Source organism: Camarhynchus parvulus, chromosome 4A (assembly GCF_901933205.1).
Source record: "Camarhynchus parvulus chromosome 4A, STF_HiC, whole genome shotgun sequence".
NCBI lineage: Eukaryota > Metazoa > Chordata > Aves > Passeriformes > Thraupidae > Camarhynchus > Camarhynchus parvulus.
This window is the reverse complement of record NC_044600.1, coordinates 8771769-8907937: the sequence shown is the minus strand read 5'-3', so window position 1 is coordinate 8907937 and position 136169 is coordinate 8771769. Positions and strand designations below refer to the sequence as shown.

Here is a 136169-nt window from a genome sequence, read left to right as displayed (position 1 = left end):
TGTCTCCACTCTGATGGCAGAGAGGACATGCAGTAGCTGTCACTTATTGTCCCTGTGCTTTAGTCACATGTCCTCCTTACCCAGGAGCACTTCACAGCAGCAGCTTTGTCCATTGCATGTTTCCATGATACCACTGGCCGTGGAGGATTTATTTTTTTCAACCTCTCTGCACTTCCCCTGTGTCCTGGTTTGCTAAAAGGCAGCCTTGGTCTGGCTTCTTGTGCAGCTGAAGGCAGAGAAGCCACAAGCAGCTTGTGCAGCTGTGTTCTGGTGCAGGTTCCTGTCTGTGAGGTGACAGAACACCTGTCTGACTCTGGTGAGTGTGAGGAGTGGAGCCAGCCAGTGTGGCTGATGGGGAGAGCTCACCTGCAGGAGCACTTCTCACTCCCCCAGCTGCTGACAGGAGCAGACCTCTCTGGTTTTTCTCTGGTTTTTCCCACTCAGGTGTACTGACTTCCATGCCATGCCCCAGAAGGGAAGGGAGAGCTTTTGTGCCCAAGCAGCTCTGGCACACACCCCGCTGCCCACTCAGCAGCTTCCAAGCCAGGAGTCAGCAGTTCACACACCTTTATGGCACTCATCTGTGCCATGGAAGAGTAAGAACCAGAACCTCACAGCCCATCTGGGGCTGTACCATCACCTAAAGGGAACCTCAGCCCAGGACACTCCTGCTCTACCCAAACCAAGTTTGTCTTTTGCTGGCTGAATGCTGCTGGGTGTGGCTGACTGGAGTTACAGAGTGAGGATCAGTCAATAACATCTCACAGCTCTAGAGAGGGACTTCTGCTTGCTACAGTAAAAGTATTATCAACCCCAAATCAAAAATAATAATCTTGTTAGCAAGTTGAAAACTAAGATTTTTAAAATTAATTTTGCCAACAAAATTGATGCACAAACTCTAGAGATTTATGTCCAAAAGGAGACAGAGGAGTCCTGTAACTTTATTGAATAAAGGGAGAAGCCATGTGTCATTTCTCCTGGGGTCTCTCAAAATTTTTAGGGGACACAGCCTCTTTTTTATCCTCATTTCCCAGCCTCATTTCTCTCTCTCTTTCCCCATTGGCTGAGGTACATGAGAGGTGTAGACTTCCCAAAACACCTAATACCCCCTTCTAATGTATACACACCCTGTTTTTCTTTTTCCTTGCGTTTCTGTTCTTTCTCTCTAAATCCAGAGATTTAGCACAGTCTCCAGTGAGTAACAGTCTGCGTCAATTAGTGGAATTCCTATGGAATTTATGGTTCTCCCCATTGCTTCTTTCTTCTCTCCATATCTGGCCTTATCTACCATCAGGCCCACAGTTTGTTTGTAAAGACATTCTTTCTAAAGACATTTCTTCTTTTTCATTCCTTTCCATTTGTATATTTCTATTTGCTGTTTGATTTTTTCCTCTACCATAAATTCACAGTGTTTGGTTTTCAGGCTTTTCTTTCTACATCTGAGAAGGAGAAAACTGTGTGTAAATAAAGTGAGCATCAGATACTTACCTCTTGGTAGGGCTGTTATGAAAGTATCATTAACTTTGTATTTATTTTAAATCACCATATTAGCAGCTCCTGTCTGTGAGTAGAGATGACTGACAAATTCCCTAATTGTATATATTTAGTGTTTGGCTCACTTCCCATCTCCAAGGCTCATGCTATTTAGGGCAAATATCCTCTTTCATGTGTGTATGAAACAAAAGACAGTAAACCCCATGTTTTCCACCAAAAGTGAACTTTCTGTGCTTGTGTGGTTTCCCTGGTTTTGTAGTGAGACAGTGTGACCTTGTAATGGATGGTGTGAGTTGGGAGCCAGGCATGCCAAGGGTGGGGCTGAGTGGGGAAGAAATGCAGGAGTTTGCAGCTGACAGAAACAGGGTCACTGTAGGATCTGGTCCTGGAAAACTTGTCACCTGCTGCCATCTGCAAGTACTTTGTGGCACAGCATCTAATATTGTAGTGGTAGCCTGTTGTGGCCATGGCACCTTCATGTGGTCCCTGGGATCCTTCCACAGCCTGCTCTCTCTGCTGCTGCAGGTCCAGTGAATGCTGTGCCTTGAATGCTTGCCTCATCTAGAAAACCATTTTATTTTCTCTCATTTTTAAATAAGCCATTTCCACTGCCCCAAGTGAGCCCTCTGGCACCTCCAGTCATTGTTCAAGCTGATCTGGTCTGTACACGAGGATACTGGAACAAAATCTGTTTTTACCTAGGGAGATGTAGATAACAGTGTGATTAACCTAAAAATCCTGATGTACTTTAAAAACACAGATAGAATCCTTCTGGATTGTATTTGTCTGGGGGGTTGGCTTGTTTTTCTGAGAGCTGGATCCTTGGGCAGTGGCAGCAGCCAAGGTTTTCAAGCAAACTTAGTACCTGGATCTTTAAAACAAACATCCCCAAGTCAGGAGACCCGAGGTGCTGGCCAGGATAACTGTTAGCTTTGTATTTGGGGTGTAGAGATTTTGACTATTGCTTACAGCTCCCCCATGACCAGAGTCACCTTTGTACTCATGGAGAAACAGTTCTTACAGCTGCCAGCAGCTGACACTTGAAGATTTCAGTCACCAGAGTTGGAAAACCACCGCGGAGCTTCCCATTCTTTACACTGAAATACTGTCAACAGATTGAAATAACATATTTCAATATATGTGAAGTAATATTGAAAGCTGTTCCCCAGGCTGCATTTGGTGACCCTGGCTGTCTGAATGCTGTGCATGCCCTCCCCCTGCAGCCCTGCTGATACCCCCAGTGTGCTTTGGCAGGTCGGACTGGGGTCAGTGTTGGGAGCTCTGTGTGAGGAGCTGCTCAGGAGCCCAGGGGCAGCAGCTGAGCTGAGCCCAGGTGTGGCAGGGGCTGTGTCAGCTCTGGTGCACTTCATCATCAGATCTTCATCAGCATTCCCCCAGCTGAGCAGGGCTCTTATCAGAGGTGGTGTTTGAAGTGGTATAGTGAGGATAGACATTGTTTCTTGTACCTGGATTGGAGATTATTTCTGCTTTACCTGCTGAATGCTTTCACCCTAATTTTAAGAACAGACAGGATGGGGCCAGTGGAAAAGGGTCATGCCTGTGTGACTGCCCTTCTCAAGCTGCAGATGGAGGGAAGTCTCTCTCTAGTGGGAGCTGGATGGACTGTGCTTGGCACAGCCTGGCACCAGGAGCCCAGCCAGGCTGCTGTGAGGGTGTGCAGCACCCATGGCATGGGCTGGGCACTGCCCTCTGCTCTCATGGCTGTGTGCTTGTGCCTGCATCCCGGTGCTGCTCCCTGAGGGCGCAGTCCCAGCAGAGAGGTTCACACTCTCCTGCATCCTCACAGCTCAGATGTGCTCACAGGAGCTCCTCCCCACAGCACTCCAGGGTGAGGAGAGGAGAAATCCTCTGTCTCTCCAGGGGAGAGTTAAGGACAGCAGCAGCCAGGAGAGGAGATGTATCCTCAGCCCAAGTTTAGCCTATTGGAGTCATGAAAAAACCTGCATTACTCTATCAAGTCCCCAGAGAGCCAGTCTGGCACAATGTTCCTACTGCTGCCAGAGCAGACACACAGCCAGTGCCTTCAGCCAGGGCAGGCTGTGCAGCCGGGCCAGCATCTGGGTCACTGATTGCTCCAGGGCTTATGGACTGCGCCTTGCACATCCCTGTGCAGAGGGCCCTGATCACTGAGGGAGAGGCAGGTGATACTTTGCTTTGTTTTCCTTTCTCAGCTGGTTGCATCGATCGTCTTCATCAGCTTTGGTGTGATCGCCGCGTTCTGCTGTGCCATTGTGGACGGCGTCTTTGCTGCCAGACACATCGTAAGTGCTGCCAGGGAAACACAGTCCTGCAGTGCTTGCGCTCTGAGAAAACAACTGATGGGTCTGCAAGCCTCTATCAGCCCACATCAAACCCTGTAAATATGTATCGTGTGCTGAATGCTGCTTTAAATCACAAGCTTTAGAAAAATTGTATCATTTTTTAAAAAATATTTTAAATGAGTGGAAAGCGCTAAGATCTTAAAGCTTTGCTTTGGGGATATTTTTGGCTTTATGTGTTTATTGAGTATGAGAACACTTAAGATGTAATGTGAATTACAGCTACTGCCAAGGGACAAGATATGAGCAGTAGCATCTATTTTGTTTTAAATGTTGGCAGAGCTGGTTCTTAATGCAGAGGGAATCACTGGATGCTGGAGTAGAATGAAGCAATTTGATACGAAGCTCACTGAAACATTCCAGTATAAACAGGAAACACTTGCAGTAGGTTCTCAGCTTCCATTTGGTGACTTAAAAAATTATGAGATACTGCTGTCATGACCAATCACTAGTACAGTGGGATGTGCTGAAGCTTTAGTTATTGTTATAGAAATAAAAAGACACAATTCAATTTCAGCTTTTTGATTGAAATTTGTAGCTGCAAACAGTTTTTTTGTCCTGCAACTCTGCAGTTTGAGGACTTTTTTTGAAATTTTTGGTAAAAAGGGATTAAAAAGACACATTTGGAGTTTATTTGTATCAGAACAGAAAGGAATTTCAGAAGGTCAGAATTACCCATGAGATGGAAACTCCCTGTGTCAGCTGGCTGGTCATGCTCCTTGTGAAGCTGGCTCTTCTTTCCTGCCCCTGAGTATTCCAGTGGTGGAAGGCGGTCGGATGGCAGGATTTGCTGGCAGAGCAAAGGGCAGCTGCTCTCACGTGTGTGATGGGTGTCTGTCTGTCTGTCTGGATGAAACCAGCAAGTCTGGGCCACCTCTGACCCCCTTTGGGAGGGTGTGACCTCATGGGTTGGGTTGTGGCATGAGCTGGCAGCTCCTCCCGGCTGGCTCTGGGGGTGGCTGAGGCACCCAGAGCTGAGCAGCTGTGATGACAGAGAGAGGCTTTGGTTTCTGCCTCTTGATGAACTGGTGGGCTTTTGGCCTTACTTTACCACCTGACAGTCCTAAAATGTCACCACCTTGCTGGAAACCTGCTCCTGCCATGCCAGCCCGAGGGATTGTTCCTGTTGCCAGCTGCTGCCACTGCCCTGCCAGCCCGAGCTTTGGCTCAGACACCTGGAGAGCCAGTCTGGCTGCTCCTGGGAAGGGCTCGCTGGTGTGGATACAGGTCTGGCATTGCTTTCCATGAGGCTTTGCCTTGGAGATAAAGCTGCCACACAGGGAGGCATTAATGCATGTTTGCAGGCTGGAATGTTGATGATCCACCAGAGCCTTCCCACAGGACACTGAAGAGCACAGGAAGGACAAATTTGTGAACAATTAATGAAAAATTGCTATGATTCAGCAAGAAGAGCCCTCAGAAATAGGTCAAACAGACCTGGGATGTGTCTGTTCAGGTCAGGATGGCCACTGTCACCCAAAGAGCCCAGCTTAAGAGACTGCTCCTCCCATGCTGGCTGTAACAATTCCATGCCCCGAAGGACCAGGGTTAGACATCACCCAGGGCACTGGGGTGGGGGCTGCAGAGCTCTGGCTGCACTGAGGGGCTGGTGTGAGATCAGGGTCTCTCTAAAGTGTGTTCCCTTCCCCAGCCCCTTTCAGTGGGTTTGGTTTTGCTGAGCCTGGTGCTTTCTCTCTGCAGGACCTGCGGCCGCTGTACGCGGGGCGCTGTCAGTACTACTCCAAGAGCACCACCCCACCTGAGGTGAGAGCAGCTCCTGCTGAGCCCTGCCAAGGGCCCAGCTGCTTGGAGCAGGGGCAGGAACCTGCTCCAGTGTCCTGGAGGGGGTGGGAGGCTGGGCCTGGGGTGGGAGCAGGGTGCTGGAGCACTCAGGAGGGGGGTTTTCCATGTGCTGCCTCAGTAGTGACAGAGCAGATGGAGAGAAGGGGATGTAGGATAGGAAAATTCACCAGTTTCTCTAGGTCTTCAGCTGTGCACTCATAGGAGCTGGGTGGTGGGTTAAGGTTTGAGACAGCAATAATCTCCGTGTATATGAGCAAGAAGTACCAGCCTCTGCACCTCTCCTGTTGTCTTCTCCAAAGAGAAGCCTGTTGGGGATGGATGATCCTGCCACATACTGGTTGTGTGGATGGATGTCTGTCTGCCTTTGCTGAGCACTGATTGTCTCTTAGAGTTTTCCTCACAATTCCACAGGTAGTTAGGTAGTTCTGAATAACCATTATATACTAAATTAGAAGACCTGCTGGAGGGTGCAAAGTTAAATGCTACACAGCAGTGTGGGGAGTGGTCCGTGCTCTTTTCAGGTCCATGTGTGTTACCACCCTCAGGCATGCACAATTAACACTTTGGTCAGTTCTGCACCACTATTGGAATCTGCTCTCAGTGTGGGCCATGCTGTTGACAGCTCTCTGCTCTGCCTTGCCCTGGGGTGAGGTGGGTTAGTTCAGCAAGGCCCTGGCTGCTTGCAGGAGTTGCAGAATCTCCTTCCTCTGCAGGCACGTGCTTGTCTGTGAGCTCCCTGTAGCAAAAGGAAAATGCTCTGCTCCAGCCCTGTGCATCTCTGTTCCCATAGGAGGGCTTTGTGGGAGCAAGATAAGGAAAGAAAAATCTGCCTGGGGCTAACGTGGAGATCATTGAGAATTCTACATGTAGAGCAGGCCAGACAGCAGCAGAAACTGTCTTTGGGGATGGTGTTGTTCTGTGCTTTATGTGGTTTTTTTCTGTATTCACGCAGGCGGTCTGTCACCCACAGCGCCGCGCCCCCTGCACACCGAAAATAAAAACCAACACCTGCTTCTGCTGTGACCTGTACAACTGTGGGAAGTAAGCCAAAAATGCCACTCCTGGCCGTGGGAAGGGGAGCAGTGGTCATGCTCCTTGCCAGTAGCTTGCAGCTCTTTTGGAGGATAGTATCACTTAATGGCAGATGTTGTGGGAAGGGACCTCGAGCTGTGTTTGTTAGCAAGGAGGAGTCCCAGACAAAAGCTAACCAAGTAAAGTGGGTGTGAAAGACACCAAGGCCGTCCCAGCTATGGGTGAGCCCAGCTGGAAAAATGAGAGCACAGGAATTTCCATGACTTTCGTGCTTGGTGTCCTCCTCAGGTTTTCCACTATTGAGTGTTGCTTGTCTTAACACCTTCCTTCTCTGTTGGCACTGGGTTTTGGTTTTTTTCTTTGAGAATATAGAAGATGCAAAAAAACCTGGGACACTGTTCTTCTTTTCCTTGCCACCATTCCATTCCCCACCCTGCTAGCAGAGAGGAGAGTTGGCAGGCTGGTGCCATCTGTGCCTTCATGAACCAGTGTCCTCTCTGCCCAGTGAGTGTCTGTCATGCTCACACGGGGATGGAAGGCGAACCAGCCCTGTGCAGTGAGGCAGAAGGTGGTTCCCAATCGAGAACCACTGCAGAGGATTCACATCACTGAGATCTGGCTACTGTGCCTAAGCCAGCTTAATTTACAGCATGTGCTGCTTATACCTTGTGGAGTATCCAGTGTGTGTTAGCAAGGCATTAATAAATTGATTTTTTTACTGCTGGCTCTTGCCTGGGGCTGTTTCAGGCTTAGCATTTCTCAGAGTACTTAGCTGGGCTGGCCTCCACTTATATCATTGACTGTGGTGCAGGAAGATCGAAAGCTGCTGCTGCGAGAGGGTGGGTGGTTCCCTGTGCTGGGAAGTGTGACCCGGTCCCTGTAGGACTTTGTGTGTGTGAAAGAAGTGTGAAGCTCTTGCTCTCCTTGGGTAGTTTACAGAACACAATCCCTTTTTACTGGCTGAAGGGAGGATACTGATTAGAGAGAGAACTGATTGGAATGGAATGGAATGGAATGGAATGGAATGGAATGGAATGGAATGGAATGGAATGGAATGGAATGGAATGGAAAAGCTTGATACTTTTCTGTATTTCTTTTTCTTTTGGTTTCGTTGATATTTTGGGTTTTTTCCCCCAGTCCCGGTTCTGGAACCCCCCCGACCCATTTTCTCTTCTACTGATGGAAGATATCAGTTGTTGTTATTTTAATCTTGCTTAGTACCACACAAACATCCTGCACTGAGGAGGTGCAGGATGGTGTGTCAGTAAGAGAGGCACGGACACTCCAGACTGGTTAGTGCACATGTAAGGCATGGAAATCACGGCAAACGTGACAGCAATCCTGCATTGTTCCTAATGCTGGGAACCCTGGCTCTGGCAGCAGGACAAGCCCCTTCCTGCTGCTCAGGACGCACAGAATAACACGGGATGTTCTCTGAGGGATCCCGGCTCTCACAATCTCCATAGGAACGAGCACTTGCAAACAGCACACACAGGTTTTATTAGAGGGTCACGGAGTGCTCAGGTTACACAGAGGCTGTGCCAGCCAGCACACGGGTTTCTGTAACCTGTGGTGCCTCGATTCTGCTTGAAATCCTCATCTCCTCATTGTGATGTCTCCCGCAGTGGCCTCCTTAAATGAAATGTGGGAGTAAAAAGGGTAAAGAGGCAGAAGTTGGGTAATCAGCAGAGGAGGGTGACTCTTGTGAAAGGGGCAGTTTCCTGCAGGCCTTGTGGAGTCTGCTGAGGAGCTGAATCTGGGTCTCCTGCTTCTTGACCTTAAATATGAGCCAGTTCTTCCCCCTTTCCTCCAAGCTCTCATGTGCTTTGAGCCTAACCCTGCATGTGAGCTGGGAGATAAGTCATTCATAAGCTCTTGGTGCTGTTTGTCCCTGATAAATATGTTTTCTGAAGGGCTATTTGCTGCAGGCCACTACATCTGATAAGCTGTGCTGAAGGCCAGCCTGTTCCCCACCCGGCAGCCAGAGAGGTCATTCCTGAAGAATTCTGCTGCAAGACTTCAGCCCACGTGCTGCAGGGGTTGCTTTTCCTTTTCCAAAATAATGCCCTAACCAGATTTGACTGAATTTTCTCTCTCTTTTCTGCGTGTGGAAAAGGTTCAGAGTGTGAGCAGAAGGACGAGGTGCCAGGCTGTTGTAGAGCAGTGAGGGGGGCTGGAGCTGGAGCTGGAGCTGGAGCTGGGCTTGGTGGCCAAGCCCTGCGAGCCAGGCAGGAGCTGTGCTGGCCCCTGCATCCCACCCAGCTGCCCCTCCCTGGGGCTCTGGGGAGCAGCCAGCACTGCCTGGGGGCAGCTGCTGCTCCTCGGGCACACTCTGATTTCCCAAGGTAATTCCAGACTGGTTTGTCCTTGGTAAGCCTCCAGGACCTCTGTGGAAATTTCAGATTAAAGAAATAACTGGCAGGTTCAGACACAAAGTCATCTGTTTCAGGACAGAGCAAGTAATTTGTTTCAGAGGTCCCTCTGTGCAGGGAGACTGTGGATGCCACAAGCATGGGATCCAGGAGGCTTTATCCCCATTCCCTCAGTAAGGGCCAGGTTATCACTGAGTTGCAGAATGCATTTTACTGTCCAGCAGTAGTGCTTAGGTTTTATGATATGTGGTGCATTTTTTTAATCATTACTGTTGTTTTTTTCCCTAATCTAGCAGAGTAGAGATTTCTGGAGGGTACTATGAGTACATTGATGTCAGCAGCTGCCAGGACATCATCCACCTTTACCACTTGCTCTGGTCAGCAACAATTCTGAACATAGTGGGGCTGTTCCTTGGGATCATCACAGCAGCAATACTTGGAGGCTTTAAAGACATGGTAAGAGGATATCAATTTCTCAGGGCATTAAAGAAAACAAATCAAGCAAATTGCCTTTAAAAATTATCATGAAAACTATTGGTGTTTCAATGCAAATGATCTATGCATTACATCAGTCAGGGTAGGAAGAAGGGCAAGAAATAACTATAATGAAAAAGTGGAAGTGATTCACTTTTCTGATCTTGTCACCAACTGAGCACAGTTAGAAAATGTTAACAGAACTGTGAGACTGTATTTTCAAAAGGAACCATCAGAGAGGCATTGGCAATACCAGGATGGTTGAAAATAAGCTCTTTCTTTAAAATTTATCTTCCTTTTCATAGTGTTCACATTCTACAAGGAAAAGTGTGGTGGTTGCTCATTAATTGTTGATTTTGTAGTAGCAATCTGAACTTTACAGACTGTTTAGGCAGCGGTGTAAGGATGAAACTCTCCATCTAATTTCATCATGGTGCAGTACCTGAGAGGGTGAAGTGGGGATCAAAATCAAACTTCAGATAATGAAAAAAATACTGTTCTAGTAATGTGACCTTTGAAATACCTTTACTTAACCAGGCTGCCTGTTACCTTCCATACGCTTTTGTTCTAAACAGCACAATGAAGGAATAGAACTGGATGTTCAACACATACATTTGGGGCTTTTTCAGTTGCTTGTGACTAATTTGGAATAACGCAAAAATATTCACACAGAAAAGAGATTTGTTGTCCTGGCTATATGTTTTTCTTACAAAGAAATCTTGGGCCCTGCACTAAGGGTACGTTGTTTCAGAACACTGAACTCTTTTCAAACTCACCAATATCTTCCCAAATAAAACAGGAGACACATTCCCAGCTGTGCATCACAGCCCTTTGAGATTTGAGCCACACCAGAGAGCCTCTGCAAACAAAGATGTATAGAAATGAGCAGCAATGCACAAAATGCACCAAGTAGCAGAGTAATCTGGAAGTAATGAATAATTTCTCCTACTTGTGAAGAAGTAAATCTGTTTTGTGTGAGTACTGGTGTGCACTGGGCTACTGCCAGCTGGTTTGGAATCTGAAACAATCAGTGGCTGTGGAATGAAGTGACCTTGGAGCGTAGCTGCTGCCTGAGAGGGAACTGGATTGCCAGTTGCCAATGCAACAGAGTTGACATCTAAAGACACACAGTGCTCCTTTGAATAATTTCTGCTTTCATTCAGTTCTCAGCTTTCTGTGACTGGGTTTGCAGCCTCAGATTCTCTTCTTTTTGTTTTGACAGACTCCTTCCCTCCCTACGCTGAACTGCAGTGTTGAAAATGCACACCCTTCAGTGACCTACTACTCCAGGCCACAAGTGACATCCTACAACTCCTACTACCACAGCACTCCTCACCTGCCTCCCTACTCTGCTTATGACTTTCAGGTGGGCAACATTACAGGCTGTTTCCTTCTTCAGCAGCAAGGTTCAATCCAGGCAGCCTGCAGGACAATGGGGATCTGTCTTCCTGTCATTCACACAGTTTAATTTTCTTGGTCCTGCAGAAAATACCAAATTTTTCCTACTAGGCATTGGTCCTTGGCAGCGCTCTCTTATTAAGGCAGTGTTTTCCTGAAGGCTGTCCTTGAAGTGAAGGCAAGAGGGAGGACCTGCTGCCTGCCCATCACTTACATTAAAAATAGGCACTGCCTCTGGCACTGCAGTGTTCTGAGGAGAGAGGCGAAGCCAGGTGTTCAGGCACTAGATTTTATTAGGCCAACTGCTGTGTCTGAGAGAAATAGAAGAGCTTTTGGAGACAAGCTATTTGAGCTCCTGAAGACACATGATGCCTGAGAAGCTGATTTATTGTGGTTATTTTCCACATGCTTCAGCTGGCCTAAGAGGGGTCTCTGCAAACATCCCCTCTGCTGTGATGCATCCCTTGCTCTTTGAGCTATGGAGCTGTGCTGTTGGAAATGGGGATTTCATGTAAACCTTGCTGTCAACATCAGCTTTCACTTGTTGAAAGATGAGGACATTTCCTCCTCTGCTCTTCTTGCAGGTGGATGTTACCACAGGGGTGATGTTAATTAACATATCACACAGCCACCACGGCAGGGGGCTTTTTTTTTTATTAACAAGAGTTTAAGATCTTGGTCATCAACAAAGAGGTGTGCTCTGTGATCGCCACCACGTCCCTCATCTGAGCCATGCATTAGAGAAAACTCAGATCTAAACCGTCCTGGGTCTGCTGCTAGTGCCACTGGACAATGCTGTTGTCAGGGCTCCTAAATATAATTGAACACTTAAGTCAGAACTTCTAGGATGTATTTGTGACTCATTTTTGAGATTAATGAAACCTGGGACAGTCACTGGCGCTGTACAACTTCCTGCAGTTACAAAAATGCCAACCTCAGTGCATGCCAAACCAAGCTCTGCTACAAAGTGCTTTTCTCAGTTTCTCAGCAGTTCTAAGCTCTGTCTGACCCAGAGCTTGCCAGTGTGGCAGCCCCAGCACCTGCAGAGAGCTCAGCACGGGTGATTCCCCTGCTTTGTAACTGGAAGTACTGCTGGGCTCTGCTGGCACAGCTCAGCCAGGCAGATCAAAGTGTCTGGGTCTCACTGCTGTGAGCACAGGTGTTGGCTCAGGAGACAGCACAAAAGCTGGGCATAAATTCAACTCATCTAAATGTCATACAGCCAAGTCCCTCTTTAACGTGAAATTCCAAGTCTCAGCCTTGCATATCTTCCAGGGAACCTGTGGCCTGCGTGGGAGCATTAGCTGAGCCTCTGCTGTGCAGACTCCCTTGCCTTGAGCCCCACTCTGCTCCAAGCAGTGACTGAACCACCCTGGCCCCTCTCCCCTGACACCCCACAGCACGTGGAGCAAGCCCTGCCTCTCAAACCCCTTCCAAAGGATGCATTCCCGCTGGTGCAAGAATGCTTCCCACTCATTCCACACATTTTTCACAGGAGAAAAACAACACACCAGAATTCCTAAGGAAGCCTGGGCCCTTGCAGGAACCGGGCTTTAACACACAAATCTAAAATGGCAGACCCAGTTCTCTGGTTTTTGGACCAGCTCATTCACTGTTGCTACTGGCTGGTGTGTGACACCCAAGATTTGAGAGGAATTAATCAGTTTTCAGTTGTCCAGTCTTTGTGAAATGCAGCAGGCACACAGAAGTGATGAGAATTTTTAAAAAAATAGCTTCAATTTTGAATCTAAGGAGCCTCGTTTTTCAAAACTGTTACTTACAAGCTGTCCTTACTCTGAACGCAACAAGTTATCTGAAGTGTTATTTGTGTGTGGTGAACCTTGAAATGTTAATTTTGAACTGTTTGGTAACGAAGTATCCCTTTGATACAGTAATTTCCATTAGGAAATGGTTACATTGCAGCCTTTGCTGTCTCCCTGCAGCATTCCAGCGTGTTTCCAGCCTCCACTCCTTCGGGCCTCTCGGATGACCCCCAGTCCCTGTCACCATCCCCCAGCTATATGTGGGCCTCCAATGCACCCCCTCGTTACTCACCACCCTATTTCCCACCTTTTGAGAAGCCACCACCTTACACGCCATAAAGAATGTGGGAAAGAAGAAAAAAACATATTTGCCATCGAAATAAGTGTGAACATTTTGTATTTGTATTTTACTGTGGGAGGGAGCAGGAGAATCCAGAAGATAATTGCAAATAAAAATATTAGATTAGACTGTCCTTTTTTGCGAGACTTATTTCAGAAGATTTAACCATGGCCTGTGACAAAGGGGAACAGACTTCTGATGTTTTAATGAGCCACTGAGCAGCAGGTGACCTAAATTTCAGCCTCTTTGGTTCATGTAGTCCTTGATTTTTAATCGAGTGATCCAACACAGATGACAGATTCTGGTCTGCCTTACTCCATCTTGTGCCAAGCTGAAGTAAGCGTAGCCAAGATCAGTAGTTGCTAGAGATGATCAGTCTGTTTGAGGGGAGGGTGCTTGCAGACAGCACCACTCAGCACTGGTTTTGTTTGGCCTTTGGGCTCCAGTTGCTGGGATTCTGGCTGGGAGGACACAGGACCTAGCTCACATTCACTTGTTGGCCCAGCACACTGGAAAAATTTTGGGGGGGAACCGTGACAGTGCCTCAAAATGTAACCCCCTTGAGAAGGATAACATCATAGGATAGCCTCATGCATGTGTAGCAAAATAATCAGAATATTGCTTTTTTGAGTGGAGGCAAGCTGTTTTTATTTCAGGTGCTTCTTAAGATAAAAGATGAAATGGAGTTGTCTCTCTGAATTCTGTGGAAGTAATGCTGAAGTCAAACAGTTTGGGTGGTTGCACTGCCTAAATTGTCCTTGTATTCCTATAAAAAACATCAGGAACCGTCTACGAGTCACTGAAACAGTGCAGTAAAAATGTTATTTATTTATTTGTTTACGTTTTCTGTGGTTGGGAATTTCTTTTTAAGCTTGTAACTTTTAACTTTTTTAATGGACTGAATCAGCACCCTGAATAAGCACTGGTTTAGTGGCTGTATTATGGGCTGCACATAAGGAATATCCACGACTAGTTCTCCAAGATATAAGGATATAAGTCTCACACGGATGAAATTCAACACCCTGTAATATAGGACAAAACTGAGGAATTTGCAATTACTGTTGTGACTTTCATTTAATCTTCAGCTGATGACTGTGCTGATTGATCTAGATTCCAGCAGATTTTGCATGCATCTTGCATAACAAAAGGTCAGCTTTGATATGTGACACACTGACCTCTAAAGTGTGGTTCTACTCCAGGAAGTGATTTCAGATGACAGTGTTCAGATCTGACCTGCTCAACCTGAGCGTTCTCAACTGCTCACTTCAGGGATAAAAAACAACATTAACATTTTACTCCTTATTTCCTAAAGATATCATTTCCTTGGCATCAGTTTGTTGACCCTAATCCTCAGTTGCCTTCCTTTACTTGCAACTGATGCAGACTAAAAGTTAAATCTGGCTTTCAGAATCAAAATGGAATACGTGCTGGTGGGTTGGGGGAGAATCCAGTTGGATTTTAAACTGTGGCACCTACTTTTAATCTATAAAAAAAATTCAAATGCTGTCAACATGAAAAACAAACACTGAAGTCTCTGATCTCACTTTTCAAAGTACACCCACACTTTATAATGCTGTTTTTAATCCTATGCATTTGCAAAGCCTTTAGGCTAGACTATGTATTACCTTTATCATTTCCACTGTCAAATACTAATCAGTATATTAGTTCATTAAAGGATGACACTTTATCCAGAAGCAAGTGTGACTTTTCTCCAGTAAGAAGGGAAATAAACAGCTGGAGAAAGGAATGCAGCTCACAGGATTTAAAGCAGTAGTGTATGTAGAATATATCCTGGTGGCATTTTGTTTTACTATAGAATGTTGGAAGTGCAGCTCCTATAAGTTGTGTACTGGAAATAAATTTATATACTGGGGCATCCTCCATTTTATATTACATTTTATTGAATTAAAGAGATATAAAGAGTCTCCTGATAAAGAGATTGTGGGCAATTTCAAAACAGAGAGTACTTCTCTTGATAAAACTCCTCACAAAACTAGAATCAGCAGGGCACATTAATTCAGTATCAGAAAACATTTTATTGCTTTATCTTTGAAATAAAAGCCAACAGTCCTGTCCCACTTCTGACAAACACTGAACCATTTGTGCCTGTCAACTAAATAGGGCTAGAAGGACTAGGGGACACTACAGGACAGGACTGAACATCCTGAAGAGAACATAACTTAGTGGCAGAGAAACAATTAGGAGATGAATTGTGTCATTGGTTTTGAGTTGAAAAATACTAACCTTAGGAAATTATCCAAATTCTCTTTTTTTCCTAAGGAATATTTTAGCGAAAATTACATTGCTGCTTTAAATTCACTATAAAAGGACAAGTACATTTTCACATTTAAAAACTTACTGGAGGTATTTTCTGTTGAACTACCTGTTTCATTCTGCTTGAGTAAAACAAAGCATTTAATGTAACTGCAACATTCTGCACTGTATTTGTCATTTCTTATGAGAATGTCAAGTTTGTGACTCATATGTACCCTTTTATTACTTTGCCAAAGTTAAATAAAATTGTGCGACTTTTGTAAACATTAACCAATTCTATTTTACATTTTAGTAGCCTTCCTGTTTTACAAGCATCTTTAAGGACATTTTTAAAAAGTGAGTAAAATTTACATTTAAAGGAATCAAAGGAAAAAAAAGCCCAACAAACAAACAAACAAACAAAGAAACAAAAAACAAACACAAAACCCATCTCTGTTCTCTGTATTTGAGACATATTTCTACCAAGATTAGTCAAAAACTCCTTAAGTTCTGTTTTTGAAGGTGCTCATGCCCCTGCACTTGATAATTCTGCAGTTTTACCATAACATGGTGCCCTGACCTCAAGCCCTCTAAAATTATTACCGCTGATTTTTCACTTAACACAGATCTGAATAATCCAAGCAGTGCAGTCTTGGTGTCTCCTTTGCTTACTTTGGTCATATCGTGTCCTAGTGATGTCAGCAGAGTGAGGCAGAAGCCTTATGCCAAGGAGATAAAGGCATCTAGAACATAATTTGGTATGTTACTTATTAAATTGCATTCCTACATGCAATAAGAAGTCTACACAAAGTAAGTGAGTATTTCCTGTTGGCCCCAGGTCACCGACAATGGAACTCTCACAAATCACAACCAGTCAGCAGCTGGTAAGGAGAGCCCAAAGCATGAGTGAGCTGAAAGCACAGCACTGGTCACTATGTAGGTTTTACTGGTCCCTAGGTAAGGTTTTGTTGACTTTGAGCTCATTTGCAGTGCCAGCAGTTGGTCAGAGAGTGTTGCACAGTCTCAGAGGTCCCATCCACAGCATTCAGCTCACAGCACAGTGGGGCTGTTGAGCTGATTTGCTTTCTTGGAAAGTGTTCAACAAAACCAATTAAACAGCTCAAAACAAACAAACAAAACTAAGGCCCAAATAAAAACGCCTTGCCCTGTTCCCCCCCACAGTGGGTTCCCTGCTATTCCCAAAGACATGGAAAAGGAAGCTACAAACGTGTTAGACTATAGAAACTGAGTTGCCATCAAAAAGAAACATACTATGCTCACCTTGAGAATTAAACTTTTTTATTTTTGCCATAGGAAGCTCTAAAAACTAACATCACGTGTTGATTAATGAAAAGTAGAACACAACTTTAAAAAGTATGTTAAGGAAAGGCTGTACAACTATATACATCACAGACTGGGGAAACCAAGGAATGTTCACATGGAACATTTCCTAGGCAACAGTGGTAGATCTCAGAATTCAATGTATATAGTTGTCAGCTTCTGCATCTTTTTATAAGCTGCCTGCCTTAAGAGAACAAAATAAATAAGTAGTAGATGTTATTCAATATTTCTTTAGTTCACAGAGTGGAATGTTATGGTACGTATCCCCAAAGAAACCAGACAGTGAGGATGCAGCCACCATTACCATATTCTGCAGCAGATCTGTAAATGGTTTTATATGCATAATAAACGACTGTGAGGTTTGTTACCTTAGTCTGTTGAAATTTTTCATTTCTATATAAATGCTTTGTCAGATTCAACCTTTTACTTCCATCATCCCAAAGCCAATTTCTTAATATTTACATAAGTTTTTTTATTAAGTTAAACTGGAAGTTAAATGCTTACAAAAACAAACAAAAACACAAATGTAAGTGCAACAGCCAGAAATCTAAATATAAAAGCTTGCTCATGGCCCCATAAAAAGTTTTCAAAGAATGGATTTAACATGTTTCCAAACCAATAAATACTGGAAGTGAAATTAAAGAAATGCTTTACATACCTCTGGACTTTGGATATTAAAATCACTTCCAAGGAAAACTGAAGACCCTGAGACACATGCAAGCACGAGTCTTCTAGCAAAAATAGTTACAAAGCCCTAATTTTCCAGTTTTCCTCCAAAAAGAGACCTTTACTAGGCACAGTTTAATTTAAGGTTTTAAATACATCAGCAGCAAATAGTGATAGCCATTATGTTTAATTCTGCACTCTGTAATGTATGCTTAATTCCAGATTCCAACACCGGCCATTTACTTAAGAGCTGGGCTCAATGATCCTTGTGGGTCCCTTCCAACTCAAGACTATTCTGTGATTAAACACATGTCATGTCAGTAATAAAAATAACATTGCATTTGTCTCCACAAAGCTGAGGAAGTCCCACCACAGCACCAGCCAGCTGTGTGACACAGGCAGTCCACACTCACATCCCATGAGGAAAATGCAGAAATGCCACCTCAGCTACATCCCACATTTAAAGCATGACCCATTGTATTCAAAGGGGTCTGCAATATGATCTGGAAATAACCAGGTATATCATGTTCTTGGCTGACAAAGGAGAAGTGCTGAGCATCATATGCACCACATAAACAAATCCTCCTCCCATCAGTGCTCACGTGGATTTCTGGTATCATTTTTGTAGCTCAACTTAGATTTGAACTGTTTCCCATTTAAGTGCCTTTCTGTGAAGAGTACTGTATGTCTAAAACCTTTAAATTTGAGAGTCATAAAATCAAGATACTAACTTAAAACATGAAAAAGAAAAGAGAAACCTGTAACTGCAATTCAAGCAATTAAAGGTTTCCATAACTAGTACTATGCACAATAGTCTTTCCCAGTCACTTGTAGAACTTGAGGATTTTCATATTACCATTTACAAAAATTCAACAAGTCACTAACTCTGAAATGCTAAACTAGGACTCCAGCAAATAGCTGCTTTTCTCTACCATTTCCTGATCAAGTTGGACATCTAATTAATCTTTTAACTTAAAACAGGCACCAAATGAAAGGAGAGTAAAATGGCAACATAATAAACCCAAACCTGGAAACACCTGACAACTAGACAATTGCAAAGAAATTATACTTTGGGTCATGGTGAATAAAGGGTATTTTCTGGTTGTTGGTTTAGTCCTCATCTTCCAAAATGTATAATTGGGGCAAGTGTGGGGGGAAATCCAAATCCCTGTTACACCTGAAGATCTAGCCAAACAGGCAATACATGATCTTCAGCAGTCTCAGTGCTAAACCAATACAACACTCATATGAATTCATAATTTTGAGAAGTTTGCAACTAAAAACAAATAATATTTTTATAATTTCAAAATTCAGGACTGAAGCCCTTCTTCTTGAAGTGGAAAAAAAAAAAAAAGAACAGCACTTATATCAAACTAATTACTGGCATTTTTTCCAGCAGTAAGAAAACACAACAGTGATTCTCAAGCTGTAAGAAGGTAAAATTATCTCCTTCCTAAGTGTTCTAAGATTCTTCACTATTCAGCTTTGTAGGGTTTGGTTTTTTCCCATTGCAAAAAGAATAAAATAACAAGGTCCAGGACCCTGAATACTTAGCTCACCACACTGCCAAGTGTAAGTAAAGTTTGTTCAAGTTAGCCCTAACTGAGTATTGCTTTTTGACAAGACTTTTTGCATGAAGACAGATGATTCATAATATTTATAAAAGCAGAATTAGGATGCTAGCTCAAAACCAGACTACTCCAGTGTAGTAGGGGATCATGTATTTTGGCCCCTTGTTCACAAATGCGAGTTGTGGGATTATTTTTTTAAACGGTTTATGATGAAAAAAATCTTACTGTTTTCTTGGTTAACATCTAAACAGAATTCAGCATTAAAGTGCTAACATGAAAGAAAGGGTTTACATGGTAAATAAGGGTACAGGAAATACCTCAATTAGTTTAGAAATATTTCTAGCTCTTTAGAAGGAATTGTACATTTTCAAGCCACAAGTCCTCATGTTTTGATCAAATTTAACATATTTGAAAACTCTGATAGTGCCTTAGAATGTCTCACTCTCTATTCAAGTAAATTTTCTGATTAATTGCTTCCACAAATCACTGCAGTTAACATGGTCCATCTAAGTGTTACCATTTGGTTACTTGGTAGAACAAGTTAACTTCTTTTGACTTTAACCTTTGATTTTACAGCAATTTCAACAGTTCAGTTGAAACAGCTGCAATGCTCCTGCACCGAACCCTTTTTTCCAGCATTTGAAACCTTTCAGTAAGATTCTGGTATCACAAACTCAAATTCAGTACTTCCCTCTGACGGGTTTTGTTTAAAAATCGTTTCATTTCCCTGCGGAACGAAAATGTCATCCCAGGTGATTTGTTTGGCTGGAGAGTTGGATGTTGTTCCCTCAGTGCCATCCTTCCCTGAGCCAACACGGTACACAACTCCGCCCTGGCTGATGCCCGGGACGCTGCTGGGGCGGTCGCTGATGTAGGCGTACTGCCGGATCTGCAGGGACCTGCAGGGGTGCAGCCTGTACAGCTTGGTGTCCCCAGAGGGGTCCTGGCTGTGCACGGATCTGATGTGGGAGATGGTGATCTGGTAGTTGATGAAAGATTTGCCGCACGTCAAGCACTGGTACCTCCGCTCCCCAGTGTGGTGCAGTTCGTGCTTGGTGCGATACTCTGCAAGGGCAAAGACTTTGTCACAGTAGCGACAGGGGTACTTCTTCTCCCAGGAGTGCACGTTGAAATGTCTCCGCAGGCTGGTCAGGCACGCGTACGACCTCTTGCACACGATGCAGATGTAGTAGACTCTGCCGTCCACTATGAGCTCGTAGTGGTCGTCGTGCTTCACTTTCATGCGTTTCCCCTTTGGAGATTCATCGCCAGACTTTTTGGGTGTGTCATCGGGCTTGGCTTCCCCTTCCTCAGAGTCACCCTTCACAGGGATGACTATGTCATAGGTGTCCTCACCGATATTTGCATACACCTTACAGCCTGTGGATAAGCCTCCTATTTCAGTTGCTGTATCTAATGTTATGATTTTCTGCCCATCTGCCACATTCTTCGATGTTAGACCCGAACTTAATTCCTTGTTGTTCCCAGAAAGGACATCTGAGATTTTTATTTTCAATTCTCCAGCTTTAGTAGATGGCTCTTGGGAAAATGTAACAACCTGTTTTTTCTGTACACCTGATCCTTCAGTGCTCCCTGCCTTAGGAACAGAAGATTGCTGAACCAAAGAGCTGCTGCTGACCAAACTAGGACTAGAGGAGCTAATGATATCGACATCATCTTCAACAACCTCTTCATCATCAACAGCAGTTGCTTCCACTTCAGTTACAGAGCCATTATTGGATGCCTGCTGGTTCTCCTCAAGTAAATTAATTGTAGGAGTCACATGTGTTTGATGCAAGGAGCTGGCACCGAGTGAGGAGTTAAGCAGAGGCTTGTTTAGCACAATGATATTAGGAGTAAAATGCTGTGGCATTGCCGAGGCGAATGATTCAGCACCTGACTGTGTCTGGCTCGGGCTCAGCTGAGTGGCAGACAAAGTGAGGTTCTGAGCTGCTGTGCTGTTCGTCACATGGGGAGAGCCACCACTGCCACAGGATTTTTGGTCAGAAGCTCCAGCTGGACTTGAGCAAGGCTGGTTCTGGCTTGCAGCATTTTTGTCTTTAGTACATTCTTTTGGAGGAACAATCTCAGAACAAAAAATGACATCATCATCCTCCTCATCCGAATCGCTCACTGTAATTTTTGTAGTCTCATATTCTATGCCATGTAAGGAGAATGACTGTGTTATAACTGGCATCCCATCTGCTGCCTCCTGACCCTCTGGCCTGATTACAGTCACCTGTGTTTCAGCATCTCTTTGATTCGGACTAGAAGCTGAAGTTTTTGAAGCACTGTCTTTGACCTCGCTGGGCACATTCTTGCCTTCAGCCGGAGGGATGCCCAGATCAGCTATGAATTTAACACCCAGCTCCTGCCCTGATTTAATCAGTTCATCAAGTAAATCAGATCGGATGCTGATTATTTTGGAACTATAAATATAATTAAGAATTTCTGCAAAAATTTCTGCTCTTACAAAGCTCAGTTCAACCACTTGACCAGCCACTGAGAAAAGCTGGTGAAAATACGTGCTTGAGGCTGAAAGGATGTTTCTGTGAGCTCGAAATTTCCGGTCCTCCACAATGACTGTAACATCACAAAAAAGTCCATGGCCACGTTGTTCATTCAAAGACTGAAGGAGCACACTAGAATATTGCGTGTCTGTTGCAGAAATAAGTTTTTTCCCCTCCATTCCTACAAAAGGAAAGCAAAAGATATCAAATTAGTAAAAATGCAGATTTACAGTTTTAACCGCATAACAACATTCACATATTTACTGTCTACTCCTTCTTTAGGAAAAAACAAATCTGAGGTACTGTTCAGAAGATTATGTGCTACTGCACTCTGCAAATTTGTTTCTTATCGTTGTTTGTCCTTTCCTCTTCTCCACGAGGTAAGTGGAATTCTGAATATACCCTCTGCTCTTACAAGGTGAGGAACAAAGAAACAACACCTCATCTGAAGCAACAGCAAGTAAGGTTAATTGTAAAACCAAGAAGTTGGAAGTTCTGGGTCCCAAAAGCAGCTTTAAACATTATTAGTAATTTCTTTTTAATTGTGAAATATTGCATAGATTGTTATGAGAAAACCCAATAGCATGAAGTTAATGGCCAGACACCAGAATCTCTGTGTCTGCATATAACAGTCAACTGAGTTAATGAAAACACTACGGATAGTGCATTTCCTTCCCCAGAAAAATAAACTTTTCCTTCCTCAGAAAAATAAACTTTTTTTAACCCCACGTCATATATTTGCAAGGCTACGTATGTCAAACTGAGACACTGAAGCAGCACCATAGCAAAACCGATCTGCTAAGTCAAAGCAACCTATCTGCCACCACTGCCCAATCAAAGCCTCCCAGTAAGCCGCAGAAAGCAACATCAAAATACAGAACAGCGAGCCACGGGCTCTAATTTTACCCGTAAAACTTCGATTTCCGCAGGCCGGGCCGGGCCGGGCCGGATGAAACGCCGATGCCGGAACCCCGCGGCCGCCGCTCGCCACCCCGGGGAGCGCGTCCCGCCCGGCTGCCCCCGCGACCCCGGGGGCCCGGCCGTAGAGCCGCGCTCCGAGCCGGGCCGCCGCCGGGGCAGCAGCGGCCGGGCCGCGGCCCGAGGCCGAGCGGCGCTGACAGCGGCGGGCCCGGGGAGCGGCCTGGCAGCACCGGGCCCGGGCTGACGGGCGGCCCCTCCGCCGCTCCCCGCTCGCTGAGCCGTGCTGAGCCCCAGCGGGGCGAGAGGGGCAGCCGAGCCCGCGTTCCCCGCGTTACCTGCGCCGCGCTCCGGCCGCGGCCCCGCCGCCTCCCGCACCTCCGGACCCTCCGCACCGCCGCCGGAGGGCGCTGCCGGCGCTGCCCTCGGCTCTGACCCGAGCGGCCTCGGGAACCTTCGGGCCGGGGCGGGGCCGGGCCGCGCTCCCGCCGCTCCCGCCCGGGCCGGGCCCGCCCCGCGCTCCCGCCGCCGGCAGCAGCCCCGAGGCCGCGGGGCTCCGGACACCGCCTGGGGCACACCGCCCCCCGCCTGCCGAGGTGCCGAGCGTGCGGCCCCGACCCCGCTCCAGCGCAGGCCGTGGGACGCCCCAGGACCCGCACAAGGGCCTTGCTGCGGCCTCGGCAGTTCCCGCCGGGCTCCCCCGCGTCGCGGCGGCGGCGAAGCCCGGCACCTGCCCTAGGGCTGACCGTGTGGATAGGGCCGTGCAGACGCTATTTCCCGCTGAGTGTCATTTCCTTCCCGGGGGCATCGGCGCTGCTCTGCCAACGCTGACGCAGCCGGCACCTCGGCCCGGCACCGAGGGGAGCTCACACCCACACCTGAGCTCAAACCCTCCCCCGCTCCTGCTGCGGGAGCATTTGTTTGGAATCCTTTCCGCCACAGGGACACGTGTTAGACTCTGCCAGCAGCTGTACAGACATGCACGGCTTTGACACAAAGTGCCTTGGACCAAAATGACTCAAATGCGCATTCGACATGTGGCCACCAAAGTGACACATCCACAGTGCGGCCTCTTGGAAACTCTTGCTGTTCAGGAATGCTCGAAGAACATCAAGATCATAAAAAATATTTTGTGTCTTTGGTTACTGATTTGTTCCTTTTTTTTTCCAGTATGCATTCTGTGGACTTGAACCACAGGGGTTCCTGATTTTTCTTAAGATTCAAAAACTTTTACAAGAACAAATGTCCTGTCAAGTTCAATGAAAAACATAACAGGCCACAGCCACTGACAGACATGACTGCAATCCTTCACCTCATAAATCAGCAATGAAATGGTCCTGCCCAGGTTTATGAGCAAGAAATACATAATAATCTTTCTTCTAGCAAGAATAATAATCTTTCTTCTAACAAGAAAATCACCTGCCAGGCTCCCTGTATTTGTATAGTTAGTAACAAAAGTTCCTTTTTGAAGTGAGCCTTCAGATTTTAGATGTTACAAAGCAGTTTCTGTTTATTTATAGGTTTTACCAGAGAGAGGAAAAATAATAGAAAACACCCATCAGGGAAAACAGAGGCTTTTCTTCCTCGTATGACCCTTCAATTATTTTCTCCTTTGATACAAGTTCTTTTTTTACACAGGAGGCTATATTAAATGAAAATAATACTATAATTGTTTTAATATTTAATCCAGTGCTTTTTTTCTCCTCCAAAAATGTGTGATGGCCCAAATTAAACAATTTCTTAGCCTTTCATCCTCCAGCTTTAAGGACTTGTCTTCTCACTGCCTCTTCCAATACTAAATAACTAACAGGAAAATTAACAGTTACAGATGAGCATTGACTTGGAAGGATCCCTGCTCCTGAGGCATCACCAGATCTCAAAAATCAGCTTTGAACCACTTATTCTGCAGCACAGAAATGCTGCCTGATTTAAAAGCTGCTGGGAGAGCTGCACCATCTCCTTGGCTTTTACCTTTCTCACAGCAGCTTTTCTCTATGGCAACTCCTTCTGTCTGACATAAAATCTGAACCCCTGTCACACTGCTGCAGTCAGGGCACAGATAAGGCTCTCCCCAGCTCAGCAGGTTTGACTGAAGCTGTCATCATCTTGCTGCACCTGAAAGCTGGATTTCAATGTGCTTTCTTTTTGTCAGCACGCATCTCCTATTTTAGAGGCTGTTTTTTCCACTTTTATGTTTAGATAAGCCAAGAAAGTGGTGATTCAAGTAACATAAAACCTTACAATATAAATAACAATATAAAAGAACCATTTTATCTAAGATGTTGACAAGAAACATCTAGGATACAGAACTACATGTGGTCTTTTTGGAAATGAAAAAATAAGAGAACCAATAGCAACTTTTATCTTAATGTATAGAAGTGATAAGAAAAACTTTGGGATGAAGGCTCTGAAAATGTGAAGTACAAATTTAAAGACATTTATGTGCAGGCTTTTGCCAGAAGACAAAAACTTATGCAATTCAGTAACCAGTTTTCAGTTAAGCAATTTGAGAAGCTCTTTTGTTTTTAAAAAATCCACTTTGTGAGAATAGAAAATTCTTTTAAAGAGCTGACAAATTTGAGAGACAAAGTAACATTCTTCATAATGAAAATATGTATTTTACATTAAAGTAAATTAAATTTTATAAGCAGAATAGTTAAGGGTTTTCAATAAAATTGAAATTCAATATTATCCTACCTAAGACTACCTTTAAGGACAGAAATATTCTTCCACAGTGGGAATTTCAAATAAATCATCACTGCTTCTGAAAGACTCTAAAATACAAATTTCCACTGGTTGCACCTTGAGGAAATCTCTGAGAGTATTTCTCCTGCTAATCCCATTATATAAAGTCTCATATAACTGAATTAAGAATCCAGTGATCCTTTTTATTTGCATTAGTAGTTGTTGTAGATGCTGTTATGTACTGCATGACATTATAACTTGTGCACTTCAAGTCACCTAACAATATTAGCTAACACGGGTGCAGAGTGCTCCTGAGGCAGATGTTTTAGTCACCATTTAGTCAAATCTGAAATAATCCAAAATTAGTTTGGCAAAATAATCAAAAGAAGGGAGAAACTGGGCTGTGCCCACACCGACACAGGCGACAGTAACACCACACACATGTGCAATCTCTGGTAAATCTTTCTTCCATCTGACAGATTTTTTTATGCTGCTTATGGTAGGTTTGGGAGCTAAAATACTGTTTAATTTGTGAAAAAGAGACTGGCATACCCTGACATAATTTCTAGACAGCATAAACCAGCATGGGCTTCCCAGGGTGGAGCAGCTGTCCAAAATCTGCCGTTTACCCAGAGCTGGCCAGACCCAGCCGTGTTACACTGCACTTCTAGAGCTGAGCACAAAATCGGGGTTTATTTAAAAAAGCTCCGTGGCAACGTGGTCAAACCTGAGGGGGAAGGGCGCTCACAGAGGAGCGGGTGTCTTATCTGAATACATAATTTGTATCATCTTTACACATAAAGGTTAAGGAAAAGACTTAAGATCATCAACTCCAACCGTGAACCCAGCGCCAGCACCATGTTCACCATCAAACCGTGTCCTTAAGTGCCATCTCCACAGGGCTTTTTAACATTTCCGGGGATGGTGACTCCACCACTTCGCCGGGCAGCCTATTCCTGTGCTTGATAACCTTTCCCACTAAAAAATTTCCTAATACCCAACCTAAACCTCTCCTGACGCCACTCGGGGCCGTTTCCTCTCGTGCTGTCAGCTTTGCCCGGAGCCGCCGCAGCGGAGCGGCCCCAGCACCGTGTCAGGCCGCGCTGGGAGGCGCCGGGCGCCCGAACACCGAGACCGGGCCTCGCCGGGCCGGGCCGTGTCAGGCGGCGCCGGGCCCGGGCAGGGAGGGGGAACCCCGCCGGGCACGGTGAGCTGTCCGCGGGGCGGTGCTGCTGCCGGCCCGCCCTGGACAGCTCCCGGGGCCGCGGCCCCGCACCGGAGCCCGCGGAGCGGGGCGGAGCCGGGCCCGCGCCGCCACCGCCCTCCGCCCGCGGCTCGCGCCCCGTCGGTGCCTCACCTTCCGCCGCCGCCGTGCACGCGTCCATCGCTGCCGGGCGGCCGCCGCGGGGCACAAAAGGAACCGCCACCGCCGCCGCCGCGTTGCCGGCCGGGCGGGTGGGGCGGTGACCCCGCGGGCGGGGCCGCCCCGCTCCCGCCCCGCTCCCGCCCGGCCGGGAGGACACCGGAAGCCGCCGGAAGCGCCTCCGCTTCCGCCATGGCGCCCGCGTCCCGGTCCCGCTCCCCGCCCGCCGCCAGCTCCGAGCGCCGCGGCCGCCGCTCCCGGTCCCGCTCCCGGTCCCGCGAGCGCAATGGCCCGAGGCGCCTGAGCCACCGGCGGAGCCGCAGCCGCTCCCGCAGCCCCGGCGCGCCGCGCTCCTCCGCGCACCATGGGCACCACCACCACGGCAAATGGCCCGAGTACTACGAGAAGGAGAAGGAGGAGATCCTGCGGCAGAGGTGAGCGCGGGTCGGGCCTGCCCTGCCGGGCCCCGCTCCCGGGAGGGGCGGGTGCGGCCGGGCCTGGTTCTGTACGGGCCCGTCACGGGCTCTCGGCCGCGTCACGGGCTCTCCGTGCGTTCCCCGCGGGAAGGGCCGCCCGGGGGGACGGGACGGAGCTCGGCTGGAAGGGGGTAACTGCAGCTACCGCCGATCCTCTGCAGTGTGCGGTGCTCTGCTGCCAGACTGCCCCTGCGAGCTTGCTCCTTGCTGCGAGTTGTTTCTTATCCTTACTGCAGCTGATTCAGGCGATTAGAAACACTGACGTGTAGGACTGAAAATGTTTGTGTGCTGGGTGTTGCAAACCAGGCATCAGTGACGGTGTTTTCCTTTACAGGAGACTCAATGAGAGAGAGAGAATTGGAGAACTGGGGGCACCTGAAGTCTGGGGGCTGTCACCAAAAGTTCCTGACCCAGAGTAAGGCATATTCTTTCTTCATGTTTTTTATAATATTAATTACATATCAGTTCAGTTTATAAAAATGTTTTATCTTTGTGTTAGTAATGGTGTCACAATACTTATTGTATCAGTTCCTTTCTGAAGCAACATAATGAGATTAGTATTTTTTCAACCAAATAATTCCAACGTACCAATATGCAGTATGTGATTTATTGTAGATCAGGTGGCTGTTGTGTTGTGGTTCTGACAGCAGTTCCCAGGCTAAATTAGCTCTTTAATATTTTACTCCCTTGCAAGGATTGACTCAAAATGTCTTTGGCCATATATATACCTTTGATCTTGAATACAACAAAACAGATTTTAAGTGGCAAACTGTTATTTTATTCAGTTCCGATGAGCACACACCGGTAGAAGATGAAGAGGCAAAATCTAAGAGTAGTTCTTCGGATTCCAGCTCAGAAGGTATTTTGTTTGGCTCGCACAGCTTTTTTGAAAATGGGAAGCTACTGTGGTTTAGAATCTGCTGCTGCTGCTGCTTGCAGGCGGTTCCCTGGCTTAGATGGGTAAAAGTGGCTGGGGTGGGCTCCAGCTCAAAGGAGAGCATTGCTTTGGGAAGATTAGGGAATATATATGGAACTAGATGCTCTTTGTTCTCTAATGTTATGTTTAAAAACATTCCAGAGGAAAAGAAGAAAAAGAAGAAGAAAAGACAAAAAAAAAACGTAAAGCATCCAAAAGAAAGCGCAGGAAACATTCTGAGGACAGCGACAGTGACTCAGAATCTGAGCAGAACTCCAGTGGTAAGACGAGGGTTTCAGCTTGCAGTCTGGCCTCAGGAAAGGGGACTTATGAATTTAGCATCCACTGGGCCTCTCATGCCAGAGATCTGTTTGATATGTTCTCATACGACCAATACTGCAGGGAGCTTTCTACTAACGTTTTCCCAGTATAAACATGTCCTATTGGGGGTGTACTGGGGCGTTCTGGTGGAGGCAGTCAGTGCTGGGAATGGGCTCAGGGTTAGGGCAGTGGTTAGGTTAATTGGTAGGGGTAGTGGTTAGTGTAATTCTTAACAGTAGGGTTAGGGGAGTGGTTAGGCTTAGGGTTGAGAGAGTAAAAGGACCTACGGCTCCAAGAGCACTGGGACTGGAAAAGGCATGCCAAGGCAATCCCAGGAAGGCCCCAGCATTGCTGTTCCTACATCTTTCTGACCTGGAAAACCCATATTATTGAGTTTGGGTTAGGGCTAGGGCTTAGGGTTAGGCTTAGGGTTGAGAGAGTCATAGAGCCCACAGATCCATGAATACTGGGTCTGTAAAAGGCATGACATGTTATTCACAGGGCAGTAAGCTACTTTGTTATAGCTAATAATTTCTTTTTGGTAATATATGCACTTTCTTTTTTCAGATGAAGATAAAAAGAAAAGCAAGAAGAGGAAAAAGAAGAACAAAAAGTAAGTGTTGTGGTTGCTGTGTCATTTTGGCTGCTGTTGGCTGGAGGGCAGCTCAGTTTTCTTCGCAGGCCCTGAGGGAGCCTGAGGACCTTAGGTCATTTGCAAGAGCTGGCAAATAATATTAATTTGATGGATTTTATTTAAATCTACACAATTGTTCTGCAAAAACAACTCCCTGTAGAGCCACTTTCTAACACTCTATGAAAGTCAAAACAGAACATATATATATATTGTCTTGGCTTTGCTGTAAAGTGTTTTGTATGAAGCAGCAGACAGCCATTCTTCCTATAGGTGGAAGTTGCCTTAAGAAACTAATTATTTGAGTATGATTCCAAGCACCTTCTTTAATCTTAAATTTTTGATAAATAGCATGTCTGTCTGGCTTTATCACAGGAAGAAGTATAAGAAAAAGAAAGCTAAGAAGAGCAGGAAGGAATCCAGTGATTCAAGCAGCGAAGATTCCGATGATGAAATGCTTCAAGGGGATGATCTCTGGATAGAGAGGTCAAGTAGGTTCACCTGACTTTAAACTTGGGTGGAAACTTCTTGACATCCTTTTTGTGAATTTGTTGTTAGGTGTTGCTGACCTGTGTAACCCTTCTGATAACAAAGAACAATGGACAAAGATTAATCTTCCTCATTATTTGATTGTTGCAGAAAATACTGAAGCTGATAGTTTGATTGGACCAGAAGCTCCCAAAACTCACGCATCTCAGGATGATAGGCCTTTGAAGTGAGTAGCCAGCTCTAATGGTACTTTGATCAAATCAAGTAAATCAAGTGTGAAAGTTACTGTTCGAAAGGGCTGTTGCAACAATAATGCATGCAGAGGGAGAAATGCTGTGCCAGAAACTCACAGACTGGTTCTAGTGGTGCTACACTTTCCCCTGGCCTGAATTTGGGTAGAAGAGTCTGCTTAATGCTTTTTAGCCTTGATTCCTAGAAAAATGAATTGTAAGTGCCTTTATTCTAAAGATCTGCAGTATTGTGACTTTGTAGTGTCATCAGAATGAACTCAGCTGATAATGTAAGATATTGTTGCTAGTGTTGCCATAAGGAAGAAACAGGCCAATATGTGGGAAACAATAAGAAAGTGTTTAAAAATGCAGCTGTATATAGTAGTGAAGAGGGAAGTTGGATGTTTAGCTCAGGCTCTCTCTATCTGAAACTACTGACATCACCACTTTTGTTTTTTAGCTATGGCCATGCCCTCCTGCCCGGGGAAGGTGCAGCCATGGCAGAGTACGTCAAAGCAGGGAAGCGCATTCCCCGCAGAGGCGAAATCGGCTTGACCAGTGAAGAGATCGCTTCGTTTGAGAGCTCTGGTTATGTCATGAGTGGCAGCAGGTATGGGTTTGATGATGGCAATGGTTCAATGGAATTTTCAAGAACTGCTTTCTCTGCTGGCTGAACAGAAGACTGCTTCCAAGCTCTACTTGCAAGCATTGAGGAGAAGGTGTTCTGCTTGCAATAATCTATGCTAAGCTCCCCATTGCTAGGGATGGATAGTGAGTTTTTCAAGGACACTTTCTCCTCAAGAGCCAAAGTTCTTCACAGGCAATACTCTTCTAATTATTTCAAATTAAGAAGTGCTTGTGTCAGGTGGCTCAAGGGTGGTCTGTTTGGACAGCCCTGGGGATGTGCTGGCCCTTCAGCAGGAGACAGATCAATGTGTGAGAGGTTGGCTGCACTTTTTTTCTCTATGACCAGCAGGAATCTCACTTAAATTTTGGTGAGCCAGCAGCTGACATCTGGGGGTAGGGGAGGCTTCTGGCTGACTGCCTGAGAACAGACATCCCCAGAAGTCAGTTCCTTGCTCTGTCACACTCCTTCCTGGGAAGGTTAGTGTGCAGTTTGGATTATCTAGTTTAGATACCTGTTTTGCCAGTTGGCATGATCAGCACAAAAGATTCAGATACCAACTTTAAGGACTAAGTATAATTTGCTACAGTGCAAAAATGCAAAGAATTACAAAGGATAAGCTAAGTAATGCACCTAATCATTACTGCAAAAGATTGCCTAGAGTGATTAAGAAAGATACATCACCAGTTACCCTAATACTTTACCATCATCCAGGTCTGCACATGAGCTGGGAGCCCCAGTCACAGCAAAGGATTGGAGAACCATTCCTGGGAATTCCTACATGGTGTGTCCACCTGTAGACAAGGCCTCCATCTTTACTGTGGGAGGGCTCAGCTATTAGACTGTAGAATAAACAAGCTTACACAACTTCTAGTGCAGGAACATTTGGTTTCATCCTCCTCTTGGGTTCCACCCAAAGCCTGGCCAGGACTCGAGGAGGAACCAAGGGAGCTGGCTTTGATCATATACCTTCAAACAAGGCCAGATGCCTGATTTCATGCCTTTTTCTGGCTTCTAAATGCAGAAAGACAAGTATATTCTTATCACACTACATATTTCACTAATGATCATGGATATTACCTTAGTGAGTGGACACAAATATAACATTTTGTTGGAAGGTTCATCTAGAGGACAGCTTTGGCTCAGGACCTGTTACCTCAGTACCTTTATTTAAAGCCCTTGAACACATTCAGGGCAGTGGATGGCTGGAAGCTGTGCCAGGGCACTGACAGCCCCTGCTGATGCTGATGCACCCCTGTTCCCCCCACAGACACCGGCGCATGGAGGCTGTGCGGCTGCGGAAAGAGAACCAGATCTACAGCGCAGATGAAAAGAGAGCTCTGGCATCCTTCAACCAGGAGGAGAGGAGGAAACGAGAGAATAAGATCCTTGCAAGCTTTCGAGAGATGGTCTACAGAAAGACTAAAGGCAAAGAGGAAAAATAATGCTTCATTTGAGCTGCACACCATAGCTTGCACTGCGTGGCAGCTAGCACAGTCCAGCTGTGATTTGAAGAAAGCTGCAGGTGCTGCAGCACCTTTCACCCAACAGGGCCAAGCTCAGGAGTGGATTACTTGTGTCGAGGAAACAGAGTTTTTTTCATCAGATTGTCTTGGATGGTTTGTTTACCATCTACAAGGAATCCCTGTAAAGAGAAAGGATACAAGGCAGGAACAGGTGGGGAAGATTAGAGGTGTCTTTGTTCTGCACTCGCTTTGAATCCAACAAGCCAAAGGATCCCATGGGAAGGTTTTGTTACCTAAAGTCAATAAGTGTGATTTTTTTATTCCATTTATTTTAATTAATCATAGGATCATTTATCTTGGGAAAGACCTTTAACAAACTACTACCACCAGTAGCAAAAATGAAGGAATTCCTGAGTTCCTGTTTTAAGATCCAGGACAGTCCACTATTTTTTCACAAGTCTTTTAAATTTAGGTTTTTCCTCAAAACAGTTTAGTTTGGTTTGTGATTCAAACCAGACATGTACATATTTGTAAATGAGTTTGTAATTTAATAAAGATGGGCTTCAGTTACTTTAGAGCAAGCAGATGGCAACTGAGGTGTAAAGTAACAGTAGTAGGAGGGTCTGATCTTCAATCACTGAAACACATGGTGAAGAACTGAGTTGCTTGCTTCTTTTTCTCCTATGTTATACATAGGCATCAGTGCAGTAAGCTGCAGTGATTGGAACCCCTGGATGTACGCAGGTGGGAACAAGGATGTATCTTTCAATTTATTTGAAATGTTTTTGTTTATGGAAGTGTTCTAGATTAAACCCTTGTTTTAACTCCTGTAGTATTTTACTTTGGTCTGTTTCAGCAGTATTACATGGCTTGCTTTAAACTCTGTGCTTGGAGGCTTTGCTCAGGCAGTGCTTATGTGGTGGTTATCTTTGATTCGACTGCCTATTTCCAAACATATCTCCTAGAACTTCTTTTTCTCAAATGTTTTTAAAACAAAATGGTTTTGAGAGATGGGTTGGGTTTTTTTTTTTGTTCTCCTAATTTATTTATTTTTCCTCTACATCTAGCAACAGAGACATCTTGTATATTTATATCAAGAAAATAAAAGTCCTAAAGTCCTATAATGTTTTTCCTGGAGTTCCACAGACCTGGCGCTCACAAACAGCAAATCCTGCCCAGCTACCTCTTCCCATTCACACTCTGGAACCTGGTTACATCCTGCTGTCCCCACCTGCCCGGGACTGTCATACACAGCCAGCTGCCACGGCAGGGCATAGATGATTTTGCACAGGTTCAATGCTTCTTATCTATCCACAAAATAGAAATGCTGCTAAGGAAGAGCTTTTTCTCCCATCATGTTTATTTGGTTCTCCACAACAGAGGACTGGTAATGGTGAATTGGAGCTGCTCATCGGGAAGCAAGTCTTTCTGCACACAGTACTTTATTTTCAATTATGTCCTGAAGCCACTTTTCTCTAAACTCACACTGTTCTGGCCTAGAGAATGGAATAAAAAGAAGGTAGATTGTAAGCATAATACTGAATCCAAGTTTGGCCAGGTGAGAGCTGGCCTTTAATCCACCATGTAAGGCTATCTGCTGCAATAAAGACCCCCACCTAGATCCATGTAAAGCAGGACAAATTTCTGAGAATGCAGATGCCCATAGGGTAGCTATTCATGCCTCTGGGGGTGAGGCTAGTGATAAATAGGGTCATTTCATGGAGCAAGGTTTTGACAGCTTCCACTCCTCTGCTATTACTGCAAACTTATTTACATCGAGCTCCCTGTTTGTTTTTGGAATGGAAAACCTTGCTAAAACAGAAGAGTAATAACATTTACCTCCGAATCAGCCTGCTGGACTCCAGTCGGTAGAACACCTCCACAGGTGCAGTCTGCAACACAGCAGAGACAGGGCAGAGGCCAGGTACAGCCCCTCAAAAAGTAGACATTGTAATTAAGTGAGAGATACTATTTACTTTAACCTGGATATTTGGTTGAGGCAGAAGAGAAGATGCTGCTCAGGGACGGCTGGACATTGGTTGGCGAGTGGTGAGTAATTGTTTTCATTTGCACCACTTGTCTTTCATAGTGGTTTTTTCTCTGTTTTTATTTCCCCCAATTTGTTACTGTTCTATTTATTTTTTAATATTATTACACTCTTTTTACACTTTCAATTCTCTCCCCCATCCCATGGTGGTGGGGAAGGAGTGAGCAAGCAGCTCTGTGATGCTTAGTTGCCAGCTGGGGTTAAACCACAGAATATTATTTGGGGATCCATAGCTGTTAAGTAAAAACACTAAGGTTCAGTATGACTTAAGCCTGGAGGTAAGAAGTCTACTCAATGCAATTTATTTCATTTTTTTCTCTTGAGTTGCAAGAGTTCATTGTACAGGTGCAAACTTCAAGCTGATCAGGAAAGGGATTCTGAGACAGCTTGAAGAGTGAAGTGCCACTCCCTCTCTACTGAGCCCTCATTCTGTAACTCACCTCTACTCAGCCCTTCTTACAGCTGCCCAGAACAATTGTGGCTTGGAAAGGGAAGAGGGTAAGAGCAGGAAAGCAGATGTAGGATCCTGCCAGATTCTGTCAGTCAATGATTTGGGAACTAACCCAGCCTCCTGCTCTGTGCCTTGCTCCTGTTGCCAACCACTGCCATGTTTCTATTAGGCCACATCTAAACCTCCTGCCATTGTTCTGGCAATGTCCAGGCCTTGTCAGCATCTTCACAAGATCTGCTGGCTCCTCACCAGCCTCTCCACTGTCCTGGCACTTCCCTGCCTCAGGAATGCCACTGTGCTCTTGTCCCTTAAAGGACTAGTGCATCCCCACCATTGCTGAGTACTTACGTCAGGTTTGAGCTTGGAGATCACTATAACGAAGTAGACACTCGCTGTTGCTCGTGGGATGGGTTTTCTGCGTGTTGGGAGGCCCCAGCAAGCTCTGTAATGGTACCTCTTGCTGTCCTTCAGTTCTTCTTCCTCAAGAAATTCTGAGTGGTGCAGCCAGCTTTCATGAATGTCCCATGTCTGTTGAACAAACACATCACACTGAGACTCCCTATGTCTAGTAGAGCTGACTTGAGTGTGGTGCTAAAAAGGAACAGAGGTACTCTCCTTTAATTTTTCATACTGCTTAACAGTGAGAAAGTGTGGCCTTCCTGAGTGGATGGAATTGTGACTCACAGAAATTAGTTCTTCAATTTGCTGCTGTCCTATCTCCACTGTGAAGTTCTTAGCTGTAGTCCACGGGATATTTTTGATGACATGCTTGCTTTCTGAAACAGATAAAATGCTAACAAATCCTCCTGAAAAGATTCCAGCAAGTTCTAGTAGAGTAAACACAATACCTTTCTCTTTTTCCTCGTCCTCTGGGAGACAGTCCTCTGTACTGCTGCTCTCATCTTCCGGGGGGATGTGATCTTTTTCCTCACTGCCAGCTTCTTCCTTTTCCTCCTCCATTGGTTTCACCTTTAGAGAGACAAACGCACAAACATGGAGCGAGCATTGGTCTGAGAGCTGCAGGCCCCGTCTGAGGAGCAGCCCGGGCAGCAGCGGGCGGTCCCTCACCGCGGGCAGTCCCTCACGGCCCCGGTTCGCACCCCGGCCCTGCTCACCCCGCTTGGCGCTCCCGGGCCGGCGTGTTGCTTCTCCCCCGCTGTCCGGCCAGGCCGGGAGTCTCCAGGCGCGGGGGGGGGGCCGGGCCCCGGGGCGCTGCGGTCCCGGGGTGGGTGTGCGAGCCCGGGGAGCGGAGCCCGGGCCCGGCGCTGTCCCCGCCGCTGTGCGCGGCCCCGCGGGCACGGGCGGTGCGCGGTCACCATGGCGAGGCCGGGCCTGCCCCGCGGAAACCGCCCGAAGCCGCTGTCCCCGGGGAGGGAGGGCGGTGTGAGCAAGAAAACAGCTCTGGGATCCAGGCGGGCTCTCTGCTTGTCGTATTTTTGCCACTTTGGACAATTCGGGTGCTAAAGCAGCCCCCAGTCTGTGCTGTGTCCAGCCCAGTGCGCTGAGGCGCTGCAGGCTCCGAGCAGCCGCGCTGGCAGCACAGAGGCCCTCAGAGGGAAAGGATCACCGGGACTGTGCAGGAGAAACCAGAAATGTTTAAGCAGATCACAGGGTACTGAACTCCCAGCAGCTCCTCTTCCAGCATGACTGGAGGCCGTGGGGCAGAGGGTAGGAGCAGAGATTGCCCTGCAGCCTGCATTGCCAGACCACGGTGAGCTGTGTCCCTGGAGGTCCATGAGGGAGCAGAGATCCACCTGCACCCCAGGAACGAGCCACGCTGGAGCAGAGGGATGTACCCAGGCTGTGACCCCCTGGAAGCTCATGCTGGAGCAGAGGGATGTACCCAGGCTGTGACCCCCTGGAAGCTCATGCTGGAGCAGAGGGATGTACCCAGGCTGTGACCCCCTGGAAGCTCATGCTGGAGCAGAGGGATGTACCCAGGCTGTGACCCCCTGGAAGCTCATGCTGGAGCAGAGGGATGTACCCAGGCTGTGACCCCCTGGAAGCTCATGCTGGAGCAGGCTCTGGCAGGACCCTTGTGCCCATGGAGAGAGGAGCCCACTGGAGCAGGTTTGCTGGCAGGAAATGTGACCCTGCTGCAGCAGCTGGTTCCTGAAGGCCTGCACATTATGGGACTGCATGGGACCCATGCTGGAGCTGTTCATGAAGAACTGCAGCCCATAGGAAGCACTCACACTGGAGAAGTTAGTGAAGGAGTCTCCCCATGGTGGAGCAGGGGAAGAGTGTAAGGAGTTCTCCCCAGAGGAGGAATGAGCAACAAAGACATGGAATGACATTGACCACAACCCCCATTTCCCATTACCCTGTGCAGCTCAGCAGGGAGGAGGCAGAAAATATCATGAGTGAAGCTGAACCCAGGAAGAAGGGAGGAGTAGGGGGAAGGTATTTTATGATTTGTTTTAACTTCTCATTACCTTGCTGTTATCTGACAATACATTAAATTAATTTCTCCAAGTCGAGTCTCATTTGCCTGTGATAGTAACTGATGAATGGTCTCTCCCTCTCCTTGTTTCAACTCACAAGCCTTTCAAGGTATTTTCCCTCCCCTGTCCATCTGAGGACAGGAGTGACAGAGGGGCTTTGGTGGGCACCTGGTGTCCAGCAAGGGTCACCCCACCACAGCAACACAAATACAAGGCTGAACACATGTATAGCTTTATTTAAGAGTTAAATCCTTTTCTATAGATAGATGAATTTTTCAAAGCGTTGACACCTCAGTTTATGTTCTCCAGACCCTGAAAAAGAAAAAATAACAGCTGTATCTGTGCCATTCTTGCCACTAATGTGCAACACGGCATATCTGAAAATGCAGATTTTCAAACAATACTTAATTACCCAGGTTTTAATTAGAACAAAATTTAAATGCACATCCCCAGAGGCAGGCCACCTACAGGCACCGAGTAAGATCTGACAAGAGCGACCAGTGCCCACCTCAGCGGCCCTGCCAGAGCTCGGGGATGGGGGAGCAGCCCCTGGGTCCCGCTTTCCCCCGCGGTACCTGCCCAGCTCCCCCAAACCTGCCTTGGACACGTAGTGCTTGTTGACACCCGACAGCCGCCGGTCCCTTTCCAGCAGCGTCCACTCGTAGGGATAGCGGGCGATCCTCTTCTCCTGCAGGCACAGAACTGCCCGTTAAGGGTCGGGCAGGGGCTCCCGAGGGAAGGCGGGGTAAGGGGAGCCCCGGGAGGAAGGGATCCCAGAGGGATGCAGGGACTGGGGGATCAGGGCGGCCCCGGTGGGGCAGCGGAACCTCAGGGTCCCGGATCCCGGGACCTGCCGCCCCGCCCCGCGCTGACCTTGCCGCCGTTACAGAAGCGGTGCATGAAGACGGTGGCCGTGCCGGGGATGGTGAGGCAGACGCCCATGATGGCCATGCCGGGCAGGATCTCGTACCACATCCTGCCGGCGCTGGTGTCGGTGTCGGTGTCGGTGCCGCTGCCCCTGCGCCGAGTGCCGGGGCACTCCCGGCCTGCCCCGCGCCCTTCCCGGCCTGCCCCGCGCCCCCTCACAGCCTAGCGGGTCCGAGCGGGCAGCGGGAGCGACAGCGCTGCCGGGGAGCAGTCCCTGGCAAAACGTGAGGCCGTGTTCGTGTCCCGGTTCGCCCGATACCGCTCTCAGTCCCGGTCCCGGTCGCGGCCGCTGACCCCACCGGTATCAGCGTCTGCGGGCGCGGTGCACGCTGGGAGTGGTAGTCCGGCGGAGGCAGTGGCAGCTTTATGGCGCAGTCTCGCGAGAGGCGGCGGTGATTGGGTGCGCGCGGCGCAGCCCGGGCCGGAGTCAGGATCGGGATCGGGATGAAGGAGGACAAGGAGAACGCCAGGCCCAAGGAGCGGCGCGGGGCCTCCGCCGGGCCGGGCGTTCTGCTGCCCGCGGGACCGGGCTCGGGCTCCGCCGCCGGCACGGACGGCAGAGCCGGCACCGCCGAGCTCGATCGCCTGGAGCGGCCCAAGGACAAGAAGGAGACGCTCAGCAAGGTGGGGCCTGCGTGCCGCCGGGAACGGCGCCCTCCCCGGTAACGGGGCTCGCCCTCTGTAACGGGCCCCTCCTCCCTCCGGTAACAGGGCTTCCCCTCTGTAACGGGACCTTCCCCCGCTAACGGGCCGCTTGCGGGGCCCCCCTGGGACGGGACGTGTCGGGGGAGGCGCGGTAATGACTCGTCCCCGGCGCTGCCGCCGCCCTGAGCGCCGGTCCTGCCGTGCCGCAGGTGGTGATCCGCCGGCTGCCGCCCAGCCTGACGAAGGAGCAGCTGGAGGAGCACCTGCAGCCTCTGCCCGAGCACGACTACTTCGAGTTCTTCGCCAACGACTCCAGGTACGGCCGCCTGCCCAGTCCGGGCGCTCCCGGGAGCCGCCGCTACCGCCAGCCGGGCCCCAGTGGCGCCGCCGCCTCGTCAGCGCAGCGCTCTCGGTTTGTGTCTCTGCAGCTTGTACCCGCACATGTTCTCCAGAGCCTACATCAACTTCAAGAACCAGGAAGACATCGTCCTCTTCAGGGATCGCTTCGATGGCTACGTTTTTGTCGATCACAAAGGTAAGTGAACGGCACTCGATGGATGTTGCTGCTTCCCTGCTGTCTGAGTTGCTGCTTCCCGTGTGCTGGCTGAGCTTTGGAGGGGTGGTGCAAGCAGCCACGTCTGACTTGTTTGGGTTTAGTGCCTCAAAAACAGTTCCAATACCTCTAGAAATACCTACATACATAGATCTGATAACATCTAAGTCCTTTAAATGAGTTGGTTTGCAGTGTAACAGCACAAGTGTGTTTGCCATACTCTGCTGGATTCGTGCAGCTATAAATGTAGTGTTCTTGTCAGAAGATAAAGCATTAAAGCCTGCTTGTCATGTGTTGTATTCTGCTATATTTTGTCAAAAATTGAGATTTGCCTTAGTTGTATTAACTTAAAATATTTTTTCTTGCACGATGTATGCAGAGTCTGTAGGATGAGGCCATTACATGGTGTGGTGCTGCTGAGGTGGTGGAACTGACAGTCATGGGCAATCTTAAATCTAGTGTGTCCTTGTCAGCCTGTGAGTTTGCTGGTTTATTAGTATAGTGAAAGTGTTAAGGTCATAAATTCTGCTGTCTGTAGAGTGGTTTGGTTTTTTTATTAAATGGTTTTCCAAATACAATAATGTTTTTATGCTGTGTAAGTAGTCTCTTCTGGTATTGCATATTTCTTGTGAGACTTACCTTTCTGCTTTAGATATGGACAATATAATCTACTTTATATCTGTTTCATCTTTATTTTAATGTATTTTTTTCTCTTAACAGGTCAGGAATATGCTGCCATAGTTGAGTTTGCACCTTTCCAAAAAGCTGCAAAAAAGAAGAGTAAGAAAAAGGATGCCAAAACTGGAACTATTGAAGATGGTATAACAGCAAGCTAGTTTGTTTCTGCATGTGTAGACTTGAAACTCTTAGCAGTAATTTGAATGTAATGTTTTTATTGTGACACTATAGTTCCACCAATAGGATGTTTGCTTAATTATATGTGAAGTTTATGAGCACTGCTTTGTCAGCTAGAAATCTATTAAATATGATTGTCCCAGACAAACATAATACAGCAGCTCATTTGAGCTGCTAACTTATGTAAAGGTGGCATATAAACAACCCAGCTGAAGTAAATGTAACTGAGCAGTGCATGATGTAAATACTTCTCATGCTACAGTATCTCTTCTTCCTCCCCCTTTTTTTCCTTCTCTTCTATGTAGATCCAGAATACAAGAAGTTTTTGGAAAGTTACAGTGCAGATGATGAAAAACTAACCTCCACTCCTGAAACTTTGTTGGAGGAAATAGAAGCAAGAAACAAAGAGCTAATAGGTATGGAAATCTATGTACTATAGTTACATTTCCCTAGATCACAAAGAAACAAATATGTTTTGTAATTTGAACCTCAGCCTGGAGGTGACTGAATCCTTTTGTGTGCCTGCTTACTATTTGTTAAACATTTAGGCTAATATTATTGAGTGTTTTGTTTTGTTCCCATGCTCTAAATTCTTCTGTAGGTATAGGTTTTAGATGACAAAGTTCCTTCCTGTTGCAGGTGTTTGTTAGCCAGAGCAGGCTGTGGAGTGGCTGCATTTCAGTGAGATGCAGTGGTGTTTAATGCCCAGTGCTGTGATCAGTGGTGTTCCATGCAGGCACAAGTTAAGAGATAGAGTGGTTGGGTAAAATACCACAAAAAATGGCCAGGTTGCTCTTTTTAAGTATCTTACAGGGATCTCTTTAAAAATGAGTGTCTGGAAAAAGCCTAATGCAGACTGAATGTAGAGATAGGGATATCCTAAGGGATAGGGATAAGTAAGAGATATCCTGTTAGTATCCTGAAGAAGTTTATAGAATCCTAATAGTTGCCACTGTTTGGAGATAGGTTTGGAATATTTGTTTAACAGCAATACAGCAGTGAAACAAATATTCCAAACCTATCTCCAGACAGTGGCAACTATTGGGATGTATGTATGACAGGCAGGGGAATGTGTAAGGCTGCTTCACTTCATATAGAGCTCTGTTGTAAGTATTGCAGTATTGGATAAGGCAAGATATTTACATTTGTTTTATCTATTCTCCAGCTAAAAAGACTACTCCTTTATTGAACTTCTTGAAAAATAAACAGGTAAGACTTACCTCCAGAATTTTCTTACTGTTTGCAAGTACAATTTGCTCATTGTATGTTGATGCATTTCTGCCCTTCCTTTTGAAGAAGGAGCTTTTGACCCAAACTGTCAACTTCTGGTTAATATATTTTAAAGGAGTAGAGTGTTGGAATGGTGGTGCTTTGGGTACATTCTGGTCACAGCAAAACACCTCTTTTTGCACTGACAAAAGAGATTCCATTGTAGTGCTTCTGTTTTTATTGCAGTATGGCTGAGGTCCTTGTAAGTGATCTTTCTCCTAATGTTATTTTAACTTTTAGCAATGGAGAAAAGCAGAGGTGGGGCAGATTTAATTAAAATTTTAATGATAAAGGATGAAGCTAGTGATGTATTTGAGTTTTTTAAGACACTACAAATTAAGACTTATGAGTAAAAAAATACTGCTACAACATGTTCAGGTTCACAACAACAACAGAGATGAGAGGACTTTTATAATAAAGGCAGCTTTGAGGTGAGTTGTTTGACGGCTTAAAGAGATGTTTTCTGCTGTGGAGAAACACTTTCTCTTTGTTTTTACATACACAGAGACTGAGAGAAGAAAAAAGAGAGGAGAGAAGGAGGAGAGAATTAGAAAGAAAAAGACAAAGAGAAGAAGAAAGAAGAAAATGGAAAGAAGAGGAGAGAAGGAAGAGAAAAGAGGCAGAAAAATTGAAGAAAGTAGACAGATGCCCAGAAAAAGAAAGAGACAGATCAAAAGAAGAACCAAAGATTAAGGTCTAGAACAGTTCTTTACTATAAACTGTTACACTCCCTTTCCCCTATTATTTGTATATCAGTCTCAAAATGTACTTTGGTTATTGTGTGAAGAATCATATGATTTTGGTGTTAGCAAATGACCAATTTTTTTGTAATATTCAGTAGTAGGCATTGTAAAGGTTTACATGCTGTAATGTTTCATAGTAATATTTAAAGTTTTTGTCATGTGACTGTTGTACATGCTGCGGTAAACAGGATTGTGAATTCACTATGGAATGGAGACTATTTTTAAGCTTTCTAAAACAACCTGGTTTAGGAGAAAAATCCTAGTCTGCTGTGTGAATAATGCTTACTCATACACTCCAGCTTTTAGAAATACTGTGATTTGCAGTAATATTTCTTTAATGTTTACTTCTTACTGGCCTGTGGTTCCTTTGATGCAATTTCGGTGTTGTGCCAGACAATATGTGTTAGAGTGAGCTTTTTAGTTGAGACTTCTGTTTTCTTTGTAGCTACTTAAGAAGCCTGAAAAAGATGAAAAAGACTTGGAGAGAAAAGAAAAATCCAAGAAACTGGAAAGAGAGACTCTGAGGGAGGAAAAAAATGCGAGTAGTGCATCTGCCAAACGATCTGATGGGGAGACAAAAGAAGAGAAGGCAAAAAAGTATTCTAGTACTTGCTATAAATATATATGTATCTATAACTTGTTTCCTGATTGTACTGAGGCTTAGGCTGCTCTGCCATGACCATGTTTTGAAATTCCTTTCAAATGCTTTTTCTCATATAAGGCATGAGCTGTGTTCTCTGTGCCAGTGCACATCCCCATGATTACAGAAAGCTCTGTGAATTACCTGGAAATTCTTCATTAGTGGACGAATTTTGATATTTTTACAACTCATTATAGGAATTCCACTAAGGAAGCCCGTATGTAGGTGAATGCAGCAGGCTGTGAGCACTGTCCTTGCAATGAGATAATTATTATAACCATGGCAAGAGGAGAGGTGTTTTCCAGTTACCAGTTCCTCTAACTCTTGTAAAAAGTCAAAGTGGAAAATGTAATTCTCAACAGCTCCATGATCTGTTTGAGGTTCAGTTCTGCCATGTGAGAAATACAGATAAGACAGACAAATTCAGATGTTTTTTTCAAAGCCAGAAGAGATTAGGCTGGGAAGCTCTAGTGGTCAGTGTCCTCTCTGGCTGTCATGCATGACTTGGGCTATCACAGCCTCCCAAGAGCTCCCTAGTACCTGCCAGTGTGTCATCTTCCTATTGCACATTTACACCACTATTACATTGATCTCCCAGCTCTGTTTGATGAATCTTTTGAGCTTAATTTTCAGTTTTGTTTTCATACAGATCAGAAGATGAGTGTGTAAAGGACTACAGGGACCGAGATAGAGATTTTGACAGAGACAGAGAATATGAGAGAGCACAGAGAGAGAAACTGAGGCGCCAAGAAGAGGAGCGTCGGAGGCAGAAAGAGCGCTATGAGAAAGAGAAGGTTTTTAGAAGAAAAGAGGAAGAGGTGAAAAAGGAGAGAGACTTACTCAGAGAAAAGGGAAAGAAAAGTGATCTTACAGACTTTACCAGCAGCACGGACAAATCTGAGAAAGTAACCAAAGACGATAAAAAAGAGGATACAATTAAGAGGGATCGTATCAGAAACAAGGTGCTGGATTTCTTTAAATTCATGTGTTGTTTCATAGGGATCTGTGGTTTTTACGATAAAAACACTTCAAGGAAAGAACCATGTGATTTCTCTGTTGAAACTTCTCCCTGTTCTGCAGCAAACTCTGCCATTGCTAGAAATGCGCACTAAAATTTGCTTAACAGTATTTCTTATCGCTGTGTGAGAACTAATCCAAGAAAAGATGGGTTAAATTGTAAGACCCTGATCCCTTTTTTATTTGCTGACTTGTGCCATAGGCCATCTCTTTAAGGTGCTGGCAGACTATCAGTAATCTGTGTCTGCTGATCTTATGATGCCTGAAAATGCATCTCAGAGTGGGAGTGTGATTGAACAGGTTCCTTAAAATAGGAAACTGCAACTTGCAGAATATGACACATGCTCTAGGTTCAGGAAATAATGTCTTGAGTGTAATTTTATATACTCTACAAAATCTGTTTTTGCGGTATCTCTGTGCTTGTTTTCTGTATCACTTAAGACATTGTCAGGTACAAATGAAACACAAGGTTTTGAAACTTTGGCCTCTCTTCTGAGAGGATGTGAGCTGAACTCAACAGGAAACTCGTTACAAATAACCTCAACTCTGAGCAGTTTCATTGTGGTTTGAACAGGGACGTTGCTTTTCAACAGAGACAACCTTGATTTGGGACAATTGAAGTTACTTTGCCACCACTGTGGAATAATTAAACTTAGCCTGAAAAGTTTGAATTTGAGCCATTTCTAATACCATAGAAATGATGTCATAATAACCCTGAGAGCAGGGAGTTATGAAAGAATCTAAATAGTTTTGATTTATTTCAGGATCGCCCAGCAATGCAGCTGTACCAGCCCGGGGCCCGAAGCCGGAGCAGATTGTGTCAGTATGAAGACAGTGCTGCAAAGCCCCCAGATCAGGGAGTGGATAAGAAACACGAGGGTGAGAGCAGTCACACGAAGGAAGAGGAGTGACTGATGTGCCAGCCTTATGTGTTCTGACTGTCTGTGCAGCCAAAGAGCATGTACTACGCAATCCAGAAGTGCCTTCGGAGCGAACAAGGAACAAAGGAAGAAAAGGGGGCATTGTGCTGTTGGATGTTTCTGGTTAAAGAAACTCAGTTGTAGATTCCAAATTTGAAATGTGTTCTCATTGTAATATTTTCAGTTATTTGAACTTATTTTCCCAGCATCTAACTACAGCAGAGAAGAGAATCCTTGCGAAATAGAAAGACTTTATGGCCTTAAGTTTGATAATAAATCAGTTGGTCAGGAGGGAATGACACCTGGATCAAAAGCCAGAGCTCTAAGGCAATTAGAGCCAGTGTTGGATGCACTTAAGCAGAGCAAGCTTGGAGTTGCCTGGAGTTAACACAGGTGTTGCTGTGTTCGTGGTGCTCCTACGTGAGGCAGTGAAAGCTGAAGTGTGTCAGTCTAGCATTGAGACACAAACACAGGCTGGGGCTGTTGAGGTACCAGTGGATAGGAGCCTTTTGGCACACAAGGAGCAGAACATCTGGCAGTGCAGTAAAACCGTGTTAGGGAGGGAGAGACCATCCTCTTCAGTGGTTCTGTCGATAAAGTAACTTAAGTTGGAGTGTATGAATAAGCTGGCTTAATAGTTGAATATGACTTGATAAATTCTCATGTAAAGTCTCCCTACATTGAAATGCTTATTTTTCATCAAATGGAGCTGGTTTGGGCATCCTTTTCTTTTCCAGTATTTTCCCTTCACTCAAGTCTGAAATGTTTCTGAACTCGTGCCCTCTTGGAACTTCTGCCTCTTCCCTCATAACTTGAAGTATTGTTTTACAGCCCAGAATGAGACTTCGCCAGTAGCAGGTCCTCCCAAGCTAGCGATTTTAGCCATAGCTGTTTTTTGTACTAAACCCAAATAAACTCGCACAAACTCGCTCGGCCGCCGCCGTCCCTCTGTGCGTGCGGGGCCGCCGGGCCGGCAGGGGGCGCTGCGCCCGCACCGCCGCCGCCGCTCCGCCCTTTCCGCCTCCTCGGACGCCGCCATCGCCGGGAAGCCGCGCCGCTCCGCGCCATGGTGAGACATCCGCCGCCATCCGCGCCCTCCCGCCGCGCCCCGAGCCCTCTCCCCGAGGCCGCCGCGTTGGGGGGTCCTGCCGGGCGGGCGGAGGGAGCGGGAGGGAGCCGGGGGCGCCATTCCCGGCTGGCCGAGGCCTGGCGGCTATGCCGGGGCTGGGTGAGGCACTGACCGCTGCGCTCTCTTGCAGTCGTCGCACAAGACGTTCAAGATCAAACGCTTCCTCGCCAAGAAGCAGAAGCAGAACCGGCCCATCCCGCAGTGGATTCGCATGAAAACCGGCAATAAGATCAGGTAAGGAGCTCGGCCGGGGCTTCTGAGGAGCTGCGGCCGTGCAGGCTGCGCCAGGCGGCTTGGGCTGGGCGGGCCGGGCCGAGGGCGGGAGCTGGCGGCGTTTGTGCCGCCAAGGCGCAGTTTGTGCCCGGGAGGGCCGGGCGGGGATGGTAGGGCAGCCGAGGCTTCCATGCCATTTTCTATAGTGGTTTTGCACCAGTGCTCTGTAAGTGTCCACAGACGTTCCGCAGTGGTACATGTAAAGTGAAAACCTGAACTGTACGTGTGGATGATACATTCCAGATTTTGTTCTGTGGTAGCTTCTCTGTTTCTGACGTTCCCCTTCCCAATTCCTGTCTTCTCTCATAGCTGCCCCTTTGGGCTCCTGCATTTTCAAGGAATGGTTCCTGAGCATGGGTGCTCTGAGGTTCAGGGAGCAAAGGAAGCAAAGGACTTGTTGGGTGTATGGGAAGTCATATTGATAGTACGAAGTGCTTGGCACCTGACTGTAGAATTAACTTGTCATAGTTCCTTGCTTTCCTGTTGTGTTTGTTCTCGAGCACTGTGCTTAGGGAAATGCTGAGTGCTGTGACACACTGGGTGCACATGGGGAATGCACATGGTCGTGCCTGTCCAAGTCCTCTGGTTGAAAACTTGCAGCATAGTTTATTATCTCATACACTCCTCCATCTGGGCTTTTGAAGGCAGCAGCACTGGCTGGCTCAGGCAGTGACCGAGCACAACATTGCTGGGTTCTGTTCCTGTAGCTGCTCCTGTAGCTGAGTGCAAGAACCACATATCCCACCCAGCTTGTTTCTGGGTGGGATATGTGGTTCTTGCACTCAGCTGGATCCTTGTCTGCCACATGCCAGGTTACAGCTGGGTTCTGTTTCAGCTGAATTGCAGTACTCTGGAATACGTGACCATAGGAAAAAATCATGGATTTTGGTCTCCGGGCTTGAGCAGCTGGGCCATGGGTTCTGTCCAAGCTTTGTGTTAAAGCAGGCTGCAATTGCAGTGCTTCCTGCTGTGGGAGTGCTGCCATTTTCCTGCTGAGAGCAACTCTGTTAACACTGTCTCTGCTTTCACCCGCACCGTGGTGAAAGCATTTGTTCTTAACATGGACAAGTACATGCTCACAAATTAGTGTGCTTTCATGGAAGAGACTTCTGCATGTGCTGTTCTGCTTTCTTGTTTAACAAATGTGTGTGTGCACTTGGCTAATTCACTCTGCTTTTGTCTTAGGTACAACTCCAAAAGGAGACACTGGAGGAGGACCAAACTGGGCTTGTAAGAGAGACTGTCCCAGGAGCTCTAATGAACATTGGTCTTTCTGTGTCAGATCCATAACAGCCTCAAGACATTCCTTCTGTGGTGCTGGAGTGCAGTCCCCCGTGTGGGGTTTTTATAAGCTGGTCTGGGATGTTGATGTTAACTGGGAAAATCTTTGTATCTGAAACATGGAGACTGTGTTCTATTAGTGTTCTTTCAGGCATCACCGTGAGCATTGGCACTGCACAGGCTTACTAATAAATATGGACCTGAATGACTTTGGTTTTGAAAATTATTTCATATGTATGTGGTGGGATTTTAACAATCAAATTAATGGTAATGGTAGTTATATTCTCACTTAATATGAGAAACCCTGGCAGCTCTTTTCAGGGAGAGTAGGCTCTGTCTTCTTTTCACTGACTGTAAACCTTCAGGAGCAAAGTACCACTTAAAAAAAAAAAAAGTCAAAATCAGACTTGAAGAAAATCTCTTACAAAATGCAGTACTGTAGAGTGCAGTGCATAATGTCTGTGTACTCCTTAGAATATTAACAGGAGTTTTGCTGAGGGGTCTGTGTTGGTTTGATAAATCAACACCAACCACAGGTGCACCTTAGTATAAAACATTCTCAGCAGACAGGTAGAAATTTAAGATGGGGCTCAAAGGGATATTCTGCAGCTGTTTAAAAAGGGGAGGGGGAAAAGGGGATTAAGGGTCTCTGATCTCTGGCACTCCAGCTCCCCTGTGCTGGTATTCTCTGCTGGGGCCTGTGAAACCAATTTACTGCAGGGAAGTGGAGGAGGAGCTGTGGCTCTGCACCCAGTCCTTTCTGCTCACTGCTCTGAGCTGGGGTCACTGCTCTGGTCAGCAGGAAATCCCTGCTGCTGCTGTGAGCCTGTCCTGGGCTGTGGCCAAGCCCATCCTGACACTGAGGGCTGCCAAGGTGCTGCTTCATTCCTGCCTTCAGCCTCAGCTCGTGGGTCTGTCCTGAGAGGCAGTTCCTGAGGACGTTTCAGGCTGCCATACCTTCTGGGTTGCTGCTTTTCACACTGAGGGTAAATAGATTTATCTCCTTGGTATTGCAACTCTGAGCAAATAACTCTGGGTACAGCATGTGCCAAACAGGTAAATAATGCTCAGAAATGCACATCTCACTCAGAGGTCACGAGGTGCCTCCTTCCTAAGGTGTTCTGCAGGGTTCTGTAAGTCAAGGTGAGCAAGGCTGGGATTTTTATCAGCTTCAGGATACTTCAGAGGTATCTTATCCTGTCTGGCAGGAGTCTGGGCTCCAGTTCCTCATCAGGGGAAAGCAGTAAACAGCAGTGCCAGAAGTGTTTGACCAGAGGCTCGTGTGCTACAGCCACTCTGACCTCAATGATTTTTAAAGCTTTTCTGCACTCTTTTTGAAGTGAGTGTTCAGGAAATAACAGTTCTGCCTTGGCATCCAGCTTACCTCCTCCAGCCTCTCCACATCACTGCTGGCAGGCAAAACTGCTCATAGTTTCTCTGTAATTGCGTCTATGGGGATCTGGCTGAGGAGGAAAACGGCAATTTTATGGACTTGAGAATGGAAAGAGACCGTTTTTTCCATGGCATTTGTGGGAAAACTTTCCTGAGCAACAGATTGGACAATTTATTACTATTTATTAGAAAGTCCCCTCCCTATCACTATCATGACTAATATTTTTATTAGGTGGAAGTAGCTTCTACTAAGGAACTGTTTTGGAAAATAACTCCTTGTATTATTTTCCCTATTTGACTGAATCTGCTTTTCAAGTTGGATGTTAAGGGATAATACAAAGTAAATTTAGTACAAATTGAGCTTGGGTTAAACTCAATCCTCTGCAGAACCTTAACCAAACAAATATCTCTGGGTTTGAATGTTTTCTGTTGTCTGTGGCAGCTCTCTTTGCCCTCTCCTCCCTGTAAGAGGGGATCAGGAATATCTGCAGAACTGGGCTAACACATGATAACTGAGGCATCAACAGAAGCTTTAAAGAGAAATATTTGGATATTTTAGTCCATTGATTTTTGTGGATATGTTTTGTTTTCTGAGTGAAAAGCAAAGTGAGAGCGATTGTGTACTGGAGGAATATTTTTTTAAACATATATATCCAAATCAGCTGCCTTTCTGTAGGTATGAAAATGAACCGAGTGAGACAAAGGGGTGGGTTGGTGGAAGGAAATCTTTTTTTTTTTTTTTTTGCTCAGTGGAAAGGGACCCACCCAGGGCAGGGGGTGACATGGTGAGGATGTTGTAACACATCTAGAGAAGCAGAGTTCTGGTTCTGCTCTGAAGTCCCCACCTAATTTGTCTCAGCACAGAATACTGGGTCAAATCCATGACCAAAGGATGAGGGCACAAGCTGTCTTTACAGGATTTTGGTTATCTCTCAACAGGAGGTAATAACTGAAAATCATTTTGTGATATTTAGGTGCAGCATTTGTCAGCCAAATTTTACTTTCAAATGAAACATTTAAGTCCATGTTTCTGGGTGGAGCATGACTAAGCCACAGGTACTATTGCCAAGGAAATGGCTCCTTCAAGGAAATTCTCAATACAGCTGTTTACTCTGTGCCTTACTCAGAGGAGGATGTAAGAGCTATCCTGTGCCCCTTCCCTGACAGCTGTAAAAGGGTAACAGAAGACTAATAGGTAAAAAAAAAATTTTGTCAGTCCTGTATGTCTTATCAACAGCACTTTGGTTACCAGAGCTTGACATCAGTGCTGTTCATGGAGTTTGTGCTGGCCTGAGCAGACTTGTGAGAAGCCAGCCCGCTCTCCCATGGCATGGATGTGGCCACAGCAGTTCCAGAAGGAGCTGTATTGCCAACATCTTCAATTTATTAGAGTTAAAGCATTACAAAACTGTTGTAAATCAGGCATTAAATCTAGTTCTAGTGTGTTTTGTATGTATCTGCTGCTGACCTCAGGGGTTAAGATGTCCAGACACATCTACATATCCACCCAGGCACCTGGACTGGGCATTATCCAGTCCCTGGATCCCTGTTCACTCCTGTGGAGGCTGCTCTTCCACATGTTATTACTGCAGACTGGGTTATTTTGGTGTCCAGGCAGTCTGAATATAACTGGAGTTTGCTCAGGATCTGTGAAACCCCCAGCTCTAGTTCCCCAGAGGAAGTCACCTGTGTGTCTTTGTGTATCTTTCTGCATCAAGATGCAAATGCACCTGTGTAGCCAGGTCAGATCACCTTGAGTCCCTCGGTCACCCCTGCAGGCCCCCTGAAAGGCAGCTGGAAAGAAAAGCACAACTGCCCCCCTAAAGGAGTTGTCCCTGCAAGGGCTGCCCTGGGGAACAGAAACTCCCCAGTTCCTGTCTGAGAAGCACTTCTCAAACACAACTGCTATTTAAGGGTGTAGGAATAGTCTCATGCTGATGAGAGAGGAAGGGGCTGTTGTTTTTCTGAAGATATTTTGAAGTAGTACTGGTCTTTGAGAATGTAAAAAACAAGTTGAAGTCATCAGGGCAGATCTTCACTTGGTGAACAAAACACAAACAGGCGAGCAGAGGCTTTGCCCTTTTAATACAGTGACTGAGACATACATGCACTGTTATGCTGCTACAGCAATGTTCATCAGTTTCATTTTTGAGCATGACTTCAGTAGCAATAAAAATAATCTCAATCTCACAGCCTTCATATACCTTTTCCACAGTTTCTGAGGATGAATCATCTTTCCAGAGCTGTTCCTGAACTCTAATCCCCACAGGGGCCACCGTATACTACCCCCCTTGTGTCCTTCCTGCCTCCTTTGCTCTGGCCCCCATTCCTAATGAGAATGAGCATTTCAGGCTTCCTGGGATGGGGTTCTCAAGGGAAGGGCTGCCAGGGTGAGTTGTTTTGCATTTTGAAAGGCTTCTCTTGGCCTGGACTCTTCTGACAAAGAGGGCCCTTAGGTCTTACTCTACTGAGAATCAGCTTTATAATCAGCTGTCATAAACAAACATCAACCCAGAGAAGGTGCATATGGCAGAGATCAGGAGACCTCACAGGGAGCTGGAAGGTGTTTGCAGCATGAGATCCACACGTGGTGGGTCAGCATCCTCCTGACCATCCATGGTGGGCACGCAGGGTGTTGGAGCAGCTCCCCACAGCAGAGCTGACCCATGAGCCCTGACCATGGCGATCTGCTGGGATGCGGCAAGGAGTCCCCATCCACGGGGGCACAGGGCACAACCCCCTCTGCAGACAGGCAGTTTTTTGGAAGGGCTGTCCCAAGGTACTGCTCCCAATGGCCGTGGTGCTCCACGCACACATTGGAGTAGCCCCAAAAGACCACAAGACCCCCGGTGACCATGGTGCCATGGCTTAACCCTCACTTGGGCAGGATTTTGAGTACCAAGTTCTTAGCTCCCTGCAGGCTTTTCCAGCTGCTATCCAGCATGGGTTTACTGGTGAAGCCAGGAGAGCTTCAGCGCTCATGGAAGAAAGCAAAGGCCTGTCTAACAAAGCCTCGCAGGGTTGACAGGCCCCAGGAGTGCTGGGCTTTTCCCTCGGCCCCGGAGTCCACACAGTCCTGCCCTGCCCCAGGCTCTCTGGATGACTTACAGTTGTTGTTGGTGTTGTGAGAGTGCAGCTGGACCAAGTCCTCCTCCAAGGCCCCTGCCAGCTCCTTCAGGTCCCTGGAGGTGTCTGCTGGCAGGTACTGCCAAGCCTTGCGCCCGTTGTGGTCCCTGCAGGTGGTGTCTGCCCCGTAAGCTCCCACCAGCACCTTGATGAGCACCTCGTGTCCCTGCAAGGCAGCCAGGTGCAAAGGGGTGAGCCCACCGCTGGCTGTGGGGATGTTCATGTTGACAGGGTAGCCTTTCTTCTGGGCATGGGAGATGACCTGGATGAAGCTCTCATGGTGGCCATGCTTGGCAAGCCAGTGGAGAGCGGTGAAGCCTGTCACAAAGTCTCTCCTGGTCAGCAGGCTGGGATCCAGGTCCAGCAGCTTGATGATGCTGTCTGCATCACCCTCGGCCACCGTCAGCAGCCACGCGTGTTCCAGGGGATCAAGGACAAGGGGCAACAGATCAGGGCTCTGCTCAGGCTTCTGCTCTTGGTGCAGCTCTGCACGAACACTGCTGCTGCTGGATGTCTTCTGGGCAGTGGCAAACCTCATGGTGCTGCCAGGGCTGTTGCTCTGCAGGAGGATTTCCTTCAGCTCCTTCCTCCGGGAACTGCTGGGGCTAACAGAGAACCTGCCTGAAGTCCTACCCCAGCTCCCCAGGCTGTGCCTGCCCCAGTTGATGCTTTTGTTGGTGTCCATCTTCTGCTGGGTGTAGAAACGCTCCAGCGTGGCTGGCCAGAGATGGGAGCCGCGGGCCGGGCCGCCCGCTCGGGGCTGGGCGCCATCCAGGAAGGAGAACCTCCGGGAGATGCCAGCTGCCTTCTGCTCTGCCTCGCCCTTCTCCCGCTCCTGCCGGGCCATGGCGGTGCCTCTCCCAGGGCTGTCCCCAGCAGGGCACGGCTCACGCTGCTCTGCACTCACCCCGCGCTTCCCCTGCCGGCCCGGGGCGAAGGAGGAACCGATCCGCACGGCGGCGGCGGGGCACGGCGGCGGCGGGGCATGGCGGCGGCGGGGCGGTGCGGTGACCTTTGCTCGCTCCCGCTGTGTCCGTGAGGCACGGCTCGAACACGGCTGGCTCTGCCCCCACGGACGGACACGCTCCCCTGAGCCGGCACCGAGCGAGCGCGGCCGGGCTGCGGGAACGGGTGCGAATACAGGGAGCGTACGGGAATACAGGGAAAATGCGGGAATACAGGGAAAGTGTGGGAATACAGGGAGCATGCAGGAATACAGGCAAGTGTGGGAATACAGGGAAAGTGTGGGAATACAGGGAGCATGCAGGAATACAGACGAGTGTGGGAATACAGGGAAAGTGTGGGAATACAGGGAGCATGCAGGAATACAGGCAAGTGTGGGAATACAGGGAAAGTGTGGGAATACAGGGAGGCAGGGGAGAATACAGGGAGGGAGCGGGAATACAGGGAGTGTGCAGAACCGCTGGACCAGACGGAAGCGCGGGGGTCCTGGGCAGCTCAGTGCTGACGCTACAGCAGAAATTGCTGAGCTGTATTCTCCTGCCTCAACAGTCTCGTTTAGCACTGCTGGCTCAGCAGTAGCACCTGAAGCAGCCAAAGCCTTAGGCCATAAGAGCTGACCAAACATAAACTTTTGATAAAATGATGCTGCTAACACAACACTCTTGGAATTCAGCAGATATGAGCAGAATGGAGGTGATAAGGGCCAAGGAGACAATCCCAGGAGAATAAAGTAACATCAGAAGGCAGCCACCCGAGCTCCAGTGAAACCCAGCAAGAAATCAATACTGCCAACCAAAATTTAGTGATTGACTTGGGTTGGGTGATGAGTATCAGGGGTATAACTGAGAGGTGTGAATTTGGGTTGGGGCTCCTCTCTGGAAGCACCAGCTTGAGCTGTAACCAAAGAACTAACAAAAGACTGATTGAAAACATTCACTTGAACCCAGCATTCTTAGCAGGGTCAGACCCTGTTACATTGTGTGGCGTGTGTATATCCATGACACTGGTCCCAGGACTTCCTCTGACCCGAGCAGCACCCCAAGGTTGTCTCACTGAAACACTTGCCTTACAGCCCCCCTGAAACAGCCCCCCATGGCTGCAATGCTTGTCCTTGATGCTGTGCTCAGGAAGGCCCAGGTTACTGTCCCCAGAGCCCGTGTTCCAGTGGCTGGTGGGTTTCTCTGATGTAAGGGAAGCCCAGCCTGGGACACTGTTTGGCTCCAATGTTTCATCCCACTGGGAATTTGGCCTTCCTGTCTTGCCATAATCCCCTTTGTAACACAGTCCACGCCTGGCATTGCTGGCAGCTGCAGCCAGTATTCTGTACCCTAATTTTGTTATCAATCAGGACTAATTCTTCTGCCGCAAAAGCTCCCAGTCCTCTTTCTCTCCAGAAGTTTCTTATCCATGGCTGCTCTGACACCCGTGGCTGAACTGTCACCAGGTGGTTTTGCAGCTGGTCAGGCAGCTAAAAGCCACAACAGCCCCTTGAAGCTTTTTTCTTTGCCTTCCCTAAGCTTTAGCCCTGCTCTGACTTGCCCTGAGCTGGTCGTCAGCCTTGAGGGCCTTTGCCTTTTCCCAACCACTTGGACCAGTTTTTCTGGGATGTGTGAGGAGTTGGCATAGTCTCAAACCCCAAACAACTGGTGGTAAAAGCATAATTGCCCCCTTGTTCCCTTTCTGGAGTTGCCTGATTTTGTCACTGGGTTTTGGTGGCATCTGTGGGCTCAGGGAGGCAGAGAACTTGAACCACACAGGCATGAGATCCTGGTGAACAGTTGAAAACACTTGGGTGGCATCTGGGGAAAACAAGGGGGGAAATAAGGAGCTGCTCTTGTGGAATGAAGGCATTAACGGCGCAAAGCAAGCCTCCCATTCAGGGCCACCGTGGTCATGCCTGTATTAGGGACTGGACACACTGGTGAGCTCTGACCATGATAAAATCAGGGTGACAACCTCGGGAGTCCAGGGGCCAGGACAGTTACTTTGGGGAAGGACTGAGTTTCCTCTCCCTCAGCCTCGTTTGGTGCTTGTGCTGCCATCACATGAAGGGAAACCCAAGCGGCACCAGCTACAGCCTCGAAGCTGCAGCTGTGCTCAGACAGGCCAGGAGCTGAGGCTGCACCGGGGCCGGGCAGGAGCGGCGGTGGCACAGGAGGAAACCGGGCACAGCCGCCCTCAGCCGGGGCCCGGGACCCCCCGGCCGGGGCTCGGCGCTCGCCTGGCCCCTCAGCCGCCGCCCCGAACCTCCGCCCGCCCCGCCCGCAGCTCGGGCTGCACCATCGCGGGCTGCTGCGGGGAGGAACAGGCGAGCCCGCTCCTCACAGAACGCGGCGGCGGCGGCAGCGGGACCGGCGGGACCGGTGGGGCCGAGCAGGGCGGGGAGGCGGCGGGGCGGGGCGGGCAGCGCGGGCAGGGCGGGCTCGGGGGGCGCGGCGGGGCCCCCCGCGCGGTGCCGCGGTGGGCGCGCCGGAGCCGCCCGCAGGCCGGGGCGGAACGTGCGGCGGGCGGGCAGCGATGGCGGCGGCCGAGGTGGCGCGGCAGGTGCGGGTGGGCGCGGGGCCGCCGAACCGCGGGGGCCGGGCGGCACCGGGGCGGGGGCCGGGGCGGGGGCGGGAGCGGGCAGCGCCGGGGCGGCGGGCGGGAGAGCCCGGCATGGCCGCGGCGGCGGGGCCGGATCAGGGGGCGCCGGGCGGGCTGCGGGAACACCGGCCTGGGCCTCCCGCGGGTTCCGAGACTCGGTGCGGAGCGGCGGCGGCGGCGGCTCCCGGAGGGTCGGGCTTTGGGGGCCGACCCGAGGGGAGCTGGGGTTACCTGGGGTAGAGAATGTTGGGGTCCCCCCCGCTGCAGCCCGGCCTGGCGACCTTGGGCTGCCCGCAGCGCGGCGGGCCGGGGGTCCTGCCCCGCCGGTGCCCCCCGGTGCCCCGGGCCACGGCCGGACCTGCCGCGCTGCCCGGGGCTGAAGCGCTGGGGAGGCCGGGCCGTGCATCCCTTACCCAGGCTGGGCGCCCCTCGGCACGGCAATGGCATCCCTGCCTCTCCGGGGATGCTGCTCTCCTCCCAGAGAAACCCTCAGCCCGTGCTCGGTGATGCGGGAAAGGGAGCTCTCCGGTCTGGCACCGTGTGCCGCGGAGGAGCTGCGGGAGCCAGCCACCAGCCCCGTGTCCCTGCTGCGCTTTGTCCCCGAGGGTCCCCGGTCGTGCCACCGGCCGCTGCCGGGCTCGCCCGCCTGCCTGGCGCGGCACAGGATCCCCGTGTGTCTGTGGAGAATTATCCAGAAGAGGGGCAGAGGGAGTTGAGCCACCTCTGCGCTTGTCAGAGACATGCTAAGGAGGCATCTGTAACGCGTTTGCATGTGGAAAGGTTTTGTCTGTGGTTTGATGGGCTTCCAACTTTCGTGTCCGTGTGTTAATACAGAAGTAATAGTTGAGCTGAAAGCTTTCCAGTTTCGTCTTCAAAGCAGTGTGTTTTAGCATGGACCTAATCTTGCTGAACGGGTAGATGTAGCCATTCCTTGCCAGTTTGTGATGTTATTTCCTCCTGGACATACCCATTGCCTTGTATGTGACTGCCAAAATATGTAAAGTGACTCAGTTGCTCCCCTGTCTTTTAGAGAAATTGAGTGTTATGCTTTCCTAAGATAATGTACAGGAGTTTGAGACATCTGCTTGTGGCCTGGAATGAATTTATGGTACTACACAGCCTCGTTTTGGAGGCAAAAGGGAAAGCTGGCTGTGAGACAGACTTGAAATTAGTCCTTTTACAAACAGATAACTTGTCAGCCAAGGTCTTGGGCATCTGGTCATGTGTGGTTTGTGGAGCAGTCGGCTGTAGTGTCCTGGTGGTGCAGAGGGTTGAAGGTGTGAGAGCTGAGGCTGGGTTTGGGGAGGAGCTGGGGTTACCACCCTGCCATTGTCCAAGAGAACCCTTGATCAAGCCCACTCTCACTGCAGGGATAGTCGGTGACACCCCCTTCTCCCCAGATGGGCAGGGTGGCCTTGTCACCACCAAGCTGAGCCCCTTCTCCTGTCCTCTGCCAGTGGGGAGATGGGGGCACAGGAGCCTCTTGCCAGGCACTGTCCAACTCTCCGTATCCAGCAGAGGTCAGAAACATTATTGAAACTGCTGATAGTGATATGTATCTTCTAACTGCTGACTTCTCCTGGGAATGTATCCAAACTGCGTGGCATTTCTGCAGCCTTTTGTCAGGGGCATAAAGCAGTGTAATCTTAAGAGCTGTCAGAATTTGAGATTTCGGAAGCACTTGACTGTTTGTGAATATTGAATGGCCGAGTGATGCAGTGCGTCTGGAGAGGGTGGCTGATGGTCAGGACCTTTGGTGAGACACTTCTTGCTTTCCATGGGGCCTGATTAAAAACTATTTCCCTCCCACTTTTCTGGTGTTTGATATTCTTGATGATCTTTTATCAGCTGAGCAAGGAAAAATAACAAAGTCTTTATCTAGACTTTACATTCCTGATTTACATTTATCTCGTAGAGGATGTTTACACTGTCTGCTGGATAATTCTTTCATTACATAGGAGAATTACATACTTGTACAAGTGAGAAATAATTGGTACAAGTGTTGCTCTAATTTGCTGTTTAATCAGAACCAAATGCAGTGTGGGGAAGTGAATGCCATAACTCCAAGGTCACGAGAAGGGATCTGATGTTGTTCTGGCTTAAAGACGATGTGAAAAACTGTAGTGTGGAAACCTGAGTTCAGGTTCTGCCTTGCTTTGCCATTTGACTTCTTGTGCAAGAGTTGTCTCAGGTTTGGGGGTTGAGCCCCCAGGTTTGAGCATGAGGGGCAGGAGGTGGCTGCTGTGAGCCCTGGCAGCAGTGGTGGAGCTCTGTGAGCGTTGCTTTATTTGGTTTCAGTGCAGGATGGTGCTGCTGTGTTGATTGTGGCAGTTTGGAAATCTTTCTAAGGGAGTCTCCGAGGCCTCAGGGTTTGAAGTGATTCTCATTTGGGAAGAGGTGAGAAATTGTGTCAGAAGTACTACGTGTCAGTTGTCAGTGTCCTAAACAGAAACACTCAACTGATGAAGTATTGTTCTGCAGCCTCTGAGAGCAGTTTTGTGCTGTGTGGGCCTCATTTGGACACTGGATCCCTTGGGTTCAGAGCTGTAACATTTTTTATTTCCTTTGCTGTGCTCTGCCTGAATATCACCAGGTGGAGGCTTTGCCTTTGCCATAGAATCCTTTCTCATCATTCTTTAGACCTGGGCACAAACACAGTCCCGAATGTGCAGTGTTGACATTTCCAGTGAGCAGCCCCATTGCCTGTGCTCTCCTCTAGCTCCACAAAGAGGCAGCGGCCTCTCAGGGCTCTGGGGACAGGAGGTGACAGTGCTGTACCTGCCTGTCCTGCTAAGCAGATCAGGGCACAGATGTGCATTCAGCAAGATTTTCCTCTAATCGTATTTTCATCCCAGGGACCCTGGAGTGATTCAAACACCTGAAGACTAAAACTTGCCCCTTTTATGTAAACTGATGGTAAAAGGATGGTGCTTTCAGGCTTGGGACCATTCATTATAACATCTTTGTATTTTCCATATGATTTGGATAGTTTTCCGTAACAATTGGTGGTGGCTTCTGTGGCATGGAGAAGCCCTTACAAAAGGCTGTATAAATCCTTCTAAGAAAGGGAAAAGTAAAATAGCTTCTCCAAGTGCCTGCTCCTTACTCTCCTTTCTTTCACTCTGCAATAGCCCTGCCTGATAATACAGCAGGAGAATGTGTTGCTCTTTTTGTTTTTTTAATCTTGTTTGTGACAAACACGCTTTGCTTCCTCCCAAGCAACAAGAGCCCCTTCTGTCTAGGCAGGGGGCACTCTGTGTATGTGGGGAAAAAAAGGCATCTGGTATCTTGGTGTGGTGCCAGTGTTCACACTGGCTTTCCAGAGATTCCATCTTTGTCTTCGTTCCAAGAAGATGTAACCTTAAAATAGAGAGCACAAAGGACTGTCAGCCATCCAGCACTCACTGATGCTCCTGGAAAAGGCCTTCATGCATGCAGTAGTTAAACTTTGCCTACCTTATTGGTACCTCTTTATATGTTTTAAATTTGATCTGGTTTAGAAGATGAATGATGGAAGACAGTCTTGAACACCTTATCAGCAAAAAGCTTATAAGCTTAACATATTCTCCTTCAGTGTTGAACAAGGGGATCCAAACCTACATTTAATATACACCCAGGATGACTAATCAGTGTGTTCATATGTTGTTTATGGTGGTGCTGTTTATATATAGCAGTGCTCCTGTACAGAGACACCACTTGGTGCTCAAAGACTGGTGACTTGCACTGCTTCTTGGTGGATCACACAGAAAATGTTTATTTTCTCTCCACTGGTTTGGTAATTACTGTCAACTTTCTGATGAGTGTCAAAGCCAGGCTGATCTTAAAATGTTATTTCTTTTTTTTTTTTCCCACTGCATCCAGTCTCTCGATGCCTTGGCCAAGGAGGCTGTAGATTTTTAGGCAGAGTAGCACAATCTACCTTATGGCTGTGTACTTAACATGGAGGCTTAGCTGCTGTGACTGGAAATCCCATTCTGCAGTAGTTGTTTCCTGGCCTGTACCAGATGTGAAGTGTGGTTTAGCTGCATTGTAAAACCACAGGTGACTAGAAAAAGAACCTACAGGAAATGACTCGCATGCTGAATTCTGTGTGATGGCAAATGCCTCCTCTTAGCTGAGAGCGGCTTAACTTCCACAATTTATTTTGTTCCATCTGGATCACACTTATATTTAGGGATGAGGGGATGATTTGTTCTTAATGAGAGCCCACACTCCTGCCCACGCTTCCTGGGGAGAGTAGTGTTCAAGCAGTCTTCCAGTGGTGTGGTTTTAGGGCTGGGTAATAAAAATACACTTGATGTTTGTCCTTCCCCAGGAGGTGTCTCGGGCGGTTCTCTCTCGCACCTTTGTGGGCTCTGTCCCCCCTCTGTTCTTCACCAGGACCTGGGGCTGTCACTGCAGATCCAGCACTGCCATGAGATTCCCCAGGGCTGGGGTTTTGTTTTGGTGAATGCAGTTTAGGAGAGTTTGAGTGTGTTGTCACAAAATCTGTGTGTCTGACACTCTCACTTTCTTCTGCTTTAGCTGGTTCTGCATTACTGGATCTCACAGCTGCATTGTCAGTAGGCAAAACCAGAATGTGCTGGGCAGCCTGAGTGCCTTCCTCATGAACATGTCATTAGAAGGGAAGGTGCTCAGGAATTAATGAAGTGCCATATTTGGTGAACATCTTGTCAAGAAGAGTCAGACTAATACACAAAATATGGCTAAGGGGAAACATATTTACACATCACAGGCTGGTAAATATGGTTAATTATTGAAGTGCATTTGGAGCCTCATATCTGCAAAAAACCAATCCAAACCCACAAAAGCAAAACAGTAACATGACAAGAAAACATACTGACAGGCTACTGTAGTAAATGTACTCCTTAGGGATGTTTTCCCAGCCTAAAATACCAGTGCCATTAGCAGAAGAGGGAAAACCAGTATTCCTGTTCCTATAAACAGGCTTTCAAGATATGTGAAAGAATGATTGTGAATGAATAAATTCAAAATCACACCCTATAAACTACTGCCTTTTGGCTGTAGTATTTTTTACAAACTGATGGAAAGCTAGAGGGGAACTTTCTGATTTTCACACTAAAATATATTTTTAAGAAAAGTCTTTGCTTCAGAGAGGGAAATACCTTTTTGGGGCTGCAGGAGGACAACTCTCCAGTACACACAAATACAGGGGTGCAGCACTGGCTCCTCATTTTGCCTGGTGCCATTTCTGAGGCTGAGCCTGTGTGTGTTGTGTTTTACTGTTGGCTGGGCGGGGTTGGCACCCAGGCTGCCTTGGCACAGACTGGCCAGGTGAAAATTTCTCATCCCCTCCCAAAGCCCATGGCTGTTCTGGGCATGGAGCACCACATGTTCTGCTGGGCTGGGGAGACCAGGTTGGTGGTGTTGAGCACAGGAGAGAGCAGGGTGCAGGAGCAGCTCCTCAGGGAGTCCTTTGGGTGCCTGGGCAGGAGCAGCCCTTGCCCCCAGCAGGAGGTTTGAGTACCTCCCCTCCCAAACCCTCTTTGCAGGCTCCTTCAGGCCTGTGGCGTTGTGAGCAGCTCAGTTCTGGACACTCTTTCTCTGCTTTGTTTTCCTGTAGGTACAGTTTCCCTTTCTGTTTCTAGCTAATTTCTATAATTGCAGCTGTGAATGGGAATTACGTGTGAGTTCCAATTCACATAAAGTGAATGGTAATAGCCTTGTAGGAGGTGTCATTAATACATTGCTTTGCACAGAGCATTCTTTTTGTTTTCAGTATAAGGTGAGACTTAAGTTTCTGCATATTTTTTGAAGAAACAAGTGTTTTTCACCTCTTCATTTCAGCAGCTGTGTTTGTGTACATGTTTTGCACATTTTAGTGTTATTCTGTCAGAGCTGCCTTCAAACATTTGACAAATGAAATGTTCTATTTGTGCCTCCTGGAATTGTTTTAGAGAGGAGCGAAGCATGCTGACATGATTGATAGATCTGTGCAAATCCCTGCTTGGACTGTGCAATTGATTCCACTTGGGAGGTCTCTAGGGTTTATACAGAGAAGTGTATTTTGCTTGAAAGTGACACAAGTATTTCATTGTATTTCAGGGTGAAGGCTGTCGCACTGTCCCCCTCTCTGGACACGTGGGATTTGATAGTTTGCCTGACCAGCTGGTTAATAAGTCAGTTAATCATGGGTTTTGTTTCAACATCCTGTGTGTGGGTGAGTATTTCCATTTTGGGAAGTTCTCTTGCTGAAAAGTTTTCTGCAGCTGGATGTAGCTCGTAGCTTACAGCACTAACAAGGTAGCTTTGATTTAAATTTCCCCAACTGTTCTATTTTCAGTAACAAGATTTTCTGGTGCTCTGGGAAATCCCCACTGGGGTTCTGCAGTATGGCTTTTTACCAAGCAGTGAAATAAAATGCCTAAAATCACAGGCTGTTATTATGAGCTTTCTTTTCCTTATATGTTTGAATTTCACATTTTTAAAAGAAAATAGGTACTCATGCCAGAGTACTTTGTTATGAGGTCTTGTTTGGTTTAGTATTGAATTATTATTATAGTTATTTTAACAAAATACTAATCATGCTTCTCTTAAATCACTAAAAGCTACTTTTTTCTCCTCCCTTCTGTGCATATTTGAATTAAGATAGTGTCTGGCCAAGCCTTAACTCTTCTGACAGTTATCCAAGCTGCCATGTGGTGTGGATCACAGCTGGGGCCTGGCACTGTAGCAGGACTTGGTGTCTGTCCCTGCAGCCCATCTCACAGGGTTAGGATCCCAAATAATCCCTTCTCTTAGGTAACAGAAGTAAAATCCTGTATGGCTTTGGTACCATAGTTTAGGAAGGTTAATTAGGAAATTAAAAATGGCAAATTAATAATTGATGGGTTTGCTGCTGGTGCCCTGCCCAGGGGAGCAGGAGGTTGTGTGGCCATGGCTGCTCAGACCCAGCCCTGTCTGCAGATGATCCCAGCAGTGCCTGGTGTGCAGGGGCAGAGCAGCAGCTGGGGATATCTCCTGGGGACTCAGCTCGTGGATCCGCACAGCTGAGTCCCACACAGCTCTGCATCCACACAGAGTTTTCTGTCCCCTCCCGTGAGAGATGCAGCTCGTGGGATGGAGCTGGTGTTTGCCCACAACAGGGTTAAATCTGGAGTGAGAGTAGTGGAGCAAGAAGAGGAGTGCTGAGCCCTGTTAAATGGAGCTGAGAAGACAGTTTTCCTTACAACCACATCTTACATTCCTGGGAGATGATAAACATTGCTGACAAGTGGAGGTCACTGTCAGGCTGAGTCTCTGGGTGATTTCCACAGTACATGAATGTGATATGACCTAAGGAAACTCCTGTCCCCAGGACTGAAGTCTAAAAGTGTTTTCCACTTACTGGGCTGCAGTGGTTTTTTCACAAGTTCTAGGTGTAGCAGTGGGTGCCTCCTGTAGTTACGTCTTCACTTTGATGTGTGGAGAGGAGCTGAATGCCTGTGCTTTCTTTGCAGGGCAGAAATTGAATGCATTAATCACTTGTTGAGGTGAATAATAAGGATTCACCAAGATAAATGTACATTAGTTACTAATGTCAGTTTTTTATGAATAGTAATAGCACAATCTTGAAATAAAGAAACTTTATAGAAAAATATAGTAAACTTCATTAGAAAAAGATTTGCAGATCTTTACCCTCACACTTAAACATCCTGGAGAAAAAAACCAAAAATTCCCAGTGTTCATCTGTCATTTATTCTGTTGGATTTCACTTGTACAGCAGAGTTCAGGATGAAAAAAATGAAAGAATAAGGAAGCAAATGAAGATTAGATGAGAATCACACAGACAGCCCACTAAGCATGACAGAAAAGGACTTCATTGCCCCCCATTTTTCAGCTGTGTGTAGCATCTGTTGGAGGAAAAATCCAGTGATAATTCTACTCTGTGTCATACTGGATCTGAGCCACCGACTCCTGCAGCTCTTGCTGGAGAAGCCAAGGAAAGCTTCAGAAATGACTCTCAGCAGCATGTCCAGAGTGGAGCAGTTTTTAGCTCTTCTCATGCTGAAAGCTGTCTCTCCTGTGAGACTAGAGCCAAAGCTAGAATGAATGAGAAAACCTCTCATTAGATGTTAGGGGTTGCAGATGGTTTCTCTGATCTTTTATTTCTCAGCACAACCCTTTTCTTCCTAAACTTTACATGATAAATTTTTCGTTGTCTCTTAGTTCAGTGCAAAGGCTGGAGAAGTGTTTAATGGCTGAGACTTTCTGTGCTGGCTGTATTTCTCAGTGAGATAGGGGAAAAAGAGAAGGAACAGGCTGCTGGCTTTTGATGTAAACTTTCTCAGTTTTTACCAGAGTGGATTGTAGTTGCATTAAACTAGTATCCCAATTTAAGCAGGGGTTTGCCCCTTCCTCCCAGGATTTGCAGGGAATTTGTTCTAAGTGGCCTATTCAGTGCAATGAGAAAGGCTGTTTTGTGGCAGAAATATTTCTCTCTCCCCCAGGACTGTACCAAGACTGTTTGAGGTCTGTCCCTCCAAAGGAGGGAGCCTGTGATGCGCAGGGCTCTCACCCTGGGGGGGAGGGAGGGATGTGCACAGGAGGGGATGTGCACAGGATTCCTGGTGCTCTCCAGCAGGCAGCTCTCAGGGGTGATGAGCTGTACAGCCTGGAAATTGCCCAGTGCTTGTTTCTGTGGTCACTGGTGCAACCAGCTGAGGAGAGAGCAATTTCTCTAATCAAAAATCCATCTGTCTCCTCAGCCTTCTCCTGCCCAGTGCCCTGGGGTGGACACCTGGAGCTGGGTGCTCCCCTGAGCTGCTGTTTCAGTGCATTTTGTGAGCCCTTGCTGCCCTCCTTGCCCCTGCAGCCCAGCCTTTGCCTGGCTCTGGGGAATTGTGTGGTGTCTCTGCATGCCTGTCAGATGGAACAAACTATTTTCTCCCCTCTCCTTGAGAGATGGCCTTATCAGTCTGAGTTGCCTCAGGGCTTGTCTGAACAAACCTGCTACATTGGATTAGCTCCCATTTCTACACATGAAAAGGCTGTGCATGCATATACATTTTCTTTAAAATTGAATTATTTGATATCTGGAGCCATGGTTGTTAATCTTGTGAGGGGCAGGTGCTGCTCTCTCATGAAAGGAAGCTCTTGTGAAAGCTGCTCCTGCCTTTGAACAGGGAAATGCTGCAAGGACTGCTCTGTCCTCCCCCAGAGTCGATTGATGATGATGTGATTGGGGCCTCTTAAATCCTGAGTGTTGTGGGAAAGGGAGGCAGTGAGCAGTTGCTTGTTTCACTTAGCACATGCTAGGGGAAAGCAAATTAAATTTCCAGGCACAAAAGGAGGAGGTACATCTTTTGTGGTGTATAATTCAGCTCACTGTTGCAGCTGCTTAGGATGCTAAAAGTTCTGTGAGAAGAAGCCATGACAGTTCATTCAGCAGGAAGGTGCCTGTCTTGGTTTGGGGAGTTAGGAGCTTGTCCCAGCTGTAGGTTTGCAAGTGGTGCCACCACTGTTCATCAGTGTGGGATTTGGTGTGGCTTCCCCAGAGCAGTGAAGGTACCACGTGCACGTGCAGTTGGAGCAGGGAACATGTCTCCGGAGAAGGGGAGGCTGTGTGGGGAGCCCAGCACAGCCAGGCTGTTGGGCATTAAGAGTGGATGGTGCTTTCTGAGCACTGATGTAGGGCTGCTGCATGTCCAGAACCTGCAGTGGTGGCTCTGACCATTTTTTTTAATGTCCTTGAAAATTGTCAGATTTAACAGCAAAACTCCATCCCATGATGAAAGGTACAACACTCAAGCTTTTCCATTGCTGTCACATCTTCCTGGTGCAGAACTCCACCAGTAAAGGTCACTCTCTCTGCCCTGTCCTCCCCAGAGAGCTTTGTCAGCCCTGTTTTGGGACAGCAGACCCTGTTGAGTTGCATAATCCCTAAGTACGGTTATGGAGATCAAATCACATGTGTCCATAAGCCTGACATCAGGAAATAATCTCCCTGCCAGGGATGCCTCTCACTCAGTTTGTGTACACTGCTGCTTTTTTCCAAAGTAATTCTGCCTCTTTTAATCCCTGTTCATCATTTCTGGTTTTTGGGGAAGATTCCAGTGCCATTGGCTACAACAAGCACAGACCACTTGTCCTTTTTATCAGACCATCTGTTCCATCTGGACTCATGTCCTTAGAAGAAGCAGTTGGCACCATTCACATCTTTCAGCCAGCAAAAAGTTGCCTCTGTGTGAGGCAGAAACTCCCAGAAGATTCAGATATTCTTCCTTCTGTCGATTTGGTCTTCAAAATAGCAATGCTCTCTATCTCTGCTCATATTTAACACAGCAGAACCCTTTATTCATGTCTTTAGTCTTTTACTATTTCATGTCACTCTGTCAGTGTTAACATTCTTTCAGTTGAAACAGTCTTTCCTCTCTACTCTGCCTTCCCTGGCAGGCTTTAATTCTGTGTCAGCTCAGTGGGGTTACACAGTGCAGGGACAAGGGTATCTGCTGGCTCAATGTAAATTTGGGAGTGCAGGCTTCACATGAGATGCCATGTTAGTGCCTGGATGTTTTAATCTTGAAGGTGTTTGGATGGGCATCTCCCACCTGTGGAAAAATGCCACAGTTCTGATCTTCCCCTCCCAAAAGGAAAAACTCAGTGGTTGAGTTCAAAGTTGCCTTTGCTGGCCCTGTGTAACTGGTATGAGGTGGGGTATAAAAGCATGTTCTGCACCTCTTAAACACTTCTCCTTCCCTGACAGTTAGAAGTCCTCCTGCTGGAAAAAACACTTGAGATGGATTTAAGTAGGCAATGATTAACAGGTTCAGGATATGCTTAAACAATAGTCTTGGCCTCATATGAACATCTTTCACCCAAAAGGAGAGAGGCAGAAATCAGAGGAGACTTTCAGAGTGCTGTCTGCCCAGAAGCCAGTGTGGTTTACAGATGACCTTGTGTGTCCCCTGCAGAGAGCAGCTCCCTGGCCTGTCACTGCTGCTGCTCCCCTGTCACCCCGTCCCGTGGCCTGGGAGCTGCTCCAGGGCCTGCCAGGCTGTGGGGCAGTGCCCCAGCAGGAGCCTTTGCAGGACTGTGTGGGGCTGATGCTCCTGCCCTGCAGGACTGAGGGGCTCCCCTATCCTGAGATGTCCCATCAGGGTTCCTGGCATTCACAGGCAAGCAGCCAGCTCACTGCTCTGTCCCACCCATCCCTTGGCAGGGGCTTTGGAAACGCTGCAGCCTTCTCAGGCTGTTTAGATTTTTGTCTGTTTTTACACTGCTGTTTTCCTGGAATCCCTGAGAACGGCCTGGGAGGTCATACAGGCTGTTGCTGTTAACTCTCAAAATCCCTGTCCAAACCATGGCAGTGCTCTGGCCTGATTTGTGCACCTGCTCTGTTTGGAGGCCAACGGTCCCTGACAAGTCCAGGCAATGAGATTCCAAGTCAATGAAGGGCTTGTTGGAGCAGCTTATTCTTCCAGTGACAGAGGTAATCTTGTGCTTTGCTGGGTCCCCCTCCCTTGCTCTGGCCAGTGCTGGTGAAGGTACAGCTGATGCATTGAGGTGGCACAAGGGACTGCAGCCACACCAGCTCCTGCTGCTGACTCCTTCTCCCCTTAGAACTGAAAGCAAGATGGGTGCAAAGAGCACCTGCCCTGGTGACTGTTCTGGCTGTAGGTGGGGTCGGTTGGTGATGGAGCACAAGCTCTCAGCACATTGACTTTGAAATGTTAATGGATCTTGCTGCCTCTGGAAAGGTACTGGATATGTCATCCTGGCAGTCAGGGACTGCTCAGTTCCCAGAGTAGGGGATCCAGGGGTTGGAACAAGACAATCTTCCTTCCAACCCAAACCATTCCATGATTTTATAATTCTGTGTTTGCCTTGCTTGGCCATGTACTTCAGCCCTGAGTGAGGAAAATCCCTTCTGAGGCCAGAAGAGGAATTTGCCTGCTTGTGGGAGTGAGCTTGGAGATTTGGACATTTGGACGGGGGAGGATGGGGAGGAGTTTCCCCTTCTTGAATTGGGCATTTCATGCAAGTTTGGATCTGCTACAGAGCTCTAAACCTACAAAAATAAGAAGCTCTTTTATTCTGAGCAAAGTGGGAAAATGGTGAAGTTGTTTTGGTTGGGAGCTGAGGGCTGGGGGAAGGAGGGGAATGCTCTTGCAGCCAGACACAGTCTGCCTGTGGTCCCACAGCAGGCTGGAGGAGCAGCCTTCACAGAGGGTGGGGTTCAGCTGCTCCTGAAGTTTCTCCAAAAGCCATCTGGGCAGCTCAGAAATGGCTGTTTCCCCAAAACACAGCAGCCCTCACAAGGCAGCAGAGCAGACTGTGTAGGAAGTCAGGTCCTGTGAGCTCAGAGCTGGCTCTGTTGTCAGAGCCTGGTGAGGGAGGCTGCCCTGTGGAATGTGTGCACAGAGGGATTTGTTTTATTCTTCCTGGGACGTATCTAAAACAAATTCAAGACTGGTCTCTGGGATTTGTCTCTTCCTTCCAGACAAGGAAATAGTTGCCCGTTGACAAATGAAATCCAAATAGCAGTGCAGTACTGATAGAATACCAGCAGAATACTGACAGTACTAGCAGAACTTTTGGAAGCAGATTTTGCAATATTTTACAGCTTGTGTAGCCCCTAAGGTACAAAACCAGATATTACAGAAAATGCCCCCTGCCAGTGTAGAAGGCTGATTGTCCAGCTTGTTGTGAGAAACCAACTGCACAACTTGCTGTGGGATCCAACCAGCTCTCAGGGTTTCTGCATGGAAGGAAGCTATTTCTGTGGCTGCTTATTAGAGACATTGATCTGGAGCAGCTTTTTTTGGAAATGGCAGTGAGCCCCATTTCCTCTCCTGTTTTTTAATGAAAACAGCATCTTCTGTAGTGAAGCTGTGGGTTTAAGCAGGATCTGAACGATGCTTTCCCCTTCGCCTTTTCACCTCTTGCTTTTCATCTCTATTTTCTAATGACATTAATGGCCATTAGACTGTGAAATGTAATTTGCCCAGAATACAGAGCTCCCATTGTTCATGGCTTTCTGTTTACCAGACGCTCCCTTGGGAGCATGAGATCTGCTTTCATCTGCTACAATTTCACCCCTGTTAATGTTTGGAAGCTCAAAGGCCAGTCCATATTAATATTCAACAGAACGTTTCAACTCTCTTTTTCTCCAATAGGGGAAACTGGCCTTGGTAAGTCCACCCTCATGGACACCCTTTTCAACACCAAGTTTGAAGGTGACCCAGCATCTCACTCACAGCCTGGGGTCCAGCTGAAATCCAGTACCTATGACCTGCAGGAGAGCAATGTCAACCTCAAGCTGACTATTGTGAGCACGGTGGGCTTTGGGGATCAGATCAACAAAGAGGACAGGTGAGTGTGGGGGAGAGAGGCTCCATTGTGACTTGACTTTTCATTCTCTCTGTGCCCTAGTTGGGCCTGACTGCACTGCAGTTTTCCTGCTTGCTTCTTAGGAATTGTCCTTGTCACCTCTTTGGGATGGGACATGTAGAAGAGAGGACAAAGGCTCTGGAGTGTCAGCACTGCTTCAGCTATAAAGCAGCTTTTCTCATGCTGTCAGAGCAATTTCTGCCCTGCTGGCAAGCTTCTGCCCAAATTCATCTGGTGGGGAGACTGAAATGCTCCAGGGCATCTGGGCTTGTTTTGGTTTGTGCTGACCTCAAGCTGCTGACCAAACCACTAGTGTGGTTTATTGTCTGCTTGGCTTAATATCCACTTTTGGCAGGGCTTTTCCATGGGAAGAGCCAAAGGAAGCACAATAAATGAGCAGTGAGATACCCTGGGGGAGTGTCTCTGGCAGCTGAGATCCCAGAGTGGCTGGAGTGTGTTGGTTAAGGGATGTGCAGTTACACCAGACAGTCTCCCAGGTGCTCTGCAGAGACATTACTGATGGGATTGCTTTCTTGTGGGTCTGCTAGATAATTTTTTTAAAGTTTGCTTAAAATGCAGTGATGTCCTTTACATTATAGCTCTGGCAGGCTCTGTATTTCAGAAGGCCTTGCAAGGGAGTTGCAGGAATTTCCTGCCTCAGAGCACTGGGCAAAGGTGCTACTGAATGAATCTGTCTCCACCAGCAGCACTTGGGGCTGTGAGAGCAGCAAGCCATTCACTCCCTGAGTGCTGCATATGAGTCTCCATTAGCCTTGCTTTAGAAAGCCTCTCACCCTCACATTTCAGAATATGAGAGTCTGCTTTCCCTGGAGAGGAGGGTGCATCTGCTGTCCTCTGCTAAATCCCAGTGCTGTGTTTTGACAAACAGGCTGCTAGAGTCTGATGTAGGACCATGTCTCCTTGTCACCAGTGCAACCTTAAAATTTCTTACAGGTGAGGAGCAGGGGAGGTAGAGAGAATTGGTCTCAAAAAGTGGAAAATGGAAAGTGAAATCTATCAACAGCTTGTTTCTTAAAAGGAAGCCAGGGGCATTGTCCTATTTGTTTAGCTCTCTGACTTTTTAGCTATTTTTTTTCCTTTCACCAAAGCTACAAGCCCATCGTTGAGTTCATTGATGCTCAGTTTGAAGCCTACTTGCAAGAAGAGCTGAAGATCAAAAGGGTTTTGCACAACTACCACGACACCCGGATCCACGCCTGCCTGTACTTCATCGCTCCCACCGGCCATTCCCTGAAATCCCTGGACTTGGTAACCATGAAGAAGCTCGACAGCAAGGTTGGCACAAGGAACTCTTACTGGCAGATTTACTGTTTGCATAGTGGAAAGGCTGCTGCTTTTCCAGAGATCTTCCCACCTTGGATAGCCCTTCTGGTGGAAATGGCTGAGTTGGCAGATAATTCTGTAGATTTATTGAGCGCTTACAAGTTTTGAAGGTTGTATTGCAGACTTAGAGAAACTCCCAGGAGCAAAGTTGATTACTTCATACCTCTGTTTTTTTCTAGGTGAACATCATTCCCATCATTGCCAAATCTGATGCCATTTCCAAGAGCGAGCTGACCAAGTTTAAAATTAAAATCACAAGTGAATTGGTCAGTAATGGGGTGCAGATCTACCAGTTCCCAACAGATGATGAATCAGTGGCAGAGATAAATGGGACAATGAATGTAAGTGCCTTAGTTCTTCCTCCTCTCCCAGAACAGCACTGTCAGCATAGGGGTTGGTGGCCCATATTGGGATGTTTCTTAAATCTACTTTCCCTTTAATTTTGTTTCTTAAAAACAGGATTTCACAAGAATCTCATCTGTGTAGTGTCATCCTAGGCTAGGAGAGCTTTGTGGTAGGCTGCTGCCTGTCTGGTGGGCTTTTCTAGTCAGAAAACAGACTTTTAATACCCTCCTTGTCCTTGTGTGTATCTGTTGAGGGACATATAAGTGATCAGTGTTTAAACCCTTTTCAGCTCAAGGGTTTGTCATTATTCCTGTCCTGTACATCACCTGATGGCCTCCCACCAGTAAACTTCAGTGGCAAGGAATTACACAGCTTAACCAGCAAGGTGTGAAAAACAGTGCACAATTTTGACCAGACAAGCCTCGAGGTGCCTGCAGGTTCCCACTCTGGCTCTGCCCTCCCCAGCATCATGGGTGCCAGTCTGTGGCTCCCTGAGGGTGAAACAAACTGTCCCTTGCCTTTCTGGCAGCACATCCTGACCATGGTCCCATTTTCCAGAAGGCTTTTCACAGGAAATCAAGTAGGGGAAGTTGATTGCTTTACTGCTGTGGGTGTAGTAGACATCTAGCTGATGTGCATTTGTGCCACCTGTTGATTAAGTATTAATAGTTGTAGAGTGTTCTGGAGAGGCCTGAAAGAAACATGAAGTTTGTCCTGACTTCGGAGCTGTCAGTGAGGGTTTCCTGGTCAGAGCAGTTCAGTGTTAGCCCTTCTGAGGGTGGAATGAACTTCTGCTTGTCTTTCCTTTCAGCCGTGTGCTTGTCTCCTGGGAGGGAATTGCTGTCTTGGGTTGCAGACATTCTGGGCTGTGTCAGTCACTGCACAGACAAATCAATTCTTACATCCTCTATTACAGTCAGAATCACCAGGTTTATGGGGACTAAGCAGGCCAGAATTTGACCAAGGCAATTTTACAGGTCTGGAAAACTTGTATCCAAATACTGATATTATTAGAAACATGAGACAGATATTACTCTTACTCTGTGTGTGTTGCATGTGAGACCAGGGGGCTGAGGAATACAGGGGGAAGAGCCCATCTCTGTCAGTGCTTGGTGGCAGTTTTGCTTTGTTTGCAGTTTGACTGTGTGAGCCACACTCTGAAAGCAAAAACATCATCTCTGAAATCTTTTGCTTGTACCAGCTATCATGAACTTGTCCAAATTTTTGGATTACCTGTGGAATTCACTTCCTGCTTCTGAGAACAATCCAGGGTCACTGATCTTCCATGCAGTTGCCTTCCTGAGGCCCTTTCAATTGTCTAGAATTTGATGCACTTTAAAAGCTTTGCCTAACAAATGTCACTTCACAAAACTCAGCAGAAAGGGTTGGTGCAAAGAGCTGGGAGCTCAAAGTGCTGAAGCTTTGCACTTGACTTCCTAGCAGCTTGGCAGAATGCAGTATAGCTCCAGGAGCAAGGGAGGTGGGGAGAAATCTCACTCCCCCAATGCAGCAAAGTATGATGGCAGTGTCTGGGGGGTTTGCTTGGCTGCCTGAGTTTTGGAAATGAGAAGACTGTAACATGAGATCTTCGGAGCCTAGATGGGCATTGGGAGGGTTTCACTTCCAATTTTGCTGAGCTTGCACTGGGCAAGTCTCTTTTTGCCTTCTGCAGAGATCATCTTTACTAAGAAGTGACTGTTTCTGTTATCTGAGTTTTCAAAAAACAAATCCATCTTGTTCTTAGTCAGCCTTTGTGTAATGTGGAGTGCATATCTCAGCTTGAAGAGTGTGACCTTGGGTGACACTGGACACAGTGGCTGGGGACATGTTCAGCCCTTCCTCACCCGGGCAGAAGCAAGCGGGGAGGAAGGAGCTGTTACTCCAGGAGTGAAGGATGGACTTCCATCTCATGATCTGATGGAGCAAGGTGTCTTGTGCTCCAGCATGAGCTGAAGGAGTGGTGGGGGGATAAAATCAAGAAGGCTCCAAGACCTCTTACTGCTTGTGTGCTTGTGCAGATGTTCTCCTCAGGCACGGCAGCCCTGGGACAGCAGCGCAGTCCGAGCCGCAGCCCTCTGTTCCAGCTGGCACTCTGATGCCGGTCTTGCACTGGCTCATCTCATCTGAGACTCTGTGGCTGGGAGGATCAGCCAGGTAGAGGATATAGAGTGGTAGCACCAACAAGGTTTTCAAAAAAGGACCCACCCTGCTACCCCTTGTCTTGGACTAGTGGCCAGTGACTAGACTCCCTGAGTTTAGCATGTGCATAATGGCTGTCTTGCTCAGTGGTTGTGCCCATCTCTGTGTGCTGGTGCTCAGCCAGGTGTGAGAGGGACTAATGTGGATCTCATCCAATGTTTTCCAGGCCCACTTGCCATTTGCAGTGATCGGGAGTACGGAGGAGCTGAAAATAGGAAACAAAATGATGAAAGCTCGTCAGTACCCTTGGGGCACAGTGCAGGGTGAGTTGAGCCCTGGGATTTTCATGGCATGAATGGTGACACTTGTGCAAGGAGGCAGTGGGCTTTGATAAAAAGAGCAAAGGCCTGCTGGATGTGATTATCCGTGGGGAATTATCCTGTGTTAAATCCTTGTGTCAGGCCTACAGTGCCAGTTTTCACTGCTTGGAAGGGCTGTTAAACCTGTCGGAGGAGTAGACAATTGAGGAATGTGGGAAGAGATCTTAGTTTCTGTCCCCATTTTCCTCCTTCCCGTGCATTCCTGCAGTGGAGAACGAAGCTCACTGTGACTTTGTGAAGCTGCGGGAGATGCTGATCCGCGTGAACATGGAGGACCTTCGTGAGCAGACCCACACTCGCCACTACGAGCTCTACAGGCGATGCAAACTGGAAGAGATGGGTTTCAAGGACACTGATCCAGACAGCAAACCCTTCAGGTGAGATCCCTGGAGGAGACAGGAGAGCTTGAGAGAGGCATTGAGGATGCACTGTATGCTTATGTGTGTGTGTGTGTCCTTGGGGGAGCACGGAAAAAACCAATGCAGCAAGAAAAACTGCCAGGTCAGATAAATCCAGACTTCAGCAAAGCTCTGACTGGGAGAAGGTGAAAATACAGGGAGGATGTGCAGGACTGACTGTGAATCTGCAAGTATGGGAGTAGAAATGTCTGTGCTGCAGAAAGGCAATGATGCCTATTTTGAGCTTACCTAGAAACAGAGGCCAGACAAAGTTAAAAGGATAAAAGTGGATATTTTAATGAAGGGCCTCCAGGTACATTAAGGGCAGACGAAGCCAAGGGGCTGCACCCAAAATGGACAATGGTCATGAGTTTTTCAGACAGATATAAGTTTGGTCTATTTACATATCAGGCATTAATCCTCCAATTATGGCTTCAGGTAATGAAGTCATAAACCCCCAGTTTGCTCCTCCCCAATTCACTTTTGTTTATACATTTTGGGGCCTGTAGGGTGTCCTTGGATCTCAGGTCCAGAGGGATTGTTTTGTCTGACCAAAAGGTAAAGACAGTTAACTAACAGTTTATGTGGAGTTTAGAATTATACATTAATGCAGTACAGGATTTAAAAATATAAAGGCTGAAACCTTTAGGCATCAACAGCAGTGTTCCTCTGAGGTAGTGTTTGTTGCCAGCTGGTCTCTTTGAATTGCCCAACATTCAACATACAGAGAAAGTGCCAAAAATCATTGGATAAAGAAGACCTTGGGCACATGTGGGTAGTGAGTAGCAAATGTGTTGTGTGCAAAACAATAGTCATGGTCAGGGCCTGATTTCAGAGGGTCAGGGAAAGCAGTTTGTCCCAAGTCTTATCACTGGCCTTTCCTTCCTTTTCAGCTTACAAGAAACTTATGAAGCCAAAAGAAATGAATTTCTGGGAGAACTGCAGAAAAAGGAAGAGGCAATGAGACAGATGTTTGTCCAGAGGGTCAAGGAAAAAGAAGCTGAGTTGAAGGAGGCTGAAAAAGAGGTAAAAACTGTAGTACTTGTGTCTCCATCGCTGTGAGTGATGGATTCACTCCCAAGTAGGTAGTTGTTGCCAAAGCACTTTCTTACCAACAAGTCTAACTTGGATGGGGATGTTAAGATGTAGGACAAAACTGAATTGCAGTGCTTGTTCTGTACAACTTATTGCACCAGGAAAGGGCCAGAGTCTTGATTCTGGTGGAGAGGTGCACTGTGGTAAAAGTCAAGGAGAGAAACAGCCCTTGAGATGAACTTGTTTTACAAAAAATGCACCCATACATCTTTCTTAGCATTGTGAAAAATCTATTAATTTACTGACTTTTAAAGAGGCAGAGACCCCTGAAGATGGATTAGGGGTTTTTTTTACACTTATGCTCTCCCAGTCCTCTGTTCTCAGTCTGCACAATGATGCATTACTGGAACACTGCCTATAAGTTGTTGTGGAAGGAGGCTGTTCCCTGCCCTTTGTCTGGTAGTGCCACGTCCTGCTCACCTCTCTCCTTTCTTTTCAGCTGCATGAAAAGTTTGATCGCCTGAAGAAATTGCATCAGGATGAAAAGAAGAAGCTGGAGGATAAGAAGAAGTCTCTGGATGATGAAGTAAATGCATTTAAACAAAGGAAGACAGCAGCTGAATTGCTTCAGTCACAGGCTCAGCAGGCTGGAGGATCACAAACTCTTAAAAGGGATAAGGAAAGGAAAAAGTAAGTTGCTAACCCAGAGGTATTTGCTTTTTGGTAATGGTTCTCCTTTACTCTTTTTCTGGGTGTTCATATCTCCCTCCAACATAGCCAGTCCTTATCAGGGACAGGCTTGCAGCCAGATTTAAACCCCAGTAAGGCTGAGCAGTATCTGGAAGCATGTAACATCTGCTGTCATCCTGAAGGGCAGGGAGCACTACTAACCTCCCTCTTTGCTTTCTGACAGCATGGGAGAGGATGAACTTGTTTTTATTCCCCAAGATTCCCTGCTCCTCCCTTGGTCTCTCAGTGCTTGTAAAGAAGTGGAACCATACTAGCTGCCAAGGCTAGGGTGTGGGTAGCTGGGATGTGCCATTACCCTCAGAGAGGAGTGTGTTTTAGCTCAGTTTCTTACTTGTTTAGCTTGAGAAAATTGTGGAAATTATTCTGGGAGATTAACAGTCTTGAATTCCAGAATCTGCAGAATGTAGGACTGCAAAATGAGGGGACAGGTCATAGCACCTTGTTAGCGCTGGTACTCTTCTCCCCTCCCAAATCAGGTTTTTGCCCTCCCCAGAAGCAGTGGGAGATGCTGCATGGCTGTAGCAGGGGATCCCAGTGCCAGGGACTGGTGTGACAGGATCCAGCTCCTCAGCAGGGCCTGGGACCTGGGCAGTCTGCAGTGCCTGTGCTAGGCTCCTGCACTCTGCAGTTGCTCAAGAGCAGCCAGCAGTACAGTGAAACAGATCTCACACTTGTCCCAGCACTGAGCAGTTCCCTTCCTTCTCACTGTGGCACATTTCCCAGAAGGAGCACTGTGCCACCTGTGCAGGTGTGCAGACAAACAGGGGTCTGGTTTTGTACCTCTGCCATAATCCCCCCCTGCACAGCCCTGGGGCAGTCCTTGCCTGCTCCGTGCAGTCCTCAGTGCATGAAGAAGTGCTGTTAAATTGGACAGTATGGGGCATGCCCAAAGTGCTGGCAGCACTGTTTGTCAGGGAAAAAACCTGTGACTGTTAAGCTTGGGATCAAATGAGACCGAGGAAGAAAGACCCAATTCCAAGAATGAGATCCTGGTTTAGTCTTTTGGTTTAAAGCTGAAGCTGCTTCAACATGAATGTTCTTTTGTGCTGAGCAATTAGTGCTGCACTTTTCCCACTCACCCATTCCTTTTTCCACTGCCTGTTTTGATCTGTTCATTTGAATCACCTTCAGGGGGTTTAATATCTTTTCATACTGAGGAGTCTGAGACTGACTGGGGACAGACTTCTCTCTCCAGACTGGACTGTGTGAGGAATACCCAGCTGAGTTCTTTCATGCTTAGAGCCCTTACACATCTGCTCACTCAGGACTGCAGTTTTGAGCCTTGAGATCAGTCAGGGTCAGGAATGCAGAAAAAGGAGGCAACAGCCTTAGAGAATCAGCAATTAGTTGCTGTGGCCCAAGTCAAACTCTTGGTCCTTGAAGTGGTTCTTATCTCAGAACATCTCCTTCACACCAAGCATGTTGATATGGAAAAGCTTTAGTACTGTCGTTATCAGTTAAGGGCACAGAAAACTCCATGACAGAGGTAGGTCAGTGCTTCAGTAAGGCTTGGGAAGATAATAGGAAGCTTCTTTGGCCTCTGGGAAAATTGCTGTGCTAGAAATGGTGCTGCTTTCTTTGCTCTGTAACTGCTCCCAGTGTCCTTCATAGTGGATTTCAGTACTTAGATCATATTTTTTTCTTAACAATCCATGAATTTTGCAAGCTGGAGCTTAATTGTAGCTTGTTTACTACTGGCTGGCAGTACAATAACCTTTTTCTTTCACAGGTGACTTATTTAAACCCAAGCTCTGTAATTTGCACTAATCATGACTCAGTTATTTTTTTTTTTGTTGTTGTTACATCATTATCATCATTATCAGGCCTCACATGTGTGCTGTTTTACAGTTAGCTGCTGTTTGGCTGCATGGTGCATGAGGCACATTGTCCTGGTAAGCGTCATTAACTCATAGAGCCTCACAGTGGGATCACTTTTTCCTAAAAAAGCAGACCCTGTGCAAGTCCTGAAGCTTATAAATATTATCTCTGTCTTCCCCTGCTTTCACCCCACTATATGTGCTCTACCAGTCACTCTCTACATGTGCAGTTGTAGAAACAGTATGTAATTATCTTTAAAGATTCTGCAAAGCTTAATTTAGAGACTCAGGATATGGAACATAGACAATTAAGGATTATGTCTTCTTCCTTTTAAATCTTCCCAGCACTTCATTGACTCTGTTCTCTTTATTCCATCTCCCTTAAAAATAAATTATATTCTTTAATCACACAGGCCACGTTGACACTATGGCAACAATTGCTATGGAGATGTGGTGCTGATGATACAGCCCAGCTAGCCATGAAATGTCTCTCTCTTTCCTTGCTCCTCCTTCCCTCCCACTCCTCCAAGCTGTAATGTTAACTTGTGGTTACCGTGAAGGTAGATGCAAGACTAGTTTCTGTCATCCTCATTAGGGTTATTAGTTAAACTGCTAATGATAGTGGTCTACTTACAGCTAGGTTGAGTGGGTTTAATTGAGCATTTTTAATTTGCTGATGATTCTCTGGTGAGAGGAAGAGGAAACCTCCCACAGGAATGTCTTGCTTCTTGACAGAGCAGCAATACTCATTATCCAAGACAGTGCCCCAGGGGCCGAGGGGCATAGGCCTCTCAGAGAAGGGACCCGGTTGGAAATAAACTATAAAACACCCTAAAAATTCATCCTTGAGTCCACCCTGCCCTGCAGACAAAGCTAAGACTTACATTCTCTCCTGGATAGTCCAAACTAAATTACAGTCTACCCTTAAACTGGGTGAAGCTGATTCCAGGATTCCTTCCCTCTTAACTCCAAGGGAAATGGCAAAGCAAGTAAACATTATGCTGCCAGTGAGAGGCATTTGAATGTAATTTAAATGGGACCTTCCACTTAACAGAAGAGCCTCAGAAGGGTCTTGCACTGCCTCGAGCTGGAGCTTGCAGTCAGCTTGAGCTGCTCAGTTGAGTGAATGTCTCTGCTGCCAACGGTAACTGCAGAACAATGGAAAGAAGAATTCTCTGCTTATCAGGCTCTGAATGTGGAAAAATAAGCTCAAAGAATAACAGTGTTCATTCTGGTGCTGAGTACGAAGGCACAGCTAAAGTGCAGCTAGAGTGAACATTACTGATTTTTGTTGGTTTTGGATTGCTTTTGGCAGTCCTCATAACTGTACACTGTTGTGTGCTGGGCTTTGAATCAAATGAAGTTCTTTGTTCCCACTACACAAATGCAGACAGTGCCTTTTTCAATGGGCATTTGTCATTGCTAAATTAAATATGTATATGTGGTACTTTTCCAGGATTTAGAAAAACACCCTCCATATTGATCCATAAAGTGTTGCAGGGCTTCACTGTTTTGCAAGGATACAAACAAGTCACAGTTGATGAGTCCTGTAGCTTGCAAAACTGTGAAAGGATTGTTTTAGAAAATAAATTTGGTTCATCCCACTGCTGAGAATGTGTGTGTCTGCATAAAGCATGTTTTGTAGTCAGATTAAACCTTATTAACACTTAGCAACATTTTCTTTTGTGTGTGTGTGTGCGCATTAGAAAAACTTGTATTTTTATTTTGGTTTTTTTTGTCATTAATCCATAAAACCATTAACCTGCCTTTTTCTTTCATTTTCAGTTCGGGTTTCCTGTAGAACCTTTCCCTTGGCCCCAGAGGCGAATGCCCCACCCTCGGCTGTGCCTGTTCGCTCACCCTTCCCACTGCCCCTCCTGTGCTCACCAAGGGCTCAAACCAGAGTTCTTGGCTGCTGGGCTGTTCCTGTGAGGGACCCTGCTGGCCAGGGGCGTTGTGCCAGGTCCCTCCTGCCCCTGGGCAGCAGCAGGATGCCCACTGCTCCTGGCCGAGGGTCCCCTGTCCCATTGCTCAGCTTTTCCCTGCTCCTGCTGTCAGAGCTGCTCGGGGGGTGCATTCAGCTCCTGCTGGGGTGGGATGTGCTCTCTCCAGACGCTGGCTGCCCTCTCCCCATGGTAATTTGCTGTTCCTAAGCCCTCATTACCCACTGTGCTGCCATGTTTGATTCAAATAACTTCCAAGGACTTTTTGTAAAACTTGACATCCTCACCGGCATGGGCCTGAGTCCAAACCTCTAGTTCCCAGGCTTGAGGAAATCTAAAATTTGGATCCATGGTTTGCAACTAAGTGTTCTCTGAATGCTGCAGGGGTCATGAAGGATCTTTTGCCTGGTCTCCCTCTCAGTGTGCTGACCTGGATGCACATCCTGGATCCAATCTCAGGGAAAGCTGGTCACCTTGCTGTACATATCAGTGTTTCTGAAGAAAGACCATGCTGTTTCATTGACTTTCTTCTCAGTGATTCCAACAATTTCTGGTTTTAATGCAAAAAAATACCTTTATATTTTTTTTATCTGACATCTCTTTAGAACTGTACAGATGTTAATAGGTTTCTTATATTTTCTATTCAGCAAAAGCCTTGTTTTTATTGCAAGATTTGCACTAAAAAGGAGGGGGTTTTGCTCTCTGGGCCAGGAGCTCACTCTGGCCAAGTGCAACTGTGGTTTGCCTGCAAGTGTCTTCTCTCTGTATTTCTGGCTGAGTTTTGTTTTTAAATAAAGAGTTCATCAGACAGTGAATTCTGGTTAACATTTACTTCTTTTGTTTTTTGGTTTTTTTGCCCTTCTTTTTCAGTAACCCATGGCTCTGTACTGAGTAATTACCCCTGAATACAAGGCCTGGAATGGACCTTCATTTACTTGTTAAATCGGAGGGTCTAATAAAACATGACAGCATTTCAGCTGTGACCTTTCCAGGGTGTTATCCTTGCTCTCTCCTATGTCCTCGTTGTGATTTTGTCTTTACTATGTACTGGTGGTTATTGCTTTTATTAAACAATGTAAAATTAGTCATGACAAGGTTCTGGATGCTACAACTTTAAATCCTGCCATTTTTCCCCCCCTACAATTAATGGATTCCCCTTTTTTCCTGTCTCATTCCACTCAGTTAAATAAGGGATATGGAAATAAGTTCTGTGAGTTATTTTTGCTGGCGAAATAACAACGCAGTTTAGATATATTTATTGATGACATTAAAATGACAACACCATCTTAGTTTAATTATCGCATAGTTCAGAGATAAAACACTCATTTCTCATTCTATTTGTTGTCATTTTCATGACATCATCTGTCTTTTTTAATTTGCTTTTTTGTTTCTTTTGCTAATTCATGCTATCTGAAGACTAGCATGTAAATCCTGGTTCCCATTTCAGACTTGTTTGTTGTGGCCCCATCCTTCAGGGCTCTGTGTGTGCTGAACCCACCTGTCCTGCCCCTGCTCAAAGATCAGATGTGTGCTGCCAGCCAGCCTCCACAACCCCTCAGATCTTTCTGAAGATGAGCACACTCAGGCCTAGCCCTGGTGGTGGTGCTGTTCAGTGCCAGCTGCTGCTGAGGTTTTACCTGCTGGGGTTTTACTGAGCAGAGCTCTGTGGTTCCAGGGCTCAGGAGCAGTCTCAGCTCAGGCTCAGCCTGGTCCTGCTCACAGCAGCAGCCCCTGGTCAAACCATGGCTCCTCTGTTCCCAGCAGTTAGGGCAGCCCCAACTCTTGGTTGCAGTTATTTTCTCAGGTATTCTGTTTCACCATAAATACCATTTCATTTCTCATAGAGCTCTTTGATTGCTTTGTGGTTTGTTTGGGATTTTTTTAGCAATATTTTCTTCTTCCTCTGCTTTTGAATTTTCCCTGCTCTCAAAACCAGTCAATATTAATCTGTGAATGATTTCTAATTATCTGCTAAAAGGACAAGTGAATGTGACTTTTTTTTACCATACTTCAGGTCACCGTCTGTTCTTCCTGACCACTTACCCTATTAGAATGTTATTTAAAGTTATGTGAAATCTTTTTAAAGACTTTAAAGAAAGAAAAGTTTTTACTTGTGTGATTTTGCTGAAGTACTTGAGATATCACAAGGAAGTTCCATCTCTCCTCTGTCAGCTGTTTCCATGTTGCATCTCTTTTTCTTGCTTTTTGAATGTCTTTCCCTTTTTTGCTAATCTTCTGTTTTTTCTCTTTTTTCCCCTTTTCTCTCTCTGTAGCTTTTTTTAATCTGTCTTCGCCAGCTGCACTGTGTCTGAGGGAGAAGACTGCCACTTCTAGAAGAGTCTAAGGGTCTTATGTCTGGGGAGGGGGGAACAAATCTTCATGTTAGTGTCTTGGAAAGAAGCTCTTTTACTGACTTGCATGATACTTAAAATTGAAGTGTCTTGTAATTTGTGTGACAAGACAGGGCGATGCGGGGGGAACCGATGACCTGGAATTTTGAAGAGCGGCAGAAATGTGATGTTGGGACTAATGATGTAGCGAATACATTTTCAAACGTTGTTATGGGCATATGTTTTTTCTAATGTTGTCTTTAATAATATAAATGTCACGGGCTTCCCTGAGGTGTGAAGCCTAAGGAATATTTTCAATATGCTGGTGGTTTGATTGGTTTTGGAAACCTTGCATTCAGAGTCAAAGCAAATACAAACATGGTGCAACTTGCTCTGTTGGCAGCCACGAAATATTTAATTTTATCAAAGAAATAAAGTAAGAACTGTGTGTTCTCACTGGTGTCCTGCTGTGTCTCACCATCCTGTTAACAAAGCCCCATGGCTGGTGGACGTGAGTCAAGTGGTGCTTTCTCCTTCCTTACCCCACGTGCTCTTGTTTAAAGTTAGGGGCAGCCGGCGGGGCGGGGCGGGTGCCGGCCCCGCTGCTCCCCGCCGCTCCCCGAGCCCTGGCCCGGCCGCCTTCGCTCTGCACACGGAGAACAACGGCACCGCGCTCGTACCGCACGGCAGCGCTGAGGAGCCTGCACTGGTCCGCTGTCACCTTTCTAACTTTCATGTACATTTGAAATAAAAAACACGAAAGCTAGCGCGGCTGCTGTGGTGTGTGTGTGTGTGTGTGTGTGTGTTTGGTTGTGCATTGCAGTGGGGAGTGGTCTCTCTGCTCTGGAGTGTTGCCAGTCTCAGATTTTAGCTGTGAGAGGTGTGTCCCAAGGGTAGTTGTACACCTTCATTTCCCCCTATTTTAGCTTTTCCTCTCATTTTCTGTGTGTTTCACTTACTTGGCCCTTTGGTATTTAGTTTAAAATTTGGGCTTTTGCTTGGCTTTCGTGTAAGTACATTTCAGGGTTGCAACAGGTCAGGCAGCAAATAGGCTGTAAAATGGGGGCTGAGTTTTGGGGAGCAGTTGTACAATCTGAGATAAAGCAGTTACACACATACATGTGATCTGTCCTCTTCCTCCTCCTCTCTTCAGCGGCTCTAAACAGCCAGCACTTTAACAACTCATCCCATTTGTGTCTCTGGCTGCTCTGGGATGTGCTGCACAGCCTGGGCAGGGCTGCATTGCTGAGGATGTGGGGACCGTCCCGAGCTGGGGCTGCTGAACGAGCAGGGTTTGCAGTGGGAGGAACAGAGGAAGGGATGGGGGGATGTGTGTGAGAGTGTGGGGGAGTGTGAGCGGGTGTGAGCAGGTGTGCAAGAGTGTGAGCGAGTGTGAGTAGTGTGCAAGGGTGTGAGCAGGTGTGCGTGGCTGAGTGTGTGTGTCTGTCTGTGTGTGTGTGTGTGCGCCGCTCGCTGGGCCCGGCGCTCCGCACAGCCCCGGCGGTCACGGGGAGGCCGGAGCCCGGTGGGGATGGCGGATCCCGGCCCCGGGCAGCGCAGCGCCGCCCCTGGGGCAGCCGCGGCTGTTCGGCAAGGCCTGGGGCAGATCCCCGGGGAGGGCGGGACCGGGGACACCGTGAGGCCCGGGGCTGCCCCGGAGCCGCTCCGGCCGCGTCCCCGCTCCCGGCAGTGGCCGCCAGGGGGCGCTGAGGCCGCCGCGCCGCCCCGCCATGGCGGCTCTTTCTCACGGCGTCTCGCGCGATCGTGACGCGCCGCCACGTGACGCGGCGCCGGCCGGGCCGCGCCGTTCGGCCCCGCGCGAGTGACGGGAGCGGAACCGGGAGCGGAACCGGGACGGCACCTGCGGGGCGGGGCCGCCAGCGAACGGGGCCGGGCCGCGGCAGGTGACGGTGGAGCTGAGGCTGGGCTGGGCCGGCGCTTCCCGGCGGCCCGCAGCGAGCCGCGGCCTGGTCCACACGTGGGGCCTGGTCCCGCCGTTCGCGCCCGGGCCCGGCGGGTGCGCGCCCCTGGCGGGGTTGGGCCCCGCGGCCTTTGCCCGCCATGCCGCCCCCGGCAGAGCCGCAGCCGGAGGCGGAGGCCGAGCCGGCGCTGGAGCAGTGGCGGCAGTACAACGAGACCGACCGGCAATGGGCGCTGCGCCGCCGCTTCATCCTCCGCCACCTCCCCGCGTACCCCGGCGGCGCCATCGACCAGCTGCTGGCGCTCTCCGTGCTCTGGACCAACCACGTCTTCATGGGCTGCAGGTGAGCCGCGGGGTCCGCGGGGCTCGGGCGGGCTCTCGGCGCTCGCTGTCAGCCGGGGTGCCCCGCAGGACGCCGGGGCTCGGGGCGCTCGGCGGGACGGGCCGTGCTGCGGGCAGGAGCCGCTGGAGCCAAGCGGGACGGGAGCCCCCGCCGGGAGAACGGGCTCAGGCTCCCGTGGTGGCCAAACCTCGGCCCCAGATGCGCTTTAGAAAGGAGCCGCAGAACAGCTGAGATAGAAGGGGCTGAAGCAAGAGAACTTCTGTCTCTGGCCGGTTTTGTTTGCTCGAGTGTGCCGGTGTTTGTATGTGGAGGGGAGCAAGCCTCTGGAGAAGTTTATGGGTGTTTTGGAAGTAGTTCTTGATGTCCCGCCCCCAGGACTCGCTAAGCTTGCGGTGCTGTGCTGTGTCATTTAAATGAGCAGAGCTTCCCTGGGAGCACAAAGCAGCCTGTGCAGTCCCCTGAAGGCTCAGCTTTTCTGGGAGAAGGGAAGGGGAATCCTTTCATCCAGCCGTACCGACCGTAGCCAGGTTGTGGAGATCTGCAGAAACGTCACCCACGTTCACAGACGCCTTTAATGATGTGATTGTTTTGTTTTTAACGGGACGGAAGTAGTTGCTTAATGACCAACTTCTGCAAACTTTGGCACAGAGATGGACTTTTAATAACGTTCCATCTTGCAGCCTTGTGGGGGAATGCTTTGTGTCATCTCTACAGAGCAAAGTCAGTATCTTTAAATACACATCTGCCTGTTTCCTTTTTTTTTTCCTGAGTCAAGTACTAAACTGTTCTGCCCTGCAAGCACCAAAATTTAACATCGATTTTAAACAGTTTCAAATTCCAAAGCTTGAGCAATATGTTAAAACTGAGAATATACATATATCCTTCATATACAGTCATATACAGTGGTCCATCTTAATGTGTTTGTGTGCTGTCTTAATGGGAACCTTCTCTGTGCCAGGGCTTTTGGGAATGGTGCAAGAATCACCTACAGGGTGCTGCTAATAGAAGTGCAAACTCTGGGAAGGTTTCAAATCCCAAAAGCTGCTGCAGTTTAAGCCTGTCAGTGCACATACTTTCTGTGATGGACTCCTTCACCTGCAGCTCTCGGGGGAGATGAGATTTGGGCAGGATGCAGTCTGGAGCCATTGTCAGTGAAGATGTTTCCCCAGAGCTGCTGTGCCTGGCTGGGAGCACTGCAGGAACATTCTGTACTGTTAAAACAATTCTAGCTTTGCTTACAGTTGCCTGGGGAGGGAAGAGACCTGCAGCATTCCCTTGAACTGCCTTTGGTGTTTGGGAAGAGATGTTGTTGATTTATCAAGTAAATAGCTTCAAAGTTTGAGGGATTTTTGTTGTTTTCCCTTAGGTTTGTTGGCTGGTGTTTGGTTTGGATTTTTGTTTTGTTTTCCTAATGCTGGTTTCTTGCCAGCTGGTTGTCAGAGCAGCTCAGCAGGTTAGAGCAGGGTGCTGATAATGACAGTGGTGTGGGTTCAGTCCCTGTGTGGGTCATTCACCCAAGACTTGGGCTCGGTAATTCTTGTGGGACCCTTCCAACTCAGACTGTTCTGTGGCTCTGGGAAGAACAGGTCAGAGTCTTTGCCATGAAATTTGACTGAGTGTTCTGCTGGGAGAGGATGTGGAGAGCATCCAGAAGGCTCAGAACACATGGTCTGTGAGGAAGGGGTTAAGTAAAAGGCTTCATTTAGTTTAGGTGTGGATGAGAGAAGGTGCTCCTGTTCCCAGATACATTAAAGGTGGCTGAGAATGGGGGCAGTGGTGCAGGAAAGCATTATGCTCCAGAGTTACAGGATCAGGGTGAGGGGTAACCTGTGAAAGTCACAGCAGGGAGACTCCAGTTAGCTACTGGAGGCACTGGGTTCCTCTGGCCAGATGAGACAAACACATGTTGAGAGTGGCTGATATCCTTCCCACCCCCAGCTGAAATATGAGCCCCAAAGGTCTCCATCCTTTGTGAAGGATGACAGGTGTCAAATCTGACACTGCTCTTGCACCCTGCTGGAAAGAAATGGACACTGCCCATCACAGGTAATGTCATCGTGTCCCTGTAAGTCAGGGAGAAAAACAGATTCCCACTGCTCTCCCCTTTGGCTGCGAGAGGACGGGGGTACGTCCTGCTTTGAAGGAAGGCAGTAAACCTCCCTTGGAATGGAAAATACAACCCCCATCCCTCTGAATTATTAACACTTTGAAATTGAGGGGCTTTCAGGCAAAGGTGTGGGGAAAGGAGCAGCAGTTCTTTACTAGAATGTGTGTGCACACCCCAGAATGTGTGTGCACACCCCAGAATGTATCTGTACATCCCAGAATGTGTGTGCACATCCCGAATGTCTGTGCACATCCCCAGTGTGCACTCCCCGTGTGTGGAACGCTGCCGACAGCCGAGCACGAGCCAGCCCCGCCTGCCCCCGGTGCAGTTCCGGGCACGGCCGGCAGGGACGCTGCTGGCTCCCGGCCGGCAGGGGGGCGATGGTTCCCCGGGGGGGCACAGAAAACAAAATAAAATGAAATAAAATGTAACAGAAACTGAGCAGCCCCAGCAGCTTCCGGGTTGGGTGGACGGGGAGTGCAGGGTTAAAGTGTAGCAAAATAGCCCCAGGCGGCGCAGAAAACACCAGGGCTGGGCTGTCCTCCTCCCGTGCCAACAGCGACCGAGGGAGAGGAGCTGAGCCCAGCCCCTCACCTCTGGCCAGAATCTCATGGTGTCTTTGCCCTTCCAAAGAGAAAAAAAGCCAGGTAAGAGAGTAACATGCTGCGCACACCACCTTGGCCATTTCTTTAGTCTCTCTTAAGTACTGGTCATTATTTTCTCTTAGTAACAGGTGGGACAAAATTCCACGAGAGAAAGAAACAAAAGGACAAATCCTAACCCCCAGCAGGGCATCACCACTATCTCATCTCCCTTTGGTCCCTCCTGGAATTTTCTTCCCATTCCCAGTTCCACTGCCTGCACTGAGGGCTGAGCTGTGCTGGTGAAGCAGGGACTACAGTAGTCTGTGCTCTAGAGTTCTCCCAGGAGTTTTTATGGATCTAATTTCTGCCTGGTCCTTTAAATCAGGAGCAGAAAAAACCTTTCTTGAGTGGAGCTTGAGTAGATTTCCAGAATCCTTGGAAGAGCAGTATTTAGAAGCTGGTGCAAATAAATCACTGCAGCCCTGGCTGTTGGGACAGCTGTGGGCTCCTGTCTGTGGGCAGTGCCCACAGATGCTTTCTGACTTTGGAAGGTGAGCATACCATGGAACAGGTGCAGCATTGCTCTTCCTCCTTTCTGAACCATGGTGTGAAGCTGGTGTTAGGCTGTGTTTGAAGGCTGTCCTTGAACAGAAAGGTTTGGGTTTCTTTTCTGTTCAGCCTCAGCGTGCAAACGGCTCAAAATGATGTGACAGGTCCCCAGAGCAATGGAAAACTGAGCTGGTGGGGGATGGAAGGCCTAGAGGGATGGGACAGGGCTGTGCCATGCATGTCCTGCTTGTGTGGAACTGTGGGTCCTGCAGCTGGGTCAGGGTTTGCTCAGAGCTTGTCACAGCCACCTCACCTCTCTCATGGTTCAGGAACCTAAAACATTTCAGTTACAGCACCCAGCCAGAATTTAGTTTGGCTTTTTAAAGAGTGGTCGATGAAGGCTGAGCAGTGCCTGTGTCACCTGGCATGGCAGTTGTGGTGCTGGTGATGTGCAGGCTCTGGCTGCTGCCCCACACGGGACTCCAGTGCCACTCTGAGCTCCTGTGCTTGGTTCACTGAAGCTGCTGCTGCTCCTTCACACCCCAGTGTTCATTGGTGCTCCTGGCAGCTCTGTCAAATTCTGTATTTTGCCATATAATGTATTTAAATTTCAGTTTAGAACACTGTCAGTGTGGTGGCTGCATGGTTTAATGAGAAGTGGGTTCGTGCAGAGCTGGTGTGTGGCTGTGTGCCAGTGCCAGAGCAGCTGTGCCAGGGGGACAGTGGTCAGTGCTCTGCTCTGCTCCAGCACGAGTAGAGGAGCATCTCCCTTGCACAGCTGCTTTAGTTCTTGTTTTACACAATAAAAGCTTGTGTGTGCCTGTGTGCTGCCCCTGGGGCTGGCTCTGAGGTGTCCTGCTGTTGGCCCCTCACAGGTACGGCGTGCAGGTCATGGAGAAGGTTCTCAAGATGGCTGAAGGCATCGACATCGGGGAAACGAGGTCCTACGAGCTGGTGCCCAGCAAGAAGCTGAAAAGATACCGCTCTCCATCGGACAGTGAGTACATCTGCAGTGTCAGTGACCCTTCCCTGTCCCTGTCTGGGGGCAGCCCTGGGAGCAGGGGGACACCAGTGTGCCACAGGGCTGCCTCTGGGACAGCTGGCACAGCAAACGGGAGGGAAGTGCCTGTGGTGGGCTCTGCTGGACTGCAGAGCAGTTCCCCCTCCTCTGCCCTGTGTATGATTCACACACAGTTCTGTCTTTGCCTAGGAAAATACCATTTCTCATTTCAATTATCAGGTAATTGGTTTTCTCCAGGAATGGTGTCTGGAATCAAATACCTGTCTGGCTTTGTCTGCTGTGGTGAGGTGTGATGTTCTGACCCTAGGAAGGGTTGTACATGTACATAGTGATGTTCAGCTCATTGCTTTCGAGTTACAACCTGCTTGGAGCTTTGAGGGAATGGAGAGTAGACACGATGTGTAGTTTTGGAATTTCTTTTCCCCCCTGCTGTGCTTGGAAGAGTGCTGTGTATGTCAGCCCAGTCCATGGTGTCAGGTATCAGTGTTCCAGTGGAGGACATGCAGCAGGCAGGGAGCGCTGGCAGTTCGGTGGCTCCGTCTGCTGGCTGCTCCATGGCACCTTCAGAGCTCTGGAGAGGGCGGGATCTGTGCCTGGCTGCGGGCAGGGCCCCTGTGTCAGTCAGTAGTGCCTGTGGGAGGCACAAATGGCCAGGCAGCACAGGACTCCTCTGGGCTTGGGTATAATTTCTAGCTCTGCCAAAGTTGCTTCCCTTACTTTGCCAGCCAGGAGTCTTTGTGTGCTTCCATGGGCCAGCTGCAAAGCTGAGGAGATGCTGTTCTTTGTTTTGTCTGTCACAGGCAGCAGCCCTGAGGGTTATCCAGGGCTTGTTGCACAGACAGCACAATGAGCTGTTCTGCTGGCAAGAGCCTTTAGGTGCTGCTGCAGTGCAGCCATCAAAAACAGACGGGGAAGAAATGCCAACCTTGCCATAATTCATCAGAACTGATGGGCAAAGGATTTAATGTGTAAGAGCTTTGTCACCTGATTTTAGCAGGAAGGAAGGAAGGGCTGTTTGTGCTGTGTGCAGGTGTTGTTTTCACCTGCAGTGAGCTGGGTGGTGATACCTGTGCTGTAGTGGTTGATGTCTAGACAGCCTGACCTACAGCAAGGCCAAGGCATTGGCACTGGATTAGGCAGCACTTCCCAGCACTGAGCTGGCCTTTTGCTCCTCCGATGAAATTACACACATGGACCACGTCAGCATGTGGGTGCTGAATCTTCCACAGGAGAAGCCTTGTGTAATCATCTCTTAGATGTAACATATTTGCTTGTCAGCTATTTGATTCTCCCCTTCTGCAGAGCTGTGCACACCAGGATAGTCTGTCTCATTTGCATTTCTTCTGGTGGAGAAACAAGAGGTCAGTCAGTAATGGGGCCCTCAGTCCCTGCATCTGTCCCTTGAGGCTCAGGCAGATTTCTTCATGTTTGCTGCCCTTTAGCCCAAAGCAATTACACTGAGAGAAAATGTGCTTCTATTAAGTCAGTAACAGCCCTGTGTGTTTTGGAAAGAAGGGTTTGGTACCGCTGTGTTCCACCTCAGATGAGGAGACAGGATTATAAAGTAGTTTATCTGACATCATCCTGCAGCCCTACAGCAGAGTCAGAGCTGAGGTACTAGTCCTGCTGTGGTGTTCTGTCTTGTTGACTGTAGTTTTACTTATTTTAGTAGATTTGAAGGGATTAACTTCAGAAATGACCAGATGGGTCAGTGAGCAATGCTGGAAGGCAGCGTCTTGTGACCAAATATGTAGAGATTTTTGTGTGGTAGCTGTGAAAATGGAAATACCACTGTAGTGACCTGCACAAGAATGACTGGTTATCTTTGATGAATTGTGAATGTCTTTTGGAAGGAAACCTTTTAGGTTTTGACTAAGGAATGCAAATCCTGTGTTCGGAGCCTGCAGGCTCCTCTTGAAGATCACTTTCTGAAAACACTGTCTCCCTGTCATAGCACATATTGGTAATTCTGTAATATTCTTCCATCTCATAGGCCCAGAGCCAGAAGAGACTCCTGAGCCACCCAAAAAGGTGGTCCCCAAGTTCCGAGTGCGACCACGCTTTGAGCCCATACATTTTGTCACCAGCGCTGAGAAGGATGGCAAGAAGGACAATTCTCTGGATAACCAAAGGCAGGAGGTGAACCAGGAGGCAAATACAAACAGCATGGCACAGCCAGCTGAAAACTGTACAAATTCTTTTGTGAATGCACGAGAGGCGAATCCCCAGCTCTCCAGCTCAGCTGGGCTTGGCTTTACAGGCCCAGCAGCAGCAGCCAAGAAGGCTGTGAATAGTGCGGACTCTACCACAAGCAATGCCGTGCAGGTTTCTGTTTCCCCTTCAACTGCCCCGTCTGCATCAGAGACTTTCCCTCCATCAGCAATAATGCTGAAGCAGAGCTTTATGGAGAAACTGTCAGCAGCCGTCTGGAAAAACCTTACTAATCCAGATGCAAACACTGGGATGGATAAAATTAACTTCACGTATCTTTTGACGCGTTCAATTCAGGCGTGCAAGACAAACCCTGAATATATTTATGTTCCTCTGAAAGAGATTGCCCCTGCTGACCTGCCCAAGAGCAAGAAGCTCCTGACAGACGGCTTCGCTTGCGAGGTGCGGTGTCAGAACGTGTACCTGGCCACCGGCTACGCGGGCAGCAAGAACGGATCCCGGGACCGAGCCGCGGAACAGGCAGTGAAGCTGCTGAAGAAATCCGTGGAAGTTCGAGTCATTCAGCGGAAGTTCAAGCACACCTACCACGAGGACCTGGTGGTGTGTGAGGCAGGTGTGTGTCGCCCAGATTTCCCTCCCGCTCTCAAACCTCACGAGGAGTTCGTAGTTGCCAACAGGGACTGTGTCCCAATGCAGCCCGGTTCTGAATCCATGAAGGGTTCCGCAAATGCCAACAAAGATTGGACTAGTTTTGTCCTCACAGAGAATGCCAGCGATGCAATAGGAATACTTAACAATTCTGCCTCATATAACAAAATGTCTGTTGAATATAAGTATGAATTAATGCCGAACCGCTCATGGCGTTGTCAGGTGTATCTCCAAGATCACTGCCTGGCCGAGGGATTTGGCACAAAAAAGACCAGCAAGCATGCGGCAGCTGAGGAGGCACTGAAAATCCTGCAGAAGATGCAGTCAAATATAGCATCCCTCAAAGTGACCCAGGTGCAGAAAGTGGGCTGCTCATCACGGGGCTCCGGGAGGAAGAAGGACCTGAAGGACCTGGTGATCTACGAGAACTCCACTAACCCGGTGTGCACCCTGAACGACACTGCCCAGTTCAACAAGATGACGGTGGAGTACGTCTTTGAGAGGATGACAGGCATGCGATGGAAGTGCAAGGTGATGCTTGAAGATGAATTCATTGCAGAAGCAGTTGGAGTGAAGAAATCTGTCAAGCATGAGGCAGCAGAGGAAGCCGTGAAAATCCTCAAAAAGACTCAGCCAACTGTTGTTAATAACCTGAAGAAAGGCACTGTTGAAGACGTCATCTCCAGAAATGAGATTCGAGGTCGATCAGCAGAAGAGGCTTTCAAACAGAAGATCAAAGAAGACAACATTGGGAACCAAATTTTAAGAAAGATGGGCTGGACAGGCGGTGGCCTAGGGAAGGATGGTGAAGGGATTAGGGAGCCTATTTCAGTAAAGGAGCAGTTCAAAAGGGAAGGACTTGGGCTTGATGTGGAAAGGGTGAACAGAATCGCTAAGAGAGATATTGAAGAGATCATTCGAAACTATGCACGTTCAGACAGTCACATTGACTTGACTTTCTCTAGAGAACTGACCATGGATGAGCGGAAGCAGATACATCAAATTGCCCAAAAATACGGTCTTAAAAGTAAATCCCATGGGCAGGGACACAACAGATACTTGGTGGTGAGCAGGAAGCGGCGCAAGGAAGATCTGTTAGACCAGCTGAAGCAGGAAGGCCAGGTTGGGCATTACGAGCTTATCATGCCCCAGGCAAACTGAGGTGAGGTGTCCCCTTTGACCAGAGACTGAGTTTCCTGGACACTCGACTAAAGAAAGAGATGCTGCATTTTTCTCGTGGGTAATAATGACATTAAAGTCTTTTACTTTGGCAATATAATTTCTAAAATGTTGTTAGGTGTTTAGAACCGACCGAATTCTGTTCAAGCGCATTAGCACAACCCAAAAGCAGTAGTGCTGTTCCTGTATGTGTCTTTGATATTACTTGTTCCTTCACATTTTAATAGTTTTGTAATAGCAAACACACATGTCCAACGAGAAGAAATTTGACATCATTTGCAATTATAGGTCCCTTGCTCTTCTTGAGCAAGGAAGGAGAAAAAAAAAACCTTTTTAAAAAAAAAATTAAAAAGCAAAGGAAATGCAGTCTGGGGGCATAAACTTGTATGTAAAATTGGTATTAATTACAACAAAAATAAAGTTTTATTTCTGGAAAAAAAAGGTTTTGTCACACTTTGTATTAAAAAAGTGTGAAAAATGTTTATTCTTGAGAAGTACATATATCAAGGTCTTGTCTCTGCTGTGTTTATGTACAGTATGTAAACCTTAACCAGTTTAGTGGTAGTTTTATTCATAGATTTCTACCTTGAGTCTCCCATTCTGAGAATTGCTGACGGCGCCTTCATTGCCAGCGAATGGGACTGAGAGAATTCCAGCGTTCCTACCTTGGAGAACGGTTGACATGTGCAGATACCACGATGAAGTGTGAAATATAAAAACTGGAGGTAAATGCAGAGCCCACGCTCAAAGATGCTCATGTAGCTTGTGGGGACTGTTATATAACTTATTTTTTTACTTGGAATATCAGCTCTTTAATCCCGAACAAAAGTGAATCTGTGCCTGGTTATTTCTCTGCTCCATCCCTGTACTGGTGCCTGTGTCTGGTGAGGGGGATTCCCCAGGAAACTTCTGGCCTTGTTCTGACCACGTGTGAATGTGGAAGCTCTCCAGGGCTGGCTTATGCCACTGGGAGGCTGGAGTGCTTCCCTCCTTTATGGGGAAGCAGCCTCTGACCTCCATCTGCACTGCTCTTCTGTCAGGGTTACAGGACACGGAGCTCTGTGAGCCTTGGAGAACACTCCCTTTGTGCTTAGGAAGGTTAAAGGATAACAGCTGGCCTTGGAAGAGCCAGGAGTGAGGCATGCCTAGAGCTGCTGCTTATTCTGTCAGCAGTGGGATCTGTAGATGCTTCTGTACTGCTAGGCCAGTCCTAATGCAGTGTTTTTGTCAGGTCTCCTGTTGCCATGTCTTAGCCATCACTTGCTGTCTCAGCCATCACCTGCTGTTTTCTGCTGCATATATTTGCCTCTCCATATCATTACACCTTCCTCTACCTTTTTTCCCACCTCTTGTTCTGTTTTGTTTTTAAATGCTCTCAGGGCTGAGGTGAGGATGGCTAACCTCTGAATGTCCTGGTGGTGAGCAGTTAGAGGGATTTTCATCCCTGCAGGGTGATGAGGAAGAGGAGAGACTGCCCTGGCAGGTGAGACTCTGGAAGCAGAGAGCAAGAGTCCTCTCCTCTCTGCCTGGCTGCAGCACAGCTTCTGCCTGCTTGGTCTGCTGGGTAACAACATGCTGCTGCTGTGAAAAAATAATATGGCAGTAAATTCTGAAAGTAGGGTTTTTTTTCCCTTTTGTTTGGGGTGGGTTTTTGGGCATTTCTTCTCCCTGTGTCTGATTTCTGCTCTCAAGAACACTGGACTGTAGCAGATGGTGCTGTAGGAGTGGAAGAAGCCTGGTACTTTCTAGGGAAAGAAGAAGTGAAGCTCCTCCTCCCTAGCCTGGGTCTGCACCAGGTGCTTAGAGCTTGGTGCTGCCAAGGAAGGCAGCAAGAGTCCCACTGCTATTCAAGATGCAAAATGCCTCTTTTGGGAGAGCTGGGGCGTTGCTGTAGTCACGGTAGCTCAGCAGGGGCAGCTGGCCCAGACAGGCTGTGCAGGATGTTCCTTTCCTGTCCTGGTTGTGGCTGTGACCCCTCTGCCACACACGGGGCCTGTGCAGGACCTGGTGGGGGCTCAGCAGTGTTGTTGTGCCCGAGGGGCTGCAGAGCCTCAGCCTTCAGGAGAGGCACCATAGGGCCATGGTGGAGGCTGTGGATAAAGGCCTTGCCTGAGCAAGGCTGAAGGTGGGATTGATGTTCTTTGGCAACTCTGAGCTGCTCATTTCTGGCTGCAGTAAGAGTCCACTCTGTTGTTTTGGTTTTTTTTTAAACTAGTGAAACAAACACAAGAATGGTGGGACTGCTACAAGGGCCTCAGTGGCCTTAGAGGGACTTGGCTCCTTCAGAAGGGATTGTGGCATTACAGCTGCTCCAGGTAAGCACAAGGCTGTTCCAGGGTACAAACTGTCACTGCAGGTAAAAATCTCCATTAAGTTTTTTGAAAGAGCCCAGCTACTTGTACAGAAACCAGCTTTTGTTATCTGCCACTCATCATAAATGCTGTTCTCCACCTGCTAAGACAGGAGGAAAGGAAATGCAATTCCTGTAATGACTGAGCCAGCCCTGTCTGTCTGTCACTGCCCCTCCCCTGCACTACCCCAGGCACGCCTCTGCCCACAGGAGGAAATATCACAGTGCTGGAGCTTCCCCCCACACCCAACTGCTGGCAGCCCAGTTAAATAAGCACAGTTATACACTTCTTGCCTATTTATACAATAAGCACTAAGGTTACACTTTATTTACAACTTTTGAAAAATGTACAGTTTCTTACATGGGTTACTTGTGCAAAGTTATACTTTTCAACTAACAGACCAATGTGCACACAAAAGACACTGGAACAGTGGACAACACAATTGCAGGTTCCATCCCACACTGCTGCTTAAGGTTCTGTATCCAAAGGTACAAACTTGCCTTACAAAAAAAGTGACTGGACTTACAAATGTTTTTTTCAGAATTGAAAAAATACTTCCATAAAACTGAAGGGAACGAACTCAAGCATGCAGCAGTAGCTCACACAAACCACGCCGTCATCTACGAAGAGCAGAAACTGCAGAGACTCGAGTGCCTACCCTGGACTTAATTCAAACTTCCCACAAGACAAAGTTAGATCCCAAACAACTTATCTTTCTCAGCTAAAGATAAGGGGCAGGAGAAAGACACTGAAGGAGAGTAATTCCATCGCTGGAACAGGTCAGGTTTTACCTCTTCCTTAATGTGGAAGGCCTTTTGCTGAGTACCACAGCTCTGCCTGGTTTTGTCCAGTAATGCCTCGGTGACAGGACTATAGAAACCTACTGACAGTTTCTGTAGGCATGTCCTTTAAAATAGTAATAAAAAAAAAAAGGGGCTTGTTTCTCACCCTCAGCAAAGATCCAAGTACCACAGCCATAGTGATTTATGTAGATCTGTACATAAATCTTGCATGTGAAGTGCAGAAGTAACAAGCATTCCAGGGTCTTACTAAATGTTTGAATTGGAATCAATCGAAGAGTTGATTTTTTTAACATGAGTAAAGGAGTTGATAAACCAATACAAAAGGGAAACAAAAGATGATTTCTTCACCCAGTACTTAGAAATGCAGTGGGGTCTAAACCAATAGTAGAGGTAAGTGACCAGCCCGGACACATCAGCACTTTAGTTAATATCAGTTAAAAAATGTGTATGTATATAAACATCCCTTTTATCAAGCTACACATAAGCATCACTGTGTATAACACAATTACAATTAAAAGCTTAGTGTACACTACAGAAATGCACAATACTGCCCTAAGACTGGAGAGGGACCACAGAAAATGAATTCAGCATCAGTAACTCTTTTGCAAGTAACCCAAGTACAGAACTTTTGACTTCAAAGTGGGTGCGTTCTGATGTCCAAGGAGAAGAAGCTTCAGCAAGGGAGGGTGGCAACAGCACAACAGCTATTTTGCTTGCAAAGTAAATGCTAGGAGGAAAAAGATGACTCAGACACTTTGTTTATTTTCCTCATCAACAGAGTGTTCATTTGCATCATCCTGGGTCAACAGTCACGCCAGCTCTGTTCTACTATTGCAGAAACCCGTTTTTCATATTCCCGCTTATTCTCTTGGTATAGCTGAGCTGCCTGGCTGTTTGCTGGACTGTTCGGATTTGGCTCATCCAATAGGGACTGTGCAAAGAGAAAAACATCCTTAGGCACTGCCAAGTACAGTTTTCCAACACTGAACTGCCCACACTAGTCAGAGCAGAGCTGTTAGTCCAGGTGCAGCACTGCATCCCTGCAGCTGGAAGGCTTTAGAGGCTTTGGCCACCAGTGTCACCCCTGCACAGTGCAGGTGACTTGCTGTGACAGGCAAGCATTGCTGGGGGCCCCTGCAGTGACCACCTGTGTCACTGCCTGGCCAGTTTACACCTGGGAGGGATTCACACTTTGCCAATATTGTAGCTGCTATACTGGTTCTTAGGAGAGGGGAGAAAAGAAGTTTCCTGAGCTGTTTTTGTCAAAGCATCCTAATGTAATTCTGTCTCTTCATGCAGAGTTCTTTTACCTGTATGGATGTTAAGATGGAGGAGACATCATAAGTGGGGCTCCAGCGATTCTGAAGGATATCCAGACATATACTACCGTCTGCATAGACTGGAAAGGGTCAAAGAAACAGCTTAAAACACGACTTGTACAGCCACTGGCTTTTCTCCCTAGTATTGCCTGCTCCTGAAAACCTATGCACAGACACACTGCAACAGTCCATACTGCAAAGAGGCCTCTAGGTAGGAAGCACTGAAGCTCCTCACCAACAGAAACCTGAAGTATTTAAACTCAACCCCTGTTTATTCTCTCACAAACTTCTCTGTGTCATTGCAACTGCCGCTGTGGAAAACCATGAACAGATTTTAAGGCAAAAAAAAAATTTAGCTACCCAGAAGTGAACCAAAGAACACCCACAAACAGTTGTTCACACTCAAGGCTTCCCCATGAAGTCTCTGCAACAGAGTCCAGTCACCTTACTCACAGCAGCTACATGAGAACCTTCCCTCCCTGCACTGTACCCACACTTGCAGTGGTGGAAGGTTTCCGGTACTTCTGCACAAAGGCAAGGAATACCTCTCCAGCCCCTACCAACGAAGGGGATTAATTAAACAATCTTACTGTCACTGGCTATAGCTGGACCCTAACACTGCATTTCATGGTGTATCATTCTTACAGGCATTTAGGGGAAGTGACAGATGACAGCTGCATTCACCGGTGTCACTATGCTATGTTTACAATACATACAGACAGAAGTCCAAAGCACTGCTATTTAAGTACAAAACATTCTTCTGTAAGGCTTAACAGGCAGTTGAGTGTCTCATCAGTACTGTGCTGTAACACCTGAAAGGTAAGAGGCTCCTTTTATTGCCCCTTTCTTTTCAAGCCTGAGCACTGCTCACATATCCATCCTCACCAAAACTACACAACCACACTGGAATTGTGCTGCCTCATTAGTGGAAACTTTTATAATAAATAGGCCTTTTATACAGCAAGCTATAACAAAAAACACCCCAGCCCTCTCTTCCCCCTCCCACCAAACCTCCAACAGAACAGCAAAACTAAACCCAAGCACTAAGTACTTACCATTTGGATGAAACATTTTAGAGACAAATCTGACAGTAGGTGGCTTATTTGGGTATTCTTCTGTGAATTCTATTGTAAGTTTGAAAGTTCCTGGAGTTGAAAGAGAGATAAGCAACCTTTATTCAGCATGAATTTACACAAGGGATGAGTAAGTAGCATTTCCTCCACAATACACACTGACACTACTGTGCTCACAGGCACGATGGACATGGAACACACATTGTGCAATCCCACAGCAATTCCTTTACTCTCGTGGAGTTAATCATTAACACTCCAGTCCCAGACAGTACTGGTACAAGAGTATTTCCTGGGACTTACTTTTATTAAGCCAATCAAAAGGTTTATGTAGGGAAATAAATTTGCCCTTGGGGTTTTCTTCCAGAGAGCCTAATCCCAGTACACTGTACAAACAACAGCAGTGGGTGTACAACCATCTGTGTACATAACGTCATTCGGTGAGTCCTATCTATGGAATATGCTGTCATAGCAAGGACCTTGTCATTTATTTCCTCTAAATTTAAAAAAAGGCCTATTTCTCAACAAATGTAAGGTAATCAGGTCTTGCAGAAAAGTAGCATTGAATGCAGCATCCAAATCTGACACTTTCAAATATAAACCTGACCATTTACTTCATGCTAACTGGTCATCCTTAGTGAGAGACTGATTGAGCAGAAACAGAAAACTGTAGCTGAGTCTCAACCCAACCATTTTAACAGCCTGCACTAATGCAAGTTATTTTAGCCCTTCTCCTCAGGCTATGACAATCTGAGAATAAGAAGTCTGTCAACTAAGCTGCACATATGGGTTCAGGGGATTAAGGCCTACTCCTGATTCAGCTCGGTAACCAAGGAACTCAACCTACTCCACTGCAGACCATGGCAGCTCCTCCCAGCCACGCTCCCAGCAAGAGCACCCAGCCCTGGAGGCAGCCTGGGATGTTCCTGGGTGTGCCCAGAGAGAAGAGCTGAAGCACATCCATACAAACACACAGCTCTCCTGCAGAAGGCCTGCACCTGACACTAACAGCTGGAACAAGCTGCTGGTGGGGCATGCTGTCTTTTTTGAAAGGGCATCCTCATGTATCAGTGATGGATGAGTCAGGTTCCCCACGTCCCCCCCACACTCAGTGTTCTTGCCGCCTGTTGTGAGGGAGTTTTCCAGCCCCAATATAATGAAGTTATTCCTCCGGCTAGCAAACATGTGCCAGTAACTGGTAAGCCAGAGAACAAATTTTTCGTTTTCCTTTTTTTTTTTCAGATCAGAAAGGACCTGCAAGATTTCCCAGGGACTCCTTTCTTTATAAGGAGATAAACTGTAACACTGAGTTGCAAGAAATGAAGGTCATTGCTTTGACGTTCCAGTTAGCAAATGAAGACACAGCACAGATGCTTTAGCACTTTCTCTACAGCAGTGGGAAGTCTCAACACCCTAAAAATAAGTTTATGCATGTTTGGTTTTTTTATTAGCAGCCTAACAATGTAACAGCAGAGAGCAAACACTATCCTATCTCACTGTGAAACAAACGAGCCAGAACAGTAGAGTTAGGATTGCTCAAATTAGTGGAAGTCTGCAGTGGGATTTTCAAGTTTATTCCAGTTTAGTCCAGTGGCACCGAGGCAGGTCTGAGGTCAGCCTGAAACCCAGGACTGGGGAGGTAGGAAAAACTTCTACCAGCTGCAAACATCAGCCCCTTAGAACCAAATGCTTAGAGATTTGACTCCAGATATTCTCAGCTCTCCCTGCCCCAGTTTGGTTCTCAGGAGCCTCCTCCTGAAGGAGGAGTGACTAAGCAAGCAGTAGGCTGAAAACCAAGCACAAACTACCACACAGGTTCGACAGTAATAGGAGCAGTTTGGTCTTAGAATCTATTTAAAACCACTGAAAGAAAGGGAAGCTATTGTCCCACCAGAGACAGGACAGCACTACTTTAACACAGATCTGAGCAAGGGGCTTACCTGCAGCAATATCCAGCTGGAGTATCTATCTGCCTACTGGGATTTCCAAGTCAGGGCCCAGAGTGGCAATGGCTCTTTGGAAATGCTCCACAGTATGCAAATCCTCACTATTGAGCTTTATTAAAGGGCAAATCCAGAGATGTGACACACCAAAGTCCAAGGGTCACTCACACTGAAAGCCCACAAAGGTATCACAACACACTGCTGGGGATGAGGCCTTCAGGGTCCAGTCCCTTCTGTCACTAATTTTAATGCTTTCAACTGGTACTTCTCACAACTTACCCTAGACAGACATCTTTAAACCCAGAATTATCATATTTACTGTCATTATTGATTTTGGGATCACCACTAATCTTAGGCAAACATTCTCTTTTCTGCCCTGTACTTACCTTGTTGATCACTCCTACCTCAGGATTTGAGACCCTGACACAGCCAGGAGAGGTTTCTGCACAACCTGTGCACCAGTCCCAGCTACTCCAGAGAGCAGAGCCTGTGTCCCTGCAGGGCCCCCTCACTGCAACCCCTCCATTCCACTGCCCAAAAAAGCAGGGACAAGGTCTTTCACTCCTGCACGAGGATACAGCAAGGCATAAACCACACAGAAGACAAATGCCTTGTGTTCTCTGCTAAGCCTCCTGCACAATCCCAGCAAGGCAGGATACAATGGCTGAGCTACTTAAATCTCTCTGAGCCAGGAATCCTACCCTAACCAAAGCATCATCATCCAGCTTCAGAGAAACAGGACTGGGACAGCCTGGGTTTCCATGGCTGTGCCAGCATTTCCACTTTAGATGCCACACACAAAGATTCTTAGAAACATGGTGAAAGGAGGATAAATATCCCCAGGGTCCCACTGCAGACACCTGCAATTGAATCCTCTTAAACCAGAAGATGGAAGTTGTGCTGCTGGTCTAAATTAGTGGTTGCTCCTAAGCTGAGCCAGCCTGCACACTGAGTTGTGAAAGCACCCTCCAAGTCTGGGGGTGGAGAAGGAGGGATATCAGCTGCAGAATGCTGCACAGCAAGTAAACAAATGTGCTTCAACTTCAGGTTTGCAGCCCAGACAAACTACACCAGCTCAGAAGCTGCAAGCAGAGAAGGGCCTCACCAGAAGGAGGCTAAAGAACAGTAACTCTCATGATGTTGGTATCATTGTACCTCTAGAATGACAAACCCCCCAAATTTGACAGGCTACTTTTACAAAAACTAAGCTATCTGAAGTTTTACAGTATCACCACAGAGTGAAAGAGCCTAAAAATGAAAAAGAACACAGACCTGCAAAGGCTTCATGAGAAAGATTATAGAGTTTCAGTGTATCTTTGAGTCACAAGGGCCTGTGCAGTTGCAAAGCCAGTCCAAACTAACATGCTGTTAAATTAAAATTTCCTTACTCTTACCTACATGAAGCTGAACTGCATCTGGACTGCACTACCATGATCTGAACTGTGCTACTTCACTCACTGAATGGGAAAGCACAGCTGAGGCACCACCAAGCCCTATCTCCAGGCTCCACTTAGGGCTTTGTTATCTAGGAAAGTAGGATCCATCCAGAGGGAGGAGATAAGCAGATATCCTGCTACACAAGACACATCTGTTTTCCTGAGCACACAGTGGGAAAACACAGCCTTTGCTAAGAAAAGAGCAATCCATCACACCTTGAGGGTACATTATGACATCAGCCAAAGCAGCAGGACAGCAGCAGCTGCCTCAAGCATCTGTCTGAACCTCAAACTGCTGTGAGTGCAACATGTCCTCAGTATCCAAGATAAAGACACAATGCTGCCTCAGGAAGCACAGAGGAAATCAATATGTCAGGGCTCTCAAAAGCAAGCCTCAACCTTCTGCAACTAAATGGAAATATATGGAAAAAAAGCCCTTAGAGCATCTGTTAACCACATGCTGAGCTGGAAGAGCCTGAGCATGGCAAGAACCTGCATTTCAGCACACTGCAAGGAGACAGCTTTCTGCTCCAAACAGTGAATCACTCTATTAGCAGCAGTGCTCCAAGAGCCTAAAGCAGCTCCAGCAACCCCCACAGAAGTTTCAGTGAGCCCTTCTTTAAGGGTTACCAGATGAGACAGCAAAATACATTTAGTCTAGCTGCTCTATTATGCAATGTTTTAAGTCCAAGTTCTAAACATCAGACTGCTGAAGCAGCTACTCCAGCAAATTTCTTAACTAATGAAATACATTAAAAAGAAGTGAGTCTTCAGAGTTCTCTTAGGCCTGAAATATTTGAGGTCTTCAAATGTTCACAGAGAAATACAGTCTGCAATTTAGAGGCACATCCACAGGTGCTACCTCCACGGATAAACAAAGACAAGGGAGTTAGCCAAGAACAACACAAGAGTTAAGGAATTTTTCCTATGCTTTTGTCATGAGTCATGGAGATCTAAGATTAATTATAGCCTACACTGAAAGTACCTTAAAAAATGCATCACTGATTTCAGTTAGACAGTATTTCATGTCTAACAGGTTTTCACAAGATGCTGAAGTACTCATATAGCATCAGTAAACCTATCAAAGTCAGTAAGGGCCAGGTTGAAACTACAGGTATGTCACCAGGACCTATTTAGTCAGCTTTTAAACTTAAAAAGTCCTTTCAATCTTAAGCCCTGAATGATACCAACTGTAGCAGAGCAAAATAAATGACAAGAAAAAGCCACTCTTCTGAACTTCCTCAATCATTCAGCCCATTTCCTACTTCACCTGACTCACGTTGGAACTTGCTCACAAAACACTTCCAGCATCAGAAAAAACGAGAAATCAATCAAAAGACAACAGTTTTATGCCAAGTTATTGATGGTTATGCAAACATAAATGTCCCTAAAAACATGATCAAAAGTTCAACAGAAAAGTTTGTAGAGACCCTTAAAATGACTTATAATAGATATAGTGACTACATACAAGACTGCACAAGCTAATTTCTGTGTTTTTGTAAGTCAACACAGCAATCTAAATCTACAACACTTTCTGAGAGTAGGATTAGAAAACTAATATTTACAAGAATCAGGCACACGTGTGCGGTCAGGTGAACATGCACCCACGTCCCCTCCCCTCCAGGCCCGCACCTGTTCCGGACTCTACGGCAGTGACACCAAGGCCGTGTCAAACCGCAGCAGTTTACCCCGAAAAGCCAAACATAGCCCCGCACGCCGCACTTACCGTCCTCGAAAGGGGTCCCCTCGGGCCTGGAGAAGGGAAAGCAAAGCACAGCGTTACCCCGCTGGCAGCCCGGCTCCGACCCCCCGGCGGCTGACGGCCACCGCGGCCCGCCGCCCCCTTCCCCGCCGACTCACCCGAAGATGACGGCGTTCCACACCATGATGTTGTTCTCAGAGGGGGCCCCGCTCACCCCGGCCGGGGGATCCTCCTGCAGCCTGCGGGGCACAGGGACGGTGAGCGCGGCTGCGCCCCCGCGCTGCGCAAACGGCGTAACCCGGCCCAGGAGCGGCCACTGCGCAAACGGCGTAACCCGGCCCGGCAGCCGCCGCTGCGCAAACGGCGTAACGCGGCCCAGGAGCGGCCGCGCTGCGCAAACGGCGTAACCCGTCCCGGCAGCCGCCGCTGCGCAAATGGCGTAACCCGCGGCAGGCAGCGCCGCCCGCGCTACGCAATCAGCGGAGCGCGCCTTGCCCCGCCGCCATGTTGTGCTGCCCCCTCCTCCCCCGGCAGCGCTCGGCCCTTCGTCCTCCTCCCGCCCGCCCGCCCTTTTCCCCTCGGGCCGCGGCCTCGGTACCTCTTGAAGTCCCGCATGAGGCGCCTACGGGCCGGAGTGGACATGGCGGGCCGAGGGTTATAGCTCAGGCATACACTGCCGGAGGGAGCGCCAGGCGCGGCTGAGGTTCGAGCTCCGACTGAGGCGGCGGCGGCGCTGACGGACAGGAGCGATCGCGGCCTCTACCACTACGGCGGGCGCGGGGGGGGAGCCTGGGCTGCACCGACTCCTGCGCCGGCAGCCCGACGGTCCCGGGATGTACCAACGGCGCGGGGAGAGGGGGGCGGAGCCGGATGTGGCTGAGCCCCCGGCCCAGCCTCTACCACCACGGCAGGGGGCGGGGCCTGGGGCGGCACCAACGGCGGCGGAGGGCGGGGTGTGACGTCAGCAGTGGCGTCACGGAGGGGCGGTGGCGTTGCGGGATCAAAACAGTTCAGTGGGGAAAGCGAAGGCCGGGCCTAGGAGCGAGCCAAGGCAGGGAGATCATTCCCAACTCCCTGGGGCACGCAGGGCTCTCTCACACCTAACGGTGCCTTGGGAAGGCAAACACCGTCACTCCGAATGCCCCCCTTCCTTCTTCTCCCCCAGATTTCTGTGCTGAGGATGAGGCCCCATGGTTTGGGATATCCCTGGGGTCAGCTGTCCTGGCTGCGTCACCTCCCAGCTCCTTGTGCACCCCCAGCCTCTCGCTGCTGGGTGGGCTGAGGAGCAGGGAAGGCTCAGCTCAGGCTAAACCCTGCTCAGCAGTAACAAAAACATCTCTGAGTTATCAGCACTGCACCCAGCACAAATCCAAACCACAGCCCCACACCAGCTACTGTGAAGAAAAGTAACTCCATTGCTGTCAAAACCAGCACAACACTGATTTTCTGCTTCCCCAGAGAGTGTTTTCAAGGGAAAAATAAGTTATAAGTTTCTTTAACAGCTTTTGGAAACAAAGAATCTCTCAGCTGTCGTGTAAAGCAGGCTGGCTGGGCTATGTTTCCCGAGTTTATCCTCACTTGTAATTTCATATACTCCAGCTGTGTGGGGAGGCGGCTGAAGAAAGAGACACGGGAAAAAAAAGCCCAGTGACAGAAAGTTAACATTGTTCTCAGGCCGCACTGCCAGCCTGCCCTTCCGGACCTTCCCCGCTGTACGGCCTGTGCAGTCAGAACCGTGTGAGCTCAGGGTGCCTGTCAAGAAGGGCGCCGTCCAGTTTTGCCCGGCCTTTAGAGGCGCCGGAGCTCCGGGAGCCGCCCCGGCGGGCGGGGCCGGGCGCGGGGGCCGGGCCAGGCGGCTCCGAGCCCGCCGCCGCCGCCATGCCCAAGGTGGTGTCGCGCTCCGTGGTGTGCTCCGACACCCGCGACCGCGAGGAGTACGACGATGGGGAGAAGCCGCTGCACGTCTACTACTGCCTGTGCGGGCAGATGGTGCTGGTGCTCGGTGAGCCGGGGCCGGGCAGGGACAGGCCGGGGAGGGCAGGCCGCGGCCCGGCGGAGCAGAGGGCCCGGGAAGGCGGCGGCGGATGCGGATGTGGGGTGTGGGACATCGGTGTGGGTTCGGGGTGCAGGTCCGGGATGTGAGATACGGGTCTGGGTCCGGGATGCGGGGTGCGGGTCCGGGTGTGGGTTCGGGATGCGGATTGCGGGTTCCCGTGCGGGTACCCGCCCGGCCCCGCCGCCAGCCCGGCCCCTCGCTCCCGCAGATTGCCAGCTGGAGAAGCTGCCGATGCGGCCCCGGGACCGCGCCCGCGTGATGGACGCGGCCAAGCACGCCCACAAGTTCTGCAACGCCGAGGAGGAGGAGAGCGTCTTCCTGCGCAGGTGGGCCCGGCCTCTGCAGCCCCCGTCCCTCTGAGCCCGCCTGGGGAAGGCGCTGCCCTCCCGCCCGGCTGGGAGCCGCCAGCCAGGCACGGAGACAGAGCCTGTGCTGTGTCCGTGTGCTCAAGCGCTGCCTCTCTCCCCAGACCCGAAGGCATAGAGCGGCAGTTCAGGAAGAAGTGTGGCAAGTGAGTGACCTTTTTTAGTCTTTTGAGTGACTTTTAGAATCTTTTGTATGAGGAAACCATAGGAACCCAGAATCTGGGTTTCCTCTCAGCTATGTGTATTTCTGTTTCCAGGTGTGGACTGCTGCTCTTTTATCAACACCAACAGAAAAATGCTCCTGTGACGTTCATTGTTGATGGTGCTGTGGTCAAATTTGGGCAGGGTTTTGGGAAAACAAACATATATACTCAGAAACAAGAACCTCCTAAAAAGGTGATTTGCTTTAAAGAACAAGGATACCTTTGCTTTTCTAAAGGTGTTGTGTATAAAATAACTTAATGGTGAGGGGAGAGAAAAGAAAAAGGACCTCTGAACAATAACTCAATTTGGTGTCTTGTCCATGTCTCCCTTAAGTTTCCCTTGACAGTGGTCACTGCTGCTTGAAGTCCTAGCACTAAAGGAGAGCAAAATCAACTCTAAAATCTAGACTGTGCCTGATGTTTAGGCTCAGTTAACAGAAAGTTTCTGATTGTAAGTACGTCAGCTTGGTAGTCCGCACAGTGATTCTCAAAGTCTGGCTCACCTACTGTATATCAGTGAGCTTGCTTCTGGTAATGACACCTTTAAGCCCAGAAATCACTGAGCATAATTCCCCTTTGCCACCCACAGAGTTCAGGTAATCTTGATGGCTTGCATAAGAAGCCTTAAAACCTTTGGAAGGAGGAAGCAATCCCTACTGGCACAACTATTGCCAAGGTTTAACAAAATATTCTTGTTTTTCACCCAGGTGATGATGACCAAACGGACCAAAGACATGGGCAAGTTCAGCTCTGTCACAGTCTCCACAATTGATGAAGAGGAGGAGGAGATTGAAGCGGTGAGTTTTGGATGCCCTTAGTGGCAGCCACATCTGAGCTGGGCAGAGCCAGCAGTAGTGTCACTGTTTGGATGAGATGTTCCTCTGGGGTTTGCTGTTGCAAGGTGACGTGTGTGTATTTCAGAGGGAGATTGCAGACTCGTATGCACAGAATGCAAAAGTGATTGAGAAGCAGCTGGAACGCAAAGGCATGAGCAAGAAAAGGCTACAAGAGTTGGTGAGTTTTTCTTTGGTGTTGAACACAAAGCTCTGAGATGTGTTGGCTTTGTACACAAAAGCTATCTTGCAGGTCAGACTGCAGGTGTAGATAGATTCTGGTATAGTGACAGGCAGCTTGCAGCTTTGTGAGGATGAGATTCCCTTTAGAGGTTTTATAAAGATGTTCTTGTCCCCCTGAACTTAAAATTGCATGCCACTGCCTGGAGAGCTAACTGAAGAGCAGCCAGCAGAGTGCCTGCAGGGAGCCTTTCTGTGACCTGTTGGACAAGGAACAAATCAGGCCATGGCTTTGCCAGCCTGTGCTCCCACGCCTGCTTGGCAGAGCAGGTCATTGCCACAAGGCTCCTGGGGAGGATCTGCAGCTCAGCTGCTGCTGCAAGGGGCACTCAGAGAATGAATGGCAAGAACATCACAACTGATCTTACCTCCTATGGCAGGAGGGGAGTAGATGGAAAAGGGGAGGAAATGGGCAGCTTCCACCTGAGGATAGAAAGTATGAAATTGCCTCTTGGGCTTTTTACAATTTTAAAAATGGTCCTTGTTTTGAACATCAGCAAAGCACTTGAGCTACTCTTGTTTCTGGTTTTGGAACTGAAAAATTGGTTTGGTCAGACAAGAAGAGCAAACTTAATTGGAGCACTGAAGGGAAAATTATCCAGACATGATTTAATTCTACTTTAATTTTCCTATTCAGGCTGAGTTGGAAGCCAAGAAAGCAAAGATGAAGGGAACCCTGATTGATAACCAGTTCAAATGAAATGCTGTGTGTCTGCTGGGTATTTGGAGACAGGAGAAAACTACCAAGAGCTATCACAGTTCTGTCAGCAAAGCAGAAGTAACAGACAACGTTCAAGAGTTGCACTGTGCTGCAGCCAGCTCGGAGGATGAGAACCTCTCTGGATCCCTCTGTGTACTCTGGGTACCAGTCTTAACTCCAGTGGCACTGGAGACTTTGTTCAAACTGCTTTTCTCTATAGACCCAGTGTTATGAGCAGGCTGTTCCAGGAGGAATGTTTACTTTCAAGAAAATCTTTGCTGGGTGCCTTCCCAAGTTCACCTTTAGATACCTGTCTTTTTATTTTGTAGGTTTCAAATGGGTTTCCTTGAATACATTAGGACAATGGGTAACTGTACAACAAAGAAATCCTTACAAAAGTAAGCTCTATGCCTGTTGTTCATTTTAAACATTTATTTTAAACATATCCAAAAGGTGCAGCAGCCTGAGCCATGCCACTCCAACATGGTCTGGAATGACTGGGATGCAAGGCTTGGGCCTGGTGCTGCTGCTCACCCTGACCTGCCAGCACAGGCTGGGCTGCTGCACTGCAGTCTTAGCTCCTGCTGAACATCACAAGGCTGCAGTTGTACAGACACATACCAGAGTGTAAAATCCAAGCCTGTTTTAAACTACTGTAAATAAAACTTGCTACTAATGGGTTCAAAGATGTGGTTGGAAGTTACTGATACAGCCAGTGATCATTAAAGAATACAGCTGCACATCTGAAGTAGCCCATTGGGCAAAACAGTATCAGTATTTGGAGTTGTGAAATGTGAAGGAAAAAATTGTTTTGAATGTACTGACTACTAAGGCCTTGGATAAACAACATTACACACCAGTTTTTAAAGTACCTTGTTTGGGTAATGGTACTTTGTGCCTTTTTCATAATGTAATAACAGTGCTTTCTAGCCCATGTCTTCATTGCTCTACATTGGATTAAATATGTTACAGATTTGAACTGAAAATACCTCTCCTAAGATATTCTTGTTCTACCAATGCATCATAAAATGCAAGCAATGAACAAGATGCTTCCATCTTCCACAATTATTATGGAGAACTTCCTATAATCAATAAATATTTTCCATCTGGCTTTATAGCCCTGACTGGGAAAACTGAGATCTGTGTACCTAAGGATCTATCCTCTCAGGAAAACAAGGAGTAAAAGAGGGAGTGAACTCTGCCCAGAGCTAGCAGAGATGGGTTGGTAGATCCTGGGACAATTTAATGCCAGGCTGCTAAACAGGTGTTCACTCAGGCAGTGCTGATCTTGTTCCCTGCTCATCACCTGCTAATCTGGAGTCTATTTCCAGAAGCCTGTGGCCAGAGGCCCGTGCTGGTGTGCAGTACTTGGGAAGGGCAGGAGGTGTGTGGGTACACAAAGCCCTTTGCCGGTGTGGTAGCACAGTCCAGCCAGGCGAGGGCCTCAGGCTTCCTCTGGGAGTGATCCAAGCCTGGGCGAACTGCAGGTCACTCTCTGTAACAATTCAGACTTTTTTCCCAAGCAAGAGTAAAAGACTTTGACATCTGAAAATAGGTTTGGAACCATGTGAGATGTGCTGGGATGCAGATGCTGAGTCTCCAGTTGTCCAAGGATGAAGTGTGGTCTTGCTTCAGATGACACCAGAACAACAAGCTGACTTGGGGATGGTGGGATTTATTGTCAGGGTTAAGGCTGGGAGGGACAAAAGCTGAGGACAGGCTGTGAAGGGGCTGCCAGGTGGGGGTAGGACCATCTTTGCAGTTTGCTGAGGCACAAAGGAAATCTGGTGAGTGCCCCAGCTCAGCACAAGTTGTCCAAAGTAGCTGTTACCAACTGCCATCAACTCCCTCAGCTGCCTCCTGGGGCCCTGTGACAGCACAGCAGAGGCTTCTGGAAGGCCACTCCGTGTTCTATCAGTGTTTGTCATTCTTATCATTGGAAATCTGCCTAGTTTGGCTCAGGACTTGTGCATGGACCCAGTCAGAAAGGGGAGTGCCTTGTATCTTCTGAGGTGCTTTTGATACACTCTAGTTATGCAGGCCATGGCTGAAACAGCTCCAGCACAGAGAATCTGATCCAATACATTATTATGTATTTCTTACTTCAACTGGAGCTTGTTCACAACAGTGTAAATCAAGCTGGGTTTTTCATTTCTAGATGTAAATGAATTAAAACATATTAGGTGACTGTAGCAACAGGAAGCAGGGTCACAAAGTTCCAACAATTGATGAAATGTCCTGTTAAAATAGATAAAACCAGCTGTCCTGCAGGGTTTCCCATACCCTGGTAGCAAATGGCAATCCGTAGCAGAGTTCAGACCAAAGTCAGATTTCACGTTACAGTCAGAAATGTAAAAGTCAACATTAGTTTTTATAAGTCTAGATACAGGTAAGTGATAGATTTGTTTGTGACTGAGCACCATATTGTATGTAAGAGCTTGTCTAGATGCAGAGGTATCACAAAACGTGAAATAAAAGTGAAGGAAGGAATCTGTTCCAGAAGTAATGGCACACATGGACAGACTTACCTTACAGTATTTCATTACTTACTTTAGACCAGTTTCCAAGCACCTTCACAAAAGCCTTGTCTGATTTACGGTGTCAGAACAGCTCTGGATGTAACAATGCTGCCTGGCTCCCCATAACCTGTACAAAACCTCCACACAATTTGTAAACACTCAAGAGAAGTGGTAACAGTGAATCCAACCTCCTCCCTGTTAATCACAGCTGTGCCTGGGGAGCAGCACGGAGTGAGGGGAAGTTTCTGGGTCAACCCTTACAGCTCTCCCTGTGCTCCATGTTTGTGCCATTTTACTCAGTGCAGATGGCTTGCTCTGACTCCCTGGACTGTTGCATTGATAAATGCACATTGATAAATACACATAATGTGTATGATAAAGTGATCAGCTTGGGAGCAGCACTAACTGATCAGCCTGAATCACAGTCAGCTTTTGCTGGTGCTATCGTAAAGAGGCCATGGGGCTTTGCCACATCCAGGCATTTTAAAAGTATAAAATTATGGGCTTGTTTAAAAGGCTCCAGGGCTGGGCTCCAAGGATGGAATGGAAGCCTTGTAACTCCCTGCTGAGGAATCCTTATGACCCTGGTTGGCCACAGCACCCTTGGGTAGATTTCAAGGCACAAACAGTCAATCTCTCTTTTGTTGTCAGCCAGAAAAACTCCATCCCCATGGCAGCAGCCAGGGCTGTAATTCCTGTCAATCCCAGCAGGATCAGAAAGCAACAACCAGCAAACCACTGGTGGGATGACACCTCCCAGAACCTCCCTGGTGCTGCCAGTCTTGCTGTGGGGTCTTGGCAGGTCCTGAGGACTCCTTGTTCCCAAAACCACCCCCAGCAGCTCGGTATGGCTACAAGGTGTGCAGAACTGGGGCTGTGTCCTGGCAGGCATGTGAGCACAGCTCTGTCCCCACAGCCAGGCCCCCCATGCAGTGCTTTGGGCAGCTGATGGGGCCACCCTGCATGGCTGGGCAGTGGCAGGAACAATCCCACTGGGAACAGCTGGTTTTACCCTGCAGGACAAAGCATTGCCTCTTCCCCTGCCCCTCTGCACCAGACCCTGCCAGTCATGCAGGCAGCACATGAAGGATGCTGGGGCAAGGGTGACAAGGGTGACAATGACAAAGAGGCAGGGGCACTCCTGGCTCCGGCCAAAGCCCAGAGACACAGCCTTAAGTAATCCAAGGATTGCTGAAAGGAACAGTGGAGTGGATGAGCTGGCACTCTGGTCTTTCACAAGTCAAGTCCTTGGGGTGGGATGGTCTCCACTGCAAGACTCAGCCAGCACAGCCCAGCTGGGGCAGGCTGGTGCACACTGAGCCATCCCAGCCATCCCACACCAGTCACCACCTGCCCCAGGCCCTGACAAGTGTGTCACACGATCCCCTGCACAACTCTGCTGTGTCAACCCCTCCTAAGCCTGGATTTATGGCTGCTGGGCCAGGGCTGAGACAGAAACAGCATTACAGGCATTCACCATCCCTGTTCACCAGCAAAGGAGCTGCTGCACCAGGCTGGACACAGCTCCTGTGGAGGAAATCACAAGGTGTGTGATGTTCAGCCCTTCCCACAGGAGAATCACATCCATGTCATTCTTGGGGCAGCACAGCCCAGTGGACAAAATGCTGTGTTGGAGGGACTGCACTCAGCTTGCTGCCTTGCCACTGGTGGGCCCAGTTCTCATGCCTCAGTTTCCCCACAAGAAGAAAGCACCGAACTCCTGTACAGTGTGCTCCTGGGGCAGGTAACAGCAGCAGCTGAACCCCCCAGCCTGGTCCCCAGACAAAGCTGCTCCCAGGGAGCTGCCAGGATGGGGGCAGTTCAAACTCCAGAAGGCCTACAAGCCTGCAGTACCTAAGAGTGGAGTGCAGGAAAAACCCCTTGTGGGCTCTGCCCTGCATCTCCCACCTGCCAGAGCTAAAAAGAGCTGTGAAACACATTCTTGTTTCCTGAATCCCCAAAACAGTCAATAGGGCAGGTAGCTAAAACCCATTTCACTCAGTGTCAGCCCTGCACACCAAGTCCAGTGCACAATCTGTAGGTCTTAAGGACTTAGGGATGCCCCAGCTCAGCTCCTTTGCAGCCTGGCACAAGAGCCCAGCTCAGTGCCTCAGTCACCCACCACTGTGTGCAGAAAGAAATGATGCACTTACCTTATTGTGCCAATGGCCTGGCCATGAAACCCCTGTGGAGGAAAGGACAGGAAAGGATGCCCCATGCTCAGCAACCAGCAGCATTTCAGAACAGCCCTTGAAATCCAGGAGAGCTTAGCAGCAGGAGGCTGAGAGCCCTTACTTAATAAGCTGGCACTTGTACAACAGGAGAGGCTCCCTGGTAAAGCTGCCCCGTGGCACAGTCCCCTGCCAAGCTGCTGCCTGTGCCCCAGCACTGCTCACTGCTCGTGGCATTGATTCACATCTCACCTTTACAGCCTGTTTCATTTCCACAGCAGGCAGTGGGGGATCTCTCACTGCAGCAGCCCAGGGGCAGTTGAAAATCATCAGCAAGAACAGTTGGCTCAGCTGTGAGGCACAAAACTGTCTCCCACCAGGAAGGCCCCTGCCCACTCACAGGGACCCTGGCAAGCCAAGCCCACCTGCAGCAGGAAGGTGCTGTGCTCTCATGCCTGGCTGCCCTGCTCAGATTCCAGCAATAAAAACAACTCTCACCCTTTGCAACACAAGGTCTTGTTTAGCTGCCTTGGGCAGTGGCTGAGATTGGTTTCAGTGATTGAAATCAACTGCTTTGAGCAGGCATGGGCAGCCAGAAAGGACCAAAGGCATGGGGGAAGTGAGGAGACATGCTGATCTGAAGGGCAGAAGACCAGGAGAGCATCCCCTGACCACTCCAGATCTCCAGGCAGAAACCAGGCAGTTTTGCTGGGGTGACTCAGAGACCTACAGAGATATCTGGGTAAAGGCCACACCACACACCTTGCCCCATCTAGCAGTTTTCCCCAAACTGTCCCAGCAGCATAAAGGAATTTTCCCTTCCCCTGGAATTTTGAACGTTAAGTTCCAGGGGTAAGGAATGAGCCTGGGAATGCACCTCCCTGCCTAGCAAGCACAGCTGGTACAGAAGCTGTCTCTGCTCAGCTGCTGCACACCCACAGCACAGCACCCTCTGTGAGAGCAAGGCTAGCCAGGGAAGCTGCAGAACAGCAGCAATTAACTGCACTTGTGTCCTCTGGCTACCTGCATGCCCAGTTAGGTAGCTCAGTTTCTAAGGCAGAGAACACGACGCCAAGCTCTGCTCCTCCAGGGAGCAGGAAACATCCCCTTAGACATTCCTCCAGCCTCCCAGGCATTCAGTGCCATAGGGAGTGCTGTGCTTTACAGACAGTTTAGGCACTTGGCACCATCAAAATCAGGTTTCATGAGCTCCAAGGAGCAGACAGGCCAGAGGCAGGACTGTGGCACACACTCAGTCCATCATCTCTGGTTAGTGGAGGCTCAGGGAGGTCAGCTGGGTGAGCCCTTCAGAGCTGCCAGCCCCCATTCCAGCCTACACCACTGGCTTCCCCTGGGGAGGAAACACTACCTAGCTTCCTTGGCAGCCTGCACTGGGTTTACCTGCCAGTACTAGCAGGTACCAAGGCTTGCAGGATGAAGGTGGCTCATCTTCCTCCTCCTCTACAACTGCTGAGCCTCCCAACCCCCTCATACTTCAACTGCTATGAGAACAAATAGGAGCTGAGGAAAATTGGTTTCAGATTTTTATTTCTTTGTACTTTTTAAGCAGGAGTGACTGAAATAGAAACCATCATGAGTCCCATCAGGGGGAATAGTTTGATAAAGACAGGGCAAGCAGTCAGCCCTGCCCCATGCCAACCTGTACAAACATCAGCTGCCACTGTTTAGTAACTAGATGGTTTTCAAACAAGTCCATGAACAGTCATAGACTACATAGAACAACATGCCAGTTCACAACAGGAAACAACTTATGTATACTTCTTGATTTCATCATACAGGACTAAGACAAAAGCACCACCCATTCCTCGGAGTACGTTTGACCATGCACCTTTGAAAAAGGCCTTGGAGCCCTCATCCCGGGCAATCTTCCGCCAGCAGTCAAGAGTGCCAGAGTACATTATGTCAGCTGCAGGAGACAGACAGCTTTAGGAACTGGATGCCCACAACCCTCAACATCCAAGTCAGAAACAGCCTCATCTATCTACTAGCTTTACAACCTCAAGTGCATCCCATTTCTTGGGCAATACTGGCACATCAGAGGACTGCCCAGGAGACTGCCCTGGTGCTGCTGCTGCATTGTCTCTGGGAGACACTGGAAGGACCAGTTCAAGCAGAAGGCAGCAACTCCTCGCTTTGACAACACTTCCAAACCCAAAAGCTATTGCATAGCTGGCCAGGCTGTGCCTGCTATGGAGGCAGTCTTTTCTTGTCTCAGAGACACTGCCTTGCAACATCCAAGGGTGAGTTCTGCTGCTCCTACCTACTGGCATACACCTGACTTGTCCATGCCACCTTACAGGTGTGCTGCATGACCCATTCGTGCCCCTTCCTGTCACCTGCTTCTGCAGCCCCTCCTACACCCTGCTTACAAGAGATGAGGATATCTACACAGGCTGATGAAAGCCAAGCCACTCTGCCTTCCCTTCAGCTCCACCACCAGCTATCGACTCAGGGATGCCCAGTAACTCTTATACAGGAGGAGGAACTCACCTCCTTTCCGGCCAGACTGCATCATCATGCGACGACGAACCGTGTCAAAAGGGTAGGAGGCCAAACCAGCGACAGCAGTGACGGTCTGAGCAATCATCCAGCTGACAACGATGTGGGTGTTCTTTGGGTCTGGAAGCATGCCTGCAGGAGAGAGGCTTTGATGAGAACGGCAGGTAAGCCACCAGCACTATCGAAATGCACTTCAGGCCTGCTGCAGCCCAGCATCTCCGTTTTTGTGCCGTTTGGGACAACCTACCCTTGGCGGTGTCGTAGATGCCAAAGTAGGCGGCTCTGTAGATGATGATGCCCTGGACAGAGACACTGAAGCCCTGGTACAGGCCCCGAAGGCCATCTGAGCGGAAGATTTTGACCAGGCAGTCACCAAGCCCGCTGAACTCCCGGTCGGCCCCGGCTTTACCCACATCCGCAGCCAGGCGGGTTCGGGCAAAGTCAAGGGGGTAGACGAAGCACAGGGAGGTGGCGCCGGCGGCACCCCCGGATGCCAGGTTACCAGCGAAGTATCGCCAGAACTGGGTTCGCTTGTCCACGCCGCCCAGGAAGATCTGCTTGTACTTATCCTTGAAAGCGAAGTTGAGGGCCTGGGTGGGGAAGTACCGGATCACATTGGCCAGGTTGCCGCGCCAAAATGAGAGGATGCCCTGCTCCCGCGGGATGCGCACCACGCAGTCGATGATGCCCTTGTACTGCTTGTCGGCGGAGATCTGCTTGCTGGCGTGCTGCACCTGCAGGGGCCGAGATGCCGCCGTCAGCGCCGTTCCCCCGCGAGCCCCCGGCCCACCGCCGCCCCCTTGCGGCGACCTTGGGACGGCCCCAGCCCCCGGCGCTCACCTGCAGCAGCAGCTTGACCCTCTCGATGGGGGCGACGGCTGTCTTGGAGATGGCGGCCGCCACCCCGCCGGCGAGGAAATCCTTGGCGAAGGACACGGCCGCATCGGTCATGGCGGGAGCGGCGCGAGCGGGAGACGATGCCGGGCGAAGGAGGCGGGAGGCGGCGCTGAGGGGGCGCCGCAATGGCCGTTAATATAGGGGCTGGGCGCGAGCGTGGGCGGGGCGCGCGTCCCGCTCGCCCATTGGCTGCGGCAGGGGGCGTGGCCGCCGCAGGGGGACGGGGACGCCGTTGGAACTGGTGGGGGGCACATGGCCGCGGTGACGGGAGCGGGAGCGCCGCACGGGGAGCCCGGCATGGAGCACACCGGGACGGGACAGCCCGGCATGGAGGATGCCGGGATAAAGCACGCCGGGACGCGGCATCACGGCATGGAGGATTCCGCGCACGGCGGGCAGGACACGGATGCGGCCCCGGCCCGGTCACACCGCCCATCCCTACCCCGGGCACAGCACATGGCGGTGACGGGGCCATCCCAGTGCCATGGCGAGAGCAGCCGGGCTCAGCACAGCTGGAGCGGGGCGGGCTCTGAGGCTGCCTCACCCACGGACACGTTGAGGCCCCATCTCTGTCCCCGCAGCCGAGACCCCGCTCTCAGCCCTCGGGCTGCTGTCACCCTGCACACACAGGGCCCGGCAGTGACCGAGCTCCAGGTCGTGTATATCCTTGTGCAGTCCCAGCGCTGAGCTCAGCTGAGATGCTCGGCACAGCCCGGCAGGTACCACCCGTCCCCATCACACAGCGGCAGCCAAACCTCACTCGAGTAGAACTTCACCTGACCGAGAGTTTGGCCTTGCTGTTGACTGGTTCTTCATGGTCATACACCATTGCACATGTTAGTGATCCACTGAAGGTGACAGTGTCACTTAAATATTTTAGTGCTGCCTTTTGGGGATTTATCACGTGTATTTGTGATTACAAAGGACAGGCTTGGTCGATAAAAGATTAGTGCCTGATAGGTCGTAGGAGTGCACTACGATACAAAAGTGGTAGTGGCACATCAGAAACAAGTTAGAGATAACTTTTTGACTCACTTGACTCTTACAAGATTTGATTTGAAGAGTTGATCAGACATTCATATATACCCATTCAATATTTAAAATCTATTTAGAAGTACAGTGTTAGTAAAAAACATACAGGTATGCTAGGACAAGGCAAGAAATCCTTTCCTCCCCAACATTCTTACAATTCACATCTCCACATCCATACATGTCCAGTAAGTCTCAGTATTATTACCTGTACTGTGCCCATGGGAAAAATGAGGCACAGAGAAAGAAACATGATCACTAGGCAGGTTGATTAGAGAGAAAAGCACTTACAGCCTCAGTGTGATCCATGAGCCACCAGATCTGCTCTCTACCATCTTAATTTTTTGCTTTCTATGCCTGCATTTCTTTGCTGAGAAAAAAATCAGTATGAAGCACCACTCCAGCAGAACAGACAAAGCCCATTAAGAGAGATACTGCAAGACTTCAGCTGTAAGTTACATCAACAATTAGCTCTAGGTGCAAGGCAGGCCTTGCAGTTACCCCAAATCTTTCTGCAAGTTTCTCTAAACAGTTACAGACTGTTCCTGCATGGATTTGCCAATGCCTCAATCCTGCTGTGACACGTTCTAACCAAGCACTTTCTGAGATTTACTTATTTTCACCCATTAGGGGTTACAAACAGTGCAAAAACTCAGCTGAGGAGATGTGTAAAGCAGCAAAGGCTGTGCTGAGCCCAGGCTGCTGCAGCTCAGGCTGGAGCCAGTGTGCACACACCTTTTGGGCTGCTGTGACTCCTGTGCTACCAGGGGCACAGCCAGCATCCCACATGGACATAGGGTTTGGGTTTTCTCTCAGAGGGCACTGGGATGGGGCTGGTCCATAGCTGAACTTCTACAAAAGAACTGGAGCAACACACCATGGCTCCTCAGGTATGAGATAATCTTTTGTTGTCCAAAAGCTCCCAAGAGGCCCATCTGTGGTGGTGGCACTGCCAGTAACCTGGTGCTCTTGCAGAGGTTCCTTCCTAGAGGACCTGTCTGCAGCCCCTGGAGCACAGGGTTGCAGTGATCAATCACAGGAGGTGTGCATGGTGCTATTCTCTGTGCAAGTTCAAGGCAGCATAGTAGGCTTAGGTCTGTGCACTGGAACTAAAAAGTGGTTTAGTAAAAAAATAGAGCTTTAAAAGTACCTAAACAACATGACAGAGTTTGTGGATCTGAAATATCTAACACATTTAAGAACTGCATTTTCCAGGAAATATTTCAGTTAGAGGACTTCAGGAAATTATTTTTCAAAGTGTGAAGTAATTCACATACATGCAGTAACAATGCACGAGGAAGGGAGGAATATTTTTGAGTATGCACTTAAGTTTGCAAGATTGTCATTCCGGTGTATTATAGTCCATTTTGCATATTAAAGTTCTGTCTTAGCAAAAACACAGTTGCAGCAGCATCTTTATGCTGGAGATTCAGACAAAAGTATTATTCTTAAGTACATCTCAAAAACTAAGGAGTGGATTTGGGAGTGTGACTGAACTAATTCTGACTCTGTAGAATGCCATGTCCACACAGTACCACTAAAAAACCTAGAGATTTCAGTAGAAACTCTTGCATGTTGCATGTGTTTTATTCTGTTTTATTATTTTTGGCTGACTTGGTATCTCAGATTGCTTTAAGAAAATCCATTTTCTTAATGCTTTTGGAGACAATTTATACTCCCATCTCTATTCTCTTGCCTTTCTGCACCTGGTTTAATCTCAAATGGCTATTCAGTTTTAAAAAGCACCTAAAATAATGCCATTTCAAGTTCAGTAGTACAGAGTTTTCAAACTAGTTGCATCTTTCCTCTTCAGTATGTGCTTGCCAGACATATTCTTTAAATCCATTCAGCAAATACAATACAGATTTATTTTTTCTTGTCACAGGTGTCTCACTACAAGAACCAAGCAGTCCACTGAAATGTCAGTACCTGTAGCTCAGCATGTCTTTCTTGCAAAGGTATTTCTGTATCTGCAGTGGACACTCTGATGTCAGTTTTCAAGTGCTGATTTCCTTGGCTCAAAATTTTCCCTTCGGAGGAGCTTTAATTCTCTCAGTTCTTGTGGGTGTAAGCTCTGGTCAACACCAGGTGTTAGCTTGTAATTTAAAGGAGATTGAATATAACCATTTCTGTAGAGACAAACCCGCTTGCAGAATTCAAAGGTGCTAAACATAACACCAAAGTATGGCACAATCTGATAAAAAAGCAATATAAGAAAAAAAAATTAGACTCACTAGCAGCATCCATAGCTTAGATGTTTTAAAAAAAGGGAACTTCTAGGACTTCAGATCTGATCTAATAATAGACCTTGTCCTCATTTATATAAAATCAGTCTCATCTCAAGCTATGCTGGCAGCTGCAATGTGCTAAAAGTAGGAGTTTATTGTTGTTACATAACTAATTATAGCAATATTGTGAGGAAGAAGGTCTATGCTCCCCAGTAGATTACCAGAACTTGTCAAATACCCAAGCACATCCTAAGCAATCTCAGCAAATCCTGGCAGGAAATGTGGAATTTATTCTACATACACTGGAGTGACTCCACAATTTTCTTCTTTTGCCCCATGCAGAACCAACAGCTCCAGGGCCACTGGCTTTGTATTAGCCAAGGTAAGGCAGTCACAGGCAGGCCATCACAATCAATCCTACTGTCACTCAATTAGCTCTCATTAGCTGACCTGTAGTACTCTATGTAGGTAATCCTCATCACAGCACTATAAAATGTATTTATGTAAATTAAATTACCTTCTGTTTAAACTATCATGCTTTATTTCATGCTTTCAACTCAGCAAAGGCTGCAGTAACTGATACACATGCATTAAATAGCTGGCTGAAAGCACTGCTTTGGACTTCTGGCCAAGTGGCTTATACAAGCACACTTTTTTTACAGCTCACTACAACTGAAGCTCAGGTCAGAGGGAGAACTTGTTTAGCTGCCCTAAGTGGATTGCTTGCAATCCCCCATCCACTCCACACCTTGTGTGCTAGGAGCACCCCCTTCTTCAGAGATATTGAAGTGAACTTTCAAGTGGTGACATCTAGAAGCCCAGCCTGGATTTGGGGAAATACAACCAAACCAAGTTCCAAGGCTGATTCTGTCATCCATAAGCTACTAAGTACAAACATATGTCATAAGCTTTCTATCCCCAACTGCCCAAAACTGTCTTGACTCCTTCAGGATAGTATTTGACTGGATGAAAGCAAAACCTCACCTTGAGCAGACTGGGTGTGATTCCCCTCCAAAGTCCAAGCACACCTTTGTGCTTCACAGTCTGCCGGAAGCAGTCAGCCATGCCGGTGAAATGGACATCAACTCCTCCATAGTGGGGAAGCCAAGGGCTCTGGGCCTGTCAAGAGACACCCAGAGGGGTTTAGAACAAGCAGAGAAAACCAAAGTAATTAATTATTTCCTCCATCCTGCTATATAAGGAAGAGTCAATGCCAGGTTTCAACAGACAGATCTGGATTCCTCCCAAAAGTATCTAATTTGCATTAAAATACAAATTAAAAAGGGAAAGAACTCACTCTTTGATAGGTACGACAGTGAACAGTAATTTCACACAGTGCCTCCTTTTGTACCATGACACAACTAGAAATAAATCCCACCCTTTTGAGGACAAACCATCTGAACCAGAGCCACATATCCCATTGGCCCCATGCCAGCTGCCCAGGTCCAGGTAGAGACATTTCCCACTCCTGGCAGTGGAACACCATGAGAGGGAAGGCTGGAGTCACGCTGCCTTCCTGTAACTCTGATCAAACCAGCTGACTTGTCTCTGGCTGCTGAGGCTGGGTCTGCACTGCTGTGACCAGCATGAGCTGCACTACAGGCTGAGGAGCAGCAGCCCAGCAGAAATGGAAGGATGGAGATTTCAGCCAGGCTGTTTGGGCCCTCCAAGGGCTGCAGGTGAGCAGTTGGTGCCCCTGCTCCCACATCCATGTGTTCACTTGATAGGGACCAGCTAAAGTTACCTGGGGAGAGTCCTGCTGGCTGGCAGCTGAACTTCCAGTTGCAGTACAGTGTCTGTTCACATGGAAGAAGTGTAGTTGGTCATTTTTAACAGCTAAATCCTTTCTTCATTAATCTCCTACTGCGTTAGCACAGACAGGATAACCTGACCTTGAATAATCCCATCCTCATCCATCTGTGCACATGCAGCCATGGATTTATTTTGCATTGACAAAGCAGGGTTTCACTCAAACACATGGCAAGTGACTCTTAAGTGTCAGGGGCCCCAGGACACAGACTGATGCCTTGCAAACAGATCATCCTAAGGTAGAAGTTTGATAAAAATGGGGCTTGTACAGTTAATTGATGGATGGATATGGGTATCATGATCTCACAATGATCTGAAACACCACATAGTGTAGTGATTTTTCACTCCTTCTCTAGACTAGACTGTAGCTTCTCAGAGCTGCTAAGCCTATGACAAGCCTCATCAACTGACAAGTGGTGATGAGATTTTCTAGGTGCCTTAGCTATAGAATTTCAAGTACTTGGCAACTGAGATGCTGGAAAGGCAAACAGATCAAAACTCACACTCTACATACGTAAGAGAAATTGTTAATCAAATAGTGATGGGCAAGTCTACTGTTAAAATTTAAAGGCTGAAAAAAACCCTGATAATCCCCCACACTAAGGGCATGTCTCCTTTGTCTAAAAAGCCCCACAGATCATAATTTTTTTCTCTTTTTTTTTCTGCCTGATTGAAATGCATGTGAAATACCTCTTATGGCAGGTAACAGGTAAAAACCTTCTGCACAAAGACTTTCATATCTGTACTGCAGAAGATGCTGAGTGCTCAAACTGAGACTTCAGAAATCAGTTCCATAAGAATGGTGATATTAGCACCAGTAATGCTTAGAAGAAAACAAAAATTATTAAAGTATCCCTAAAAATGCAACAGCAGCCATAGGAGAACTGGATTCAAAACCCTTTTCTGCCTTCTTGAATGTCAGTCAGGTTCCACAAGTTTGGGGTTTTTTTGTAAATGAAGTTATAAGCAGCCAAGCAGCAAAGAAAGACAGGTTTCTGAGATGTTTCAAGAACACAAGAATGCTATTAACATGTGATTCCCTTCCTTTTTCAGTCCCTTTGTGGTAGGCAGGACATGGCCTGACAGAATTTAACTGTGTGACTTTGACTTAATCCCTTTCATTACTGTACACACTGCAAAGGCACAGATCAAAGGTTTGATTACAGTATTCCTGCCTGCAACACCAAAAGAAGTGACAAGCACAGTGCAGCTTTCAGTAACACAGTAAACACCTCCAGAAGGCAGTTTAAAAGGAACAGGTAAGTCAAGCCTCTAGATTTCCAATCTGCCCATAGACACTGACCTTTTAAGAGATTTACTGAAATTATTTATAGTACCATTCCCCATAGATAGAGCTGTTTCTAAGATTTCAGTCTGTGAAGTAAAGTATGTGCTGCCAGCCTTTCTGCTTTACAGGAGCTGTATGCTTCTAGGACCCTACACACAGTAATTAAATAACAATTGTTCACAGAATCTCAGAATCATCTACTGCAAGAGGAAAACTAAAAACTGCATCAGTGTTGTAGTTAAAACTTCAGTATTTTGGAACATAGCTAAATGAAGTTAAAATGCATTAATAAAAGAATAATACTGCAAATGTGTTTCATTTGGCACTGTTCATGAAAAAGAGTAGCTGTGGGTTTTGGTGGTTCTTCATCTAAGCCTGTCTACCACACTGCAACCCTCACAGCCACCCTATGGCACCAGAGCCAGAAAATGGAAGGAGCAAAACAGACCAGACTGGTTTTTCTACCTCTTTTGCAGAAACCTAGCATGACATACAAATCAAACAGCTAATCTCATCCCCAAAAGGTCAGGTTTGTGACAGAGAATTTCAGGCACCTCAAAGCAGCTGGAATTCCTTGCTTTTGACACCCCCTGACACTATGGGCTGCTGCATGAAAATCTGTTTCTTTTGAAAACTTCCTCCCTCCCAGCTGCAGCTGTCAAATGCAGGAGGCTGGGATGCAGCTCCCTGTGCTGGTAACAGAGAGCCAAGGTGTTACTCATAGTAGTAGCAGGGCTAAGTTGCTTCTCTTTTTACCTCTGATGGACAATGGGCTCTCTAAATGATTAAAACACATCAAATTCCGAATTGCCTCCACCTGATCTCTCTCACCAACACAATATTTTTACATCCAGAGCCCACCAAGTTGATTCTGTCACTGCAACACTTCCACTGTTCTACTACAACACTCTAAACCCAAGAGAGACATGTACAAAAATGCCCAACTACCTGCATACAATATTCTTTTAAAATAAACAAAATATTTAAATAAGGGTGCAGTGTCATGACTGCAGGTGAATTGTTAGAGGTAATTATTGCCTGAAGACTTTTCACCATGTCTCCCATTGTCTGCATTTAGAGGTGACTGTCAGGACAACATAATGCCATTTTGGGAACTGATCTCCCAGACCTTTTCAATGACCTCCCTCAGCCCCTCTCCTGTGCAGATGAAAACTTTTCACTTGCTTTTTGGGACATTTTAGTTTGCAATTATTTGTATTCACAGATACTATGAATTCATGTATTTAATTAATGTACTTCCCCTCTTTTCCCTGTTCATTAAATTTGTTGGAATATATTTACCTTTACATATATTACTTTACATATATTACTATACATATATATATATACCTTTACATATTTTACTTTACATATATTTACTATTTATTTTTGAGTAGGCATTACTCTTGGCACAGAGTATGGAAGATAACTAACAGTGAATAGCTGTCATCAGTGGTATGCTACCCTGATGGTGGATAGAGTAAAACTGCTTGGTATTTACATATTTTCAGCAGATTCAGGTGTCCCACATTTCTGATCAGTTAAAAAAAAAAGTACAGGAAGACAATTTACACACAGCTCAAGAGGTCACACTCTTAATCTGGAAGCTGAAAAAAGAAATCCTTGCAGTCTGGGTTAATAAGGACACATGCAACAGGCAAGTGCAGCTGTAGTTCAAAGGAAACTGAAGGTCAAGGATTCAAGTTAATATCACTCCAGTCCACAGAAATTTCACTCCAGTGAAGACTGGATGCTTGAAATGTAGTGGATTTCATTCCACTGCAATGAAAAAAAATGAAGAGTAAATATGTGTTAATATTTTGGGGAGGAAGGCATCCTCTTGGGCTTAATCAATTCTTCCTCCTAAAAGTCAGCCTTACTCAGCAGTCATTCCCTGTCAGAGGTCTAGCAATGCTGACTTACCCCTGGTTGAAGTCCACCCAAAGGTATTCAGGCACAGAGGAAGGTAAACCATGGCAAGCTATCAGGCAATCAGTTCAGAGCAGCACAGCACAGCTGACCTCCAGTGTCCTGCACTCCAGGAACACCTTGTCCCTTCCTCTGTAACCTGAACTGGGAACAAATCATGCCTTTCTGGGAAGAATGGCACCAAGTCAGCAAAACAGCTTCATGCTTGGTCAAAAGCTTGACTCTTTGCTTTAGATATATCACCAGGCCTGTTATACCCTGAGGCTCCACAGCTTCTTGCAGAATTCCTCCTTTGCTGCTGAGCCTGCTTCCTCTGCTTTAACACCTGCAGTGTGAAGAAGTCTTTATACAGAATATAGAAGTCTTGTTCCTCAAGGCAGTGCAAACCCCTTGCATGAGCAGCTCTGGGTGGCTTCCAAATGCCTCATGATGGTTCAGCTCAAGCCCTACAAATGGGTGCATCATTTTCATGCACACTAACACTAATTTATTTAATGGTGCAAACCCCTAGGCAGACTGGCTTGGTCCCACATTTCACACAGTGGATGGCAATGCTAGCTCCTCCATCTCCTGCTGCCTATCTAGGAACTGAGGAGAAAACTAATTTTTAACAGGACTGGGGCTTTTCATAGGTCATACTTCCATTTGCCTTATGTGGATGAGGTAAGGATTTACACAAAGTCAAAATAAATCACCTATAAAAGAATCACAGAATGATCTAGGTTGGAAAAGACCTTTTGAGATCATGAAGCCCAACCTATGATCAAACACTTCCTCATCATCCCATGGCACCAAGTGCCAAGTCCAGTCTTTTTTTAAACATGTCCAGGGATGGTGACTCCACCACCTCCCTGGGCTGATGATTTCATTGCCCAATCACTCTTTCAGTGAAGAATTTTTTTCTGACATCTAGCCTAAATTTCCCATGGCAGAGGGGAAAGTTTAACTCAGTCTTAAGACTGTGTCCTCTAGTTCTGTCAGTTGTTGCCTCTGAGAAGAGACCGACCCCCATCTGACTACAGCCACCTTTCAGAAAGTTGTAGAGAGTGATAAGGTCACCTCAGAGTCTCTTTTTCCAGGCTGAACAACCCCAGATCCCTCAGTTGTTCCTAATAGCTGTACCTCCAGAGACATTATTGCATTAAAGTTATGTCTGTAATAGCTGTGTGTGAGCAGCAGCAAACCCAGCCTGTGTCAGGTCCTGTCTGCTGGGTGAGCTTATGGAGTTTCAAAAGGTGGGCTGAGTTAACCCATCTGATCTGTCCCAAGCAGATTAAAGAGCTCTCACTCACACCACACTGATGACAAAGCTCAGGCACTCTAAGGGGCTGGCAGACATGATCAGCTGGCACTACCAAATCTCAATTTGGAGGTATGGTGGCCACTTTAGTGTCTGGGGAGATCATTTGGAGAGAATTGCTTTCTGCCATCCCTCAGACTTCCTGCACTTCAAACAGGTGCAATGTGTTCTCCTGCTTTTCTTCAGCAGGCCCCTGTGTTGCAGTGCAAAGCTAATCTACCTCAAGGTATTACATAATTATCACACCACAGCTTCTTGTATGAACAGGTTTGGAGTCAAGGCAGACCTCACAGTTAAAGCAGACCAGTCCTGCTTCCAATTCTTGATCTACAATTTCTTCCTCTTATCCAGTTTTCCTACTAACACTGTTCCGTGTTCCAACTTGACAGACAGTCAATCCTCATGCTTTTCTCCTGTGGAAGTCTGGGGATCTAAGATAAATACTTCTGAGATTTGTTCAGATTCATAGAAGCTGATCTAGGCTGTTACAGAAGGCAAAGCTTACATTATGCTCCATAGCTTTTTTCAGGCAATGTCTCAACCATTTGCCAGACCAAATACTTCCCTAAGCAGCATTCTCCAACAACTTCAGAAAGTGGTATAAAATATCTTTGTAACAACATCAATGAAACAATAAAAATTGCAGGTAGCTCAAAGTATTCAGATATAGTAAAAAAGGAAAGAAGGGATTTTGTAGAAACATTACCAGTGCTTCCTTAGACCCAGACTCATTCAAAGTAAAATTTCCCTGCTAAAGGCTGAAAAAAACCCTCAAAAACTGAAAAAGAAAAGTGTTCTTGTATGCAAGTCTGCAAGGTAAAAAGGGCAGTACTTGAACATGGCTTAGAAATTGGATTTAACAAAGAACACTGAGGTAAGGAAGGAAAGCCAAGAATAACAGTCAGAATGATCAATAAGATTTTGTTCAGAAACTGAAACATCATAAAGTAAAACAAGGGGAAACACTTACTATAGAACATAACTCTCATTAATTCCCTTCTACAGATGCACAACAAAAGCCATATTTCCATGCTGAAACATGCATACAGTACCTCTGAATTCTCTAACATGCCAATCAGGAGCAAAGTGAAAAAGGGAAGACAAAGGAATAAAATTAGGATAAGCACAATACAGAGGACTCAAATATTCAGTAACACTCACTCATATTAATTAACATTTCTTTTAAGAAAAACATTCAAGTATATATAGCAAACACAGCATCTTTTTTTAAAAAATAAACTTGATAACAGCAAAGGTGGAAGAAGCCATGGTTACAGAACAAATCTGACATCATAAAGCATCACCAAAACACAATTCTTCCTCAGAAGAGCTGAGGAAGCAGGAGCTGACAGCAGCTCCTACTCCCACAGCTGCCAGTGACAGAAGCAGCCAACGTCAGAAGTGTGGGATTCAGATATGTAAAGTAAGAAAGGAGGAAGCAAAATTATTACAACGGAGATCAAAAATAGCACCTTATCCTTATGAATTCTCCCATAGCAGAATTCATTTCCTAGTCTATGCAAACAATTCAAGCATTGTCCAGATGAGGAGATGAATGGAGCTAACTCTTCTAAGACTGCCTAGCACATCAGGTAAAGATCTGAATGGGATGTCCTGGTCTCCTGCTTGTACTCTACCCCAGAATCAATGGAGACAACCTTCTGTCCTAGTTTCTCAGTTTTTGAAGCTCCTGAGATTGTCTTACAACACCCTGGCTCCCCATCACCAGCAGCTTCACTGGAAAAATCTTCTTTAGCAACATATTCCCTCCATTTATCAGAATGGTGGAACAAAAGGGAGGAAAAAGGAATGTGATACTGACTTCCACAGTGTGCTGGGTTCCTCTTCATACACCATAAACCCAGCATTCACTGCTTCAAAAAAAGCCCAGCACTTCTCCATGTGCACTGCACAGCACACACAAGGCTCAGAGGTAGCTGAAGGCTTTGGTAGCCCCTCTTCCTATCAGCCAGAAAGCTGAATCACCAAATAGAGGCTGCTCAGAATAAGATGTCTGAGAAAAACTGATCAGAAGTATCTGCTCTCCCATTTTCTACAGAACTCTGAAATGTCTTGAGGTTCTTTTCTTTATTTTCTCTTTTCTAGGTCCATCCCTTTTCACGATACTTTTCCTGGTGCTGTACTAGGCATTTCTCTCTTCTGACCAGCACCCTACAAACTGCACAGACCAACAAGCACAAAGCAGAGCTGATCTCTGCAAAGCTGGGCCATACCCTGGTGCTAACTGGAAAACCCAAACTTCTTGGATAACCTTGCAGGAGTTCCAGTGCACTCTTGGTATCAACATGGGTCACAATTTCCAACAACAGGTCTCTTTTCTGGACAACTCTACACGAATTAAGTAATTTCCAGTACCCAACAAATTACAGGATTTCACACCTAGGGAGTCTGCTCTTTTGAAATATCTTTGCTTTCTCCCATGCCTCCAGAATAAATCACAGAACAGGAGGTGTTTCTCTAAGCTCAGAGAATCACTATTCAGTGTTGCAATGCACTTATGAGGAAGAAACCCTCTCTGTTGATGAGCGTTTTGTTTTCACACAAAGTATTTTTAGCCACTCCAAGTCCTACGTATTTAGGCAATAAATCCAGTTCCCGTTTTGCTGGAAGTGCCGAGCAGATGATCAAGCTCCCCTCGGTGGAAGAGCACGGCCTGGTGGCAGGAAAATGAAACGCGGGCCTGTCCCACTTCACATGCCCATCACGACACAGCCTGACACAACACATCGCACCAGTTACAGCCAAAACCTGCTTTTGAACCGATTACAAAAGCTGTTGCATCGACAGAAAATATTAAAAGGGAAACAGCACAGTAAATGCCTTTATTTTCTTTTATTCTTCAGGACAACAGTATTGCTGTGAGCCTAAGGATATAAAGTAAAAGAAGGCTTGTAAGGAGTATTTGCTTTTCTTAGATCCACTGGTATAGCTGGAAAAACAATCAAGATTTCACGCTCAGAATATTTCTGAAATATTTTATAAGATACTTGATGAAAGTGCTCAGTTTAAACCTTGACTTCTGGACACATCAGCTACATGAGCTGGTCTGATAAAAGCCCCTTACTCCTCCTGCTGAGGTTCTCTCCTACAAGATGGAGAGAGGGCAGTGAAGGCTTCCGTGACAGCATCTGCACCCTGAAAAGGGGAACTTGGGGAGCAGGAGAGGGAAATGCAGAGTTTCACTGACCTTTTGCTACCTTGTGACTTGCCAACCAGGCTACCACTTGATGAAGGGGGCAAGGACCTATATAAGGCTGCCACAATTAGTGACTGTTTTTCTAATAAGATCACAAAAGCTTCCCATAAATCTGCATTCCCAGGAACTAGGCTGAAAACCCAAACTCGTACGCCCCTGCCAGAGAATGACCATATGATGAAAGCTATTCACTGTCTCTCTACTGGTAAAGTTCTAATGAAAAGCCAACACCAGCAAGTGAATTATGCCAGTGAGATGGAAGCTGTGGGGTAGTGGTTGTTTCGTGAGGTTTGGGTATTTTTTATATCATTATTGTTAAAGTTCTGGAGAAAAGATCAGGAAGATATAGTAATTCTTGTTTTGCTGATGCTCCAGGAAAACAGCAGCACCTGCAGCTGGTAAGTCATTTGTTAACCAGAGGAGTCAGAAATAAGAACAAGGATAATGATCCTTCAGACATAATACTGAGCAAGTTTGTTTTGTGGTGAGGCATAAATGGCAGACACACAGGCTCTGAAAATCACATGGATCTCATTCATCCTGCCTACCACCAAGGGGACTGAATTTCTTCAGCTGGCAAACTTCCAGCCTGTATTTCACTGAAGGCTTGCCAATTCTGAATTTTGAGAATTTGATGGAACTGCTATGAAAAAGGAAAGAAATAAAGCTACAGAGATGGAGTCTGAGAGCATACACATATCTCATGATCGTACTTGAGCTCACATTAAAGGTATAACAGCCCATTTGTAGCAATGATTTCCAGAGCTTAAATACAAAACAACAAACAAAACCCCACTAATGAGCAAAAAACCCAAAAAAACCAAAACCAAAGTCTCTGTAGCTTTCTGGTAAGGGAAATAAAGTGGCACCCATGATCACCTGGCTAGTCTTGTCCCAAGCTCTTGCACCAAGCACCTACAACAAAGAACTGGTAACATGAATGTTCTGTACCTGCATCTTCCTCTTGACAGTTTCAAAGGGGAAAGAAAGTGTCTGTGCCACAGCAGCTGCTACACAGCCATTTACAAAGTTCTGAAGAGGAGTGAAACGAACTATGGGTTCTTGCCAGATTGTGTCCAGACTGATGTAAACAAAGAATGAGCCTGCAGAAAATGGAACAGCACCTAGAAAGCAAACCAGACAGGATTATATCAACACACTGTACACTAAGAGAGGAGAGCTGCCCATCACATAACTAGAAAGATGGGAGGAGCTGCTGCCAATTTACACCTCACATTCCACAAACCCAATCCAGATTTCAAAGAACTTTACTCTTCAGTCCCTGGTTTACCACCAAACACCCATATTGTACCATCTAGATATGCTGACAGGGGCACACATTTACCTATTAAAATGTGCACATTGTCAGAATTATTTACTGTTATAGTCTCATGACAGGTCAGCTGTTTCTCCAGGTCCTCTCCTGTGACAAGCTCTTTCCCAGTCCAACCCAACCCTAGCATTTGCACAGGTAAACAGAGCTATGTCTTCAGTCAGGCTGATGAGGGATACTTCTGGCCTCTTTTGTTTGTTTCATGCTCTCATCAGTTTTATAGTGGGATTATACATTTATTATTATTGTTATTACACATTTTATATAATGTCATATTGCAAAAACATGGACTCAGTTAAATGGCATTTTTAAAGGCTACGCAGAGTAAATAGATAATTAAAAATTAATTTCAAGTAAAGAGAGAATATAATTAATCTTCATTTTTCACACCTACTATACACTACAGCTCAACTGGTTTCACTGAACAGCTCAGGAGACACTCTCACACTAAACAGGAATTACAAGCACTCTGTGTGTGGGTATATAAATGTGTTTAATGGTGAAAATTGTGCATCCAAACAAAATGAGATAATCTATAAAAGTAGGAAAAGAGTATTTTGTTGAACACTTAACCATACATAAAATGCTACACACTTGGTCCTAATTTGAAGTAATAAAGCTGCAGCAAAGGTTATCAGTGTTGCAGTGCCTTGCAAATCCCCACATCTTCTACAAAAAAACATTCCTATTTGCTTCTGAAATCAAGTGAGCAAGTGAACACACTCCACAACTGCAGTGAGGCATTTCACCCCAGTGTTGTTTTACCTAATATTGCTGGTGAGACACCCCGGTAGAGTGCACGGAGCCCCTCCTGGTGATAGATCTTGCAGAAGGCGTGGAGAATCCCTTGGTAGGACGGCTCCAGCCGGTTCTGCACGATGAGCCGGGTTTTAACCACGTCGCTGGGGTACGTCACGGTGGTGGCCACCATGCCAGCCAGGCTGCCTGCCATGATGGCTCTCCAGTGGGAAATATGGCCCAGCTCATCCATGAAAAGGGTAACAAGCCTAAAGCAAACACATAAAAGAAGTGCTATTAATGACACTATGAAGAAAACACATGAAAAATTAAGGCAGGTGATTCTTGATGCAAATGTTCTTCTGTCCACAAGCCACTTCAGCAGCAGGAATTGAAATTTTAGCATGTGATTCATCCAAGATCTTATTACATGTAACACCACACAAGCATCCACCTACAGGATGAAAATCTTTCTTTTGTATTTCCACATACAGGATGAAAATTGCCATGATTCAAAACACAACTGCAAGAAATTATCTGATCATCAGTTAAAGCCATTGGTCCAATCTGTCAGTTAAGGTTAGCATGTAAGAGGAAATACGTAGATAATGACACCACAGGGCTTCTGAGAGCAACTGAACCTTCTTCTGTTACTTATCTTGGGACAGGAAGGTTCCCAGGGACATGCCTCTAGAGAAAACTTTTGTCCTGGCACTATTATGCTCAGGAGTTTAAGTCTCAATTTGAAAATTTGAAATTGAAATACAGTTTTAAAAGCTACACACAAGTCATATATTTGTGGCGCATTGAAGGACTTTTCTATGACAGGAAACTCCTACATCAGGGACTAATATCCTGGAGGCAGCAAGAAGCAAGTAAAAACACCAGAGTTTTAGCTAGAGGTAAAGAAATGTATTATTCTATTTTTCTATTTTGGTAGCATTAACTGAAACATCTGAACAGCACATCTACATTTAACCTGCATGGTGTAGAACAAAATAATGTGCAAATATTTACAAGTCACTGCTCGCTCAGTCAATGTTTTTTCATTTGAATGTGCATTTTCTACTTCATGACAAATCCTGCATCTACTTGTCTCGAGCCCTGGGAGTGCCCAGAGCAGAAAGCCCAGCCAAGCAGAAGTAAAAGGGCATAAACCTTTCTTCCTGTGTGTCTTATGCAGTTCCTAAACCCACACAGCCTAATTTTCCTGCATGTGGACAAATGCTTGGGGAAGGTGGTGGGGTGTCTCCAGGCACTACCTGATAACATTTAAAACTGCCACGTGCAGAGCAATTGCTGAGGGAGCTGGCTGTGCTCAGTCCTGCTCCTCCTGGGACTGTTTACCTAAGCTGCCCTGTAACATTTCTCTTTTTGTGTTTCTTGCCTTTATGTACACCATTCTCCCAGTAGAAAAGACTTTCCCAAACCCCCAAATAGCATATCAAGGACTAAGCATAGGCACCTTGAATTTAATTTCCTGGTAGCCTACTTCCACCCCTAATTCAGAACACCCTGTACAAACTAGACACAAACTTTAGCCTTGCAAAAGGAATACACTGTTTCAAGCTGAACAAACAATGAAGTTATTTTGCTCAAAATCAACTGCTGTATGTTGGTGCAACACACTGTCTTTTCTGTGAACTTTAAATTACATTTAAATTACTGTTTGTACCTTCCCACTCACATTATCTTGCTTGTTGTTTGACCACTGCATCTATTATGGCACAAAAAGCTGCCCAGTTTTAGGGTCACTTCATTTGTGATCTCCTGAAGGGCTTAGGCAGACTTGCTGGGACACATGAGTGACAAACCCAGCAGGTTGGCAGCACCAGCTGGGCTGTGCTGCTGCCCAGAACAGAACAACTGAGCACCCAGCCGGGTGCAAATGTCATGTGCTACCATGAACAGCTGACTGCAATAAAAAAAAAAAATTAAGCCCAGCCCCCAGAGCGGCAAAACACTCTGGTGTGTGCAGTCAGGCACTCCCTGCAAAGGCTGACAGATACTGACAGCGGAAGGGAATCCTAGGAAACAGCACGGCTGGCAGAGCCCCATCAGCGCTGCTCCATGTTCATCCTGCTGCAGTCCTATCAGCACTCACCTTAGTTTAATATGTGTGTATGATCAAAAACAAGGTCTTAAAACAAGCAATGTCACGTATCAACGGCAAAACCGATCAAATTTGCTTAACAACTCCTGCATGATAGGGTAAAAATATCTGACTTGTGATTTTGTTGTTTTCTTTGATACAGACAACATACATACTTGAAAGCGTACAAATTAATTAAACAAACTGGTTGCAAAGAACAGATGTGACAGCCACACCTGCAGGTTGCACTGTAACTTCATTTCTAAATGAACCGGAGCAAAAGAATTTTAACAGACCATCAACCCTTCATCATGTGAAGAACATCTATGATTTTAGAAGCAACTGCTGGCGTATCACCAGGCCCTAACAATCGCTAGGCGTTGAACAAATTAGGTAAATAACATTACAAGCAAGAGTCCGGATCTTTGGGAAGAAAGGGCGCACACTCGGCAGAGACAGAACCATCAGACTAAACCCGGCACTCTCCATCCCTCCCCCGCTGTTCCGAGGGCCGGTGGGGGAGCGCAGGTCCCGGAGCCCCCGGAGCCCCGCGAGCCCCGCGCGGGCCGGTCGCTTACCGGCGGGAGGCGGCGAGCTGCAGGGCGCTGTAGGGGCAGAGGCGCAGGCAGGCCGTGAGGTTCCCCTTCCAGAGGGCCCGCACGCCCTCGGTGCGGCACAGGCTGCGCCCGGCGTCGCGCAGCCCCCGCCGGCAGTGCCAGGTGCCCACCTGCGCCAGCACCGTCAGCAGCTCCAGCGGCGCCGTCAGGCTGAGGCTCAGCGCGCCCGCCAGCCCGGCACAGCCCAGGCGCTGCAGGGCGGTGACGCGGCCGTCCCGGCGCAGGGTGGCCATGGCCCCGCCGGAGCGGAGCCGAGCGGAGCGCACGGAGCGGCCCGGCTCGGCCCGGCCCGGCCCGGCCCCAGCGGCCACAGCCACAGCGGGGCGGCGCCGCCCGCCTCCGCCGCCGGGGGGCGCTGTGGCGCGGGGCTCCGCGCGCCCCGGGTGCGCGCTGCGGAGGCGGAGGGAAAACCCGGAACGGAGCGGAACGGAACGGCCGGAGCGGAGCGGCCCGCGGGTGAGCCCGGACTGTGCCCCGACCCTGTTCGCACCTGATTTCAGGGATTATTACATTATTGACATTTATGTCGCTGGAAAAAAGCGCCCTCGCAACAGTGATCCAGCCGCACTCAAGACACATCCCTTTCTCCTTACAATTAAATGTATTTCCACGGGAGCGAATGCGGCAATGGCACGACTACACAAAAACACCGAGTTGGGCTCCTGAAGCACTCTGTGTTGATGGTGGAGCTGAGTAACTGAGTGATCATCATTAATAAGATTTACAAGGTCAATTAGTTCAGGTTTTCTTGACGTGTTGCCTGAGGAAAAAAAAGGCACAGGGAGGGGAGAGATGAAAGTGGAAAGGAGATACAAGCTGAGACCAGAATCTGTGGAGGGAGGAGATAACAGCCAGTAGGGAGGTAGTAGCAGAGATTTGCTCCGAAACAGGATGTTCTGTTTCTTGTAACAAAAATAACCCAAACAAACAAAACAAAACAAAAACGCCCCCCCCCAAAAAAACCCCCACAAACCAACAAAAACAACCAACTGAAAGATTCCAGTCAAACTGAAAGCTGTGTTCAGTATCTTACAGTGCAGCCAACAGAAAAGTGTCAGATGACTCAGTCTGCATTCTCTGGCAAGAATGCTCTGCTGCTGATCCAATGCACTATTTCCTAGATCAATAAAAGAGCTAAAAGACAGCTCTCTAGAATTGCATCTCTCTCCAGGAACTCAGCTACTTATGGTGTTGTATTTTGTTGGTGAGAAGAAAGCATTTAGCCATTAAGGAGGAGAAAATCAACAATAAATGGGTATAACTTGCTATACATGATTAGTGCTTGGAAACAGAAGATTTCAAACATTACTTCAAGACTTCAGAGAAAAGGGTGATATTTCTTCCAGGGTTTTTCTTTTGTTGCTCATCTCCACAAGACAAACCTCAGCTTAAGATTCTTACTGAGCACTGGTATTTTCCATACAGTCTTCCCATTTCCATTACTCATTTTGGGGCAAGTTTTTCCATACTTGTTCTGGCTGATAAAATGAATCATCAGTTGACCTCAGCCTCCTGCAGCAATCCTTGGAGAAGGAGGTGGTTGGTGTGAGTCTGTTGTTATTTTTTCTCCTTTGTAAAGGGACCTGCTAAAATAAAGCCAGTCATATACTAAAAAATTGGATATGCTCAAGGTCAGGTTGGATAGATCCTGGCTGCTGTGGCGCTCTGGACGGGGCTGGGTCCACACCTGCCCGGGGTCCAGAACCAAGGAAGTGGGGACGGCACCGTCAGCAGCACACGGGCTGCACCACTGGGAGCCGACAGCCGTACCGTGCAGAGACAGGACAGCGCTCTCCCACCGGGAAAACACCAACAAGCCAGTGCAAACCAGGGAAAGGCTGACATAAACCCTCACACACCACTGGTGAGCAGTGGGCAATGAACGACCTTTGCTCCAGGACAAAGGAAAACACGGCATTGTACCACAACCAAGCCTTTGCTCTGCCTCTCTTTGGCTTATTTTTAATACAAGGCACACACACGATGCCCACAGGCCGAAGATGCCGGCAGCAGGCGGCTGCAGCAGGGGCCGGGCAAGAGGAGCAGCCCCTGGCACCTCCTGGGCCTCGCTTCGTGCACCGCTCCTCAAGATCACCCGTGACACCGCACGGAGCGCACGGCAGGCGGGCAGGGGCCGCGCTGCGGAGCGGGCGGAGCGGAGCGGAGGAGCCGCGCCCCGGGGCGGGCCCGTGGGCGAGCGCGCTCCGCCCCGGGTGGCGGCCGCAGGGCTGGCGGTGCCGCGGCGGCCGGAGGGTAAGGGCGGCCGGCCCGGGGAGCGGGAGTGGGGCGCTGCCGGCGGAGGGCGCTCCGGGCCCGGGTGGGGCGAGCCGGGCCGCGGTGCTCGCTCCGCCGGGGAAAGTTGTCGCGGCTGCTGGGGCGGTTCCCGGCGGCTCCGCTGGGGCTGCCCGGAGCCCGCGGGCCTGCCGGGACGGGCGGGCCGAGCCTCCCTCCGCTCCGGTGCTGGGAGGGCGGCGGCGGGCTGGGCCGGGGAACCCAGCCCGTGCGGGGGCGCGGCGGGCCTGGGCCCGGGGGTTCCTGGAGCGGGGGCTGCCCGGCACTGTCCGGCCCGGCCCGGCCCGGCTGCTGCGGGGCTCGGGCAGCCCGAGCTGGCTCCGCACCTGCCCGGGGCTCGCAGCCGGGCCGCGGCTCCCGCTGAAGCCGCCGAGGGCTGGGCCCTGCCCGCCGGGTGCCCTCGGCCGGCGCTGCCGGAGCTCGGGGGACCGCGGCCTTCAGTGACTCCATGCATTGGGCTGGGGGTTTGTGTAATCCTCACCTCAGCGGTGCTGGGAGTGCTCGCTTCAAAACGCTCCTTTATTGCAATGTTCGTGAGAGCAGCGGCACTTCTGATCATCGCTGCTTTTCAGTTAATTTTGCATAGAGCGGGCTGGATACACTCATTTGTTAAAAATCAGTTTCAAGCTCTTATGACCTCTCCAAGTGAGTTTCTGGTAAGTGCTTGTCATAAAATCACTAGGGTTGGAAAAGCCCTCTAAGATCACAGAGTCTAACCAGTAACATTTACTGTGTTTCCTGCTAAACGATGTCCCCAAGTGCCATAGCCACAAACCATTTGTGGGCTTCCAGGGATGGTGTTTCCAGCCTCTTCCTGAGCCCAATCACCATTTCAGTGGAGAAGTTTTTCCTAATACCCAATCTAAGCCTCCTCTGATGTAATGTGAGGCCATTTCCTCTCATATTACTTGAGAGAGGTGACTGAGCCCCCCCTGGATCCAGCCTCCTTTCAGGTGGTTGTAGAGAGCCATAAGGTCCCCCCCAAGCCTCTTTTTCTCCAGGCTAAACAACTCCAGCTTTTTTCCCCTGCATGACGAACTCTGCTGCTGGGGATCAATACATACAGTTGCCACATTGCATTAGCTTATAGTGCTCTTACATACCTCTGCAGAATTAAAATATTTCCTCTGCCCTGAGCTTCCTTCCACCTCTGCTGGTGGGATTGCTCAGGGGCTACACTGTTGGTCTGTTGGTGGGAGCATGAAAAATAACCTAGGAAAATACGATTTTTTTTTCTCTTTAAGATCTTTATCCTGACCTGGTTGGTGGTACAGTCTCTGAAACTGTTGTGGTGGCCCAGGGCCTGGCATGAGTGACCAGCTGGGAAACTAGGGATGGTAAGAGCTGTTTGAGCTAGCAGTACAGTGAGCACATGTGAGGGGTGCCTTTGGAACAATTATTCCCAGTACTTGCATATGGATTACGTGAGTGTTTCAGGTTAGATATTGCCAGGTTGTTAATTTCTCCCAGAGGTGTAAGTTTGTTTTAAAGTATGAACTCAGGTGACACAATTTAGGGTGTTGTAAGATAAGGATAGTTCAGCCTTCAGTTATTGTAGTAAATCCTAGTGCAAGGGCAGATGTGTTCCAAAAGTTTTTACCATGGCAGAGTGGCCAAAAGGAAATAATAATAATTTACTAAAGGGGTTGAAAGTCAAATTCCTTGTGATTTGTCAGTTGCAGCAGTTAAGGTTGTGGCTTATTGATATGTCAGGGTTGATTCCAAAAGGCCATGCTGCTGAGCAGCAATTCAGTGGATCAGCCAGTACATAATTCTATGCCTTGTTCACAGTTATGTAGAGAGAAGTTTCTGATGCTTGAAGAGCTCCTGGCTGTGAGCACAAGTGGGGAAGAGCAGGGGCAATGGTGTGCACTAGCAAACCACTGTAGCTTACTCAGCTCTATGAAGAGAGTTTAGGGCTTTTAGGTGATTGATTGCAGTATGGTTGCAGCTGTGATGGTGTAAGGATATAAGTGAAAGAAGATTTGCAAGGGCAGGATAATATATTAGGATAATATATTGGTTTAGTAGAAGATCTACTTGCAAAACAGAACAAGATTTTGTGTACACCAGGTGGTCTGCAGGCTTGACATTCATA

At 47.7% G+C, this 136169-nt stretch overlaps 15 protein-coding genes and 1 non-coding gene across 30 annotated transcripts in view; 9 read left to right on the top strand and 7 right to left on the bottom strand.

The window, feature by feature from the left end:
- The window catches only part of TMEM255A (transmembrane protein 255A), a 25129-nt gene extending 9579 nt beyond the window's left edge, over window positions 1-15550 (top strand). Inside the window, exons 4-9 of one of the 2 annotated variants that reach the window (XM_030967666.1) lie at window positions 3687-3776; window positions 5535-5597; window positions 6589-6677; window positions 9337-9496; window positions 10737-10880; window positions 12856-15550. In XM_030967666.1, coding sequence (XP_030823526.1) covers window positions 3687-3776; window positions 5535-5597; window positions 6589-6677; window positions 9337-9496; window positions 10737-10880; window positions 12856-13014 — 705 coding nt within the window. In that variant the 3' untranslated portion in view covers window positions 13015-15550. Of the gene's footprint in view, window positions 1-3686; window positions 3777-5534; window positions 5598-6588; window positions 6678-9333; window positions 9497-10736; window positions 10881-12855 lie in introns of both variants that reach the window. The other variant, XM_030967665.1, reaches the window with a different exon arrangement.
- Window positions 15551-16550: 1000 nt separating this feature from the next.
- Window positions 16551-26434, bottom strand: ZBTB33 (zinc finger and BTB domain containing 33). Of its 3 annotated transcripts, none has more exons than XM_030967662.1 (2): window positions 26317-26434; window positions 16551-21537 (listed from the first exon to the last, which is right to left on the bottom strand). In XM_030967662.1, exons 1-2 carry the CDS (start codon window positions 26342-26344, stop codon window positions 19496-19498), a joined length of 2070 nt encoding a protein of 689 aa, XP_030823522.1. In that variant the 5' UTR covers window positions 26345-26434; the 3' UTR covers window positions 16551-19495. The 3 variants fall into 3 exon arrangements, with proteins under 3 accessions (XP_030823522.1, XP_030823523.1, XP_030823524.1); XM_030967663.1 differs by lacking the exon at window positions 26317-26434 and adding an exon at window positions 22613-22655; XM_030967664.1 differs by lacking the exon at window positions 26317-26434 and adding an exon at window positions 22263-22359.
- An 80-nt stretch (window positions 26435-26514) lies between these two features.
- On the top strand, window positions 26515-32305 carry NKAP (NFKB activating protein). The gene is given in 10 exon segments (XM_030967559.1): window positions 26515-26756; window positions 27133-27213; window positions 27584-27657; window positions 27877-27903; window positions 27906-27995; window positions 28603-28648; window positions 29042-29157; window positions 29306-29381; window positions 29846-29995; window positions 31281-32305. Coding segments are annotated over 10 exon segments (1077 nt in total). The 3' UTR covers window positions 31456-32305.
- A 462-nt stretch (window positions 32306-32767) lies between these two features.
- AKAP14 (A-kinase anchoring protein 14) lies at window positions 32768-35529 on the bottom strand. The gene is made up of 6 exons (XM_030967819.1): window positions 35090-35529; window positions 34823-34943; window positions 34659-34750; window positions 34323-34502; window positions 33316-33368; window positions 32768-32972 (listed from the first exon to the last, which is right to left on the bottom strand). Exons 1-6 carry the CDS (start codon window positions 35291-35293, stop codon window positions 32885-32887), a joined length of 738 nt encoding a protein of 245 aa, XP_030823679.1. The 5' UTR covers window positions 35294-35529; the 3' UTR covers window positions 32768-32884.
- A 1105-nt stretch (window positions 35530-36634) lies between these two features.
- NDUFA1 (NADH:ubiquinone oxidoreductase subunit A1) lies at window positions 36635-37701 on the bottom strand. The gene is made up of 3 exons (XM_030967714.1): window positions 37292-37701; window positions 37017-37106; window positions 36635-36730 (listed from the first exon to the last, which is right to left on the bottom strand). Exons 1-3 carry the CDS (start codon window positions 37391-37393, stop codon window positions 36710-36712), a joined length of 213 nt encoding a protein of 70 aa, XP_030823574.1. The 5' UTR covers window positions 37394-37701; the 3' UTR covers window positions 36635-36709.
- Window positions 37702-37703: 2 nt separating this feature from the next.
- Window positions 37704-44141, top strand: UPF3B (UPF3B regulator of nonsense mediated mRNA decay). The gene is made up of 10 exons (XM_030967713.1): window positions 37704-37969; window positions 38200-38306; window positions 38419-38525; window positions 39264-39362; window positions 39704-39814; window positions 40564-40607; window positions 41173-41361; window positions 41856-42007; window positions 42700-43012; window positions 43832-44141. Exons 1-10 carry the CDS (start codon window positions 37790-37792, stop codon window positions 43976-43978), a joined length of 1449 nt encoding a protein of 482 aa, XP_030823573.1. The 5' UTR covers window positions 37704-37789; the 3' UTR covers window positions 43979-44141.
- On the top strand, window positions 44026-46879 carry RPL39 (ribosomal protein L39). The gene is made up of 3 exons (XM_030967715.1): window positions 44026-45056; window positions 45247-45350; window positions 46575-46879. The coding sequence occupies exons 1-3, from the start codon at window positions 45054-45056 to the stop codon at window positions 46621-46623; spliced, it is 156 nt and encodes a 51-aa protein (XP_030823575.1). The 5' UTR covers window positions 44026-45053; the 3' UTR covers window positions 46624-46879.
- Window positions 46328-46459, top strand: LOC115915049. The gene has a single exon (XR_004061473.1). It is a non-coding gene; the product is annotated as a small nucleolar RNA SNORA69 (small nucleolar RNA).
- A 3929-nt stretch (window positions 46880-50808) lies between the features above and the next one.
- SOWAHD (sosondowah ankyrin repeat domain family member D) lies at window positions 50809-52035 on the bottom strand. The gene has a single exon (XM_030967922.1). The coding sequence runs from the start codon at window positions 52033-52035 to the stop codon at window positions 51034-51036; it is 1002 nt and encodes a 333-aa protein (XP_030823782.1). The 3' UTR covers window positions 50809-51033.
- A 2584-nt stretch (window positions 52036-54619) lies between these two features.
- On the top strand, window positions 54620-81003 carry SEPTIN6 (septin 6). Of its 9 annotated transcripts, none has more exons than XM_030967498.1 (11): window positions 54620-54695; window positions 60801-60915; window positions 67853-68048; window positions 69176-69362; window positions 69590-69751; window positions 72121-72217; window positions 72483-72651; window positions 73566-73698; window positions 74207-74397; window positions 76306-76349; window positions 78060-78575. In XM_030967498.1, the coding sequence occupies exons 1-10, from the start codon at window positions 54669-54671 to the stop codon at window positions 76307-76309; spliced, it is 1281 nt and encodes a 426-aa protein (XP_030823358.1). In that variant the 5' UTR covers window positions 54620-54668; the 3' UTR covers window positions 76310-76349; window positions 78060-78575. The 9 variants fall into 9 exon arrangements, with proteins under 9 accessions (XP_030823358.1, XP_030823354.1, XP_030823350.1 ...); XM_030967497.1 differs by having other exon boundaries at window positions 54669-54701; XM_030967494.1 differs by lacking the exons at window positions 76306-76349; window positions 78060-78575 and adding an exon at window positions 79088-81003.
- Window positions 81004-82328: 1325 nt separating this feature from the next.
- NKRF (NFKB repressing factor) lies at window positions 82329-91503 on the top strand. Its single transcript, XM_030967459.1, has 3 exons — window positions 82329-82811; window positions 86927-87048; window positions 89066-91503. The coding sequence occupies exons 1-3, from the start codon at window positions 82609-82611 to the stop codon at window positions 91051-91053; spliced, it is 2313 nt and encodes a 770-aa protein (XP_030823319.1). The 5' UTR covers window positions 82329-82608; the 3' UTR covers window positions 91054-91503.
- A 2205-nt stretch (window positions 91504-93708) lies between these two features.
- On the bottom strand, window positions 93709-102585 carry UBE2A (ubiquitin conjugating enzyme E2 A). Its single transcript, XM_030967460.1, has 6 exons — window positions 102294-102585; window positions 101854-101934; window positions 101720-101745; window positions 96600-96689; window positions 95536-95624; window positions 93709-95156 (listed from the first exon to the last, which is right to left on the bottom strand). Exons 1-6 carry the CDS (start codon window positions 102335-102337, stop codon window positions 95028-95030), a joined length of 459 nt encoding a protein of 152 aa, XP_030823320.1. The 5' UTR covers window positions 102338-102585; the 3' UTR covers window positions 93709-95027.
- A 944-nt stretch (window positions 102586-103529) lies between these two features.
- C4AHXorf56 (chromosome 4A CXorf56 homolog) lies at window positions 103530-107078 on the top strand. The gene is made up of 7 exons (XM_030967959.1): window positions 103530-103697; window positions 103960-104077; window positions 104221-104262; window positions 104374-104512; window positions 105027-105116; window positions 105241-105333; window positions 106030-107078. The coding sequence occupies exons 1-7, from the start codon at window positions 103574-103576 to the stop codon at window positions 106090-106092; spliced, it is 669 nt and encodes a 222-aa protein (XP_030823819.1). The 5' UTR covers window positions 103530-103573; the 3' UTR covers window positions 106093-107078.
- Window positions 107079-112313: 5235 nt separating this feature from the next.
- Window positions 112314-114330, bottom strand: SLC25A5 (solute carrier family 25 member 5). Its single transcript, XM_030967398.1, has 4 exons — window positions 114143-114330; window positions 113550-114036; window positions 113294-113434; window positions 112314-112709 (listed from the first exon to the last, which is right to left on the bottom strand). The coding sequence occupies exons 1-4, from the start codon at window positions 114251-114253 to the stop codon at window positions 112552-112554; spliced, it is 897 nt and encodes a 298-aa protein (XP_030823258.1). The 5' UTR covers window positions 114254-114330; the 3' UTR covers window positions 112314-112551.
- Window positions 114331-115086: 756 nt separating this feature from the next.
- SLC25A43 (solute carrier family 25 member 43) lies at window positions 115087-132088 on the bottom strand. Of its 2 annotated transcripts, none has more exons than XM_030967551.1 (5): window positions 131741-132088; window positions 129098-129339; window positions 127951-128123; window positions 118441-118575; window positions 115087-117422 (listed from the first exon to the last, which is right to left on the bottom strand). In XM_030967551.1, the coding sequence occupies exons 1-5, from the start codon at window positions 132010-132012 to the stop codon at window positions 117219-117221; spliced, it is 1026 nt and encodes a 341-aa protein (XP_030823411.1). In that variant the 5' UTR covers window positions 132013-132088; the 3' UTR covers window positions 115087-117218. The 2 variants fall into 2 exon arrangements, with proteins under 2 accessions (XP_030823411.1, XP_030823412.1); XM_030967552.1 differs by having other exon boundaries at window positions 115087-117323.
- Window positions 132089-133968: 1880 nt separating this feature from the next.
- Window positions 133969-136169, top strand: part of LOC115915018 (A-kinase anchor protein 17B) — an 8485-nt gene continuing 6284 nt past the window's right edge. Inside the window, exons 1-2 of one of the 3 annotated variants that reach the window (XM_030967941.1) lie at window positions 133980-134032; window positions 135316-135408. The gene's annotated coding sequence lies outside the window, so the exon portion shown is untranslated. Of the gene's footprint in view, window positions 134033-134603; window positions 134728-135315; window positions 135409-136169 lie in introns of those variants that run through there. The other 2 variants (XM_030967942.1, XM_030967943.1) reach the window with 2 other exon arrangements.

Coding starts and splice junctions, on each gene's coding strand:
- ZBTB33 (XM_030967662.1), bottom strand. CDS start 26,344: ATGGACGCGTGCACGGCGGCGGCGGAAG. Junction 21,538..26,316: donor GTGCACGGCGGCGGCGGAAG/GTGAGGCACCGA, acceptor TTCCTTTTGTAG/GAATGGAGGGGAAAAAACTT.
- AKAP14 (XM_030967819.1), bottom strand. CDS start 35,293: ATGGTGACCGCGCACCGCCCGTGCCCGCGGGGCCGCGCACAGCGGCGG. Junction 34,751..34,822: donor GGACGAGGAAAAAGAGAAAG/GTATTGTGTTTA, acceptor TATCTGTTTCAG/AAAGCAAGCATGTCATCAAA. Junction 32,973..33,315: donor TCCAGCAGGCTGATTCGGAG/GTAAATGTTATT, acceptor TCCATTCTCTAG/GCCAGAACAGTGTGAGTTTA.
- NDUFA1 (XM_030967714.1), bottom strand. CDS start 37,393: ATGTGGTACGAGATCCTGCCCGGCATGGCCATCATGGGCGTCTGCCTC. Junction 37,107..37,291: donor GCTTCTGTAACGGCGGCAAG/GTCAGCGCGGGG, acceptor CTGTGCCTGCAG/GAGAAGAGGATCGCCCGCTA. Junction 36,731..37,016: donor ACAAGCACTACGTGTCCAAG/GCAGGTTTGGGG, acceptor TTTCTTTTTCAG/GGTCTGGAGAACATAAACTG.
- UPF3B (XM_030967713.1), top strand. CDS start 37,790: ATGAAGGAGGACAAGGAGAACGCCAGGCCCAAGGAGCGGCGCGGGGCC. Junction 38,526..39,263: donor CGTTTTTGTCGATCACAAAG/GTAAGTGAACGG, acceptor TTCTCTTAACAG/GTCAGGAATATGCTGCCATA. Junction 43,013..43,831: donor GGGATCGTATCAGAAACAAG/GTGCTGGATTTC, acceptor GATTTATTTCAG/GATCGCCCAGCAATGCAGCT.
- RPL39 (XM_030967715.1), top strand. Junction 45,351..46,574: donor AAAACCGGCAATAAGATCAG/GTAAGGAGCTCG, acceptor CTTTTGTCTTAG/GTACAACTCCAAAAGGAGAC.
- SOWAHD (XM_030967922.1), bottom strand. CDS start 52,035: ATGGCCCGGCAGGAGCGGGAGAAGGGCGAGGCAGAGCAGAAGGCAGCT.
- SEPTIN6 (XM_030967489.1), top strand. CDS start 54,669: ATGGCGGCGGCCGAGGTGGCGCGGCAGGTGCGG. Junction 60,916..67,852: donor TTTCAACATCCTGTGTGTGG/GTGAGTATTTCC, acceptor TTTCTCCAATAG/GGGAAACTGGCCTTGGTAAG. Junction 73,699..74,206: donor TGAAGGAGGCTGAAAAAGAG/GTAAAAACTGTA, acceptor CTTTCTTTTCAG/CTGCATGAAAAGTTTGATCG.
- NKRF (XM_030967459.1), top strand. CDS start 82,609: ATGCCGCCCCCGGCAGAGCCGCAGCCGGAGGCGGAGGCCGAGCCGGCG. Junction 82,812..86,926: donor CACGTCTTCATGGGCTGCAG/GTGAGCCGCGGG, acceptor GGCCCCTCACAG/GTACGGCGTGCAGGTCATGG. Junction 87,049..89,065: donor ATACCGCTCTCCATCGGACA/GTGAGTACATCT, acceptor TCCATCTCATAG/GCCCAGAGCCAGAAGAGACT.
- UBE2A (XM_030967460.1), bottom strand. CDS start 102,337: ATGTCCACTCCGGCCCGTAGGCGCCTCATGCGGGACTTCAAGAG. Junction 95,625..96,599: donor TAAAATGTTTCATCCAAATG/GTAAGTACTTAG, acceptor GACCCTTTCCAG/TCTATGCAGACGGTAGTATA. Junction 95,157..95,535: donor CCATCTTAACATCCATACAG/GTAAAAGAACTC, acceptor CTCTTTGCACAG/TCCCTATTGGATGAGCCAAA.
- C4AHXorf56 (XM_030967959.1), top strand. CDS start 103,574: ATGCCCAAGGTGGTGTCGCGCTCCGTGGTGTGCTCCGACACCCGCGAC. Junction 104,078..104,220: donor GAGAGCGTCTTCCTGCGCAG/GTGGGCCCGGCC, acceptor CTCTCTCCCCAG/ACCCGAAGGCATAGAGCGGC. Junction 104,263..104,373: donor TTCAGGAAGAAGTGTGGCAA/GTGAGTGACCTT, acceptor TTCTGTTTCCAG/GTGTGGACTGCTGCTCTTTT.
- SLC25A5 (XM_030967398.1), bottom strand. CDS start 114,253: ATGACCGATGCGGCCGTGTCCTTCGCCAAGGATTTCCTCGCCGGCGGG. Junction 114,037..114,142: donor GGGTCAAGCTGCTGCTGCAG/GTGAGCGCCGGG, acceptor CGGCCCCTGCAG/GTGCAGCACGCCAGCAAGCA. Junction 112,710..113,293: donor GCAGTCTGGCCGGAAAGGAG/GTGAGTTCCTCC, acceptor TGTCTCCTGCAG/CTGACATAATGTACTCTGGC.
- SLC25A43 (XM_030967551.1), bottom strand. CDS start 132,012: ATGGCCACCCTGCGCCGGGACGGCCGCGTCACCGCCCTGCAGCGCCTG. Junction 118,576..127,950: donor CTGTCAAGAGGAAGATGCAG/GTACAGAACATT, acceptor GTCTCTTGACAG/GCCCAGAGCCCTTGGCTTCC. Junction 117,423..118,440: donor TCACACCCAGTCTGCTCAAG/GTGAGGTTTTGC, acceptor CTTTTTTATCAG/ATTGTGCCATACTTTGGTGT.